Below are 144,179 nucleotides of genomic sequence, written 5' to 3' on the forward strand. Positions count from 1 at the left end.
TCAATCACTAAAGACCTGTTTACTTACTTCTGTATTCTGTGTCCTGTTATTCAGTATAACTGCAATTGAAACTACAGACTTAACAGCTTCCACATTTGGGTCACAGATGAGACTGCATTGATATTCGCCATTGCCTCCATCTATGCTGTTCTGGTGGTGCTCTTTACTGCAGGGTGTCTCTCTTCTGAAAATAGGACCAGCCTTCACTTTAGGACTAACTGCAGCAGATCTAATAGAGCACCTGTTGCTGAATGGAGCTGACAGCAACAGCCTGACACTATCATACTCACAAAATCATACCTATCAGCCAATGGCCCAAACTCCTCCATCACCCTATGCTGGAAAACAGAAAATGCTGGAATCACTCAGCAGGCCAGGCAGCATCCGTGGAGAGAGAAACAGGGTTAACGGGGGCGATTTTCCCATTGAAGGCGGGTTGGAGGCGGGTTTCGGTTTGGGTAGGTTCCAAACCCGCCTCCACTGTCAGGTGGGAAAAATTTGAGATTTTCCCCTAATTGGCCAGATAAGTTCAGACATGTGGGTTCCCCTAGGCCAATTAGTCTTTTGGGACTGAAACTCGCCTCTGCTGACGTCACTTATCCAACTTCATTTAAGGGCTGCTTGCTGCCTTGGCTCATTCCAATGGTGTTTGGTTGATTCTGCACCACATCCAAACTTTCATCACAGAGAAGAATGGCCAGCTCCAAGGCAAGGGCCTCCCCGAGGTTCTTGGATGAGGTGCTGGATATCCTGATTGAGAGGGCGAGAGCTAGCAGGGAGGTGCTCTTCCCCTCTTCTGGGAGGAGGAGGCCGCCCAAAGAAACCAAGGCTGTGTGGGTCCAGCTGGCAAAGGATATAACCTCCAGATCAGTGTGCAGCAGAACATGGCTGCAGTGCCGTAAAAGGTTCAATAACCTTGTAAGATCAGGCAAAGTGAGTATACCTTCAGCTTGACCCTCCTTCTGCTCCCCTTCTCCTCTCATCACCAGCACTCTGCATTGTCAACCTCCTCCTCCACATCCCACTTTATCCTTACAACCCTTGCACCCTTCACCATCCCTCTCACTCTATGAACCCAATCACTTCACTATTCGACTATGCTGCCCTCACACTCCCTTTCAATGTTGTGCAATGACAACAACTAACAACGCACAGGGAGGGCCCTTGGACATGGAACCTCACTCCATCTTTGTCTCCTCTAAGCATCTATGCTCTGGACTCTCTACACTCACTCCATCATTCTCACTCCACCTCCACTTGTCTCCCTCACTGCAGGAAAAGAGAGCCCACAATAGAAGGGAAAGAGCAAAGACAGGAGGAGGGCCACCTTCCATAGCCCTTCTCACCCAGGCTGAAGAGGCGGCCCTGGACATCGCCGGTGCAGAGGTGGAGGTGGAAGTGGGGGACGGACAGACGGGCAAGTGACAGAATAGTTTTGTGTCTCTCTAATTTACACTGCTTGAGTGACTGAAATGGCTGCTGGTGTACATTATTAGAATGCCACTTGAGCATCTGCACTATTGCATGTGCATGCCACACTTCCGTGAAATGTCTAACCCATGCCTTTACTCCCCCACAGGACCATCCACAGAGCCCCCCCCCCCCACCACTGTCGATGAGGAAGAGGCTGAGCAGCAAGACTCCTCAGGGGAACCTGCAACCTCTGAGGACGCAGCGTCTGCAGATGTAAGTGCACCCAGCACCAGCGCAGATACGCACACCTCAGTGGGACCTTCGGGACATAGAGTAGTGTTCTCACCGTGTGTATCACATCTCACAGGTGAGCATCAGCAGGTGGTGAAAACATGGACAGCAGTGGAGAGTCCTTGGCGGAGGTCGCAGGACTCTCCTAGCTCTGCTCCGCTGCATGTGGACCCTGTGCCTCTGGGTCCATCCTGAAGGAGAGCGGCACTGGAACTCCAGGAGCAGGTGCAGGAGTCTCTGCTAGGTTTTGTCTCCAGGGCCACTGCAAGTGAAGAGAGGATGGAGGAGTCCAACTCTAACATGAGCAGTGCCTTTGTGGAGGCAATGGCGCATCAACGCACCACCACGGAAAGGATGGCAACTTCCGTGGAAAGGATGGCTACCTCCATGGTAACGATGGCTACCTCTCTGGAAAGGGTGTCTACCTGTCTGGAAAGGGTGTCTACCTCTCTGGAAAGGGTGTCTACCTCTCTGGAAAGGGTGGCTATGGTAGAGGATAGGATGGCTACGGCCATGGAGGACCTAAGTCGCCAGAGTCTGGAAAACATGGTGAATGTTCAGAATAGACTGACATCTCTGGAGGAGCAATGGGCAGCTATTGAGCAGAGAAACCAGAGCTTCATGGAAGTCCTTCTGAGTAGGACTGCCAGTGCAGATATGGGTCCCCATGGCCCCTCTGATGTGCAGCAAGGTGCTCTCAAGCCACTTGCAAGCGCTGAGGTGGACCTGACTCATGAGAGGGAGGTTGGTGGCAGAGAACAAGGAAGTGGGGGCTCCTCTCCAAGCGCTCACACTTCCATGCCATTGTGTAGCGAGGCTGAGATCTTCGTGGATAGCACGTTTAACGAGGTGGTCACACCGCAGGTAAAGAGTGCACAGGCAGACAGGAAATGGGTGACCGCCAGGCAGAGTAAAAGAACTAGGAAGGTAGTGCAGGAGTTCCCTGGGTCCATCTCCCAGATTTTCCGTTTTGGATACTGCTGGGGGAGATGGTTTCTCAGGGGAATGCAGCAATAGCCAAATCCATGGCACTACGAGTGGCTCAGCTGCAAAGGAGGGGAAGAAAAAGAGTGGGAGAGCAATAGTGATAGGAGATTCTATCGTAAGGGGAACAGATAGACGTTTCTGTGGCCGCAGATGTGACTCCAGGATGGTATGTTGCCTCCCTGGTGCCAGGGTCAAGGATGTCACTGAGCAGCTGCAGAACATTCTAAAGGGGGAGGGTGAACAGCCAGAGGTCGTGGTCCATATCGGTACCAACGACATGGGTAGAAAGAGGGACGAGGTCCTGCAAGCAGAGTATAGGGAGCTAAGAAATAAATTAAAAAGCAGGTCCTCAAAGGTAGTAATCTCAGGATTACTCCCAGTGCCACGTGCTAGCAAGAGCAGAAATAGGAGAATAGACCAGATGAATGCGTGGCTGGAGAGATGGTGTAGGAGGGAAGGATTTAAATTCCTGAGGCATTGAGACTGATTCTGGGGAAGGTGGGACCTGTACAAGCTGGACGGGTTACACCTTGGCAGAAACGGGACCAACATCCTTGCAGGGGGGTTTGCTAGTGCTGTTGGGAAGGATTTAAACTAGTTTGTCAGGGGGCTGGGAGCCTAAGTGTGGACCCAGAACAGAGAGAAACAAAGCTGGAAGTGCAAGTTAGAAAAGTAGTCAACAAAACTAGTAGGGAGCAGAAACAAAAGCCAACAGTAAAGAGGGTCAAAGTGCAGAAAAATAATTAACAGGCAAAGTTGAAGGCACTTTATCTAAATGCACGTAGCATTCGCAACAAGGTGGATGAATTAATGGCACTAATCGAAGTAAATGGGTATGATGTAATCGCCATTACAGAGACATGGTTGCAGGGTAACCAAAGCTGGGAACTGAATGTTCCAGGGTACTCAACATTTAGGAAGGACAGACAAAAAGGAAAAGGAGGTGGCGTAGCACTGATAATAAGGGATGAGGTCGGTACGGTAGAGATAAAAGATCTTGGCTTGGCAGATTGTGATGTAGAACTGGAATCAGTTTGGGTGGAGCTAAGAAACAGCAAAGGGCGGAAAACATGGGTGGGAGTTGTGTATAGGCCACCAAACAGTAATGGTAATGTAGGGCACATTATCAATCAAGAGATTACAAATGCATGTAACAAGGGCAATACAGTAATCATGGGGGACTTTAATCTACATATTGACTGGGCAAATCAAATTACCACTAATGGTGTGGAGGACAAATTCTTGGAATGCATGCGAGATGGTTTCCTGGATCAGTATGTGAAGAAACCAACCAGGGATCAGGCTATTTTGGATCTGGTACTGTGTAATGAGAAAGGGCTAATCAATAATCTTCAGGTAAAGGGGCCTTTAGGAACAAGTGACCATAATATGATTGCATTTTACATTAAGTATAAGAGTGATGTAGTCCAATCTGAAACTAAGGTCTTCAATCTAAACAGAGGAAACTATAAGGGTATGAGGGACAAGTTGGCCATGGTAGATTGGGAGACTACACTAAAAGCTATGAAGGTGGACATACAATGGCTAACATTCAAGGAAATAATGCATAATTTGCAACAAACATATATTCCTCTAGGGCATAAAAACCCAAAAGGAAAAGTGATCCAACCATGGCTAACAAAAGAAATTAAAGCTAGTATTAAGTCAAAGGAGGAAGCTTATAACGTTGCCAGAAAAAGCAGGCAGCCTGAGGATTGGGATCTTTTTAGAAATCAGCAAAGGGGGACCAAGAAATTGATAAAGAAAGGGAAAATGGAATATGAGCACAAACTAGCGAAAAATATAAAAACGGATTGTAAAAGCTTCTATAGGTATGTGAAAAGGAAAAGACTGGCGAAGGTAAATGTAGGTCCTTTACAGTCAGAGACGGGAGACTTTATAATGGGGAATGAGAAAATGGCAGAGAAATTAAATAATTCTATCTTCACAGAGGAAGACACAAAAAACCTCCCAGACATACGAGAAAACCAAGCGTGTGACGAGAATGAAGAACTTAAAGAAATTATTATTAGTAAAAAAACAGTACTAGCTGTGATAAATTCATTAAGTGGAACAAGGACTCAAAGAGGCGATATCGTAGAATTAACACGAGTACTTTATTAACAACTGGGAAACACGTTTACAGACAGCCTGCATCAGCATCCTGGCATTCCACCTTGTGCTGACCTATACAGGAAGCAAAACCTATGACCTTAACAGGAAGCAAACCTCTGACCTTAGTAGCAGCATTGGCTACAGCACCACCTGGTGGATAACCTTAATTATAACATCCCAGATTACTATATCCCTCCTCCCTTAAGATTTCAGTATGAATTTCTTAACAAACAACCATTCCTGAGGGTCACATAAGGAGTCTCCATTCATCATGTTCCATACTTGACGAATCTAACAGTTCAGTATCAATCTCTCTGGTGGCTTGCGAGGCCTTTGTGAACGTCTAACAGTAAAGTCCCTGCTTGTTTGTGGTGAAGCCACCAGCTGCTCCTGAGCAGTGCTCAGAGTATCTGACTCTGCAACGATGGTTTCCTCTTGACGGATAGTTTCCTGTGGCATTATCTCTGTCCTGGTGGTGGCACCACAGATGCACTTGGATAACTGGGGGCAACCCTGTCTTTAGTCATTGCATCTGGAACCTTCATTTCAATTTCCCCTTGTCTGGGAAGTATCTGATCTACATGTCTGCGTACTACCCTACCATCTCCCAACATGACCTTGTATGATACTGGATCTGTCATTGAGTCTATGAAGCCAGGAATCCACTTTGGTCCATAACTGAAATTCCTGGTAAGGATCGCATCTCCTCCTCCAAAACTTCGGCTCTTTGTTCTTTTGTCATGGTTCTCTTTTTGTTTGTTTTGTCTGTTTTCCATTTTCCTTTTTAGGTCTGGGTGGACAAGGTCAAGAGTGGAGCGTAGTCTACGACCTAATAACATCTCAGCAGGAGAGAGTCCTGTGGTGGATTGAGGTGTTATTCTGTAGCTGAACAGAACCCGTGACACTTTGGCTGCTAAACTCCCTTCTGCACTTTTTTTCATCATCTCCTTAAATGTTTGTACGGCTCTCTCCGCAAGTCCATTCGAGGACGGATGATATGGAGCCGAGGTCACCTGCACTATGCCATTTTTTCTCAAGAACTCTTTTGTCTCTGTACTCACAAAACAAGTGCCGTTGTCACTCACCACGAACTCCGGTAGCCCTTGATTACTGAAGCTCCAATGCAGGCAGTCTATAGTAGTAGTGGCAGAAGCAGAATTTACGGGATAAACATCCATCCGTTTGGAATGTGCATCAATGATTATGAGGAACATCTTCCCCATGAATGGACCCGCATAATCTAAGTGCAATCTTCTCCATGGTTTATCCGGCCACTCCCAGGGGTGGAGAGGAGCTGCTGCTGGTGCCTTTCGGTGCTCCTGACAAGTGCTGCATGTCTTGACTAGATTTTCTATCTCCTCATCTAGCTTTGGCCACCACAAGTAACTCCTAGCCAAGGCTTTCATACGTGAGACCCCAGGGTGACACTGATGTAGTTGCTCTAGGATAGACTGTCGTGCTGGCCGTGGAATAATCACTCATGCTCCCCACAACACGCAACCATCCTGCACACTCAGCTCTGTTTTCCTGACACTGTAGGGTGTGAAGTCAGCCCCTTCCGAATGCTGTGGCCATCCCCTCACCACATATTCCCGAACTCTAGACAGTACTGGATCTTTACCTGTCCATGTCCTTACTTGCTCTGCAGTCACAAGTGCCATGTCAGTGTCCTCCAACATCAACACTCTGTCCTCTGGAGCTGCACGGATAGGTGTGCCTGGCAGTGGAAGATGGCTCAAGGCATGTGCGTTCCCATGGTACTTGCCCGCCTTATAGACGATGACATAATCATATGCCCTCAACGTCACTGCCCACCTCTGGATCCGGGGTGACACCATCTGTGGAACTGCTTTCATTTCATTGAAAAGAGAGAGAAGAGGTTTATGATCGGTGCATATGGTGAACTTTCTGCCATATATGTACTTGTGGAACCTCTGTAACCCAAACATTACTGCTAACCCCTCTTTGTCTAACTGGGAATAGTTTTTTTCTGCTGGTGTTAGAGTTCGGGACATAAACCCTATTGGTCTTTCAGTTCCATCTTCCATGCAGTGTGAAAGAACTGCCCCCACCCCATAAGGTGAAGTGTCACAAGAGAGAATGATGCCTTTCTCTGCATTGTAGTGAACCAGCACATCCGACGACAGCATCAGTTTCTTGGACTGTTCAAATGAAGCCCCCTGCTCCTCTCCCCACTGCCACTGTGTCTCCTTGTGCAGTAGTTTGTGAAGAGGTGCTAACACAGTTGACAAGTTTGGTAAAAACCTGTTATAATAGTTCAGCAGTCCCAGGTAAGCTTTTAACTCAGCCACATTTGTAGGAGCAGGGGCGTCCTGCAGTGCTTGTACCTTCTCCTTGAGTGGACGGAGCCCGGTGGCATCCACTCTGTGTCCAAGGAACACTGCCTCATTCCCCAGGAAAGTGCACTTACTCCTCTTGAGCCGGAACCCTGCCCTCTCCAATCTCTGTAGTACCTCTCTCAGAGTGCTCAGATGCTCCTGGTCGGTTCTTCCCGTCACTAGAATGTCATCCAGATAGATGGAAACATGTGGAATCCCTTGCAGTACACCTTCGATTGTCCTCTGGACGATAGCTGGTCTAGATGAGACACCAAACGGTAAGCGGTTATATGTAAACAAGCCCTTGTGTGTATTTATGGTGACATACTTCTTTGATTCGTCATCCAGTGTAATCTGCAAGTAGGCATGACTCATATCCAACTTTGTGAATTTCTTTCCTCCAGCCAGGCTTGCAAAGAGATCCTCTGTTTTAGGAATAGGATACTGCTCTAGTTTGGACACCCGATTGACTGTCAATTTATAGTCTCCACAGAGTCTTACCGAATTGTACGGTTTTAACACAGGTACTATGGGAGCTGCCCATTCCGAACATTTCACTGGCTCCAGTATGTTCTCTCTCAATAGACGGTCAAGCTCAGCCTCTACCTTTGGCTTCATGGCATAAGGCACAGGTCGTTGTTTAAAAAACCTTGGCGGTGCCTCCTTGTCTACATAAATCTTAGCTGGGGGGCCATTAAATGTGCCAAGTTCCTCCTTGAACGCACTCTCATGTTCACTCAACACTTCTTGCAAAGCCAACTGTTTGCCCGCATCTATTTGATGTACTGCTCCCCAGTCTAATTTAAGTTCTTTTATCCAGCCCCGACCTAACAGGTTTGGTCCGGTACGCAATACTATAACTACAGGTAGCTGTTCCACTGTGTCCCTGTGTTGCACAGTTACCTTAGCTGTACCTAATGTCGCTACTCATTCACCTGTATATGTTTTAAGATGCAGGGAGCAAGGCTTTAACTCTGGAACTTTTGCCTTGTTCATTATGGTCACGCCACACCCTGTATCCACTTCAAAGTTCACCTTAGAGTCATTTACTCTCAGTTGCAATGTGATAGGAGCCACTTTTGGAATGTTCTCTAACATGCTATACATTATGAACATGTCCTCTTCTTCCTCAGCTTCCCCGCTGATGTGGTGTGCTCCATGTTTTTTCACTTCTCTCCCTTGGTTTTGCTGTCCTCCTCCTTTTGGTTTGGATTCCTCCACAGGTGATTTTGCCCTGCAAGCTCGTTTTATGTGTCCTTGTTTCCCACACTTGTAGCACTTTTCCTCCAGAAACCGGCATTCACTCACCAGGTGATCGCCCTTGCACCTATAACATGCTGTCACATGCTCACGTTGTGGTTTCTGACGCATGTTCAACTTGTGCACAACAACCTGACCTGCAACTTGCGTAGCATTAGCCCTGTCTGAACCCTGTACTTCTTTTACATCTTGGTTCGCTGTCTCTATGGCTTGAGCAAGTTCCAATGCTTTTTCATAACTAAGCCCAGTCTCGGATAATAATCGACGCTGCATTCGGTCGTCCATAATTCCGCAAACTAGCCTATCTCGCAGCATTTCCTTCGGGTTGTTCCCATAATTGCAATCTTGTGCTAATTTACGCATCACCGCTACATAGTCCATTACACTCTCTTTCTCTTTCCTGTTCCTTGAATTAAACTTGAACCGCTGTACAATCTCACTAGGCTTAGGGTTGAAATGTTCTTTTAGCAAAGCCACTAATTCAACAAATGATTTGTCTCCAGTCTTTTCAGGCCTGAGCAGATTTTTCATCAAACTGTAGGTTTGGCTTCCCACTGAACTAAGCAGAATGGCTTTCCTTTTTCCGGCATCATTTATTTCACTTGCTTTGAAAAAATAACCCAACACTTCACAGTATTCTTCCCAGGTTTGTGCTTGAATATCAAAAGCGGAAACCGTTCCTACCGTGGCAGCCATGCTCTCTTCCAGCTTGTAGCTAACTTTAGCTCGTGATTTTGTTGTTTAAACATCCCGGCAGACTTTTCTTCTTTTTGCAGGTCCTTAAGTTGCCTCGTCGCCAAATGTGATAAATCCATTAAGTGGAACAAGGACTCAAAGAGGCGATATCATAGAATTAACATGAGTACTTTATTAACAACTGGGAAACACATTTACAGACAGCCTGCATCAGCATCCTGGCATTCCACCTTCTGCTGACCTATACAGGAAGCAAAACCTCTGACCTTAACAGGAAGCAAACCTCTGACCTTAGTAGCAGCATTGGCTACAGCACCACCTGGTGGATAACCTTAATCATAACATCCCAGATTAATATACTAGCAAAATTAATGGGACTAAACGTCGATAAATCCCAAGGACCGGATGACCTACATCCTAGGGTTTTGAAAGAGGTGGCCGTTAGAATAGTGGACGCATTGGTAGTCATCTTTCAAAATTCTATAGATTCTGGAACGGTTCCTGCAGATTGGAGGATAGCAAATGTAACCTTGCTATTTAAGAAAGGAGGGAGAGAGAAAACGGGGAACTACAGACCTGTTAGCCTCACATCAGTAGTTGGGAAAATGCTGGAATCTATTATAAAGAATGCAATAACTGGGCACTTAGAAACTAATAGTAAGATTGGGCAGAGTCAACATGGATTTATGAAAGGGAAATCCTGTTTGACAAACCTATTGGAGTTCTTTGAGGATGTAACTAGTGGAGTAGACAAAGGGGAACCGGTAGATGTGGTGTATCTGGATTTTCAGATGGTCTTCGATAAGGTCCCACACAATAGGTTGGTGAACAAAATTAGGGCACATGGAATTGGGGGTAATATATTAGCATGGATTGAGAATTGGTTAACAGACAGAAAACAAAGAGTAGGGATAAACGAGCCTTTTTCAGGATGGCAGGCTGTGACTAGTGGGGTACCACAAGGATTGGTGCTTGGGCCCCAGCTATTCACAATCTATATCAATGATTTGGATGAGGGGACTAAATGTAACATTTCCAAATTTGCTGATGACACAAAGCTAGGTGGCAGTGTCAGTTGCGAAGAGGATGTGAAGAGGCTTCAAGGGGATCTTGACAGGCTCAGTGAGTGGGCGAGAACATGGCAGATGGAATATCATGTGGATAAATGTGAAGTTATCCACTTTGGTAGAAAAAACAGAAAGGCAGAGTATTTCCTAAATGGTGAAAGATTGGGGAATGCAGATGCTCAAAGGGACCTGGGTGTCCTTGAAAGTGAATGTGCAGGTGCAGCAAGCCATTAGGAAGGCAAATGGTATGCTGGCCTTCATTACAAGAGGATTTGAGTACAGGAGTAAAGAAGTCTTACTCCAATTATATAGGGCCTTGGTGAGACCACACCTGGAGTACTGTGTACAATTTTGGTCTCCTTACCTAAGGAAGGATACATTTGCCATAGAGGGAGTGCAACGAAGGTTCACGAGATTGATTCCTGGGATGGTGGGACTGTCGTATGAGAAGAGATTGAGTAAACTAGGCCTGTATACTCTTGAATTCAGAAGAATGAGAGGGGATCTCATTGAAGCATATAAAATTATTACTGGGCTTGATAGGATGGATGCTGGGAGAATGTTTCCCTTAGTTGGTGAGTCTAGAACCAGGGGCCACAGCCTCAAGATAAAGGGTAGGCCATTCAGGACTGAGATGAGAAGAAATTTCTTCTCACAGAGGGTGGTGAATCTTTGGAATTCTCTGCCCCAAAGGGCTGTGGAGGCTCTGTCATTGGGTATATTCAAAACAGAAGTCGGTAGATTTCTGACTAATAAGGGCATCAAGGAATATGGCGATAGGGCAACTGAATGGAGTTGAGGCAGAAGATCAGCCATGATCTCATTGAATGGCAGAGCAGGCTCGAAGGGCTGAATGGCCTACTCCTGCTCTTATTACTTATGTTCTTATGTAGCCCTCGGTCAGAGCCCCACCAGAGTCCGCACTTAACTGAGATGGGCGTCTCAGCCCCTGTACTGCCGCAGGATGAGCAGACGATTGGCGAGCCCTCACAGGCTCAGAAACCCAGAGGACACCCGCCATAGGTGTCAAAGCAGGAGCAGCATGAAAGTGAGCAAGGGGCCTTCACTTCTGCTGAAGCCATGGAGGAGCACCAGGTAGGAGCCCGCGTAAGAGAAAAATAAAGCACAATTAGTCACAGGGGTAGGCACTTGGGTGATTGTTTCTGTTTATTGATGAAAAGCCATCCCTGTGTGAATGTATTAAAATGAGGTGATGGCAAACTGTTGGCGTGATGGCATCTGTTATTTCAGCATAGGCATCTCCACATTGCGGGCTCCGCGACACTTGCGTGGTCAGGTTGGTGATCAGAGTGAAAGGAGGCCAGAGAGTCATGTCCATTGACAATCAGATGTTAAGAAGGAGCCAAGCACATGTGCCACAATGGGCAACCAATGGAAATCTGGCCAGGATGAGTACATCCCTTGCCTGACGGGTAGCTTACCTGCTGCCGCTGCTGCTGGTTGATGTGCCACCGCTCGGTCCTCCTCCTCCTCCTCCTCCTCATCCTCATCTGAGGAGGCAATGTGCTCATCAGGAAGCTGCAAGCCATGATACAGTGCCATGTTGTGCAGTGCACAGAAGACCAATACCATTCTGGAGACCCTGGCTGCTGAATACTGTAGGGCGCCACCTGATCTGTCAAGGCATCGGAATCGCATCTTCAGCAAGCCAATGGTTTGTTCGATGATGGACCTGGTCGAAATGTGGCTGGCGTTGTAGTGCTCCTCAGCCTCGTTAGCTGGCCTCCTGATCGGTGTCATTAGCCACTTCTTCAGGGGGTAGCCCTTGTCACCAAGGAGACATCCGTTAAGTTGGTTTGGCAGATTGAAAAGTGGAGGAACACTAGAGTGCCGCAGGATGAACAAGTCATTGCAACTACCACAGCACTTGGTGCAAACATGCAAAATCTCCTTCTTATGGTTACACACCAGCTGTACATTGAGGGAGTGGAAGCCCTTGCGGTTGACAAAGATAGCTGGGTTGTGATGGGGTGCCCTAAGGGCCACCCTAAGGGCCACATGTGTGCAGTCTATGATGCCCTGCACCATTGACAAGCCTGCCATATTTGCAAAGCCAACCAAACGCGCGGTTACGCATCTTACCCTCCGCTCTCCTTTCAGCATTCCGTAGGGACTGCTCCCTCCGCAACACCCTAGTCCACACCCCTACCACCCCCAGCACCCCTTCCCCTTCACACGGCACCTTCCCGTGCAAGCGCAGAAGATACAACACATGCCCTTATACCTCCCCTCTTCCCACTGTCCAGGGCCCCAAACACCCCATCCAGGTGAAACAGCGATTTACTTGTACTTCTTGCAATTTAGTATACTGTATTCACTGCTCACGATGTGGTCTCCTCTACACTGGGGAGACCAAACGCAGATTGGGTGACCACTTTGTGGAACACCTCCGTTCAGTCCGTAAGGGGGACCCCGAGCTCCCGGTGGCCTGTCACTTTAATTCACCACTCCATTCCCACTCAGACCTCACCATCCTTGGCCTCTTGCATTGTGCCACAGAAGCTCAGTGTAAGCTCGAGGAACAGCACCTCATCTTTTGATTATGGTGTGGAGATGCCGGTGTTGGACTGGGATGGACAAATGTAAGAAGTCACACAACACAAGGTTATAGTCCAACAGTTTTATTTAAAATTACAAGCTTTCAGAGCGCTTCTCCTTCGTCAGGTGAAGTGGAGAGATGCATAAAGACACAGCTTATATAGTCAGAGAATAATGCCAGATGATTACAGGTAATCTTTCTAACTGCCATTTATCACATCATAAAGACTACATGATAACATCAACAAGTTCCATCCCACCATCAAACTCACCATGGACTGCTCAGAATCGGTTTCATTCTTGGACACACGAATCTCCATCAAAGACGGACACCTCAGCACTTCACTCTACCGCAAGCCCATGGACAACTTCAGGATGCTCCACTTCTCCAGCTTCCACCCTAACCATGTTAAAGAAGCCATCCCCTATGGACAAGCCCTGCGAATACACAGGATCTGCTCAGACGAGGAGGAACGCGATGGACACCTACAGACGCTGAAAGACGCCCTCGTAAGAACAGGATATGACGCTCGACTCGTCGATCGACAGTTCCGACGGGCCACAGCAAAAAATCGCATAGACCTCCTCAGAAGACAAACACGGGACACAACCAACAGAGTACCCTTCGTCGTCCAGTACTTCCCCAGAGCGGAGAAACTATGCCATGTTCTTCGCAGTCTTCAACATGTCATCGATGATGACGAACACCTCACTAAGGCCATCCCCACGCCTCCACTACTCGCCTTCAAACAGCCGCCTAACTTCAAACAGACCATCGTTCGCAGCAAATTACCCAGCTTTCAGGAGAACAGCGACCACGACACCACACAACCCTGCCACGGCAACCTCTGCAAGACATGCCAGATCATCAACACAGATACCATCATCACACGTGAGGACACCACCCACCAGGTACCTGGTACATACTCATGTGACTCGGCCAACGTTGTCTACCTCATACATTGCAGGAAAGGATGCCCCGGAGCATGGTACATCGGCGAGACCATGCAGACACTGCGACAATGGATGAACGGACACCGCGCAACAATCGCCAGGCAGGAGTGTTCCCTCCCAGTCGGGGAACACTTCAGCAGTCAAGGACATTCAGCCTCCGATCTTCGGGTAAGCATTCTCCAAGGCAGCCTTCGAGACACACGACAACGCAAAATCGTAGAGCAGAAATTGATAGCCAAGTTCCGCACTCATGAGGACGGCCTCAACCGGGATCTTGGGTCCATGTCACACTACATGTAACCCCACCTGACGTAGGGTCATCCAGACTCGAGTCGTCGTTGGCTGGTTCTCTCTACACAGATGCGGCCGGACCTGCTGTGATTTCCAGCAAAAAAAATGTTTTTTGTTTTTCATACAGACCCCAGCATCTGCAACATTTGACCCCTTGTGACCCCACCTCATTGTTCTTTGATGTAATGTTTTCCTGACTGACCTGTTTGGACACCATTCACACCTTTGATTGCTGTGATTATCTCTCTGCCGATGTGTGATAAATGGCAGTTAGAAAGATTACCTGTAATCATCTGGCATTATTCTCTGACTATATAAGCTATGTCATTATGCATCTCTCCACTTCACCTGACGAAGGAGCAGCGCTCCGAAAGCTTGTGATTTCAAATAAAACTGTTGGACTATAACCTGGTGTTGTGTGACATCTTACATTTGTCCACCCCAGTCCAACACCGGCATCTCCACACCATGGCTACTATCGACACCACAAACTGCCGGCTCAAAGTGGAGAGGATCTCCAAGAAGATTGCGCATATCGACACAGACATCAAGTTTCTACAGAGATGCAAGAAAGCAGACAAGATCCCGAAAGGACTACAGATCACGAACCCACTCAAGTCGACCTACAACACGGACTACGCTGAGAGACTCTGCCATTGTACCTCTCGCACACTCCTCAACCATCTCGTACACCAGCTCTACAGCAGACGCCGCAGCCTCGAAACCGAGATAGAGTCCATGTTCTCAGCCTATGCTCAGGACACAGCAGACCAGCTACGAGACACCGCCAAACAGACGAGGCAACGGAACTACACTGCCTACATGCACACCAAGAACAGGAAGCTTGAGAAACTTGGCATCACCACCAGCAGCAACCAAGCCTCCCCCGGTACCACGGTTGAAACCACAGGGAAGTCCATCGTCAACTTGTCCAACCACACCCTTCAACCAGATGAAATTGAAGTTCTCAGCCGAGGGCTCAATTTCTGCCCCACCACCAAAATGGACCCCATCGGTCGCGCAGCAGACACAGAGGAATTCATCAGGAGAATGAGGCTCCGGGAATTCTTCCACAAATCCCAAGATGTCAGCAGCGAACCCAATGAGACAACCAATGATCCGGAACAGCAGACAGGTGATGTGTCACTGTTGCGAAATGTGGGAGCTGGTGGACCCCATTGAGGCTCACGGTGATTACATTTGCGATAAGTGTTTGCTGCTAGAGGAACTCAAGCTCCATGTTAAAGAGCTTGAGACCGAGCTTCAGACATTGCGACACATCAGGGAGGGGGAGAAGTTCCTGGACTCTATGTTTCAGGAGGTGGTCACACCTATGATATTAATTACTGCAGATGTAGTCCGTGGTCAGAGACAGGACAGTGTGACTACGAGTGAGGAAGGTACAGGGATCTAGGATGTAGTGTTGAAGGAGCCGCAGCCCTTGCTCTTGTCAAGCAGGATTGAGGTTCTTACTCCCTGTGAGGGCAGGAGCGGGGACTGCAGGGAGGATGAGCAACCTGGCCATAGCACCATGGTGCAGGGGGCCATTCAAGTGGAGGGAGTAAAAAGAAATGTTGTAGTGGTAGGGGATAGTATCATTAGGGGGATAGATAGGGTTCTCTGCAGTCAAGAGCGGGAGTCCCGAAGGCTGTGTTGCCTGCATGGTGCCAAGGTTAAAGACATCTCTTCTGGGCTGGAAAGAAACTTGGAGTGGGAGGGGGAGGATCCAGTTGTCGTGGTCCATGTTGGTACAAACGACGTAGATAGGACAAGGAAGAAGGTTCTGTTAAAGGAGTATGAGCAGCTAGGGGTCAAATTAAAAAACAGAACCTCAAGGGTAATAATCTCTGGGTTATTACCTGAGCCACGAGCGAATTTGGCTAGGATAAATAAAATTAAAGAGTTAAATGCGTGGCTCAAAGACTGGTGTGGGAGAAATGGGTTTTGCTTCTTGGGACACTGGCACCAGTACTGGGACAGGAGGGAGCTGTTCCGTTGGGATGGACTCCACTTGGCCAGTGCTGGGACTAGAGTCCTGGCGAATCATATAACTAGGGCTGTAGAGAGGGCTTTAAACTAATTAGTGGGGGGGAGGTTTCTAGAGAGCAAATAACAGAAATGACAATGGAGAAGGTCATAGACTTAGGTAGCAGTGGGGAAATTAAAAAACAGAACGTGTCAGGAAGGGACAGAAGGTATGAAGTAAAAGGTAAAGTAGTAAAAGGGGAAAAAACAGGAACTAAGTGTCACAAAACATATTTGAATGTTCTTTATCTGAATACACGTAGCATTCGTAACAAAATGAATGAGTTAACGGCACAAATAACTACATATGGGTATGATCTTGTGGCCATTACAGAAACATGGCTGCAGGGTGACCATGACTGGGAATTAAACATACCAGGTTATTTAACAATCAGGAAGGACAGGCAGGAAGGGAGGGGAGGTGGGGTGGCTATGTTAATAAAGGAAGGAATCACTATAATACAGAGAAATGATATTGGGTCAAAGGAGCAGGATAGTGAAACAGTTTGGGTAGAGATAAGGAATAATAAGGGGAAAAAAACACTAGTGGGCGTAGTCTATAGGCCTCCGAACAGTTGCAACTCTGTTGGACGGAGTATTAATCAGGAAATAGTTGAGGCTTGTAATAAGGGAACAGCTATAATTATGGGGGATTTTAACTATCATATTAACTGGACAAATCAAACTGGGCAGAGCAGCCTTGAGGATGAGTTCATTGAGTGTATTAGGGATGGGTTTCTTGAGCAGTATGCAACTGAACTGACCAGGGGGCAAGCAACCTTAGATTTGGTCCTGTGAAATGAGACAGGATTAATTAAAAATGTCCTAGTAAAGGTTCCCCTTGGAATGAGTGACCATAACATGGTTGAATTCCATATTCAATTAGAGGGTGAGAAGGTTGGATCTCAAACAAACGTACTGAGCTTGAATAAAGGAGACTATGAAGGTATGAGAGCAGAATTGATTAGAGTGGACTGGGAAAATAGATTAAAGGGTAAGATGGTAAATGATCAGTGGTGTACATTTAAGGAGTTATTTTACAACTTCCAAAAAAATATATTCCACTGAGGAAAAAAGGGTGTAAAAGAAAAGATAGCCATCCGTGGCTAAGTAAAGTAATTAAGGATAGTATCCGACTAAAAACAAGGGCATATAAGGTAGCCAAATCTAGTGGGAGGATAGAAGATTGGGAAGTCTTTAAAAGACAGCAAAAAATAACTAAAAGATTGATTAAGAAAGGGAAGATAGATTATGAAAGTAAATTAGCAAAAAATATAAAAACGTATAGCAAAAGTTTCTATAGTTATATCAAAAGAAAAAGGGTGGCTAAAGTAAATGTTGGTCCCTTAGAGGATGAGACTGGGAAATTAATGGTGGGAAACATGGAGATGGCAATAACGCTGAACAAATATTTTGTATCAGTCTTTACGGTAGAGGACACTAAGAATATCCCAACACTGGACAAACAGGGGGCTCTAGGGGGAGAGGAGCTAAATACGATTAAAATCACTAAGGAAGTGGTACTTGGTAAAATAATGGGACTTAAGCCGGATAAATCCCCTGGACCTGATGGCTTACATCCTAGGGTCTTGAGGGAAGTGACGGTAGGGATTGTGGATGCATTGGAAATAATTTTCCAAAACTCCCTGGACTCAGCAAAGATCCCGGCAGATTGGAAAACTGCTAATGTAACACCCTTATTTAAAAAGGGTCGTAGGCAGAAGACTGGAAACTATAGACCTGTTAGCCTAACATCTGTGGTTGGTAAAATGTTAGAGTCCATTATTAAGGAGACAGTAACGGGACATTTGGATAAACATAATTTAATAGGACAAACTCAGCATGGTTTCATGAAGGGGAAGTCATGTTTGACAAATTTGCTTGAGTTCTTTGAGGAAGTAACATACAGGGTGGATAAAGGAGAACCAGTGGATGTAGTGTATTTAGACTTCCAAAAGACATTTGACAAGGTGCCACACAAAAGATTATTGCTCAAGATAAAAAATCACGGGATTGGGGGTAATATTCTGGCATGGGTGGAGGATTGGCTCTCTAACAGAAAGCAGAGAGTTGGGATAAATGGTTCATTCTCAGACTGGCAATCAGTAACTAGTGGTGTTCCGCAGGGGTCAGTGCTGGGTCCCCAACTCTTTACAATCTATATTAACGATTTGGAGGAGGGGACCGAGTGTAACATATCAAAGTTTGCAGATGATACAAAGATGGGAGGGAAAGTAGTGAGTGAGGAGGACATAAAAAACCTGCAAAGTGACATAGACAGGCCAATGGAATGTTGGCTTTCATTGCTAGGGGGATAGAATATAAAAATAGGGAGGTATTGCTTCAGTTGTACAAGGTATTGGTGGGACTGCACCTGGAATACTGCATACAGTTTTGGTGTCCATACTTAAGAAAAGACATACTTGCTCTTGAGTCAGTACAAAGAAGGTTCACTCGGTTAATCCCGGGGATGAGCGGATGGACATATGAGGAGAGGTTGAGTAGATTGGGACTCTACTCATTGGAGTTCAGAAGAATGAGAGGCGATGTTATTGAAACATATAAGATTGTGAAGGGGGTTGGATCAGGTGGATGCGGGGAGGATGTTCCCGATGATGGGTGAAACTAGAACTAGGGGGCATAGTCTTAGAATAAGGGGCTGCTCTTTCAAAACTGAGATGAGGAGGAACTACTTCACTCAGAGGGTGGTAGGTCCATGGAATATGCTGCCCCAAAAAGCTGTAGAAGCTACATCATTACATAAATTTAAAACAGAAATAGACAGTTTCCTAGAAGTAAAGGGAATAAAGGATTATGGGGAGTGGGCAGGAATTTGGACACGAGTCTAGGTTCGGATCGGTCATGGCCCTATGGGTAGCGGAGCGGGCCCAGGGGCCGTGTTGCCTGATCCTGCTCCTATTTCGTGTGTCTAATTCTGTTAGATTCAGGAGATGGTTCTGTGATAGTAGATTGGCGGTTAGGATCAGATCAGCCATGATCTTATTGAATGGCGGAGCAGGCTCGAGGGGCCGATTGGCCTACTCCTGCTCCTATTTCTTATGTTCTTAAGTAAGTGGGCAGAGATTTGGCAGATGGAATACAATACTGGAAAGTGTGAGGTTATGCACTTTGGCAGGAAAAATCATAGAGCAAGTTATTATCTTAATGGCAAGAAACTGGAAAGTACTGTAGTACAAAGGGATCTGGGGGTCCTGGTGCACGAAACTCAAAAAGTTAGTATGCAGGTGCAGCAAGTGATCAAGAAGGCCAATGGAATGTTGGCTTTTATTGCTAAGGAGATAGAATATAAAAACAGGGAGGTATTGCTGCAGTTATACAAGATATTGGTGAGACCGCACCTGGAATACTGCATACAGTTTTGGTGTCCATACTTAAGAAAAGACATACTTGCTCTCGAGTCAGTACAAAGAAGGTTCACTCGGTTAATCCCGGGGATGAGGGGGTGGTCATATGAGGAGAGGTTGAGTAGATTGGGACTCTACTCATTGGAGTTCAGAAGAATGAGAGGCGATCTTATTGAAACATATAAGATTGTGAAGGGGCTTGATCGGGTGGATGCAGTGAGGATGTTCCCAATGATGGGTGAAACTAGAACTAGGGGGGATAATCTTAAAATAAGGGGCTGCTCTTTCAAAACTGAGATGAGGAGAAACTTCTTCACTCAGAGGGTGGTAGGTTTGTGGAATTTGCTGCCCCAGAAAGCTGTGGAAGCTACATCATTAAATAAATTTATAACAGAAATAGATAGTTTCCTAAAAGTAAAGGGAATTAAGGGTTCGCCCGGATAGCCACCAGTTTCTCCACTCTCTTGTTAGTCAGCCTATTGCGCACCTTTGTATGCGTATTCCCAAAAAGTGACCAGTTTCGTTCAGAGGCCGCTGATGAAGGTGGGATTTGGAGTATCACCGATGCAATAGGTGACAGGGCCTCAGATGCACAAAGTCCCTTCCACCAGGTATGTGCACTGATATGCTTGCATGATTCCCATATCCCATCCCCATTCCAAAGACCTTGCTTGGTAGAGAACTTTGCCCACATCCAGATTGAGATGGTGTGAGAGGGTAGAAATCACACTGTAAGCGCTGTTGATCTGTTCTCCAGAAATTATTGGTCTCCCAATATGCTTTGGGTCCAGCATGTATGCTGCAGCATGAATCGACTTGACACAAAATACTTGACGCGTCTGTATGAATTGAACAATTGCCTTCTCCTCTGCTTTGAGCAGCAGGGATGTGGGTAGGGCAATGCTGATTTGTTCTTTTAAATCAGTAAAAAGCCTGAGAACATCTGACAAGACAGCGTCATCTCCTTCAATCTGAGCAATTGCAGATACTACTGGTGAGGGTAGTTTAAGGCTGCTAACCACTCTCTCCCAAAACACATCATCCAGCAGTATTTTCTTGATGGTGGTTTCCATATCCCCAGACTGGGATAGTGCCATTTCTTGCAGCGACTCCTTACCCTCCAGAAGGCTGTTGTACATTATGACAACACCACCCCATCTAGTGTTGTTGGGCAGCTTCAGTGTGGTGTTCTTGTTCTTTGTCATTTGCTTGGAGTTGTAGGTTGCTGCAACTACCTGTTTTCCCCTGACATACTTAACAACTTGCTTGGCTCTCTTGTACAGTGCTTCCATGGTTCTCAAACCCATGATGTCCTTGAGGAGCAGGTTATGCCCATGAGCTGCGTACCCAATAGACGTAATATGAGGGTAGGCCTCCTCCACTTGAGCCCAAGCAGCCTTCATATTCGCAGCATTGTCAGTAACTACTGCAAAGACCTTTTGTGATCCAAGATCATTGATGACTGCTTTCAGCTCATCAGCAATGTATGTGCCTGTGTGTCTGTTGTCCTTCGTGTCTGTGCTCTTGAAGAACACTGGGAGAGGAGTGGAGACGATGTAGTTTATGATGCCCTCCCCTCGTACATTTGACCACCCATCTGAGATAACTGCAACACAGTCTGCCATCGCTGTCGCTTCTTTGAGCTTTCCTTGGACTCTGTTATACTCAGCCTCCAGCAAATAAGTAGACAAAGCATGTCTGGTGGGAGGACAGTATGCAGGGCGAATAACATTGAAAAATCTCTTCCAGTACACATTGGCTGTGAGCATGAGGGGTGAGCCTGTTGCATATACAGCTCGAGCAAGGCACTCATCTGCATTCTTCTGGCTATGGTTATCCATTGTATCAAAGAACCTTCCAAGTGGGCCAGGAGTTGCTGATGATAAGGAGCCTGATGCTGAATGAGAACCATCATCTTCTTGAATGGAAGCAGAGGAAATCTGGGCTGACTGCTGTGAGCTTTGAGTGAAGTTGTTGCATTTGGATAAATGCTGCTGCATCTTTGTGGCATTCTTTACATATGGCTTTCTACAGTGTTTGCACATGTACACAGTCTTTCCATCTTTAATGCCTGGGGTAAAATGCTTCCACACATCCAACGGTAAACGTGGCATTGTTCTATGCAGAGAAATAAAGGGCATTCATCTCTGTGTCGAACTGCGGTCGATCAGCACGATTGCAACAGGGTGAGTACATTTTTGCTGATGCTCCATGTGATGGAAGCATGACCTGTACACGCACGACGCTACATCACCAATAATGTATTATTTTGTATATTTTAAATTGAAGGACAACAGAGTTCAACAAGTAACTGGTTTATTTGGAATAAAGTCTGATTTACTTACTGCATCATCACAACATCAGCAGAAAACAAAATGACTTCCCTCAGGACCCCTAACCTGGATCTTAAAAAAACTATAGCAGTCTTACAGATGCCTGCAGGCCAATCACAATTCGATATGCAAATATTACAAATAGAGGGAGCTAATCGCTCATCCACTCATCCAACCAATCAGGACACATTTGTTCACAGTCACACACAAAACTTGTAATTATTAAAACAAGCCAAGTAAGAAGATAAACATATATTGATAAAGAAATTCCTTAATAATTAAGATTCCATCTCTGTTAGTAATTTTAAGAGAGGACCTGTGGAAAAAAAAGAAAGAAATACAAAAAAAACAATATTATGCTAGCATATGCTTTTTTGGGCAAAATTCCCAAAATTCCCAAGCTAAACTTCCCGTGGAAAATTTCCGGAAATTTACCGGAAACTTTCCACCCCTTTGCAACCCTAGTTCTAATTCTGTGTTAGATTTCAGGAGATGGTTTTATTCCTGTTCCTGGCTGGGGTGGAGATCGCCTTTATAGAAGGTAAGTACTGTAGAAAATATAGGGACAGAGTGATCTCCTGGAAGAGTTTCGATCGCCTAGATGGATCGGAGAGGAATTTCCCAGATTTTTTCTCCCAAATTGGCCATTAGGTTTTTTAACTGGTTTTTCGCCTCTCCCGGGAGATCACATGGGTTCGGGTGGGATGGAGAGTGATAGAAGATCTGAGGTTAGGATCAGATCAACCATGATCTTATTGAATGGTGGAGCAGGCTCGAGGGGCCGATTGGCCTACTCCTGCTCCTATTTCTTATGTTCTTATGTAGAGGGATCCGCAGTGCAGCAACCGAAGAAGAAAGAGTCAAATTGGACCCCTCCGGACGGTCGCTGCCCTAAGCTTGACATGTATGCTCAAGCTGTCAGGAGATGCATCAACGCCAGATTCATCAGCCGCACTCACAAGACATTCCAGAATGTCACCCGAGCACAACGCAACGCCATCCACGCTCTCAAGACCAACCGCAACATCATCATCAAACCAGCAGACCATAAAGGAGGAGCCATCGTCATACAGAACAGAACGGACTATTGCAAAGAAGCATACCGACAACTGGACAACCAGGAACACTACAGATAGTTACCCGCAGATCCGACCAAAGCACACACCCGCCAACTCAACAGACTGATCAAGACCTTCAATCCAGACCTTCAAAGCATCCTACGCGCTCTCATCCCACGTACTCCCCGCGTGGGAGACTTCTACTGCCTCCCAAAGATACACAAAGCCAACACACCCGGACGTCCTATCGTATCAGGCAATGGAACCCTGTGTGAGAACCTCTCTGGATACGTCGAGGGCATCCTGAAATCCATCATACAGGGAACCCCAAGCTTCTGTCGCGGCACTACAGACTTCTTACAGAAACTCAGCAGGCATGGACCAGTTGAACCAGGAACACTCCTCGCCACGATGGATGTCTCGGCACTCTACACCAGTATCCCCCACGATGACGGCATCGCTGCGACAGCCTCAGTACTCAACACCAACAACAGCCAATCTCCAGACGCCATCCTACAACTCATCTGCTTCATCCTTGACCACAATGTCTTCACCTTCGACAACCAGTTCTTTACCCAAACGCACGGAACAGCCATGGGGACCAAATTCGCACCCCAATACGCCAACATCTTCATGCACAAGTTCGAGCAAGACTTCTTCATGGCACAGGACCTCCAACCAACGCTATACACCAGATACATCGATGACATTTTCTTCCTATGTACCCACGGCGAAGCATCACTGAAAAGACTACACGATAACATCAACAAGTTCCATCCCACCATCAAACTCACCATGGACTACTCCTCAGAATCGGTTTCATTCTTGGACACATGATTCGCCATCAAAGACGGACACCTCAGCACTTCACTCTACCGCAAGCCCACGGACAACCTCAGGATGCTCCACTTCTCCAGCTTCCACCCTAACCATGTTAAAGAAGCCATCCCCTATGGACAAGCCCTGCTCAGACGAGGAGGAACGCGATGGACACCTACAGACGCTGAAAGACGCCCTTGTAAGAACAGGATATGACGCTCGACTCATCGATCGACAGTTCCGACGGGCCACAGCAAAAAATCGTATTGACCTCCTCAGAATACAAACACGGGACACAACCAACAGAGTACCCTTCGTCGTCCAGTATTTCCCCGGAGCGGAGAAACTACGCCATGTTCTTCGCAGCCTTCAACATGTCATCGATGATGACGAACACCTCGCTAAGGCCATCCCCACGCCTCCACTACTTGCCTTCAAACAGCCGCCTAACTTCAAACAGACCATCGTTCGCAGCAAATTACCCAGCTTTCAGGAGAACAGCGACCACGACACCACACAACCCTGCCACGGCAACCTCTGCAAGACATGCCAGATCATCAACACAGATACCATCATCACACGTGAGGACACCACCCACCAGGTACATGGTACATACTCATGTGACTCGGCCAACGTTGTCTACCTCATACATTGCAGGAAAGGATGCCCCGGAGCATGGTACATCGGCGAGGCCATGCAGATACTGTGACAATGGATGAACGGACACCGCGCAACAATCGCCAGGCAGGAGTGTTCCCTCCCAGTCGGGGAACACTTCAGCAGTCAAGGACATTCAGCCTCCGATCTTCGGGTAAGCATTCTCCAAGGCGGCCTTCGAGACACACGACAACGCAAAATCGTAGAGCAGAAACTGATAGCCAAGTTCCGCACTCATGAGGACGGCCTCAACCGGGATCTTGGGTCCATGTCACACTACATGTAACCCCACCTGACGTAGGGTCATCCAGACTCGAGTCGTCGTTGGCTGGTTCTCTCTACACAGATGCGGCCGGACCTGCTGTGATTTCCAGCAAAAAAAATGTTTTTTGTTTTTCATACAGACCCCAGCATCTGCAACATTTGACCCCTTGTGACCCCACCTCATTGTTCTTTGATGTAATGTTTTCCTGACTGACCTGTTTGGACACCATTCACACCTTTGATTGCTGTGATTATCTCTCTGCCGATGTGTGATAAATGGCAGTTAGAAAGATTACCTGATTATCTGGCATTATTCTCTGTCTATATAAGCTGTGTCTTTATGCATCTCTCCACTTCACCTGACGAAGGAGCAGCGCTCCGAAAGCTTGTGATTTCAAATAAAACTGTTGGACTATAACCTGGTGTTGTGTGACTATCTTTTGATTAGGCAATCTACAGCCCTCTGGACTCAACATAGAGTTCAACAATTTCAGATCATAACCTCGGCCCCTATCATATATATATATTTTCTTCTTTTTTTTATCCACGCGTTTTGTTTGGCCCCTTTTTTTCTTCCCTCCCACATGGCAGCTGTCCTTCATTCTGCCAGCGCATTTCACACCTCATCTAGAGCCATCCTTTATTCCTTAACCTGTCCCATTACCACCTCCTCTTGCCTTGAATATTTCTTAATGTCTCTCAATGTCTCTTAATCTCTCCTGCTTTCTATCCTACCACTGACCTTCCCTTTTGTTCTTTCATCCCCTCCCCCTTTTCCCAGCCTCTAAACTTGCTTCCCATTTCCTGCTTTTTTCCAGTTCTGAAACGTTAACTCTGTTTCTCTCTCCACGGATGCTGCCTGGCTTGCTGAGTTTTTCCAATGTTTTCTGTTGTTAGCGCGGTTACACTTGCTTGATCCCTTGAGAACTGGATGTAATTGTGCGCCTTTGCGAGAAGGGCATCGGTAATCTGCGTGATGCAACTATGGCCGGCCGACTGGGAAATGCCACTGATGTCTGCTGATGATCCCTGGAAGGAGCCTGAGGCAAAAAAGTTGAGTGCAGTGGTGACTTTGACAGCCACTGGTAAGAGGTGTCCACCCGCTCCTCTGGGCTCCAGGTGTTGGTGCAGCAGTGTGCAGATGTCTCCGACAACCTCTCGCGAAACTCTCAGCCTCCTTTGGCACTGCTGCTCACTCATGTTGAGGTAGCTCATCCTCTGTCTGTAAACCCTGAGAGGGGGGTATCTCCTGCGGCGACGTGCTTCCATGCCTTCTGCCCTGTGCAGCATCAGGTGGGTGAGCAGGAGATTGGCGCTCCTGCTGCTGTTGATGCAGAGCTGCCTGGTTCTGCGGCTGCCGTGGCTGTTCCTCATCCGAATTTGAGGCCCATGATGAAAGGAAATAAATGGTTCCCATGCTGCTGGGAGATACCTCCGTTGGGGAAGCACTCAGTCCAAGCGGGGAGAGGGTTTTCCAAGGAGGCCCCACAGTTGAGAGATAGGTGCTGCAGCACCTCCGACTTCGGTAGGCCTGCTAAAAGTGCTGAAAGACCTGTGGAACAGAAGTTCTGCCACCTGCAACTGATCCCTGTTGTAAGCTCCGTTTTAATGGTGGAGCTGCAGCTGTGAGGAGGCCACCCACTTGTCAACTCGCCAGGATTAGCTAGTGTGGTTTAGGAGGGTTGTGCAACACGTGGAAAATGTGGTAAAATAACAAAGGCCTGTCCAAATAGGATTATAGAGACCCTTAACCATTATTTAAGGGTCTTAACTACCTCTCCCGATTGATGGAGGGGACCAAATTGCACCCATGAAACCCGCCACCGGCAAAATTGCGCGGAGGCGGGTTGGAGGCGGGTTCCGAACCCGCACTCACTTTTTGCGATTTTCCCAACTGTCCCTCCTCCAAACCCGCCTCGGGGCTGGGAAAATCGTGGCCAACGTTTCAGGTCTGTGACCCAATCATCAGAACTGGTAAAACTTGGAGATGTAACAGGTTTTAAGCAGGTGCAGAGGCAGGGAAAGGGGTGGGGGGAGGGGAGGAAGGAACTAAATGGACCGTCTATGCTAGGATTGAAGGCAGGAGAGATTAAATGTTGCAAATGGGGATGGCAGAATCAGCAACAGCTGCCACTTGAAAAAATTGGGGGGGTTATAGTCTGAAATTGTTGAACTCAATGTTGAGTCCAGAAGGCTGTAAAGTGCCTAATTGAAAGATGAGGTGCTGTTCGTTGAGCTTCATTGAAACAGTGTAAGAGAGGTCAGAATGGGAGTGAAGGGGAGAATTAAAGTGACAAGCGACCGGAAGCTCGGGGTCACCCTTACAGACTGAATGGAGGTGTTCCGCAAAGCGGTCACCCAATCTGCATTTGGTCTCCCCAATGTAGAGGAGACCGCATCATGAGCAGCGAATACAGTATACTAAATTGCAAGACCTCATCTCCTCTGGAGATCTTCCCTCCATGGCTGTCAACCTCATAGTCCCCAAACCCCGCACAGCCCGCTTCTACCTCCTTCCCAAGATCCACAAACAGGGCTGTCCTGGTAGACCCATCGTTTCAGCCTGTTCTTGCCCCACGGAACTTATCTCTTCCTATCTCAACTCTATTTTTTCTCCCCTTGTCCAGTCCCTTCCCACCTACATTCACAACTCTTCCAACGCCCAATGCCACTTTAACAGTTTCCAGTTTCCTGGCCCCAACCGCCTCCTTTTCACTATGGACGTCCAATCCCTCTACACCTCCATCCCCCACCAGGACGCCCTGAGGGCACTCTGCTTCTTCCTTGAACAGAGGCCCAACCAGTCCCCATCCACCACCACCCTCCTCCGTCTGGCTGAACTTGTTCTAACATTGAACAACTTCTCTTTTGACTCCACTCACTTCCTCCAAATTAAAGATGTTGCTATGGGAACCCACATGGGCCCTAGCTATGCCTGCTTTTTCGTGGGATATGTGGAGCATTCTTTGTTCCAGTCCTACTCAGGTCCCCTCCCTCACCTCTTTTTCCGGTACATTGATGACTGTATTGGTGCCGTTTCCTGCTCTCGCCCTGAAGTAGAAAATTTCATTCACTTTGCTTCCAATTTCCACCCTTCCCTCACCTTCACATGGTCCATCTTCGACTCTTCTCTTCCCTTCCTTGACTTCTCTGTCTCCATTTCTGGCGCTAGGCTATCGACAAACAAGCCCATTGACTCCCACAGCTACCTGGACTACACTTCCTCCCACCCTGCTTCCTGTAAGGACTCTATTCCATTCTCCCAGTTCCTCCATCTCCGCTGCATCTGTTCTGACGATGCCACCTTCCATAACAGTGCTTCCGATATGTCTTCCTTTTTCCTCAACCGTGGATTCCCCTCTACCATGGTTGGCATGGCCCTCAACCATGTCCATTCCATTTCCTGCACTTCTGCTGTCACCTCTTCTCCCTCCCAGAACCACGATAGGGTTCCCCTTGTCTTCACCTTTCGCCCCACCAGCCTCCACATTCAACGGATCATCCTCCACCATTTCCGCCACCTCCAATGTGATCTCACCACCAAACGTATCTTCCCCTCCCCTCCCCTTTCAGCATTCCAAAGGGACAGCTCCCTCTGCAACACCCTGGTCCACTCCTCAATCACCCCCAACAGCCCCTCCCCTCCCCACGGCACCTTCCCGTGCAAGCGCAGGAGATGCAAAACCTGCCCTTTCACCTCCTCCCTTCCCACTGTCCAGGGCCCCAAACATCCCATCCAGGTGAAACAGCGATTTACTTGTACTTCTTGCAATTTAGTATATTGTATTCGCTGCTCATGATGCGGTCTCCTCTACATTGGGGAGACCAAACACAGATTGGGTGACCGCTTTGCGGAACACCTCCGTTCAGTCCGTAAGGGTGACCCAGAGCTTCCGGTCACCTGTCACTTTAATTCTCTGCTCCACGCCCACTCTGACCTCTCTGTCCTCAGCCTCTTACACTGTTCCAATGAAGCTCAACGTAAGCTCGAGGAACAGCACCTCATCTTTCAATTAGGCACTTTACAGTCCTCTGGACTCAACATAGATTTCAACAATTTCAGACTATAAACCCCCTGACGTAATAAAACTCACTACGCACTTGGTTTGAGTATAAAGCAAGGCTTTAATCAACGTGTTTCAGAACATGGAGGTCTTATTGTACTTCATTAGTTCCTGTCTTACAAAATGTCGCTGGGCAAGCTGGGCCCACGCCCGAGTATTTATACTCCTTGGACGGCGCCACCAGCTGGCCGTCCAGCATTATTTCATGAGTAGTTTCTTATGATGATGAGATTTATAACATTCTTCCTGCCTAAAAGATTTGGGAGTCCGACAACTTCCTCTTAACAGATTAGGCGGACCACGAATAGCCGCAGTCTTTTAGATCTTTGTTTATGGCTAGAAGGCACGTCTCCCCGGACCGTGTCTTGGTCCCTGGGCTGGACATTGGGAAAGCAAAGGGAAAGCATGAATATTCGTCCACCATAGTAAGTAAGTAGGTGTTTCGTATTGAGGACGGCAATGGCCCTTTAAAGTCAATGCTGAGTTGCTGCATAGGCTGCATAGCGTGTATGAGCGAGCCATCCGATGGACGGAAGAATTGCGGTTTTAATTGCACACAAATTCTACAGGAGGAGCATGTTCTTTTCACATCTTCCATAGAAAATGGGAGATTTTTAGATCGCACAAAGTGCAACATACGGGTAACGCCAGGATGGCATAAGTCAGTATGAAGGTCCGCAAGAGTCGAAGTTGACATAGAAGAGCAGAATGCCCGCATGAGGGTACCCGGGGCCACATTCTCTTTGCCGGGTCGATAATGCATGGTCTATCCAAAGGCGGCCAATTCCATCCTCCAGAGTTGTATTTTGTTATTCTTGATCTTAGTGTGTTTCCGGTTATCCAGCATAAAGGCCACGGAGCGCTGATCGGTTATAAGTGTGAAATGGCGATGAGCGAGAAAATGACTCCATTTACGTACAGCTTTGATGATGGCCGTAGCCTCCTTCTCGACAGGAGGATAATGGAGCTTGCTACCCTGCAAAGTTCTGGACAGAAATGCAATGGGTCGACCACCTTGATTCAAGGTAGCAGAGATCGCCACATCCGATGCATCGCACTCGACCACGAAAAGAAGATTTTCATCAATGGAATGAAGTGTAGCTTTTTCCAGTTGTCGCTTGAGGAGGTTGAAAGCTGAAATAGCCGTTGCCTCCAATGGAAATGACTTTGCGTGAAGCAGGGGCCGGATCTTGTCGGAGAAGTGGGGTATCTATTTTGCATAATAGGCGAACATGCCGAGTGCCCGACGAAGAGAGCCGAGATTCGCAGGGGGAGGGAACTCCTGAAGCGGACGAAGTCACTCCGGATCCGATTTGATGATACTGTTGCCCACCCAGTAGCCAAGGATGTTGACTGATGGTGCTGATTTCACAGATTTGGACTCATTTAAGGTTAAGTTGTGATGACGGAGAACGTCAAAAAGTTTCTGGAGATTGGCATCATGTTCCTTCTGGTCATGACCAGCAATGGTGATATTATCCAGATATGGAAAAGTGTCCGTTAAGTTCTCCTGTTTGACTAGGCTATCCATTGCCCGTTGAAAGATGACCACCCCATTGGTGACCCCAAATGGAAAGCGACAAAACTGGTAAAGCCGACCATTGGCCTCAAAGGCCATATACTTTTTGTCAGAGTCCTTTAATGGTACTTGATGATATGTGCTCTTTAAAACAAAAGTTGAAAATACCTTGTAGTTGGCAAGGTTATTGACCATGTCATCGATGCGTGGTAGTGGGTAGGCATCCAGGTCGGTATACTGGTTAATAGTTTGCGAGTAATCAATGCAAAGATGTTTCTTGTGTTGCTTCAGAGGATTTTTAACAACGATGACTTGAGCCCGCCAGGAAGATGAACATGGCTCAATGATACCGTCAGCTAGAAGGCGAGAGATTTCTGCCTCGATAAAGGATCGATCATCTTGGCTGAAACGTCGTGATTTAGTGTCTATGGGCTTACATCGGGGGGAAAGGTTGGCAAACAAGGAGGGCTTGTCGAGCGAAGCCGCCAAAAGCGCACAAAATGGTACTTTGGAAATAGTAAGCTCTGGCTTTGAACCTCCAAACTCGAAAGTGAGTCTTTTGTGTTGTTTCTGGAAATCCTGTCCCAGGAGCACATCACTGCATAGGTTTTTGAGCATCCCGAGCTGGGTGGAGAAATAAATGCGGCCATTGAGAATAAGGTCGACAAGACAAAAGCCGGAAGAATTGGTGGTCAGTGTCATCAGAGCCATTGCAATTTCCCTGTCCGAGGGGTAAATACGCAGTTTTAACTTACGGACAGCCGCTCACTAATGAAGCTGTCAGAGCTGTATGAGTCGATTAGTGTGCTCAAAATGTGTCCATTTACCGAAACATTTGTGGCTGCATGGGACAGACTTTGGGGAAAAACAGCTGTGATGGGAGGAGGGGCAGTTTTACCCTTGACAGCTGTAACCTTAGTAGTGGTTCTTGGGGGAGGAACAGTTTTATAGATAGCAGCTGTAACCTTAGTAGTGGCTCTTGGGGGAGGAGCAGTTTTATAGATAGTAGCTGCAAAACTAACAGGAGCTCTCGACCGGTATACCTTAGAATAGTGGCCTTTCTTACTAACAGAGGCTCTTGACTGGCATACCTTAGAAAAGTGACCTTTCTTGCTGCAATGATTGCAGGTTGCGTTACGAGCAGGACAAAATTTCCTATAATGGAACGCACCTCCACAGAAGAAACACTTCCTTTCAGATTGCCAAGATACTGCTAGGGTGGGTTCGTCATCAGTGAAGGCTTCTAGGGTAGGGTTGTCATCTGCTAGGTTAGAGTCATCATCAGTGAGGGCTTCCGTCCAAGACCTATCGAAGGAGTCGTTAAAAGTGATAGCAGCAGCCCGTGCATGTGGTAAAAGATAGGTATCTGCATTCCTCTTTGCTAAGTCCAGGGAACACGCCTGGTCATAGGCAGCCTGTAACTTGAGGGTTTTATTCTCCAACAGACGCTGGTGTATGAAGGGAGATGTAATTCCATTAATAAAGGAATCGCGAATTAGCTCCTTCTGGTACTGCTCAGCTGTGACAGCTTTAAGGTTACAATCCTTGCTGAGCCTGCAAAGCTTTTGAAGGAATTTGTCAAGTGATTCCCTGGGTTGTTGTCGAGTTGTGGCCAATAGATGCCGAGCAAAAATTTTGTTTGGGGGTTTAACATATAGGTGCTGTAATATTAGGATAGCGGAGTCATAGTCTACACAGTCTTCGATATAGTCAAACACATGAGGAGATACATAATTGGCAAGTATCTCTAATTTATCAGGAACATTCTCACCACACACCCTGAGAAAGTTGCTGAAGGTACGGTACCAGTGTTTCCTTACCTTAGCAGTTGTAGGTGAATTTGGGTCCAGGTCAAGATGGGCGGGTCTGAGTAGTTTGTCCATGATGGATTGATTTCTACGCCGGAGTTCCCTTCTGCAGTTGAAGTCGTAGCTGTCTGTTCCCGAAATCGCTCAGAGTGTGGAGTCGATATCAAGTTGATTAAATTGACGTAATAAAACTCACTACGCACTTGGTTTGAGTATAAAGCAAGGCTTTAATCAACTTGTTTCAGAACATGGAGGTCTAGTTGTACTTCACTAGTTCCTGTCTTACAAAATGTCCCTGGGCAAGCTGGGCCCACGCCCGAGTATTTATACTCCTTGGACGGCGCCACCAGCTGGCCGTCCAGCATTATTTCATGAGTAGTTTCTTTATGATGATGAGATTTATAACACCCCCCATTTTTTCAGGCGGCAGCTGTTGCTGATTCTGCCATCCCCATTTGCAACATTTAATCTCTCCTGCCTTCAATCCTAGCACAGACTGTCCCTTTAGTGCCTTCCTCCCCTCCTCTCCACCTCCCCCCGCACCCCCCCCCCGCTTTCCCTGCCTCTGCACCTGCTTAAAACCTGTTACATCTCCAATTTTTACCAGTTCTGATGAAGGGTCACAGACCTGAAATGTTAACTCTGTTTCTCTCTCCATGGATGCTGCCTGGCCTGCTGAGTGTTTCCTCCATCACCCTCCCTGGATATGTCCTGTCCCACTGGCAGGTGTGGGCACAATGGTATACAGTCAAGTGGGAATAGCCCTGGGAGTCCTCAACATTGAGTCTGGGTCCCATGAAATCTCAGCTTCAGATCACACATTGGCAAGAAAACGTCCTGCTGTTTACCACCTACCGCCTCCCTCAGCTGATGAATCAGTATTCTTTGTTCAACATCACTTGAAGGAAGCACTGAGGGTAGCAAGGACTTAAGAAGTACTCTGGGCAGGGGACTTCAATGTCCATCACCAAGAGTGGCTCGGTAGTACCACTGACCGAGCTGGCCAAGTCCTGAAGGATACAACTGCTAGACTGGGCTTGTGGTGAGAGAACCAACACAAGGGATTAACCTACTTGACCTCATCCTCATCTATCTACCTGTCGCAGATGCAGCTGTCCATGATAGTATTGGTAGGAGTGACTACCGCACAGTCTTTGTGCAGACCAAGTCTGCGATTTCGCCAGCCGTGGCGAGTCCGGTGCAGCCAGTGTATGGAGCATGGCTGATCTTGTACCTCATCTCCACTTTCCTACACTATCCCCATATCCCTTGATTCCCTTAATATTCAAAAATCTATCGATCTCTGTCTTGAATATACTCAACAACTGAGCCTCCACAGCCCTCTGGAGTAGAGAATTCCAAAGATTCACCACCCTCTGAGTGAAGAAATTTCTCCTCATCTCAGTCCTAAATGGCCGACCCCTTATTCTGAGACTGCGACCCCTGGTTCTAGACTTCCCAGCCAGGGGAAACATCCTCCCTGCAACTACCCTGTCAAGCCCTGTAAGAATTTTGTATGTTTCAATGAGATTACCTCTCATTCTTCTAAACTCGAGAGAATATAGGCCGAGTCTACTCAATCTCTCCTCATAGGACAATTCCCCCATCCCAGGAACCAGTCTGGTGAACCTTCACTGCACTCCCTCTATGGCAAGTATATCCTTCCTTAGGTATGGAGACCAAAACTGTACAGAATATTTCGGGTGTGGTCTCACCAGGGCCCTATATAATTGCAGTAAGATGTCTTTACTCTTATACTCAAATCCTCTTGTAATAAAGGCCAACATACCATTTGCATTCCTAATTGCTTGCTGTAGCTGCATGTTAACATTCAGTGATTCGTGTACAAAGACACCCAGGTTCCTCTGAACACCAACAATTCCCAATCTCTTACCATTTAAACAATACTCTGCTTTTTTATTTTTCCTACTAAAGTGGATAACTTCGCATTTCTCCACATTATATTCCATTTGCCATGTTCTTGCCCATTCACTTAGCCTGTCTATATCCCCTTGAAGCCTCTTTGCACCTGCCTCACAACTTACATTCCCACCCAGTTTTGTATCATCAGCAAACTTGGATATATTACATTTGGTCCCCTCCTCCAAATCATTGATGTAGATTGTGAATAGCTGAGGCCCAAGCACTAATCCTTGCGGTATCCCACTAGTTACAGCCTGCCAACCCGAAAATGACCTGTTTATTACCTTGCACCTCCACCCATCCCTCTCTATCTATATTATCACTTCCCCATCTCACTAGCCACCCCTCACACTCACCCTCATCCTAGTCCAATCATACCAACTAACAACACATAAGGGTAGGCACGTGGGTGTTTTAGCCAATGTTCGTGTAAACTTTCTGTTAATGTGTTGGCAATCATTGAAATCCTTATTTTCACCACTTTGCCTTCTTGGACAGATTCGTGTGCACCTTTGAAAGTGCCTTAATGAGTTCCAGCGAATGGTGAGACATAATGTCCCCGCCCCCCATGGTGATGAGTGTGAAAGGAATTGCTTGGACATTGTAGGGATGCTTTATGGTGCTGATGTGGGGTGGTGCCAACCTGGCGCATCATGCGGCAGCCAGGGTGTACAGTGTTAAGTGAAGCAAATCTGGACATGGTGAGGCCATCGCTGGCGTCCCGGGCAGCAATGTGCACGGGTGATGATGCCCTGTGTCCAGTGCAGCATCAGTTGATTGCGGAGAAGGTTGGTGTTGTTGTTGGTGCTGCTGGTATGCCTGGCGATGCTGGTGTTGGGGCAGATCGTGTTGGGATTCTGAGGACCAAGGTGAGATTTTTTCAATGGCACCGCTGCTGATGGAATAGATGACAGGTGAGGTTGAGATGGCAGAAGCGATCTGTCAATGTTGAGATAGGTTGTTCCAAGGAGGTGACAGTGGATAGAGAGATTTCTCCAAACACTTCAAAAGTGCATAAAGCTTAGAAGTGGGATCCAAATCATTAATGCTCCAGCTTCTAAGATTGGGAATTGAACAGCTGTGAAATGGTAGCTTTTAGACCACTTTTGCAGGTGCAATCTATTCACAGCAATCCACAGTCTTTGAGAACATGACATACTTACCTGACATGATACCCGCTCTCCGGGAACCTCGTTGAAAATCTGGTAAAATGGTAAGTACATGGGAAAATGGTTCTTAACTACCTTTAAATAAGCTTTTAACTATCTAAATTGGCTGACAGACCCTGTAATGATCAGTAACATCTCATTCTAGAATGGTACACTAGGTGGAGCTGTATGTTTAGTAGGGGGCTACCCACAAGGCAGTAGTCAAGATGGATGCCTGTACACTAGTGCACATGGCTGAATAAATGACTAGCTCAAACTAGCTGTTCATAATGAAAACGTCTATTTATTTATGAACATAACATGGTACCAGGATTGGTAATATCTGCTGAATATTGTGAAACGCGACATGGAGAATTTGAAGCCACCGGAGGGTTTGAAACTCACGGGGAATGTCGACTGCAATTGGCGGACTTTCAAACAACAATTCGAACTCTACATTGCTGCCATCGGGTTCGGTACGAAGCCAGACGCAAGGAAAATAGCGTTGCTGCTCACGGTTGCAGGCCTGCAGGCAATAGAGGTATTTAATGTGTTTGTATTTGATCAAGAGGAGGACAGAGAAAAAATGGATGATGTGCTAAAGAAGTATGATACACATTGTTCTCCCAAAAAGAACGAGACCTATAAGAGGTACGTGTTCCGTTCACGGACACAGCAGCAAAATGAGACTTTTGATAGCTTTGTGACCGATCTGAAACTGAAAGCACAGACATGTAATTTCTCTGAACTGAAATCATCCATGATTCGTGACCAGATTGTGTTTGGTATTCATGATAAAAAGGTCAGGGAACGTTTGTTGAGAGAAACCGAACTAAATTTGGAAAATGCGGTGAAAATATGCCATGCCAGTGAGTTAGCTCATCAGCACGCAAAGACTTTCAGTGAAATTAATAATGATGTGACTGTAATGAGTGACTGTGCTGCTGTCGGTGCTGTGTCCTATGAGGGGAAGAAACATGGGCAGAACAGAAATGCAAAGCAAACGGAGGATGGAATTTTTAATTGTAAATGCTGTGGTTACCAGCACCAGTCAAGACAATGCCCAGCATTTGGAAAAATGTGCACAAAATGTAATGGAAAGAATCACTTTGCCAAACAATGCTTTTCAAAATTAAAAACAAAGAAAGGGCAACAAGTCAATGTGATTGAGGACACTGATTTAAGTGAGGCATTTTTTGTAGGAATGGTGTCATGTGACAATATCAAAAAGGATACAGAAAATGTGCAGCCCTCAGGAATGGACAATGCTGAACATAAAGTTAATGCAGTAAAAGAGGACAAATGGATGATGCCACTGCAGGTAAATGGAGCATTAGTTACATTGAAACTAGACACTGGGGCAAAAGCAAATTTAATCAGTATGAGTGACATTAAAAATATGAAAGAAAAGCCCAAAATACAGAAAAGTCAGTACTACTGAAGAAATATAATGGACAGAAAATAGATAGCTTAGGTGTAAGCACACTTAAAGTGACAGTCAAAGCCAAAGTGCATCATCTCATGTTTTCTGTTGTGGCTGAAGGACTTGATTCACTACTAGGTGACAAAGCTTGTGAGGACTTAGAACTGGTCAAGAGAGTCTACCATATAAACTGTGCCATAAGCAGACCAGATGACTCAGTGGATTCTGTAGTGAGTAATTTCCAGGATGTGTTCAAAGGATTTGGAGTTCTACCATTCACTTACAAGATCCAGCTAAAGGAGGATGCTCAGCCAGTGGTACATGCTCCACGGAGAGTTCCAGCACCCCTGTGTGACCGGCTCAAGAAAGAACTGGACAGAATGACCACACTAGGAGTCATCAGGAAAGTCGAAGAGCCAACAGACTGGGTTAACTCCATGGTATGTGTAAAGAAAAAGAACAATGATCTAAGAATATGCATGGATCCAAAGGACTTAAATGCAAACATAAAACGTGAACACTACCAGATTCCCAAGCGAGAAGAAATCACCAGTGAAATGTCAGGTGCCAGATACTTCACAAAGCTCGATGCCTCACAAGGATTTTGGCAACCAAAACTGGATGAAGAGAGCACCAAATACTGTAGCTTCAACACACCATTTGGCAGGTATTGTTTCCTCAGAATGCCTTTCGGGATAATATCTGCACCTGAAATCTTTCATAGAGCGATGGAACACATAATTGAAGGTCTGGAAGGAGTTCGGGTCTATGTTGATGACATCATCATCTGGGGCTCCACACTGAAAGAACACAATGAGAGACTGACTAAAGTGCTACAGAGCATACGCCGGAATGGGCTGAAGCTCAACAAAGCCAAGTGTCAGTTTGGCATCCAGGAAGTCACTTTCCTAGGAGATAATCTATCTAGTAAAGGAATAGAGCCAGATATGGAAAAAGTAAATGCCATACTCAACATGCCCTGACCCACTGACAAAAAAGGAGTGCTACGCATCATGGGGATGATAAACTTCATTGGAAAGTTCATTCCTAACATGTCAGCCAAGACAGCCTGTCTGCGAGACCTGCTACATAAAACAAATGAGTTCGCATGGACAGAAAGACACGAACAAGAGTGTATGAACCTCAAAACAGTGCTGACAACCACACCTGTACTCACCTTCTTTGACCCAACAAAGAGAATCAAAGTGTCAACGGATGCATCAAAAAATGGCCTAGGCGCGGTCTTGCTACAAGCAGAGGGTGAAGATTGGAAGCCTGTTGCCGATGCCTCCAGGTCTTTGACTGATTCTGAGTGTCGATACGCCCAGATTGAAAAGGAATGTCTAGGCTTGGTAGTTGGACTAGAAAAGTTCCATGGCTACATATATGGACTTCCCACCTTCACAGTTGAGACAGACCACTGCCCACTGGTTGCCATCATAAAAAAAAACCTGAATGAGATGTCTCCAAGGATTCAACGACTCATGATGAAGCTGCAAAGATATGACTTTGAACAGATCTACACACCAGGCAAACACATAGTGTTAGCAGATGCACTATCCCGAGCACCCACAATGAGTCATATGAGCTCTACTGAGGAAGACGTGGATGTTCATGTGAGTATGGTCACTGCTGCGCTGCCCGTGTCAGGCGCAAAATCAAAGCAAATAGCAGAAGAAACAGTAAAAGATACAGGCCTAGAAATTGAGTTTGCGCTGCGCCGGGGCTTAACGCCGGAAATTTAGCGCCGGTGCTAAGTCGCGCTGTGCGCGCCAAAAATTCAGTAGCGCCGCGCCCAAACGGCTGCCGGCGCTACTGAAGGCTGTTTGCGTCTGAAAACTGGTGCTACGCGCCGCATTGCGGAGCTATTCCGGCGCTGCGGCGCCCGATGTGGTGCGGCAGGCTCGGGAAGTGCAGGCCTCCTCCTTCAGTTAAGGAGGAGCTGCCTGCACCCGCCCGCTGGCCGGTAAAATCTTCACAAAAATGAGCCCGGCACCTCGGGGAAGTGCCGGGCTCGCAGCCGAGAAGCATCTGTTCCGCGGGGGGGGGGGTGGGGGAGTCCGGGAAGGGAGGTGCGGGCAGGCGGCCGGCGGGAAAGCGGCCGGCCGCCGCTCCACCTTTATGCGCCGGCGCAAAGTCGTGCAAGACTCTGTTGCCAGAGTCTTAGTTGCGGCTGCCACGGGCGAGGCGGCCGCAACTGAATTTCAGCGCTGGGGCCCGTCACCACGGCAACCGGGACGCTGCGCACACCGATGACGTCATCGGTGCTGGCGCAGCGCTACCGGTGTAACGCCGATGTTGGGCCCTAGTCAATTTCAAAACCGGCTGTAAGTCCAGCGCAATGCCCTCTAGCGCCGCAAAATGGGCGCTAAGCCCACTCAATTTCTAGGCCACAGTGTTACAAACAGTAATAGAGAACATTCATCATGGTTGGCCAAAAGGTTCCTGTCCAAAGTACTATCACATCAGGTCAGAGTTGAGTGTCGCAAGTGGACTATTACTAAAACAGAACAGAATAGTCATTCCACAGGCTCTACGTCGAGACATGCTCAAAAGGATTCATGAGGGACACCTCGGAATGGAAAAATGCAAAAAGAGAGCAAGAGACACTGTTTATTGGCCTGGCATAAGTAAGGACATTGAGAACATGATAGGCAAATGTGAGACATGTCAGAAACACCAAAACAAACAAGCAAAGGAACCAATGATAGTAGCTGACTTACCAACAGCACCATGGCAAAAAGTTGGTATGGACCTTTTTCATTTGAATGGTAAAGACTATCTATTAGTGATTGACTACTATTCTAAATATCCTGAGATGGCGCTGCTCTCAAGCACATCAGCAAGCAGTGTCATAATGCATATTAAATCCATCTTCGCCAGACATGGAATTCCCAGGATTGCCGTTAATGACAATGGTCTGTGCTTCAACTGTAAGGACTGGCAACAGTTTGCAGCACAGTATGACTTTCAGCACATCACATCCAGTCCTCTGTATGCTCAGTTGAATGGTAAGGCAGAGAAAGGTGTTCAAGTTCTCAAACAGCTACTGAAGAAAGCAACAGAAAGCAAGTCTGATCCTTATCTCGCCCTGCTGAGCTACCGAGCCGCCCCTTTAGACTGTGGTTCTTCACCTGCTGAACTCCTAATGGGTCGCAAGTTGCACACCACGCTACCCTGCTGTGCAAAAGAAAAGCAGAGTAAGGAACTGAGACAGAGACTTCAACTGTTAAAGCTGAAACAGAAATCACACTATGACAAGTCATCCAAAACTCTGAAACCATTGACAAGGGATGATGTTGTCAGGATTGAGGATCCAGATGTATGGAACAGGAAAGCTACAGTTCTTGAGGAAGTAGGACCAAGGTCATACACCGTTAGAACTGAGGAAGGACAGATTCTCAGGAGGAACCGCCGTTCCCTCCTGAAAACACAAGAAACTATCTAAGAGCAAATCGATGACAATGCCGCAACTGAATCTTGTCACTCACCACCAGAACAACCTAACACAAACACACATACAGGCTCTCATGAAAACACATCAGACTTACCTGTGCTGAGAAGATCCACACGTGAAGTAAAAAAGCCTGATAGACTTAATCTTTGAGTACAAAGAAAACTATAATAAAAGAATGAAAAGCTTAGAGTTCATAAAGTAAAGCTTTGAAAATGTGTTGACTGTTGTGAAGATGTTTATGTCGTTATGATTGATTGATATTGATTTTGTTTAACCTCTAAGGAAGGGGGATGTAATGATCAGTAACATGTCATTCTAGAATGGTACACTAGGTGGAGCTGTATGTTTAGTAGGGGGCTACCCACAAGGCAGTAGTCAAGATGAATGCCTGTACACTAGTCCACATGGCTGAATAAATGACTAGCTCAAGCTAGCTGTTCATAATGAAAACGTCTATTTATTTATGAACATAACAGACCCGACACTTGGGAAACTGACAAGGAGGCAGGTTTACAGCGGGATACTGACCTGCTGTCAATCTTTGTGATTTTGACAGCGGACCTGCCTCCAAACCCGCACTCTGAGCACCGGTAAAATTCCGGTCCATGTCCCATCTTCACACATGCATCAAGGACTGCTTTCTAGATCAGTACGTTTCTTGTCTAACAAAGAAGGGCTTTTTTTTTTAATTCTGGGAAATCAAAAGGGGCAAATAATTGATTGGGGAACAATTCAGATAAGTTAGCAAACAGGACAATGAATCAGTAGTGATGGATCTTCAAATATGAGTGTCAAATAGATATTTTTCCCTAAAGTGAAATGTAGGTACATCAAAAAATGGAGTTCCATGGATAAATAGAAAGATAAAAATTAATCTGATACCCAAAAGGAAGGCATACAATAGAGTTAGGGCTAACAATAGTGAAGAAAATTATGAGGAAGAAAAAGTATACTGAGGAGGTAGAAAGAGAGATTAGAAGGACTAAAAGGGAATATGAAAAAAGTTAGCAGGTAGTATAAAAGGAAATCTTAAGGCCTTTTATAAGTGTATTGAAAGTAAACAAATAATTAAAAAGGTAGGAATGTTCAGGGATAAAGGGTGGATTCTAGTTGTGAAGGATAAATGTACGAACATACAAACAATGACAGACAGGAAAAGACCCTCTGACCCATTCAGCCTGTCCCACACAACTGCAAGCATTGTGCATCACAATATATAGGCTCCGCACCCCACTCAAAAGCCATGTGATCTCCTGGGAGAGGTAAAAAAAAAATAGATAAAAAGAAAGGCCAATTTGGGGGGAAAAATTGAAAATTCCTCTCCAATCCCCTTAGTTGAGGAGATCACTCTGGCCCTGATTAATGTCATACCTTTTGTAAGAGGTGATCTCCACCCCAGCCAGAAACAGGTCCAGCTCTGGCTTAAAGGAATTCAGTGAATCGGCGTTCACTGCACGAGACGGCAGCCTGTTCCAGAGGTCCGCTATTCCCTGGGAAAAGAACCACCTCCTGACATCTAACCTAGATCTGGCCTATATAACTTGAAATTGTGATCCCTGGTACTCCCTAACCTATTTAATTGGAACAAACTGTCTACTCAAACACAATCTATTCCCTTCATCATCTTATAAACCTCGATCAAATCACCCCTAAGTCTACGCTTCTCTAAAGTGTAGAGTTCCTGCTCTTTGAGCCAGTCTTGAGAACTAAGATGCTTCAAAGTGGGAATTAATCTTGTGGCCCTCCTCTGCACCATTTCCAAAGCCTCAATATCAACCACCATGTGAGGAGACCAAAATTGGACACAGTATTCTAACAGAGGCCTATCCAAGGTCTTGTACATGAACAAAAGAGTGTGCATTGTCTTAGAGTCAATTGTCCTATAAATACACCCCAACACCCTATTCGCTGTAGCTCATTTCACAGCATTGCTCATGAACCTTTGGAGATTAATGCACTAGAAAGCCCAGATCTCTTTCTTTCTCTACCGACTTTAGTATTTTTCCCAGAAAGGTGTATGTATGTTGAGCATTTGCCTTGCCTACATGCGCAACACTGCACTTTCCGAAGTTAAACATCATTTTCCAGTCATGAGTCCAACCCCCCAACGCATCTAGATCCACCTGTAGCAGTCAAGCATCTTCTACGGTTCTGACATTTGCACAAATCTTACCATCACCTGCAAACTTGCAGATCGTTCCCCTAACACCTACTTCCAGACCATTAGTAAAGAGCAATGGTTCTAACACCTGTGGGATACCACTGGTCTCCAAGCAGATCCAAATTCATCTACAACTACTTTCTGCCTATGGCCTTCCAGCCAGTTCTCAATCCAGTTCAATATATGACCACTAATACCAGAGGCTTCGATCTTGTAGAGAAGTCTCTTATGCTGTGCCTTGTCAAAAACCTTTTTTTGGAAGTCTATGTAGATAATGTCTACTGGGTTTCCTTCATCCATCATCTTAGTGGCTTCTTCAAAAATACAATCAAATTTGTAAGACATGATTTTTTTGAAGCCATATTGGGTGTCCCTAAGATGTCTTTCTCTGTCTAAGAAGTCATATATTGCATCCTAATAATTCCCTCAAGCATTTTCCCTATTACTGATGTCAAACTAATGGACCTTTAGTTACCTGGATCCATCTTATTTATAATTCAAAAGAAAAATAGTAAACATTAGAAATGCATGGGGTAATCGAGGACAAGTTAGCACAATTTTCTTTTAAAGCAAATCGTGTTTTAAAAATGTAATAGTTTTTTAAAGAAATGCCTGATTAAAGAAAATGCAGTGGATGGGCATTTAGAATTTTGAACACCTCTATCAGACCTTCTTGTAACCTTCAATGTTCTAATTAAAACAGCCCTAGTTTTTCTAGTCTTTTCTCTTAACTAAAGCTTCTCATTCCATGTATCACAGTGATTTTTTTCTGCATCCTCTCCATGGCCTGCATCATGGGTGCCTAAATCTATACAAGTTATTTTAACTGTGGCTTAACCAATGATTTATTTAGGTTTAGCATTACATCCTCGCTTTGTACTTAATGACCCCAAATTTCCATGAGGCTGTCGATGATGGGGTGGATGTCTGGCAGTCCAAGCATGGCGAGGGCAGAAAATGAGCAGGATCCAGTGATGGCAGAGTGGTGGAAATGGAGTCCACAGGGGTATTAAAGGCTGGCACCAAGAATGGCAGGGGCAGAAAATGGGCCAGGGCCCGGTAATGCTGGAGGCAGCTGCATGGATAACCTCAATATGTGATGGAATGTATAGTTGGGCAGTGTGTCTGGGGGGAAGGAATCATCACCCACAAGACAAGTTTCTGTCAAACCCAGGGGGGCAACAGATGGAGGCAGCCTTATTTGCAAGGAAGCCATTATTCTGGAGGACAATACCATGAGGGCCAGTGGAAAAGGATAGAGGAATGAGGAATGAACTGGGAAGATTGTTGGTTAGGAGAAAGCTATGAAGCAGTTGAGGTTGCAATTGTGGAAGCATCAGCAACAGGAGGCATCAAAGTGGGCATGGCGGGGGATACCTATGAAAAATAAATCTGCAGTACAAAAGCTGGTACTGCAGCATACATTGAGGTCAGTATGGGAACGCCATTGTCTGAGGAACACTGCCCTTTAAAACCTTTATTTTTATGTATGCAAACAGCTTTATGTTTTTTTTCTCTGTCATATTGATAAAGTGTAAATTTACTGAAAGCGCAGTTACAAAGGGAGACTTTATAATACTCTGGCATCCACTCTCTTCTGATAACTCTCACTGCAGACCAGTCTAACTTGCTGAACGAATTCCCGCCTCCCTAAGGCAATGATTGGTCGCCGTGTTTTCCCTTCCGACTATCGCGAGCAGAGCTGCTGGCGCCAGTGGTCAGTTGAGCTGTCAATCAGGTCTCCTGCGGGGCAGGTTTGGTTGCGCTACCTCCAGTTCGCGGTAGGGACGTCGTGACGTGAAGTCCCCGAGTGTTTTGCGGTGCTGGAGCAACCATGGCACCCAGACCGTGACAGAGTGTCGGCCGATAGTCATCAGTCAGGCTCACCGTTACCTCGTTTTATTCCTGCAGAGAGGAGCTTCTCTCCTCTCAGTGTTGTTTTCTTTTTAAACTTTAAAACTTTGCACTTCCTTCCAGCGGATGTGGTGAGGTAGGTAATTAAATCCCGCCCGCTCCGAGTGAGGCTGAGGCCTGTCCGGCCAATTCCTGAGCGGCAATCTCGGGTGCACAGCGCACTTTCCTCCGCTGCAGTGGGGCCAGCTCACAAACCCCCGCGCTCTTGGTGCAATGGTGTCGCTGCGAGGTGCAGGAATTGCACGTTTCGCTGCGGAGTTATTTCAGTGCGGAACCCCTCCCCCCTCCCACTTGGTTGAAGTTAAAGGGGGTTCAGTTACAGCAGCCAGCCAGGCACCGGGTTATACCCCAGCTCTACAGGGTTAGCCCCAAGACTCGGTGCTTGAATATATTTTATTCTTTGCCTGTGATTTTGTTTTTCTCCCCAGTGCCGCTTCCTTGAGCAAGGTTTAAATTAGCAATTAAATTTATTTTGCGTGCTATAGTGCATCTTTCCAATATTACATTTTGGGTTATAATGGGTGGGGTGAGCACATTTATAGTGGCAGGTGAAATGATACCTGAAGTAATGCAACTAATATAAAATATATAATTTGGTTGTATTGCACTATCGCCATTAATTTTGACCTAGTAATTTTAAATGGAACACTGCTGCTATTATGATTATTGCATCCTTCAATCAAACAATTTATGGTTCCTTTTTCTATGTTTTTGTATATGCAGTAGACACTACTGTATTTATTTTCTGTAGTCTTTTATCAGGAGAAATTGTGTCTATTGACTTCCATTTTTGATTTGGTCTTTTGGAAATTTGCAAGGCCTTTGGGTTGCAGGCCCCTAAAACTGGCCTGATCTGAAGTAGTTACTCTACACAGCATAATTACAGTGCTGTTAATGAAGAAACTTACTGATGTGTTACAAGATCTCTGGGATTTGTTTTGTTTTTGGAGTGTTAAGAGGCCTTGGTGCATTCATTTGAGAAGTTAACACTGAAGCGGGGAATATTACACATTACCATTTCTATTCAAATTGTCATGTGTTGGTCGTATAGGGGGGAGGGACGAAGTGTTCAGTCCTGATGCTCTGGCCATTATAGTGTGGGGCAGGTTTGATGACCAGCTGGTCTTTTCCTGCCTGTCAATTTGTATGTTTGTAAAGTTAAGCATCTTCATTTAATAGCAGCATATACTGCCCTTAAAAAAAAAAAAAAAAAAAAAAAAATATATATATATATATATATTAAAACCATGGGAACGATGTAACATACATTCAGGAGGTTGATACCAGGGATGAAGAGGCATTTTGTGATGAGGAACAAAAATAAAAACCTATGGCTATATTCACTAGATCAGTGAAGGCTAACTAGTGATTGTGTTTGAAATTATGGTGTGATTATTTCCACTGGCTGGCAAATCAGTAACAAGGGTATAAACTCTTAAATTTGAAGAGGGAGGTTAGAAGGATTTTTTTCATGCCAAGTTATTAGGGTAAGGAATACATTGCCTCAAGTGACTATTGAAGTCAATTCAATTATGATATTTAATAAGAATTTAATAAACAATTGGAAAGATCTTAAAGGATGTGTGGGAAGAGCTGGGAAGTAGGATTAGCATGTATATCTCTAAAGAGTGGTCTAGGAATAGAACCGACATGGGCTGAATTGCTTCCTCTACTGGAATTTCTAACTGATGTTACATTCATTCAGCAAAATCACTTTGGTCAATTCACATGGTGCACAAGGGGGAGGTTTTTGCCCGTGAGTCTGTCCTAATAGCCCTGCTGGCAAAAAAAATGAAAATTGCTAAGAAATATATGATTAATAAGAATAATATAGTCTACACTGTATTACAAAGTAGTAACACATTTGGGGTTGGTATTGCATTAGAATGTCATCTTAGTACTGTGTAATTGCAGACAGATAAGTTCAAGATTGGGCACTGAAGGTTTTTCATGTAATGCTGGCTATCCCAGAATGTTGCACAGTGCAGTAATTTTTAATTTTTAATGGAAAGTTTTACTCTGAAATAGATGTTCTGCTTAGTCTATTGAAGCAGCAGAGGCAGCTCATAGCAGTACTTTTCATCCACTAGAAAGAGGCATGTAAAAGTCATCCTTCCTGAGGCAATTTATTGCCCTTCATCCACCAAGTGTTGTTCAATGAAAGTATTTGTGAGGATTTACATAAGATTTTACTGAAAATTGTTTGTCTGCTCTGGGCTTCATCTTCTGCCACTTTATTCTTTCAGTTAATCTAAACAAGATCTTCATCCATGAAGTGTATTTTCTGTCAATTTGTAATGCATTAGTCTACTACAGACTGTTGTGCTGTTCTTGATTTTGTTTTCTTGCTGGGCTTTATTCTAACTACTTTGCTATAATGTTTCCTGCTTTCACCATAACTATACCAAGAGGCATTTCCTTTTTAGAATTCGTGACTCATGATAATTGTTTCCGTGATTAGCATTTTCTCAATTGATGCCCAATTAGCCATTCAATTATTGTAATCTGTAATTATTATAGCCAATTGCATGCTGATGCTAATCTATTATACATTTCAGAAAGATTTATTATTTGTTTCATTAAATGTAAATTGTTTAAAAACAATAATTAGCAAATTAGTCAACCTTTTGAAGATGAAGGTATATCTAGTTTAGAATTTTTTTAAACACCCAATAGGGACAGGATTCTGAGTTTGGAGGTTGACATGCTGCAAGTTAAATCATTATAACATGATATAAACCAGTGTGAACTTTGCTTTCTTTTCCTCCATGTTGTCTGTTGATTTGAATTTTTTCAAAAGCAACCACTCTGGGGCAAGATTTTATTATTAATGTGCCACTACCCTGAAATGGTGTTGGTGCCATAATGTTTTGTGCCTTTTCCCTCTTGTTTTCTTTCATAATCACAGATAAAGAGTAGCATTTCTTCTACTCTGGAGAAGAGTATAGAAATGATGTGCCGATGACCCTAGCCCAACAGGTAGCCAAGAGCTTGGAAGGTTATTGGGGAAACATAAATGCAAGTTAATGTTGTAGGTCATTGTAATCTCCATGCTCTACTCTTAAAGTTTTACCATTTAGTTTGTTTTTCCTTTCCTTCCTCCAAAATGCATCACTTCTCCACACTCAATTTAATTTGAAGCCTATCTGACAAATGTACCAATCTGGCTTGTTTCTTCCTGAAATCACTTGCACGTCCCTTCACTGTTACCCATGTTCCAGATTGGCTACCCGAGGCCTATAAGGTTATACTTATGGCAAAGTTTGAAAGCTAATAATGAGCAAACTATAGCGATTTAGATAAACTTGCATTTTCAAAACTCAGTAAAGGACATGCAAACATGCCCTTATGCATACTCCTATAAGTCTAGTTATAACCCAGTGATGGCAGAGGTAGGAAGCAAGCTGAAGATTAATGGTTTTAAATAAAATCAGAATGCTAAGCAATAGGCTGTAGAAGTGAGTAACAGATTTGAGGAACTTGAATGGGACACAGGATGGAAAAAGAAGAATGTATTATTGAATATTGGAACAACTTCACAACATTTTAGTACAGCAGAGGAAGTCATAGGGGAAATGACAGGCGAAGAAACCATGAGTGACTCAAGAAATCTTCAATCTAATGAGTTTGAAAAGGAAATATAAAGGACAGGATTATTTTAAAATGAAGGCTAAGATGCAAAAGGAAGTGTTTGGAGGTACCGGAAATGTGGATGGAAGAAATAGAGCCAGACACTAGAGCAGAAAAATCAAAGATGTGAAGGAAGGAAATGCAATAGGTAGTTGCACAAGAATAAAGAACTATTTTATGTAATAAAGCTACACAAATAGAATATGTAGAAGAACTTTTAACTGACTCGGTGTGAAGAAAAATAAAGCATTACAAGTGAGGTAGAAAGAGTGAAGGTCACTGCATCAGAGGTTAAATATGCTATGCAGTATAAAGACTGGTAAGGCAGTTGGGGAAAAAAATGGTGCAGAATAAAGAGATTGGTTACAGAAATCATGAAACCTGAATTTAATGCACACCTCAGGAGTCATACCTGTGGATTTTGCCAGATCTATATTTGTGATGCTCACTAGGCTACAGAAGGCGAAGAACATAGGGCAACCAGTTTTAGGAAACACTGCTGAACAGGAAGCAAAAATATTTACCAGAATGAAGCAGGAAGGAACATGCGAAGGAATATTTGGGTTGAGAATTTGTGAAAAGATGATAAGTCTACCTGTTCTTCCTAGATTTGTGTTTGACAGAGTGAAGCACAAGATTAATAGATATCCTGCAAAGAGCTGGAATTGATGGGAAAGACATTAAATTTATTAGGAATTGCTCTCGGGAACAAGCAGCAGCAGCAAGAATTAACAAAATGGATTAAGATCACAAGACGAGGATGTTCACTTGGGATAGTTTAATAACTTTAAATAGCTGCAGCAATTAAGTTAAAATGGAGAAAGAGATTCTGTGCTGCTGTAAAATCAGGCTGATGAGTAGAATGCTAACAACACCAAATTGCATTGATATATTGCTTAAGTGTTTTGTGTGGTCAGTAGCATTTTATGGTTGTGAAAATTGGACCTTGAAGAAAGATGATGACTGGTTGTGTTATAGATGTATGTTAAAAAATGACTAACGCGTAAGTCCTTTAAAAGAAATTAGGCTGATTTTGACACTTTTTTGGGGGGGGGGGGAAACAACACACAGAATCATACAGCATAAAACTCCGCCCATTGTGCCTGTGCTGACTCTTTGAGAAAGCTATCCAATTAGTCCCACTCCCCTGCCCCTTCCCCATAGCCTGCCTTTTGTTTTTCATTTTCAAGTGTATATATCCAGTTCCCTTTTGAAAGTTACTATTGAAACTGCTTCCACTACCCTTTCAGGCAGTGCAATCATAACTCACTGTAAAATTATTGTAGTCATAAGGAAAGTTATTGGGTTGTTAATATGGAAATGTTCATGGCAATGTAAAAAGATGGGCAAATAGGAATGTGGAAAAATGATTTTTTTGAATGGCCTGGTGTAACATTGGGGGCTGGTGCAACTCCTCAGTGCAGGGGCTGAAAGAGTCCACAAGTTACCTGTCTCCATGTTGAAGACAGACAGAGATAATGATATAGACATGTTTGGGCACTATCTTCTGTTTTACATGCCCTATCTTGTTTCTCCTCTAGCAATACCCAGCATAGAATTTTACAGCACACGGAGGTCTTTTGGCCCATTGTAACTGCACTAGTCTGATTCACCTGGGCTTTTTCTATCTCATTATCTTGCTTTGTCAAATTGTCTATTTAAGTTCATCCAGTTAAGTTATTTGAACTCAATAAAAATTTCTTCCAGCTGATGGTATTAATTGCAATTTGAACCTACTAATTATAATTGTGCAAATTTCTTAGCATTGGAGAAGGTAAACCAAGCAAACCCAACTGATTACTCAAAACACTTACAGTATTTTTCTTCCAGCAGCATTTGACCTTCAACTTGGCAATTTTATAAAGTAGAATAAAAACAAAAGACATATTTCACAATAACGTGATTACCTGTAAATTTGTCTTTTGTCTGAGTAGCTTCACTTAATGGTTTTATATTTCTCAGCCTCTCTCTCAAAAGCCTGACCTGAAGTTGATATTTTTGACCCAGGGCTGTCACTGTTGGGTTCAGGGAGATGCTGCAATCTAAGGAGGTGCAGAATTTCCCATGTGTCAGTAGGATTCTGCCAGAGCAAGTGATGCACTATCTCTCAACTGCTGTAAAAGGGTTTAAGTTTTCACACACGATTGAAGCTACATTGAACGTATTAGGGGACATTTATTAATTTGCAGCTGACGTGCTTCACCTGAAGCTCGATTTGTACTTTTTCAGGGTACATTTATCAAATTCATCATCTCACTGCTGACCTTGTTGCCCTCTAAAGCTCAATTTAATATATTGAAGACTGATTTATGTAATTCTCAGCTGGATGCATTTATTTATTTGATTCTCAGTTGCTGTTCTTACCCCACCACCCGCTTCCCAAAAGACCACTGCAATAAATTGATGTATTAATTCAGTTTTCGCTCGAGCAGAGTTGCTGAACTATTTTTTTGCAGTCAATTAATGTTCCTCATTGAGAACCAAATGCAGACTTCTGCAGTACTGCAAAAGGTAGAGGTTTATAGCTTCAAATCTGGAGTGAGATTAGTAGCTTTCGGTGTTGTGCTTTGCATTTTTATGGGAGCTTCAATATATTTATTGCTGCTGTTCTTGGTCATGAAACATGTGTTTGGTGGACAGATAAAGGAACTCTTGGAATCTTAAAAAGCAATGACAGACATTGCGTGCAACAACCAGGGAGGCTTTGGAAACCCAGTAAGAGCCAACATTGCACAACTGCCAAACCATGAAACCGCCTCACTCAGCAACCCTTTTGTGGCACTGCCTGGAGTTTCCAGGCAGCATATCCCACACTGTCCCACTGATTTAGAGGAATACCCTCACTTAGAATTATTGGATTTTATGGCACAAATGAAAGGCCATCAGCACATCACACTTCTGCCAACTGTCTGAAAGAGCAATCCACTTCGTGCCCATTGTGTCCTTTCCCCATAGACTTTCACATTTTTCTTTAAATATTTATTCATTTTTAAAAGCTGTTATGGATTCTGCTGCTACCACTGTTTCGGAGAGAACATATAATGTCTTAACAAACCTCTGCACAAAATTCTCCCATCTTCTCCCTTTGTTCTTTTGGTGATATTAAATGTATGCCATCTATTTACTGACTGACCATTCAGTGGAAATAGTTATCCCCATTTAACTTCTTAAAACCCTTCTTGATATTCAACACTATCTGTTTTCCTGTTCACCTTTTAATATTCTAATGAAGACCGCCCTACTTTCTCTTGTCTTATAACTAAAACCTCTCATCCCTGGTATCATAGTGAATCTCTTCTGCATCCTCACCAAGGCCTTGACAGCCTTCCTAAAGTAGGGTCATCAAAACTGTATAATTCTAATTGCAGTCTAAACAATGATTTGTATAGGTTTAGCGTTACCACTTTCTGGTCCCTTATTTATAAAAACTTAGGATCCCGTATGATTTTTACAACTTTATCAACATGTCCTTTACTTTTAAACATTTGTGTATTTGAACCCATAGATTCTTTAAGAACTATCAGAGAGACTTTATCTTTTATTTCATGAGTAGGTTGTGTGGAAGAATATAGGATTCCATAAATGATCCAATCGTGGCAGCTATGCTGTCAAACAAGTTAAACAAATTATTGTTTAGAGAAATGATGGAATGAGTTGATCCTAAGAAGGAATGAGTAAGTTCTTTCTCCAGCTTGTTTGTGGAAAAACCTCGGAACTCTCAAATACTAGACTTCAGGGCAGACACTCTCAATTCACCCTTACAAGTGGAAAATCCACCTAGAATGGTTTGTTTGCCTCCATGGACAACCGCCATGTAATGAGTACTTGAGGTAGGGACATGGATGATGAGAATTCAGGTTTGCAACCGGGGCAAGTGAATATTTGGTAGGCAATAGGTCCCAGAGGAGTTGATATTTGGTGGGAAGGTTATGATCATGGGAGAATGGTGAGTAGTTGAGGTGAGTAAGCACTTTGAAGGGTTGGCATTTGGGAAGTTGAATAGGTAGGTACTATGCATTGGGGGGACCGTGAATGCTGAAAAGTGGGGAAAGCAGAACATTTTTGCTCATGCTGTACCTAGGTTTTTAGCTGTCATTACAGTGTTTACATTTTATCACTAGCAAAACAGAAGTGAATCGAAGCTTTTGTCTTTACCCGAAAAGCTTTAAAAATTCAATTCAGTTGCTTTTGGAAAAAGAGAGAACTTAAATTAGGCTCAACAAAGTTTCTTGTGCACTTTTTCTCCAAATAATTTGGAAAAACACACAAATCCTTTCACCTCATGCGATACTATGCCCTTCCAGTTGCTGAGTTAGTCTGCCACTTGCACTGACTGCGTTATACAGATGCATGATGGGATATTCTGCATATGCTCACTGCCATCTTCCTGAAGCTAACGTAGGGGTCAAAATATCAACTTCAAACCCGTACTTATGAGGGGTTGAAGCCTTCACATGAATATTAATGAAGCTACTGAAAAACTTATTAAATAGTTTAATGTTATTGTGAAATGTGCAATTTTTGATGTTTTTATTATGGAAGGAATTTTGGTTTTTAGCCCATAGTTTCAAGGCTGATGACAACAAAAATAGCAGATGGAAAACTTTTGGAAGTCTTTTGAACAATTTGGTTGGTTTTCCTTTTTGCAGGGCATTTTGTATGTTACCACATGTTGGGCAATTTGCTGCAAATCATTTGCATTGCATTGGAATGAATTTCCAAATCAGCTATTCAACTGCTAACAATTTATTAGTAAATAATTTGCATATGAGGTGTGACACAGGAAGTGAGATTTTTATAGGGGTGGATTTCCATTGGTGTTTATGGTGAGTTGAAGGACAGGCTGTTCTGCAACAAAGCTTCTATGGCATGCAATACACAATGTATTATCACTGATTTGTGGTGGAAAAATAAGTTAAATGCTGTTTTTGTTAAATACTGTTCTTTGCTTTTTATCTTTGGGTTGGGGTTGATTTCCACTGCTGTTATTTAAAGCCCAATGTACACCGGTTTTCCAAATTAGAGTTGGGTACCTGGGCTTTGGCAATGTTGGGTAGAGTTCCTGGGGTTTTGAGAGAACTGGGGTCAGGGTTCTGGAGTTTGGCATCCTGCAGTTTAATAGCATGCAAGGGGAGTACTGTGGCTTTGTAGCATGTAGCCAGTCATGTTGTCAATCAAGCATTAATTCAAACAAGAATAGGCCATTTTGCCCTGTGAGGGATGTGGCTTACAAACAGTAAGTCCCTGTTAATGGTCTGTCTTGCTACCAGTCATAAACATTTCTAAAGCTTCAGCAAATGTTGTTTAAATCAAAGACCCAAAATTCATCATTTATATTATTTCCTTACAATCCCACTGTCCAGTAACAGCAAGTTCCTGGAAATTAAATAAGTTGTGTCTTCCTTAAACACTGCAGCTGTATAAACAATTTTTTACTTGTTCTCGGGGTGTGAACAGTGCTGGCAAGACTGCATTTAATGCCCCTGCTGCACGTGTAGCGATTTGCTGGGCCACTTCAGTGTGGGACAGGGTGTAACGCAGACTTGAGTAGAGATGGAAGATTCCCTTCCCTAAAGGATACTAATGAACCAGTGGGTTTCTACGACAATCCAAAAGCTTTAATGTTCGTTTTTTTTTTGGTTTCAGCCCAAAAATGACCAGAAATTTTAATTTAAAACCTTAAACTCATTCTCTAGTTTGTATTCGTCATATTCAAAAACCACAAACTGAAATATTGTTACACACAAATATAATGGCCCTGAAATTGCAGTCTCTGCGCACTCTGAGTACACCGTCATAGTCCATTTGAAACTCCCTGCAACGTCCGGATTTCCGCATACGTGAAATCTGGAACTTGCGATCTGTCAAGGTACGCCTTGACAGATCATCCGAGCCACCTGAAAAATGAGTATTGCTGGCGCAGAGTTGGGCTAATTGCCCACGCAACTCTTACAGATGGTAAAAGCAGGCATATGGCCTGCTTGCATAAGGGTATACTGTATAAGGCTTCAATCAAACATTAAAAAATCCAAAATTAATGCATATACACTTTTTTTAAATGAGTTTATACAAATATTGGCCCGGATTAAGATGTTAAAAATTATTTATCAAAATTAAATTTTTATTGAGGTTGATGCGATGAAGGAACTTAAGAATAAATTTGCAGTACAGTACATTGTTTAATTTTTTAAATTCTGTACATTATGATTATTTGAGGATTCCATTGCATATCATTAGGGGATTCCCTTTGTAAATGATTGCAATGGAATCCTCCTTTGTCATTGGCGGACCGGGCCCACGTGATCCCGGGGACGTTTCCGAACCGCCTGCGTCCCTGGGATCCGTGGGCCGATACGTTGCTGTCCGCCTGGAGGCCTGAGACCGCAACTCTTCGCAGCCTGAGCGCCAGGAGATATTTTCAGAATTGTTTTGCGGGTCAGAGGCATGCTCCGGAGGTACGCCTCTGTCTGCAATTTCTAGGGCAATATTTCTTGTGTGGAAAAAGGATTGTTCTGGAATTCAGAGGTAAAAGCAGGTGTGCAGTTAGTACTGTCTGGCATGTTTTGAAGTTCTCTATTGTGTTGGTTTGTGTAAATGGTGTTTCTGCCACAGTTCTGGCAAAAGTAGTGGTGAAGCAAGAGCAGCTGCAAGGAAAGTCCCGGCCGGTAAAACATGACCTATATGCAGTAATATGGTTAACCTTGAGCATCAATTTGTCCAAGTACATTCGTGTTTTTTATTATGTTGTAGACTGTCTCATTTTAGAATTTCAGCCAATGCTTTCATGGGAGACCTTGGTATAATAATGTTAAAAATGCTACTATTGAGCAAAACATAGTTCTCGAGGGGATAACTTCACAGCAGATCTAACCCAGCATGATGCTGGTTTCAGACAGGGCATCTGCATCAGTGTGCCAGGGACAATGTACAGTAGTTTGACATTCTAGTAATCGTTCATACTGCTGCACCATTTCTATTTATTTGAACTCCGCAGAGATCATAGACAAGTTAGGCAGGTGGATTTCACTGGGTTGGGAGTGGAGGATGAGGTAGTCAGTTTTGGCAGACAGCATGAGAGAAAGGCTGGAGGTGCAAGAGGATGATGATGGTGGTTTTTTTATATACTGTCCAATGTGTGAAAGATCTGTAAGAGTCCCCTCAGAGTTTTACCTGCTCTTGTACAGGAAACTTTCTGATATCCGGCACTGACGGGACCGAGCTGGTGCCGTACCATCCAAACTGCCGTACAAACCAGCGCTAATGTTAAAACATACGGAGCTTTTGAGCTCCGTATGAATCAACAAACCCTGTTGCTTAGCAACAGCTTCAAAACAGTCGGCCGCAGCTTAAAAGCGTCTCTGTAGTTAAGCAACAGCTTCAGCTAGACCTTGCAGAGCCTGACTGGAAAAAAAAAAGCAACGAGAAGTAAAAAAACTTATAGGAAACGGCTCCTGAATTTTGCCGGTAGATAGAGCTTTCTGGACATTTAACCTCCGGTAAAACGAAAGTTTCCTGTACTTATTTTCAGAGATTAGAACCAGATCACTAACTGTCCTCTAAATGCAGGTGGATACTTGTTAAGTATTTTCCACTTAAAATGCTCAAAAATGGGGTTTAAAATGTAAAATAACTGGGACGTTACTGTTTGGGTGCAACCATTGTGCAACTGGTTATTGGGGGATACAGATGCAGCAGATCTCTTGATTTACAGCAGTGTTATTCAGAGTACTGTAACAGTTAATATTTTGCTCTCCAGGAAGGGAAGGAGGTGGGGAGGATGGGGAGCCATTAGCACATTTGCTTTTTAAAGTCGAGATTTTTCTGGCAAGGGCAAAATTGACACTGCATTTTCCACACCTGCTTTTCCAATGTTTTCTTTTATAAGTAAATGGTTAACTAAATTTAGAGATCAAGACCAGCAGACATTGAAACGGCTGGTAAAGAACAATGTCCAGGATGAATTACTACGTAGGGATTTCACCACACTTGCCATATTTAACTTGTCTAGCACATGCACACAAAGTTAAGACCAACCAAACGAAGCCTTCCGGCACAGTGGGCTTAGAGGGTGAGGAATAATTGGATCAGGGTGTGCAGATGTAATTCAACCCCATCTTAAAGCCATACATAGTTTTTAATTTTTATATAATACTTTGATTTTATACTTAATTATAGTTAAATAGACAAAGTTACAGCAGTTTTGAAGGCAGAGTTGGAGCATCGGAATTTCTCTGCAGTAAATGCTGAGGAGCTGCCAAATGCAAAACTGAGCGCCATCACTGGCAGGAAGGTACCCTGCTGTATGCCTCAGACATGGATCATGTACAGCAGGCACCTCAAAGCACTGGAGAGATACCACCAACGCTGCCTCCGCAGGATCCTGCAAATCCATTGGCAGGATAGGCGCACCAACGTCTGTGTTCTTGCTCAGGCCAACATCCCCAGCATTGAAGCTCTGACCACGCTCAATCAGCTCCGATGGACGGGTCACATTGTCCGCATGCCCGATACGAGACTCCCAAAACAAGCGCTCTACTCGGAGCTCCGGCATGTCAAGAGAGCCCCAGGTGGGCAGAGGAAACGCTTCAAGGACACCCTCAAAGCCTCCTTGAAAAAGTGTAACATCCCCACCGACACCTGGGAATCCCTGGCCCCAGACCGCACAAAGTGGAGGAGAAGCATCCAGGAAGGCGCCGAACACCGAGTCTCTTCGCCGGGAGCAAGCGCAAGGAGCGCACCCACCCACCCCTTCAACCACCGTCTGCCGCACCTGTGACAGGCTGTAGGTCCCCCATTGGACTCATCAGTCACCTGCGAACTCATTTTTAATGTGGAAGCAAGTCATCCTCGGTTCCGAGGGACTGCCGAAAAAGAGTAATTACACTTTAAGTTTATGTAGGCATTTTCGGTTCTAAATGTGGGAAAAGCTGACACAAAAGTATCACAAAACGTGGAAATAAAAAGCAAGCTTTTGTAGTCCAAATATAAGATTTTTTATTTATTATGGTTGAACGTGAGATGCCTTCAATATGGGGAGGCAAAACACCACCTCATTCCTTGTTCAGTCCAAGTGTGAAATTAGTCATTACTAACTTAACTGAATTCTATTAGCCACTCGCGAGGAAAAATAGAATTAGTATGTTTTCACTGCAAAATCTTTAAATGAAGTAAAAAAAAATTGTAATATTATAAAGGTCATGTTTTTTCAGTACAAATAGTTTGGTTAAAAGCAAAGGAACAAATCATAGTTGCTCTTTTTTTCTCTTTGTCTAGAACTTTTATTACTAAAGATTCTGTTACAGAAAACACTACAACATGAGTGAAATTAACAGTGAGACAGGATTCTACAGTGTACAAGTTGGTGATTCTACCTTCACGGTTCTTAAGCGTTACCAGTCATTGAAGCCCATAGGTTCAGGGGCTCAGGGAATTGTCTGGTAAGTAAAAGGACACCATCTGGATGGCACACTCCCTATAGGAAATGTAAATAGGGCTCAAAAAGTCTGAAGTACTTGCTTTATATCAATTGGATTTCCTTTTGGCTGACTGCGTGTGAGAGACACAGACTGGAGCGCTCCCTTGTCCCTCTTCTGTGTGCATTCTGTTCCCTTTGCCCCCCTCTTTTGTGTGCACGCTCTCTCCCCTTGCACGTATGTGCGCTCTTTCCCCTCCCCCCTCACTTTCTCGTAATGTGCTCTCGCTCCTTAGCTTGCCCACCTATTTCCCTTTCTTGTCATTACCCACTTATCTGTCGGCCTTGCTCCCCATTCACTCGCATCCCGATTTGTCTTCCTTGTGGATGATTTAGAAATTGGTTCATGTTCAACGAAGTGTCATCAAAGTGGAAATGCAATTGTCCATTTATAGTTAAGAACTGAGAACTTTTGTTCTACATTGCAATTTTGAATGTCTGAGTTTTCTCCTAGTAGTTGTTTGTAGCACTATGTGATAGTTGCCCTTCAAATGTGTGGGACAATTATCTATGTCTGGGCTTCCTTCCGTATCATTCTTGTACGTTGCCTTTCACCTAGATTTGCATCGGTTGACTCGCCCTTGAATTTTCTTCTCTTGCACTCTGCATCTCACCTAAACAGCCGTCTAAAATTATGGAGCTAAAGGAAATAATCTGCATCTTCTCTATCCTGTAGTGTGTTTTTCTGAACATGATGCTGAAATTTTAATTTAAAAGCTAATTTTCCTGTTTACGAAGTCCGTTGTATCAGCCACTCAGGAAAGATACAGGTCTTAAGTGGCTTTGCTTCCCAGCTTTTGCCCAGTATGTCGGAGAAAGTTTATTTAATTCTTTTTTTGACTTGCAGTGCTGCATATGATAGTGTACTTGATGGAAGTGTTGCTGTTAAGAAACTGAGCAGACCTTTCCAGAACCAAACTCATGCCAAGAGAGCTTACAGGGAACTTGTTCTTCTTAAGTGTGTAAATCATAAAAATGTAAGTCGAGCAACATTTTTTAATATTCCATTGTCTTGAGCAAATTGAAGATGTTGCGCACTTAAAGTACAATAATAGCAATATAGAAAAATGCTCGTCTTGCACCCACAGGTTTGAAATTTAGCACAATGAAATTGCATCATTAACTGTCTGGCTGGAGAGTCTAGAACTAGGGGGCATAGTCTCGGGATCAGAAGTTGGCCATTTAGGACTGAGATAAGAATTTTTTTTCACTCGGTTGTGAATCTTTGAAATTCTCTACCACAGTTGTTGAGTATATTCAAGGCTGGAGTCAATAGATTTTTGGACTAGAAGGGATTTGGGGATCGGGTTAGAAAGTGGAGTTGAGGTCGAAGATCAGCCATGTTCTTACTGAATGGCGGAGTAGACTCGAGGACCTGTATGGCCTACTCCTATTTCTTGTGTTCTTGTATCTAGTGTATATGGTTTGATTCCCACTGTGGTGGAAAGTTAAGCCAACTAAATGAAACAACATTGCTTGACAACTTCAGAGTAGAAACAATGCTCGGAGCCACATTGAAGCCTTCAGTTTGTCTGCACCCTGTTTCAGAAGTGAAAAAACAGAAAATGCTGGAAACACTCAGCAGGTCAGGCAGCATATGTGGAGAGAGAAACAGTTAACATTTCAGGTCGATGACCTTTCCAACCTGAAACGTTAACTCTGTTTCTCTCTCCACAGATGTTGTCTGACCTGCGTATTTCCAGCATTTTCTGTGTTTTTCAGATTTCCAGCGTTCGCAGTATTTTGCTTTTGTACTGTTGTGAATGATGGGCACTGCAATTTAGGGTTCAAAATTCAAGCATGTGTATTTCTTTTGAAATGTACTTGTTCTTTGTTTAGATTTCTGTAATTAATCCCATGATTTTCTTCAAAATGTTTAAGTTTAAATTTAATTGCAGGAATCCGTTCGTTTTTCTTAGTTTCCTAAATATAAACACGCAAAGATCATTGGGGTGGAGCAAAGATACATGCAGTTTAAAGAAAAGGGTTAAGTTAATTGTAGTGGAATGTATAGTTGTCCAATTCTATTTTTTTTTAAAGTACTATTTAAAGAGAAAGTCTTAAATTTTCATGCCAAATTTCCCTCGCCTTTCTACTGTTGAGTTTAAGACCGTGCGTACTCTATATAATAGCTTTTCTGTTATAATATATACAAATATTTTTAGCGTTCCCTTTGCTGTAAATAGTACTGTACATGTAATTCCTTCCCTTGTTTCCTAAATATGAACTGCATGCAGTTTTGCACAGCAGATGCTTAAGTATTTTGAGGGTTCACATTGAACAGCCAGGAACTGTTTGTTAATCCCTAGTTTATTGAAAAAATAAGGACTGTATAGGTAATACAGGTGTAACTGATAACTGTGCTACATAAAAAAAAAACGGATAACAAAAAAAATTTCTCCTTGCAGATTATTAGTTTGTTAAATGTATTTACACCGCAGAAGTCTTTAGAAGAATTCCAAGATGTGTAAGTATTTGAGCAAAATGTGACAAAAATAATAGATTCTGAATTTTCCTTGTGGAGGAATCTCGAAGTACATAAAGGTAGTAACATTAATTCTGTATTCCGTAGTTACTTGGTTATGGAGTTGATGGATGCCAATTTGTGCCAGGTTATCCATATGGAGCTAGACCATGAGAGAATGTCCTACCTTCTTTACCAGATGTTATGTGGTATTAAGCACCTTCATTCAGCTGGCATTATCCACAGAGTAGGTACTCGGGGTTTTAATTTATTCAATTTTTGAAGCATATAATGTATATGACAAAGCATGGAGTTGTGTTCTGTCAAAAGAGCTTGTATTTTTTATATATGGTAAATGCTTCATTTTCTTTGCTAAAGTGTTATGATTTTAGTGCATTTTTAATAAACAGATCATGAACATGTGAAACCACCTATTAATTCTCTCCAATACTACAGGAAAAGCCAGTTTGTAGTGTAATTCACAATTAGTCATATTGCTGTTTAAGAATTGAATTGGGGGGGTACTTAAGCTGGTGAATTCCTAGATATTATCTTTTTAAATGTTTCAGGTGTCTTTGTGTTTTGTTTACACAGGATTTGAAACCCAGCAACATAGTAGTAAAGTCAGACTGCACTCTGAAAATTCTAGATTTTGGACTGGCAAGGACCGCCTGTACTAATTTTATGATGACCCCATATGTAGTGACGCGATATTATAGAGCACCTGAAGTTATCCTAGGAATGGGATACAAGGAAAATGGTAAGCTAACCCATAAAACAAGCTACCTATTTGAAGACACAAATATGTAGTTTGTATGAATTCCTGAGTTCCTCTTTTACTAGTTTCTGTCCCCTCCTCTCCCCTCCTGAAGGTATTAATTCTTGTTGGATTATGGTTCTTGTGCCTATAGTGTTGCAGTACATTACCCAAGGTGTGTGTGTGCTATTTGACTATAGGCAGGCATTGCTGCTGATCCTGATCTGCTTAGTTGATATCCACACTTGCACTTTTCAGCAGGAGTGTTCAGGAACAAGAACCCTTTTAGTCGTTGCTCTCCCCAGCTTGGAACTGAGCCCACATGTAGCTTTTGCCCTAGTTGAGGTCATCTTACTCAGCACAGACCAGTAATTGAATTTTGAATTTTATGATCTCTATGGCTTAGTGGTGTAAATTGCAATTTTTAACCAATTTGTGACAGACAAGAAAGTTCTTGTAGCTGGGATAGTGGTTCAACATAAAAGGAAGACATGGGGATAAAATTGGCGTTGTGGAAATGAAAATCAGGCCTTTCCATAACGGGCGGACGATCCGCAGTTTTATGCCAAGGCAGAAATTGGAAAATCTATTCCATAGTCTCTATCTTGCACTGTCAGTTTGTTTTTTCTTCCTTGAATTTTCTCCATAGCTTCAAATTTGCATGAAGAGAAGTTTTAATCACCTAAAGAGAGAGTTCGCCCATCTTGGATGTTTCTAACATGCACAGTTGAAATTGCCCCATTGTTGAAAAACGCTACATTAATAATTCCAGTTCTGTTAATTTAGCTCTCGTGCACCATCTGGGTTTGCAAGCGCACCAAGTCAGTTAGGTCATCAGTACTTGTTGAGGTAAATATTAAAGAACTTATCAGGAGGAACATGTGTGTGGAAATAGTGGGAGAGATTTATACTAATTCCGCTGGTCAGGACTGGGGCAATAGTGCTCCAAAAATCATGGGGGAGAATTTACTGTATTGTTCCCGCTCCTAATCCAGCCTGTTTCAGGCCGGAGGCCTTTCTAATATGCAAATCGGGACCCAATGACATACATAAGACCCCGATTGACATTTTGGGAGATAGCTGGGCCGGAGTGGCAGTATAGCTGAAGAGGACCAAAAACAGTCAGTTTAAAATTCTTTCTGTAGGGCCAGGAGGCTACAAGATTTATGTGGGCTGCTGCTGCTGCTCCAGATCCCCCACCCCCATATCCCCTGACCTACCTTGCTTCCGGCCAGATCAGTCTTTGGGCTGCCTGATATTGCACAGGCCTGGACCTGGTGAGCTGCAGTGAGGCGCCCATTTGATGCCCACAACTTGACAGTTGCATGGTAATGAGGTCCAGCTCTCAAGGGACTGGGACGCCCGCCAGCACTATCGAGCGGCTGGCCACATGTTCCGCTAGAAGGCTTGCCCGATGGTGCAAATCCATCCCAGTAATTCTCCAAATATGGGGTACTGATAGTGAGCCTACACCTCTTTGTAACTGAGCAAGATACAGTTTGTAACATCCCTCCTTGAAGAAGCCCAGCAAGGCAGTTTCTTAATGATGGAATTGGAGAAAGGACAGGGAAATGGAATTAAAGTGGATAGCTCCAGTTGGAGGTCTCCTACTAGTAATGTTTGATTATTTGAAATACCTGTTTCAGTATTGAAATCGATGCTAATGTAACCGTATTTTCCAAAAAGTACCAGACTTCTTTTATAAAAAAAAAAAATGATCTTCAATTGAAAAGGCGCTGGATGATGGTTCATAATTATCAAAAATGGGCTGTGCACCCTTTGAACTTTTAAAACTAAAGTGACTTAACATGATGCAGTACTCTGATTCTTTTAATGTACTTGACCTAATTTAAAAATTACTTTCCTACATTATTTGGTTCTTTGCCATGTGATGTCAGAGCTAAATTTATTTTGAAAGATTCCAGCTGAATTTGAAGTACAACTTTTTATTTTCTTGGTATTTTCTTCAAAAAAATGTAATTTACTTGCAGAATAAACAGACATGCTGTAATGCAGGAGAAAACAAAATCAATTGGAATCTGATTGAAAATGTTTAATGTTAAAAGTAAGCAGCCCCGCAGAGTTGGGAAATTCTGATATAACAACAGAAAATGCTGGAAGCACTCAGCAGGTCAGGCAACATCCGTGGAGGGAGAAACTGAGTTAGCGTTTCAGGTCTGTTACCCTTCGTCAGGACTGGAAAAGGTTACAGATGCAACAGATTTTAAGCAAGTGCAGAGGCAGGGAAAGGCGGGAGGGGAGGAAAGAACAAAAGGAATAGTCTGCGATAGGGTGGACGGCAGGAGTGGTTAAATGTTGCAAATGGGGATGGCAGAATCGACAGATGCCGCCTGAAAAAATAGGGGCGGAAGTTATGGGTTGGAATTGTTAAACTTGATGTTGAGTTCAGAAGGCTGTAAAGTGCCTATTAGAAAAATGAGGTGCTGTTCCTCGAGCTTACGTTGAGCTTCATTACAGTGTAAGAGGCCGAGCTCGGAGTGGAGTAGAGAATTAAAGTGACAGGCGACTGGAAGCTCGGGGTCACTCTTATGGACTGAACTGAGGTGTTCCGCAAAGCTGTCATCCAATCTGCGTTTGGTCTCCCCAATGTAGAGGAGACCGCATAGTGAGCAGCGAATACAGTATACTGGGTTGCAAGAAGTACAAGTAAATTGCTGTTTCACCTGGAAGGAGATTGGGGCCCTGGACAGTGGGAACGGAGGAGGTGAAAGGGCAGGTGTTGCATCTCTTGTGCTTTCACGGGAAGGTACTGTAGGAGGGGAGGGGCTGTTGGGGGTGATTGAGGAGTGGGCCAGGGTGTTGCGGAGGGAGCAGTCCCTTCGGAATGCTGGGAGGGGTGGGGTCGATGTGTTTGGTGGTGGGATCACGCTGGAAGTGGCGGATGATGATCTGTTGAATGTGGAGGCTGGTGGGGTGATGGGTGAGGACTAGGGGAACCCTATCGTGGTTCTGTAAGGGAAGGGGTGAGAGCAGAAGTGTGGGAAATGGAATGGACACGATTGAGGGTTATGTCAACCACTGTAGAGGGAAATCCATGGAATTCTGATAACACTCTATCTTCCTTTTATTCTGAAATTAAAATTTAGAAAAATTTCAATGTAATTTGCTGTAAATTTTTGCTGTAAATTTCAACTAACAGCCATTTAAAAAAAAAAAGAAAAATCTTGATTTCTGGATATACTAAGACAGTTGTAAATGCATTAAGCTTAATTGTTCAACAAAATCAGATCACAAAACTTAAAACACACACACGAAATTCTCACATTTGATTCTTCAGAGGATTGACCGATTATGTTAAGTGCTGTTGCACTTTTGATTGCATTTTGTGCAGTTGTTTAGCGGCATGTTAAATAGCATTTTCTTTTTTCTGTTAACCTTACCCACGTAAACCATATAGTGGATTTATGGTCTGTTGGTTGCATTATGGCAGAAATGGTGCTCCACAAAATCCTGTTCCCTGGAAGGGACTGTATCCTTGCACATACAAAAAAAATACATGTTTGTTCATCCACATTAAGTGCTTTTTAAAAAAAAAAAAAATACATGAAATGAAAGTTTACTGGGCTTGCTGATGTGCATTTCCCAGACCCTACAATTTGTTACTGCTGGAATATATTCCTTCTCATTGTCACGTTATGTAAATTTCAGTACATATTTTTTCTTGTCGTTGGTTTTTATTTTCTGAGCAGCATGGTAATTATCCATCATTTCATTTTATTTTCAGTTGATATCTGGTCAGTGGGGTGCATCATGGGAGAAATGCTGAAAGGTTCTGTGCTATTCCAAGGCACTGATCGTATCCTTCCCCAGCCATTCTTGAATCCAAAGCCATATATGTTGAGGGCTAAAGATCATTACTTTCCCTCATTTTGAGGACCAAAAAGTTGATGTTTTTAAAGATGAAATACAAGGTTATTTTAGTTATTTTTCATTATTTTCCCAGCTTGCCATTCTTGAACTTTTTCTTCTTGTGAAGCTTTCTGTACATGTGTTTTGATTTTTACTTGTTCTTAAATCTGTTTACTTGCATTACATTAATACCCTTTCTAAGTACATTAATACTTTCCTCCTTCCACACATTGTGCAAAACACTTTTTTTCTGTTTCTTAAAACTATCTCTGTCCAACAAAAGAGAGCAAGCAGTAGCTTCTAAAGCTAATTGATGTCCACACAAAGGAGCACTTGAGTTATTCAAATGTAAGGTTGACTTAATTCACTGAAGAAATAATTATTTTCTAAGGATTGTATTTTGTAAGTATAAATTTCTGCACGCTATATTGTAGAAGTTTTGTTTAAATGCTAATAACTCTTGCTAGTTGAAGTGCTTAAACATTAACAATAAACATTTATTATCATAGTCTTTCATGCTAAGTTATTTTAGATTTGTGAAGGTGCAAATTATAAATTCCCTGTTTGGGTATACTTTTAATAAGATTACACTGCTGTCCCTTCAAAATGGCAAGTAAATGCAAAGGAGAAGCCATACTGTTGGGTTTCATCTGAAAACCTATATATTAAGAGCATCATTTTTTTTAAACTCTAATTTGCTCTACTTTTATTTGCTTAGCTTTACCCGCGTTGCCTACATTTTGTCTTTCATAGCAAATTTTCCACAATCATACTAACCGGATTGCTTGGATCTGTTTCCTTTTGAATGCTTCTAACATGCATGCAAGCCACTGATAGTATAGTGTATAGATATCAAATCTTTCATATCATTGTTTCTGTTAGTCAAATTTATCTTTAATCATGTTTCATATTGTTTGATGGTATCAGTCTGGTTGTAATTATATAATGCCGTGGCCAGTTTTCTGAAATGATTGGTTGCAAGAAATTATAAATCTTTGGGAATGCCAAGATAAAAGTACATACTATTAATAAATATAACTGGTTAGACAATGGCATTATATAGTGGCAGTAATAAACTCCAAGGTTTGTATTTTTGACGAGCAATGTATGCTTCTAATTAGATACATCAGCTAACGTTCAGCAGTACTTTGTGCACCACTATTGCAGACCTTTTTCTGGTCATCACTGAAATATTCTCATGGTTTAGTGATGAATATTATGATCTTCGTTCTAGTCCATGTATTGGCTGAGGTAAGCAATGCAAACAGGAAAATCAGAGTCTATCTCCATTGGCTTAAACCCATCTGATATTTATTGTTCTTTAGGTGCCATCTTTAGTTGTATTTTTTTCTATTTTCAAAACCATCAAATTTCTCCAGATGATCATCAGAGTATTGGTTAGGGGAAGATTCTCCTGGTCCAGCATATCTGGTGGCTTCAAATGTAATACATTGGTGGTTCTGTAACACCTTGGGGGCTTAAAAATGATTGTGTAATGCTGTAGTGTTGAACTTCTCCCAAGGGCAAGATAATCTGCTATTGAGAAAGCTTTTATGAAAAGATTTATTCCTACTACTGCTATTGAAGAAAGCAGAAGGGTCTAGCCCATCCTAGACCTCCAAAGATAACCTGTTTTTTCTTTAAAGAAAATTTACACCTGTTCTGTATTATAAAATGGGGAAAATAGTAGATTGCCTTCAGTGTGTTTTTCTTTGTGAAGATACAACCCACATCTAACTAACATCCAGCTCCTTTACAGATCAGGTTCTAGTTTCAGTGAATTTACACATGAAAGTTTAAGAAAAACTAGCTTGTATGGATAAGATTTTTGTATTTAGTGCTCTGAGTTTCTAAAGTTTACATGAAAGTTTAAAGTTTTATTAATCACTTTTCCTTTGTGGTCTTTGGCTGTCCCAACACACATTCTACAACAGTAAACACATCTATTATTTAAAAAATGTATATTGTCACCGTTTATTTTGTAGAGTATTTCATTATAGCGGGTGAGATGTTTTGCTATATACCACAAAGAAAATGGTCCTTACAGTCTCGTCAGCATACCTGCTGCTGAGATGCCTTCTCTGGTGAAAAGACCTGAAAATGACACTGAAGCCAGTTAAAAATCCTTTTTAAAGGGACAGATGCCACTCTGATTTTGAAAATAGTGGTTTTTAACTAATCATTATGGGCTAACAGTTTCTTTGTAACATCAAATGACAGCAAGAACTTTCTGGTGACATGTCTGGTCTGTGAAGCAGTGCAATGACTGTTTCATTAGACTGCTTTAACATGTTTGCAACCCCCATCTCCTCTGTCTCCTCCTCTTCTCTGCTTAAGATCCACTGCTGCTAATAGTAGTAGGTGCTTTTTGGCTCAATCTACAAGTTCAAGCTACAGGTTTAAAGTTACCTATATAGAACACGTTGCCCAATCCAATCCTGCTTGTTCGGTATATTTTCTTTGCTCTCCAACGGTGCTTTCTGGCCACCTGGAGTCCTCGACCATCAGAACTGCACTGATTTCATGGCATTTTTCAAAGAGTTCTCCAGTAATCAAGTTCTCCATGTCCTGGCCAACATTCATTCCTCAATCAACACCATTATAGGATCATAGAAGCATGCAGCACAGTAAGAAGCCATGCAGCACAGTAAGAAGCCATTCGAGCAAGAGGGTTCGAATACAAGAACAAGGATGTCTTGCTGCAGTTGTACAGGGCCTTGGTGAGACCACACCTTGAGTATTGTGTGCAGTTTTGGTCGCCTTACCTGAGGAAGGACGTTCTTGCCATGGAAGGAGTGCAGCGAAGATTCACCAGGCTGATACCTGGGATGGCAGGAATGACGTATGAGGAGAGATTGTGTCGATTGGGCTTATACTCACTGGAGTTTAGAAGATTGAGAGGGAATCTCATCGAAACCTATAAAATTCTGTCAGGCCTGGACAGACTAGATGCAGGAAGGTTGTTTCTGATGGCCGGGGAGTCCAGAACCAGGGGTCATATAAGGATAAGGGGTAAGCCATTTAGGACTGAAATGAGGAATTTCTTCACCCAGAGAGTGGTGAACCTGTGGAATTCTCTGCCACAGAGGGCAGTGGAGGCCAGTTCATTAAGTATATTCAAGAAAGAGTTGGATATATATCTTAAGGCTAAAGGGGTCAAGGGATATGGGGAGAAGGCAGGGACCGGGTACTGAATTTGGATGATCAGCCATGATCTCATTGAATGGCGGAGCAGGCTCGAAGGGCCGAATGGCCTACTCCTGCTCCTATCTTCTATGTATCTATTCATCCCATCATGCCTATGCTGACTCTTTGAAAGAGCTATCCAGTTAGTTTGTTTCCCCAGCAAATTTTTCCTTTTCAAGTAGAGCTCCAATTCCCTTTTGAAAGTTACTATTGAATCTGCTTCCACCACCCTTTTGGGCAGTGTATTCCAGATAATCATAACTCGTTGCATAAAAAAAATTCTTATCTCCCTCTGGTAGTTTTGCCAATTACCTTGAATCTGTGCCTGGCTACTGACCCTCCTGCCAGTGGTAACAGTTGCTCCTTATTTACTCTGTTCAAAAGGATGTTTTTAAACACCTCTGTTAAATCTCCCTTAACCTTTGCTGTAAGGAGAACAGTCCCAGTTTCTCTAGTCTCTCCACATAACTGAAGTCCCTCATCCCTGGTAGCATTCGAGTAAATTTCTGCGCCCTCCAAGGCCTTGACATCCTTCCTAAAAGTGTGGTGCCCAGAATTTTTTTTTTTTTAATTGGATATAATGCTCCAGCTGAGGATGAACCAGTGGAAAAAGGTTTAGCATAGCTTCCTTGGTTTTGTACTTTAGGCCTCTCTTTATAAATTATAGGATCCTGTATGCTTTTTAAAAATACTCTGTTTATGACCAGGGCATGTCTTTCCTCATTTCTGGCATGAGTGTAACCTAAATTCCCTCTGTGTCCATTCACATGCACATTTTGGCTGCTGCTCTGGACCCAAGCCCATTACTTCTGTTACCTTTCCCCCCCCCCCCCCCCCCCCCCCCTCTTGGCCCCTCTCAGGCTCTTCTCTCATGTCTCCTCCCCTTCCAGTTGTGCAACCTTTTATTGTTCCCCTCTCATGCTTTGCCTCACTGACCCCTATGCCAACCCATTACTTTCCTCTGCATTCCTACTGTACTGCCACTGAGCCATGCTTGAATCCTCCTTGGATAACCCCACGTCTGGCCTCTGCCTCTCTCGGCATTCTTCAAAGAACCCATTGAGGCACTCCGTGCAGCCTCCTTACAAGCAGCAACCCCAACTGCCCCATCCCTCTTGCCTCCTTTAAAATCCTCATTCTCTGCCCCAGTCTGACTTTTCAGTGCTGTCCACTCTCTTAACTGAGCAGCGACTCATCCTCGATTTCAATTTCATCTCTGCTCACCTTGCCCTTCACTCTCTGATTTCTCTGGCTTCCTGTCCTCCCTTAATCTCACTCCATATAAACTCTCCTACCCATATTCACGACCACCCCCTCGAACTCGCCGTCACACATGGCCTCTCTACTCCTATGGTCTTCAGAGAGTTGGTTATCATTGACCATTTTCTTGTGTCCCTCACCAACCACATAATCTACCCTCTTCCAACCTAAATTCCTTGTGTCCGCTCCTGGAAAAACTCTTCTCCAAGTCACGTACAATTGTACATTCAAGCTGCTAACTGTCTAGTCTTTAGCTCTCCATTCGCCACAATACTTCTGCAGCTGCCGACCTGCTCAACTACTCCTGGTTAATCGATGAAGCCCTTGCCTTCAATAAAACTTTTACTCTCTTCCATCCTAGTTGTTCCCCCATCTTTGCTCCAAGTCCAAGGGGTGCAGACTTGAGCATATCTGGCACAAAGTTGGTTTAGCCATCCATTGCTAGATCACATCAGGTGCTATTGGGCCTCCCTTTCCTCTGTCAAAATTGCTCACTACTCCAGTATAATCCTGTAGAGCAAAGATGACACTGGTTCTTTTTTACACTACCAATCTTCACCTTAAACCCGTCGGCTCTGCCCGTCTACTCTCCCCTCCAACAAGTGCGGGGAGCTCATGGATTCCTTCACTGATTGAGATGACCGTTGAGCTGCCTTTGCTATTTTCCCCCTGCCCTAGCCCTGGACCACATCTTGTAGTTTCTGTCCTATCTCCCCTCATGCCCCCTCCAAGCTCATTTTGTCCATGAGCGCCATGTCATGCTCCATTGACCTCATTCCCACTAACCTGTTGACCACCCAACTTTCCTTCCTATCCCATGCTAGCTGACATTGTAAATGATTCCGTATCCTCGGATACTGTCCACCTCCTTTCCAAAAATTACTGTTTTCACCCTCCTTATCTGTCCTTGCAAACTACTGCTCTGTCCTGAATCTATCATTCCTCTTGAGTCCATGAACCTGTTGCCTCCTAAATCCCTGCTCATCATTCCTGCAACTCCACATTTGAAGCTCTCTAATCAGATTTCTACCCCTGCCATTACTGAAATGTCCCTAATCAGTCAGAAATGACATTCACCGTGACTGGTGCAATATCTCTCTCCTCGACCTCTGCAGCTTTTGACACGGTCAACCACACCATCCTCTTCCAGTGCTCCTCTCCTGATGTTCAGACTGGTGGGACTGCCCTTGCTTGGTTCTGCTTTTATCTATCAAGTCATAAGAGTATTTCTAGCAATGGCTTCTATTCCTGCCACCCGCATCTCTTTTCCCCCCCCCTCCCACTGTTGCCTATTGAGTTCCCCAGGATCTATTCTTGTCTCCCTCCTTGTCTATATGTTGCACTTTGGCAACATCATCCACAGATGTGGGATCAGTTTCCAGATGTATACTGATGATGCCCAGCTCTACCTCTGACCCCTCCACTGCCTCTGTGCTGTCAGCTTTTCCAACATTCAGTCTTCAATGAGCTGTAATTTCCTCCAGTTAAACATTGGGAATACCAAAACCATTATCTTTGGTCCCTGTCACAAACTCCATACCGTTGCCACCAATTCTATTTTTCTTCCTGGCCACTGTCTCAGATTGAACTAGACTGTTCGCACTCTTAGTCCTATATGACCCCTAGCTAAGCTTCCAACCCGTATCCACTCATCGCCAAGACTGCCTTCTTCCAACTCCATAACATCGCCAATCTCCGCCACTTCTCTTGCCACATGTACTGCTGAAACCCTCATCTGTTTCTTTGTCACTTTCAGACTTGACTATTCCAGTGCTCTCCTGGCCAGCCTCCCATCCTCCATAAATTTTATGTCATTCAAAACTCTTGCCCTCAAAGCTTCCAATTTAAAATTTGTACACTCGTATTTAAATCCCTTCATGGCTTCACCCCTCCCTATCTCTCTAACCTCCTGCAGCCTTACAACCCTCCCAGAACTTTGTTCTTCTGACTATGGCCTCTTGTGCATCCATCGTCACCTTTTGGCAGGCATGCCTTCAGCCATCTTGCCCTTCGTGCTGGAATTCCTTCCCTAAATCTCCAACTCCATCTTTTCATGTTGAGACCCTCCGTAAAACCAACCTCTTTGACCAAGCTTTTGGACACCCTTCCTAATATCTCCTTTGGCTCGGCATCCATTTTTGTCTAATGCTGCTGTGAAGCACCTTGGAATATTTATCTGCATTAAAGGTGCTTTTAAAATGCAAATTGTTGTTTTAAAGGAAATGTTTGAGGCCATGAGAATATGATAGATGTTCCTATGATCCATGCTCCTCTGACCTTCTGTCCTAAACTGCAAAATAACATTTCCTCTTCAACACCCTCATTGCGTTGAAATCAAGACTAATTGCACAGACTCCAACTCTAAACACTTTCTTCCCTCAGTATGAACATCTGGGAATTTCTTAACTTCTCCCACTACTTCCATTACAATCTTCAGGCTCAAGCTTTACTTTAATCCTTGCTTCCTGATTGATCTTTCATGGTGTAGGTTTGTAATGTATTTGTGCTGGCAGATCGAGAACAAAACAGAGCTATAAGTGAAAGTGGTATTTTTATACAGTATTTCCAATTTATTAAGTAATCTAATTGATCTGGTATTAAAATTGACATCTTGATCATTTAGGTAGAGCTGAAGCCAAGCTCAATTCTTCATTACTTTATAGGTTTTTTTTTTGTCATTGTCTGAAAAGATTACACACTTATTTTCTCTGCTTCATTTCAATTTCATGTGATTTAAAAAAAAAAAAAAAATCCAAATATTTTGTTTTGTCCATGGACCCTCCATGTGGACTTGAGCGTTCTAGAGCTCTTTTGATGTAGAGTTGTTTGACAATCTTAAATGTTTTGCTAAAGGAAGTTTAACAATGCTTGTCTTTCCTTAAATAGTGTTTAATTTCACATATATGCAATTGGCTGAGAGATAGACATTAGATTTGTTGTTTCTGGTGAAATAATACAAACGAATGCCGGAAGCAATAAAGCATATTTACATTGGATACTGTAGAATGCTGCATTTGATTATGTGCATTATAGATAAATACTGGATTCAAAGTTTTAAGCCCAAAGCAAATGGTAGAGTAATGAAGTCTGTTTAAATTGGATTAATAAAACAGAATGGCACTACAAATAACTACATAAAAAAAAACTCAGTTGGAGTAATGAAATCTTTTTAACCAGTTTTCCTGAACCAGTTGACGCAGATATTGATCAGTGGAATAAAGTTATTGAACAGTTAGGAACGCCATCTGCAGAATTCATGAAGAAATTGCAACCGACTGTACGAAATTATGTAGAGAATAGGCCAAAGTATCCAGGGCTTGGCTTTGAAACATTATTTCCAGATTGGGTTTTTCCAGCAGATTCTGAACGTGACAAGTTAAAAGGTATGTTTCGCTTTTTGAAACTGAGTATTTAGATCAAGTTCAAATGTGTTGTGTATGTTTGTGTTTTAAGACTTTGTTCACAAAGAACAGCCTTAAAGCACAAACAAATCTTGTAAATCAATTGTTGAAAATACTGCATAACCATAGTATCAGCCTTTAGCATACCAGTAGCCAGAATCACAGAAACCCCACAGTGCAGATAGAGGCCAATTTGGCCCATCGAGCCTGCACCGACACATATCCCACCCGATCCCCGTAACCCCTACACCAACACATATCCCACCCTATCCCTGTAACCCCACGTATTTAATCCCCCTAACACTAAGGGTCAATTTATCATAGCCAATCAACCTAACCCGCACATCTTTGGACTGTGGGAGGAAACCGGAGCACCCGGAGAAAACCCACGCAAACACGGGGAGAATGTGCAAACTCCACACAGACAGTCGCCCGAGGCCGGATTCGAACCCGGGTCTCTGGAGCTGTGAGGCAACAGTGCTAACCACTATGCCACCGTGCTGCCCTTGATATGTTTTACTATAAAAATCTTAGATGTTTTAAGTTGGTGATACTATAGGATTTATGAGAATATTAAAGTAGTTCAAAATTAATTTGGTTATTTCCTAATCGCTAAGATTGTTCTGGCTTAAAACTTTCAAAGGAAGCAAGTATTATGTCAAATTATTGAGGGATGCTTTCCTCTGTGGTCTGTGTAGTGAAATCATATACTGTAGATTTATTAAAGAAATTGCTACAGCTGGTGCAAAAGAAAGCGTTTAATTGAAGTGTGCGTAATGATTTATAAAATGAGTAGATTATCGAAACTCCTCAGTCATTAAACTGTTATGTTGTGTATATTGTATTAAATTACAGTAAGTCAGGCCAGAGATCTTCTATCAAAAATGCTGGTAATCGATCCTGACAAGCGAATTTCTGTGGATGACGCCCTACAGCATCCATATATTGCCGTATGGTATGATCCTTCTGAAGTAGAAGCAGTAAGCAAACTACTTTTTGATCATAACATTTTGGCTATCTATTTTATACTAGTGTTTGATTTATGGCTCGCTTCGATACTTAAACTGCTGCTTTAATCTAGGTTGTACATTGAAATCTGAGTTTAAACAATGAGGTTTTCTATCTTTCCCTTTGTTGGAGGCACATACTGTTCCCCATCCAGCAGGACAGACTTTCTCCCAGAAGCAACAGGACTTTTTAGCATCCAATGCCAACTAACCTGAAACTAATGAGTTAGTTGTTCAGTGGGAGAGCCTGAGCTCTTGGTTTTATCAGATTATAGATGGCATCATTTCATTGTCAACTTTCAGAACTTGTTTTTAAAATGGAAAAGTTTGCCATATAATAAAAGTTGTATAGGGTGTGAAGGTAGGTGATCTTCCAGGCATAAGTAAAATTCCTGACAGTTTGGTAATGGGAAGTTTGCTAGATATGAGTTTAGTCAAATTTATTTTTTCCCAAATTACTAAATAAGCACAAAATTCAGAGATTGGTCAGCTTAGTTAATTATTGGGCAGTGGATCCAATCCAAGCTGAATTTCAACTGTCTATCATAATGCCATCTGTCATGTGGTTTTTAAATTTGCTATAAGTAAATTACACAAGTGTGGCTGAATAAGAAAAAATCTCCAATATGTTCAAGAATTGTACAATATTTTTTCATTACAAATGCCTGTAGTGGTAAATCATGATCCCAATGTACATTGCTAAATGTTAACATTTTTGACCTATGAATCTTGTCAATACTGTTCTTCCAATGAGATGATTCAAAGTACAGCAATGTTATCAAAAGGACTGACAAACTGAGGGCTACATAGGAAAGATTGTTCCAGAAACTCTGCAAAAGCCACATCTTGACCATGAAGCCTGGGACCAAGTCTGTATGACTGTTGATGGGGACCGTCTTGATGGAAGTGATGTGGCTATAGATTTGTTTGACCCTGCAGCTAAGATTAAAACAAAGATGCTAGCTCTAACCTTGTTACCGCAAAAGGAAGGTTTGCTGTTGCAAGAAAGCAGAGGGCTGTTACGGAGGTACTTGAAACTTCTTTAGTGCATTTCAGAGCTGCTACAAAGGTAGAGTATAATGTAGCATGTCATAAAAGTAAGAATTATTAGGCAGTTGAAGTGGAATCGGTGAGTTGCATTCATCTCCCAATTATACAAAACTGATCCTAAATCCTTTATTGCCTATAGTCTGTTAATTTTGGTAGAAAGAGTTCTCTTGGCTTGTGTTAGTGATTGGCCAGTCCAGTCCTTTTCAGCAAGCCAGTGAGGTCATTTTCAGGATCAGGAAAGAACATTATACTGAATTGGCGTAACACCAAACCGGCTGTAGCAGCAACCTATCTGCATACTGGATGGAAAGTTAGAAGGCCATAATGAATCAGTTCACTGATGAAACCAACTCCACACTGCATTTCTCCCTAAGTTGCCAGGTGTGGAAAGTATTCATGCCAGTTCCTAAAAGTTGCTCTGGGCATGGTGGAGAGCGGTCATATCATTTAGATATCCAAGCCAAAAATATCCTAGCACCTGTGCATGTGAGGCAGAGGAATAGAATTCTGTTTTGTGCAAGCACTTACTTGGTGTTCCAGAGACCAGTTGTGGTTTCTACCTAATAGAAAGGGAGATTGTAGTGAGATCAAAAACTGCTGAGGACTCTTGCTAATGTCAGTAGCTCTTAAATGCATCTTTCAATCATTGTGTCGCTTAGGCCTGTATGGTGTTCATGAAGTAAGAGGCTGGAGTTTGTTCTTGAAGAATGCATGGGGCACGTGATGGTGTTCTACAAGGTCATATTGTCAGGCTTGATTTCATATTCATGGATTTTCTTAACACTTTCAATCTGATGTCATGCTACCCTCTTGAAGAAACTGGGAGCTATAGGAGAGCACAGCCAACTCTTGGATGTTGTTCAGCTTCAAAATCTGTAGGTGTAGATGGGAGTATTGCTGACCCTGTCTTTCTCAAAACAGAAATTTTGAGGTTGTCCACTGTTAGCTGTCCTATTCAATGACCATCAATTATGGTATAAGGAGCTGTCTCGGTGTCTGTCGCAGACATTTTGAAAAATTGCACTGTTACTATTTGCTGTGACGTTCACAAACTTGACACTGGATATAATCTGCTCCACTTGCCATTGGGAACAGTGGGATAACTAGTAAAACAAAAAAAAATTGACTTGCATTTATAATAGTGCCTTTCACTAGCTCAGGACGTCGCAAAGAGCTTTACAACCTATGAACTACATTTAAAGCGGAGTAATGTAGAAAATGCAGCAGCCCATTTGTACTTGGCAAACTCCCACTAACAGCAATGGAACAAATGACCAGGTCATCTGTTTAAGATGTTGGTTGAGATGAATGTTGACCAGGTCACCCAGGAGAATTCCCCTGCTCTTCCAATAGTGCCATGGGATCTTTTCCATCTGAAACACAGCACTTGCTGCACTGGAGTGTCAGCCTAGATTATGAGCATCAGCCTAGATTATGTGCTCAAGTCTCTGGAGTGGTACTTTAACGCACAGCCTTCTGACTCTGAGGTGAGAGTGTTACCACAGAGCTACAGCTGACTGTGGTATAGAGGGGTTTTTCTCCCCCAAGTGCAGTAGTCTGGCTTTTTCTTTCTTGATTCTCTTCCAGTCCTGGAACTCCAAAGAGGAACTTGCATGTAGAAAGAATTTGCATTGATATTTGTGCCTTTCATGACCTCTGGAACTCCCAAAATGCTTTACTGCTAAAGTTGCTTTTTAACTGTAGTTCTTGCAAATGCAGCATCCAGTTTGCACACAGCAAGGTTTCACAAACAGGAATTACCATTTAAAATTTTTTTTGTGGTGTTGCTTGAAGGATGAATGTTGGCCAAGACACCGGAGAACTCCCTGCTCTCCTTTAGGAAAAAGTGCCACGCAAATTTCTTATGCCCATCGGAACAAGTAGACTGGTTCATGGTTTAATATTTCAGCCAAAAGAAAATACCTTTGCCAGTGTCGCGCTCTCAACAACAACAACAACTTGTATTTATATAGCACCTTTAACATAGTAAAATGTCAAGTCTAAGACGAAGAAATTTGACACTGAGCCACATGAGAAATTAGGGCAGGTGACCAAAAGCTTGGTTAAAGAGGTAGTCTTAAAGGAGGAAAGAGGTAGAGAGGCGGAGAGCTTTAGGCAGGGAATTCCAGAGCTTGGGCTCTAGGCAACAGAAGGCACGATTATCAGGGTTGCTCAGGAGGGCAGAATTAGAGGAGCACAGATATCTCAGGGTGGGGGGGGGGGTTGATTTGAAAACCAGGATAAGAATTGTGAAATCGAGGCGTTGATTAACTGGGAGCCAATGTAGGTCAGCGAGCAAAGGGGTGATGGGTGAACGGGATTTGGTGTGAGTTAGGACATGGGCAGCTGAGTTTTCGATGATCTCACGTTTTATGTAGGGTAGAATGTGGGAGACCAGCCAGGAGTGTGTTGAAATCGTCAAGTCTAGAGGTAACAGGCATGGTTGAGGGTTTCATCAGCAGATGAGCTGAGGCAGGAGCAGAGACGGGCGATGTTACGGAGGTGAAAATAGGCGGTCTTAGTTATGCTGCGGATATGTGGTTGGAAGCTCATTTCAAGGTCACCCTAGAGTCAACGGCACAGAAAGAGGCCATTCGGCCCATCGAGTCCGTGCCGGCTCTCTAGAGCGATCCAGTCAGTCCCATTCTCCCGCTCTATCCCCATAGCCCTGCAAATTTATTTCCCTCAAGTGCCTATTGTTAAATCCGTGCATCTTGATGTTGTGTGTCCTTCAATAATTTGACAAGAGACTGCAGGGAACAATCAACAGGTGTTTACTGGATGAGGGTTACTCTAAAACTAACAGTACAGATCCCTACTCAGGGTTATATACAGGTGTGGTCACTGCCGGTACTACAGTATACAGGAGCTGTAAAAAGTAGTTCTCCCCTTAAAGGTACATACACTACAATTCCTCCCCTTTTAGATTAACAGTACCATAACATTCATTTAACAATTAACACTTTTAACATGCAACATTAACTGAAAATAGTCTATTTATAAATTCAGTCTTTGGGGAGGCTTCCTGATCCTTTCTGGATAGCGCCTTTCCTGAGTGTCTTGCTCTTGGTGCGGAGGTGATTCTGGCCCCCTGTCGTCGGTTGGTTCATCAGCTTCCGATGCTACTGTTTCTGGGGTAGATGCTACCTGTATGTCGGGTTCATCACCAGGTATGCGAGACATGGGGTTGACTTGTTCCTGTGACTCTAGGATCTGGTCGACATGGCGTCTCTCAATGTTCTCCCCAACATCCACTGTGTACATTAGTGGCCCCTGCCGTGTGCATATCGTTCCTGGTTGCCATTTCTCTGTTCGGTAGTCGCGGGCCAAGACTGGTTGCCCTACATTGAAGCTCCTTGTCGGCTTCATTGATGTGCTGGAATTGCGTATTCTCAACATCTCTTCGTACATTTGGTCTGAGCAAATCCAGACAAGATCTCAACCTTCGGTTAAAGAACATCATGGCCGGGGTCTGGTTGGTGACTGCATGTGTCGCATTTCTGTAGGCTAACAGGAAATAGTCCACCTTATGCTGCAGTGGAATGTCGTCATCGCACATGGCCCTTACTGCTTTTTTAAAGGTTTGTACGAACCTCTCAGCCAAACCATTTGTGGCTGGATGATACGGGGCGGATGTGTAATGCCTTACCCCATTCCTTTTCATAAATCTTCGAAACTCTTCGGACACAAACTGTGGTCTGTTATCAGAGCAAATCTGCTCTGGCAAGCCGTTCCTGGCAAATATGGTCCGTAGGACTGCAGTAGTTTTCTCCGTGGTGGTGGAGGACATTTTGATCACCTCAGGCCATTTCGAGTGCGCATCCACGGCTATTAAAAACATTGGAGTCCATGAATGGACCAGCAAAATCAATATGCACCCGTTGCCATGGAGATTAGGGCCACTCCCATGGGTGTAGAGGGGCATGTGGTGGTGCATTTTGGACCTTCTGGCATCCTGAGCAGCTCTTTGTCAGGTCCTCGATTTGCTGATCGATCCCCGGCCACCACACAAGCCCTAGCAAGGCTTTTCATTTTCACCCCTCCCAGATGGCCTTTGTGAAGCTCCTTGAGCACTCTCCCTTAACTTGGGTGGAATTACCACTCAGGATCCACACATCAAGGTCCCCTGGCATACTGACAGCTGTTCTCTTCTGGATGAGAATGCTGGCAACAGTGAGTCGCCGTGTGTTGGCCGTCCCTTCACCGTCAAGTCATATACCCGAGACAGTGTCGGGTCATTTCGGGTCTCCTTCTCTATATCAGCGTTAGTTACTGGCAAGCGTTCAATTATAGTCGAATAAAATATTTTGACAGGATCCACTGCTGGTGCTTCCTCCGCAGTAGGCAGTGGCAGGCGTGATAGCCCACCAGCGTTTCCATGCTGTTTCGTGCCCTTATACTCGATTTCATATTGGTTCGCCCCTAGAAAAAGGGACCATCTTTGTAGCTGTTGTGCAGTCATCACCGGAACGCCCTTCGGATTAAAGATGGAGACCAGTGGTTGGTGGTCAGTCAGCAAGGTGAACTTCTGCCCGTGCAGATAGTGGTTGAACTTTTTCACTCCCCACACTAGGCTGAGGGCCTCCCTGTCAATCTGGGCGTAGTTACGCTCGGCTGAGGTTAGTGACCAAGACGCAAAGGCTTCTGGCCTCTCCGAGCCGTCCGGGAATTTGTGCGACAGCACCGCTCCAATGCCATAGGGTGATGCATCACACGCCAACCGAATTGGTAGTGCTGGGTTGAAATGAGCCAACACACCTCTTGATGTGATCAATGCTTTGCACTTCTGGAAAGCTCGTTTACATTTGTCATTCCACTTCCATGGTACCCCCGTTTGCAGTAGGGTATTCAGTGGGTGCAGTACTGTAGACAAATTCGGCAAGAACTTATGGTAGTAGTTCACCAGCCCGAGGAACGACCTCAGTTGTGACACATTTTCCAGTGCTGGAGCCTTGACTACCGCCTCAATCTTTTCAGGGGACTTATGTAACCCCTCTTTATCAATAACGTGGCCACAATACGAGATCTGCTTCTGGAAAAACTCGCATTTGTGGCGATTAGCTCGGTGCCCATATTCCTTCAATCTAGTGAGCACCTGCTCCAGGTTGGCGAGGTGATCACTGTCATTTTCGCCCTGACCAGGATGTTGTCCAAATAACACTGGGTCCCTGGAATCCCTTGCAGGACTTGATCCATTGCCCTTTGCCAAATAGCCGGAGCTGATGCTACCCCGAACACCAGCCGGTTGTATTGGTAGAGACCTTTGAGTGTTGATCGTGAGGTACTGTTTCGAGGCTTCTTCTACCGCCATTTGCAGGTACGCCTGGGCCAGATCAATCTTAGTGAAGCATTTCCCTCCAGATAGCGAGGCAAAAATATCTTCAATCCGCGGAAGCGGATATTGTACCGTGTGAAGGACTGGGTTCACTGTCACCTTAAAGTCCCCACAGATGCGAACCTTCTTTGGTTCCCCAGGCATATTACTCAACGACCTCTTCATTACAGGAACGATGGGTGTAGCCCACTCGCTCCAGTCCACTTTGGACAGTACTCCTGAACGTTCCAAACCTTCCAGCTCTGCTTCGACGGCTGGGCGGATCGCATAAGGTACCAGTCTGGCCTTAAAACAAAAAAAAACAACAACAAAAAACAACTTTGGCCTTGCATTTTCCTCTTTTGATCGTCGCTGTTATGCATTTTAGTGTTCCGAGTCCCTCCTGGAACACTTCTTGTGCGCCAGTTAGCATTTTTGACAGTCGTTCAGGTGTGACGTCGTCATCCTTTTTGGCATCTACAGTCGGTGCTTGTATGGAATGCCAATCTAGCTGTATCTTCCGGATCCATTCACGTCCTAGTAGTGGTGGTCCTCCATCTGGCAATACATATAGGTCCATTTTTGGTGTTTCCTTGCCGTTATATATAACGTTCACCCTTATATTTTTCCTTTGGGGTAGACTTTTTGCCCTGTGTACGTCTTCAAGACAATCTCTATCTCTCAAGGGTATATGTGAGAATAGCCGCTTGTAGTCCCTTCGGTTTATGACTGTTAGGGCTGATCCTGTGTCCAATTCCATTTTCACTTGGATTCTGGCTATCTTGAGCGTGACCCAGATAGTTTGGTGATCCTCCGTTTTGATCACATTATGTAGTTTCAGACAACCCAGCTCCTTGCTTCTGGAGTCTGTATCACTTTTCTGTTCGTCTGCACTACTCTCCGTCACCTTATGTACCTTTTTGTACTTCTCCTGTGGGAATTTCTTGCTGCTGGTTTTCTTTTCCGACCTGCAGACTCTTGCTGTGTGTCCTACTTTTCCACACTGTCTGCACACTTGGTCCTTGAACCAGCAATCCTTATGGTCGTGTGTTGTTCTGCTGCAGCGATAGCACTTCACTGTTCCGTATGACATTTCATTTGTGCCATATTCTTGCGGTCTCCGTTGTATCTCTGCCGCGCCCCGTGCTGCTGCTTCGTGTGATACTGCAATGCTGAAAGCCTTGTCCAGCGTAAGATCCTTTTCTGATAGAAGCTGTTTCTGGGTTCCTTCACTTTGAAGCCCACACACAAACTTGTCCCTTAAAGTATCTGCTAGTCCCGTTCCAAACTGGCAGTGTTTCGATAGCTTGCGCAGTTCCGTTAAAAACTCAGCATTACTTTCATCTTTATGCTGGTTCCTTTTGTGAAACTTAAATCTTTCTGCTATCAGCAGCGGTGTGGGGTCTAAGTGGTCCTGTAGGATTGACACTCTGTTTTCAAAATCCTTTTCCACTGGCTTTTCTGGGGTTACTAGGTTTCGTAGTAAGCCATACGTTTTTGCACCCATTGAATTCAACAATACCAGCGCTTTCCTGTCATCTGGCACTTCATTCGCCTTGCAGTACACTCTATGCGTTAGACATATGTCGTCCAGTCTTCGACTTCATTGTCGAACGCTGTGACACTGCCACTCTTCAGCATCCCTGGGTGTGGTTAGACTGGCTCAAAATGGCGTCTCCCACGCTCTCCTTCCCCTCTGCGGCTCAAAATGGCGTCTCCCGCACTTTCCTTTCTTCCCCGCTGACGCTGCTCGCCCCCTGAACACCGGCTGCGCTCTGTGCATTTTCCTGCGCGCCTCTCTCTCGTTGACGCCGCTCGGTCCTGAACAGCGGCTGCGCCCTGTGCGCTCTACCCTCTCTCTTTTCCCGTTGACGCTGCTCGGCCTTTTTCTGTGCCATCGGTCGGCTCTAGCCGCCGCTGTGCGGGAAGGGTCTGCGCCGTACCTGTTGCCAGCCCGTTTCGCTGGAGTCTCCGTTGGATGGTCGACACCCGTGCTTCTGGACTCTCTGAAGAAATAGCAGTATTTTCTTCACTACCTCCTTGTCAAAGAGCCGTTTACAACAGAATTCACAGCAATGATGGAATTTCCTTCTGCAGAGTTGCAGGTATGTTCGAATCCTCTCGTCGCCAATGTTAAATCCGTGTATCTTGATGATGTGTGTCCTTCAATAATTTGACAGGAGACTGCAGGGAACAATCAACAGGTGTTTACTGGATGAGGGTTACTCTGAAACTAACTGTACAGATCCCTACTCAGGGTTATATACAGGTGTGGTCACTGCCGGTACTACAGTATACAGGAGCTGTAAAAAGTAGTTCTCCCCTTAAAGGTACATACACTACACCAGTCTCCTTGAAAACATTGTGTGTCTGCTTTCACCACTTCCGTCAGCAGCGAATTCCAGGTCATCACCACTTGCTGTGTAAAGTTTTTCTTCACATCCCTGTGTTTCTTGCCCAAAACCTTAAATCTGTGACCCCTAGTCTTTGTACCATCAACTAGTGGGAACAGCCTTTCCCCGTCAATCCTATCTAAACCCGTCATAATCTTGTACACCTCTATCAAATCACCCCTCAGCCGCTTTTGCTCTAACAAAAAAAAATCCAGCTTCTCCAACCTGTCCTTGTAGCAAAGATACCCCATACCTGGAACCATTCTGGTAAATTTCCTCTGCACCCTCTCAAGTGCCTTCACATCCTTAAAGTGTGGTGACCAGAACTGGACGCAATACTCCAGTTGTGGCCTAACCAGGGTTTTATAAAGGTTCAGCATAACCGCTCTACTTTTGTACTCAATACCTCTATTTATGAAGCCCAAGATCCCATATGCTTTGTTAACTACTCTCTGAATATGTCCTGCCACCTCTGGGACCTATGCACATTAACTCCCAGGGCCCTCTGTCCCTGCACACTCTTTATAACTGTGCCATTAAGTGTATATTGCCTCTCCCTGTTCCTTCTGCCAAAATGCACCACCTCACACTTCTCTGTATTAAATTCCATCTGCCACTTGTCTGACCATTCTGCTAGCCTTTCTATGTCCTGTTGCTGTCGTTTGGTATCATCCTCACTGTTTGTTTGTGACACCAAGGTTGCGAACAGTGTGGTTCAGCCACAGACAAATGTTGGGGAGAGGGATGGTGTCAGTGGCGAGGGAACGGAGTTTGTGGCGGGGGCCGAAAACCATGGCTTCGGTCTTCCCAATATTTAATTGGAGAAAATTTCTGCTCATCCAGAACTGGATATCTGTCGAGCAGTCTTGACAATTTAGAGACTGTGGAGGGGTCGAAAGAAGTGGCACAGTAGAGCTGGGTGTCGTCAGCGTACATGGAAACTGGCGCTGTGTTTTCGCCAAGGGACAGCATGTAGATGATAAATAGGAGGGGGCCAAGGATAGATCCTTGGGGGACACCAGAGCTAACAATGCGGGAGCGGGGAGAGAAGCCAGTGCAGGTGATTCTCTGGCTATGATTTGATAGATAATGGAACCAGGCAAGTGCAGTCCCACCCAGCTGGGCAACGGTGGAGAGGCATTGGAGGAGGATGGAGTGGTCAACTGTCGAAGGCTGCAGACAAGTCAAGGAGGGATAGTTTACCTTTGTCGCAGTCACAAAGGATGTCCTTATGATTTCGAGAGCCGTTTCAGTACTGTGGCAGGGGCGAAAACCTGATTGGAGGGATTCAAACACACTAGTGTTAACCTAGATTATTTGCTTAATTCTTGGAGTGTCATTTAAACCCACAACTTTTAACTCGGTAGAGCGTGCTCCCATTAAGTCAAGCCTGACAATTGACGGCCTGGATTAAGCAATAGGTAACCAGCAAGCCTGGTATACAGCATTGGGCTTGGATGCCTAGAGCATCAAGATAGCTTGCATGTTGCAAGCTTTTCCTCCCTAGATCCTTCTACTAGACTGACAGCAGATGTTCATTATATATGTAACCCCTTCCTCGGTTCTCCAGATATGTGAGATGTGGTCTCTGTTGTAGACAGTATTCTATAGTCCAGTAAGGAGATCACTACTACAATGGCTTAATTCTAACTATCTTACTTTATAGTTTTAACGTCAGACAGTATAAGAAGATTACAGGTCAATGAACTAAATTAGACATTTGCATACATTAGAATGAATCTAGACATAATAAACATACATTCTCCATTTATATGGATTCAAAGGAGAATCTGTCCGTGTCCAAATTCGAGTGCACTCTTTCGTTGGCGCGCTTAAGTTGGAGCTCATGGTATGTATAATGTCTGCAAGACTTACGACTCCGAACCCCTTCGTTGAATTCTCTTCACGATCACTGAATCCCACTTTGAGTTCTGGATGCAGAGCTACTAATACGAAGGGCAGCGGCCGAGTTTGGAAGCCCGGGACGGGATGCGGCAGCCATTTGCCTCCTGAGCCCTCTCTTTCAGAGCTCCTGCCCTCTTTTCTTCCAGTCGCTTGCGTTTCCCGCTCGAAAAACCCGACTCCACCCCTTCCTCCTGGGGTTTCTGCCTGGAGACTGCGCAGCCTCACTGTCTGCAACAGTTGATACTGGTGCAGAATTATGGAAAGTCTGCTCTTAGTCACATTGTGTCCTTAAAAGTTCTTGCCGTACCTTCACATGGGCAACTTTAACCCAGGGATTTATAACAATAATAATAGTGTCTAAGTTAAAGATTGATAACCATACTTAGCGTACATAACATTTCCAGTGGGTATTACATATAGTTAATGAGGGAGCTCAAGCTCTGGACAATAACAGGTAGAAGCTGTTTACTTTGAAGTTGAACATGCAAGCACATGACCATATACCCATGGTTCTGTGGCTACTATGATTAGTTTGCAGAGAAGCAAGAAGTTGTTACTAAAGCCATGCATCCCCAACTGAAGGTATGAACCACAGTTCAGTAACCTGTTGTGTGCCCATGCTGTGGGCAGGAGGATGGTACAATGGGTGTGCTCCGTTTATAGTGATATGTGCTACTCACTTTACTATTCTGGGACAGTTCCTGGTATCTGCTACCCAATTTGTGAGGACTCAAACCCATGCATTACAGTTGTCTAATGGCCAGCTAGTAACTATCGCCCTTGGTGGGAAAATAGGTGGGTCCTCTTTGGGGTGACGCCTGATGAAGGTAACCTGCACAGTATCAGCCTGTTAAACTTCAACAGTAACCCAATGCACTTGCAGGCCTTTAATCATTGGCTTTTTCCAACCTGCACCTATGTTCTTTGGGCTTGGATAAGTGTTAAGTGTCCATGCTTAGTGTGTGCTGCATTATCAGGCAAACAAAAATTCCCACTTATGCAGATTTTGCAGTAGTTTTGTTTGGAGACTTAAGAATTGTGATGGTTTTCCATGTGTGCTAGACCTCCTGCTGATCAATATTTAAAAAGTCACACCTTTACCAAATTGGGCCTTGCGTGCATCTTTTGGATGGAGTGTAAAGGGAAAAACTACTATGATCAAGAACAACATAAGTGCCAAGATGTGATCAGTACAAAAGTTTTATGGTAAGTGAATTTTATTTTTAATTTTGAACTTCCTGAACATTAAATCAAGTTATATATGCTACATAACTTTTAACTGTAAAATAAAAACAAACCGAATGCCGCAAGGAATTCCTGAGTGCACTGGTGTTCTCTTTTAATGCTGAAGTATTACTGCATAAATCTATGTACCATGGCTGAAAACAAACTTTATTCATTATTATATTATAATAGAGATAAATTAAAAAGTGATGAATTTTAATACCATGTACTATTTTTGTATGTTTGCAGATTATCGATCAGTTTTGAGTGGCTTTGGAACAAATCTTCAATCAAGGTACCTCCACACTATAACCCTCAGTGGAGGCACATCAGCGACAGTGCTATTTGATGCCTCAGTGTCACCTTTAGCTGACTGGAAATTTGAATGTCAATATCCCAGCTTGGAAAGGAGCAAGACTGGTGGAACTTCCATTAGTATGCATCTTTCTGAGCAGGCATATTCTGCTGAGATTAAGATGGCTTGCTGTTCTAACTCCAAGGACCTAAAATGGAAGAATCATCTGGAGATATGAGCATAATATTTTTGCCTAGCTCACCTTGGACTATGCTTAAACAATTGAGGTATCGCTCTAAGACTGCAAATATTTTGAAAATGAGAAGGCTAGCTTTGTTAAAGTTATGCAAAAGCAACTGGTATTGGACCAAGAAAATGGTTGGGGGATAAATATTGCCCAGGACACCAGGGAGATCTCGCCTGCTCTTCTTCGAAATAGTGTCATGTGATATTTTATGTCTAGCTGAGAGGGAAGATGTTTAACATCTGCAAGACAGTGCAGCCCTGCCTCTACTGCATTGAAGTGTTGGCTTAGATATGTGCTCAAATCTCGAGTGGAGCTTGAACCCACAGCCTTCTGCCTTAGAGGAGAGAGTGCTACTGCTGAGCCATGGTTGATGCTAGGAATGCCTTAATAGCTGCAAGATCATGTCTAGATCCCACAACCTATCATGTGGGATAGGTCTTTGGAATATTTCTAAGTTTGGGAGAATTACTCACTATATATGGCGGCGGTTAATCTGTGAAATGTATGTGTTGCAAGCACTTTTACCTCACCATGCCTTTGCTGATTCAATAAAGGGTCTCAATATATTTTACCTTTATCCTGATTCTTTTGGGCCAATATTTTTCTGTAGTAGATCTCCTGTGGTGTTGCTCATGGTAAATTACTGAATTCATTGGTTTAGGAACAATGGGGCTTTATCAGGAAAATGTGATGAGAAGAGTGTTACTGGAAGTGTGTGTTGTATACAAGGCTTCACTATAAAAGGTGCGCCCATTGGTGCTTAACATCCTTCACTACATTAAAAAAAAACTTCATCAGACCAGTTGCAAGCAATGATGTCTTGTAATCTGTGAGCTCCCTCCTATACATTGGGATCGCTTCTATAATAGTTTGTAGTATTACAGGTCAAGTGGACACAGTTAAAACAGGAAAAACTTTGAACTATGATTAGAAGTAAGCACTTATGTAAGTATAAGGACTGTGATTTAGCATACAATGTAATTGTAGTGATTCTAATAAGAATTTTCTCTTGTGCAATAGCCCCCTCCACAGATCTATGATAAACAATTGGAGGAGAGAGAACACACTATAGAAGAATGGAAAGGTGAATGTTCATATACTGTACTTAAGATCAACTGAAATACAGATACTGTACTTAAGTTTTATTGTATTGCACTGAAATTTCATATTTCTTGTTTTATAAAAAAGGAAACACACAGTTCTCTAATTTGCATACATATTGGTCAAACATCAAACTGGTTCTGCATTAAGTTAAAACCCTGTTTAAAATCATTATCATGAAGAAAATTTTAAAGTATAAATCGCCATAAAAATTAGAGTAGATGATTTTCAAGGCAAGGGATGTGACCTAAAATTCTCCGCCAGTCTTGGACAAAAACATAATTTAATACACTGTCAACACTGAGCCATAACCCAACTTTAAAACTTAAAACTATTAAGATTTATCAAATCAATCAATACATTTCCAATGTTGTCACTAGGATTTAAATAAGGTCTAATAGGCATGAAAGAATTCTCCTCTTGTTTGCAGGGTGGTTCAACAGTGTGCAGTTAGATTCAAGAAAGATGTCTCCTGGCTGGCAGTTCCCTACAGCACTCCTCTCATTTCCAACTTTCCATGGTCATCCATTGCCAACTTCCCCCACCCACACAACAGTCTCCTCCGGTGCTTAAGATGTCCTGCTGCTAATAGTGGTTGCATTTTCACTCAATAAACAAGTTTAAGCTACAAGAGTAATGCCACCTATGCAGAATACAATGTCCATCCACTGACCCAGCTTGTTCTGTGCTTTCTGTGCTCCTCTTCATGCCTGGAACTCTGGTCATGTTTGATTTCTCAGATGCCTGGACTCCTGCCATGAAGACTATGCTACTATGCTGGATTATACTGTATACCTCGACTGCCATAACGCCACTCTGCCACTCGATTGCTTCAAGTTTAAGATAACCTGCTCCAGCCTACACTGCCCAACTGCCGTTATCTACTGAGCTTCCAGGACTGTACTTTCAGTGCACTGTTGACTTCTCTGTTGCCATATTGGGTCCTGGACAGAAATCCCCCTTTTCCTGGACCAAAGTCCATTTCTCCACTGCCTTCTGAACTTTACTATTGATTTTCACCTTCGTTGCTGATTTCTACTGAGACTGTAATCTCTACTGGGCTGCCTCTCTTCTAGTACCCCATCTGGTTCTGAGCTCAGTTTTCTGATCCTCTGCGAGGAAATTTTCACTCTATGCTTGGCTAGCTTTAATTTGTTCCTGCTAATTTCCATCCTGCTCTGCATTCTGCACCCTTGTTGCTGAGTGATCTTTGCTGCCTTCTGCTTGCTTCCTGTGACTGCTTACTCCACTCATTCTTCTGAACTTCTCCATCAGCCTTCATGACTGGGTTGACTGGCTCCTGACACTCCTACTGTTGCTCCTGATCTTGTGTGCTCTTCACCTCCCTGCAGCTGTTCCTCAGGTTAGTTTCCTCATCTGCACTGATCCTGTAGATTTATATTTCACCCTCCTCGCTCCTCTGTTGGTATACTGGATCTGCTGGTGTGCACTGCTAACACTTCAGGCTATTCTGTGCCTCCGCTGGGCCGACCTCTACTGGCTCACAATTGACTCTCCACTCCTTGGCACTCTGTTTCCACTGGACAACCTCCAGCAATGCATCCACTGATACTCTGACCCTGGAACAGCTCCTGGATTCACTTTCTCTCTCCACAACTGTCTGAGCCTGGACAATGGTTTGTTAATCTTAGGCAGGCTCTCGGAACCGAGGATGACTTGCTTCCACATTAAAAATGAGCTCGCAGGTGACTGATGTGTCCAATGTGGGGCCTACAGTCTCTGTCTCAGGTGGGGCAGATGGTGGTTGAAGGGGCGGGTGGGTGGGGTGCTTGGGTTGACGTGCGCTGCCTGCTCTTGGCTTCCGCTTGCTCCCGGCGAAGAGACTCGAGGTGTTCGGCACCTTCCCGGATGCTTCTCCTCCACTTCGTGCGGTCTTGGGCCAGGGATTCCCACGTGTCGGTGGGGATGCTCCACGTTTTCAAGGAGGCTTTGAGGGTGTCCTTGAAGCGTTTCCTCTGCCCACCTGGGGCCCCATGTTTGTTAATGCTCTTACGCTGACTCTATCCTGTCTGCAAGTCAACTTCAGCCTGCCCCTGGACTTCAGATTTTAAAATTATTTTCTCTCCTTGTTACCGCCTTGCCCTCTGTTTATAACCAGGACATGTCTTTACTAATCTTTGCCATGCCTATGTAACCTGACTTCCTTCTGTGTTTATTTGTGTGCACATTTTGACACTGGCTCTGGACCCAGGCCCATTACTTCTTTTTTTTCTCGACCACTTTTCAAGCCCTTGTCCCCTTTCTGTCAGCAAGTCATGTCATTTTTTAAATTTCTCTCCACTCTGTTAATTTACCCCCTCCCAATGCATCGCCACTCCTCTGCCTTATACTCTCCTGCTGCTGTGCCAGGCTTGAATTACCCTTGGATATGTTCACTGCTATCCTTTGTGCCATGGCATTCTCTGGAGAGACCATGGATGTCCCATCCTCCTCTCTTACTGACCCTCCTGCTCACCATACATGCTTACGAACCGCCTTCCTGTCCCACTCACCCACCCATCAGTGCCTCTTCGGTCTTTGGCAGCAAATTAACAAGCATGGCCCATTTCCCTCCAGAATGTCTGTTCACTCGCAAACAACACCCTTGCCAAGCATTGCTTTATTGTGGACAATTGCATTGACATCCTGGTTTTGATGGAAAATTGGCTTACCGGTAGTGACACCTTTGCCCCTTACTGGAGCCTCCTGCTTGGCTATACTTTCCACCACCTGCCCTGCCCAAACACCATGATGGTAGTGTGGGTCTTGCTACCAGTTCACACGTTCATTCACTCTACTCATCCAGAACCACCACCTCCTTCAAGCACCTTAGCTGCTTCCACCTCTCTCACCTATCCTTTAAAATGCTCATTCTCTACCACAGCCCCAAGCCCCATCCAAGTTTCTCTCTCCGATATCTCCACTCCTTTTCCTCCCTCTGCCTCTAGTGTGACTCCTCATCCTCAGTGATTTCAATCTCTATCTAAACTCATTTTCCTCTTATTTCACTGCCCTCCTGTCTTCCCTAACCTTTTCCTTTCATGTAAATGCTCCTACCTATATTCACAGCCACCCCACTGATCATGCCATCTCTTGTGGTCTTTCTACTTCCATAGTCTCAATCACAGACCAAGCCACATCTGACCACTTCCTTGTAGCCCTCGCCACTCACTTCCCCTTTCCAAACTTACTTCCTTTTATGTCCGCTGCTAAAAATAGCTCTACCTCAGGCCACTTACAACTGCACTTCCAAGCTCCTAACTGTCTAGCCTTTGACCTTGTATTTACAATACTTATGCAGCAAATACTCTGGTCAACCACTCCCTCAGCTCCACCTTTTGATACCCTTGTCCCCAGTAAAACCATTATTCTCTCCCATCCCAGTCATTCCCTCTGGTCTACCCCCATCTTGGCTACCTCAAGTCCAAGGGGCATAGACCTGAGTGTATCTGGTGAAAAACTGGTTTAGCCATCCATCACCAGATGTGACTGGATCACATCAGGCATTATTAGGCCTCACGTTCCTCTGTCAAAGCTACCAACTACACCAGGATCATCCTGGAGAACAAAAATAATGCTGCTTTTTTCCACCACCAACCATCTTCTTGAACCCTATCGCTTCTGCTCCCTCCGCCCTCGCCTTCAAGTGCAAGGAGCTCATGGATGACTTTGTCACGAAGGTTTGGCTACCTCTACTACTTCCCCTGCTGTAACCCAGATCCGGCATCCTTCTCTAGTATCTCTTCGAGCATATCTTGTCAATGAAACACACACCTGCTTCTGTAACCCCATTCCCATTAAACTGCTGACCACCCAACTTTCCTTCCTGGCTCCCATGCTAACTGACATTGTAAATGATTCCTCTCCTCATGTACTATCCCACTCACTTTCAAAATAGCTGGCATCAGCCCCCCCTCAAATCCATCTCCTGCTCCTCCTTTTAAGGCTCTGCATAAAACCCACTTCTTTGACCAAGTTTTTGGTAGTCCCTCTTTGGGTGGCATCCAATTTTGTCTGATTACGCTGGTTAAATTACTTGGGGCATTTTTCTTCATTAAAGTCGCTATATAAGTGCAACTTGTTGTTTCTAGATGTAGTCTTTCCAAGCTACTTTTCTGTCAGGAAAGCTATTTCAGCATTTTGAGCTGTAGTGAAAGAGGAGATAGTGGAGATACTGGATGGGATAAAAATTGATAGAGGAGGTACCAGAAAGGCTGGCTGTACTTAAAGTAGATAAGTCACCAGGACTAGATGGGATGCATCCTAGGATGCTGAGGGAAGGTGGAAATTGTGGAGGTACTGGCCATAATCTTCCAATCTTCCTTAGATACAGGGGTGGTGCCAGAGGACTGGAGAATTGCAAATGTTACACCCTTGTTCAAAAAAGGTGCAAGGGTAAACCCAGCAACTACAGGCCAGTCAGTTTCACCTTGGTAGTGGGGAAGCTTTTAGAAACCATAATCAGGGACAAAATTAACAGTCACTTGGACAAGTAGGGATTAATTGAGGAAAACCAGCACGGATTTGTTAAACAAATCGTGTTTAACTTAACTTGATCGGGTTTTTTGATGTGGTAACAGAGGGCGATTGTGGTTGATGTGGCGCACATGGACTTCCAAAAGGCGTTTGATAAAAGTGCCACATAATAGGCTTTCCAGCAAAGTTGAAGCCCCAGGAATAAAAGGGACAGTGGCTGCATGGATATGAAATTGGCTAAGTGACAGGAAACAGAGTAGTGGTGAACGGTTGTTTTTCAGACTGGAGGAAGGTACACAGTGTTATTCCCCAGGGGTCGGTACTAGGACCACTGCTTTTCTTGATTTTATATTAATAACTTGGGTGTACAGGGCACAATTTCAAAATTTGCAGATGAGGCAAAACTTAGAAGTATAGTGAACAGTGAGGAGGATAGTCATAGACTTCAAGAGGACATACAGGTTGGTGAAATGGGCAGACACGTGGCAGATGAAATTTAACGCAGAAAAATGCGAAGTGATACAATTTGGTAGGAAGAAGGAGAAGAGGCAATATAAACTAAAGGGTACAATTCTAAAGAGGGTGCTTGAACAGAGACTTGGGGGTATATGTGCACAATTGAAGGTGGCAGGGCAGGTTGAGAAAGCAGTTAAAAAAGCATACGGGATTCTGGGCTTCATAAATAGAGGCATAAAGTGCAAAAGCAATGAATCTTTATAAAACACTGGTTTGGCCTCAACTGGAGTATTGTCAGGTTTTGGGCACTGCACTTTAGGAAGGATGTGAAGGCCTTAGAGGATGTAGAAAAGATTTACAAGAATAGTTCCAGGGATGAGGGACTTCAGTTATGTGGATAGACTAGAGAAGCTGGGGTTATTCTCCTTGGAGCAGAGGAGATCTGATAGAGATGTTCAAAATCATGATGGGTCTAGACAGAGTAGATAGAGAAACTGTTCCCATTGACGGAAGAGTCGAGAACCAGAGGACACAGATTTAAGGTGATTGGCAAAAGAACCAAAGGTGACATGAGGAAAAACGTTTTTGCGCAGCGAGTGGCTAGGATCTGGAATGCACTGACTGAAAAGGTGGTGGAGGCAGACTGAATCATAGCTTTCAAAAAGAAATTGGGTAAGTACCTGGAAGGAGAAAAACTTGCAGGGCTACGGGAAAAGGGCAGGGGAGTGGGACTAACTAAAGTGCTCTTGCAGAGAACTGGCCGAATGGCTGCCTTCTGTGATGTAACCATTCTATGATTCCATAACACTTGAGTCAAGTATAAGTGACAATTTAGATGAAAAAATTAGTTCACAAGATTTGGCAGAGCATTGAAGTCTACATGTTCAGTGTGATGTTTTAACCCCTGGACATTGGAAATTATGAATTTCCTTGCTGTTTCCGGTGCGGTAACTACATTGAATCAATTTCCAAAAAGGAAACTCTGGTGGAAGTGATTTTGTTGATTGTGCACCTTTTTAAATCCCTCTTTCCCCCCCCCCCCCCCCCCCCCCCCAGTATCTCCAATCGCTTTGGCCCTTCCTGCGTACTGCTTGCCGAGTCCCTTTGGGGCTTATTTGTACACCAGCACTTGTCAGCCAGTGACACTACAGACTAAAATGTCCTGTTTTTTGTGCTCCTATTTCACTCTGGGTAGCTTGCACCCAGATGAGAGTTGCAGCAGCTCCCCCGTCACTTAATTCAGGCGGAAATGAGGAGCTTTGAAAAATGCCTAAACTTCGCCTACTGGTTACTGGCTTCTAAAAATGTGTTTTAGCTTTTTTTTCTCCTTTTTACGTACTTGCTGAGACCTGCACTTCATTTTGACTGAGTGCTACTGTCTCGCCCAAACAAAGATTGTTGGACCCCTGACCCCCAGTGAGATTGACTCGGGCAGGTATGGCTTTCCCCATGTTCGCTGTTGTTGTGGAGGAGTAGGAAAAGCAGCCTTATTTGGAAAGAATTGGGCAGCGGACTACTTTTCCACCACAGAATATATAGGCAGCACAGGGTAAATTTTACCTAATTTATACAGTTGATTAAAAGGAGAAAAAACAAACTAAAGATGAACATTGTTCCCTGCCAGTTCTTCTGCTTATATGTGCATGTTGGGTAAGTAGCTCCAGATGGGGCTGCCATTGTGATCCATGTGGATACAGATGCTCTGGAAATTAGCTCTCCTTGGAAATGACGTTCCTGTATCCATGCTCTACCTTCAAAGAGTACTCTGCTTGGTGGATAGATCTCATACCTCCTTTTAGCATCAGTTCTGAAGGTCCTCCTGAAGGGAAAGGACTGTTGGTGTTATGAGTGTGAATGATCTTTCTATATCTTCTGGATGAGCTTTTTATGATTCTGAGAGCCACCCCTGCCAGTTGGTTATACTTTGAGCATTTTTTCCCTATTTGGTTTAAGTTGATGTGACCAGTATATAGTTTATGTATTGGTATTTTTAAAATTTTGTGCTGCATTGCATGAGCTGATTTATGTTGGCCTTCCTTTTGAACCACCACTTAAATTTGTAGCATTTCATCAGAAACGTCTCTTGTACATTGCACCAAAGACTACTCCTGTAAGTTGTCCCTCACTCCCCAGAAATCAGTTTGTGATTTTATACACAATATCCAGCATTACTGAGGCATTGAACAAAAACCCTTGTAATTGTACTGGCTGACTGGAATTGACAGAAGCACTTGTGTTTACCTAGCCTTTGAAGAAGAATAAACACACTCGAACTGTCCAACCCTTCTCTTGGATACAAAAGTATCAATAGAATCATAGAATGGTTACAGCACAGAAGGAGGCCATTCGGCCCATCAAGCCCATGCCGACTCTCTGCAAGAGCACTTCAGCTAGTCCCACTCCCCCGCCCTTTCCCCTGCAATTTTTTTTCCTTCAGGTACTTATCCAATTCCCTTTTGAAAGCCGCGATTGAATCTGCCTCTACCACACTCTCAGGCAGTGAATTCCAGATCCTAACCACTCGTTGAGTAAAATTTTTTTCCCTCATGTCGCCTTTGGTTCTTCTGCCAATCACCTTAAATCTGTGTCCTCTGGTTCTCGACCCTTCCGCCAATGGGAACAGTTTCTCTCTATCTACTCTGTCTGGACTCCTAATGATTTTGAACACCTCTATCAAATCTCCTCTCGACCTTCTCTGCTCTAAGGAGAACAACCCTAGCTTATCTAGTCTATCCATGTAACTGAAGTCCCTCATCCCTGGAACCATTCTTGTAAATCTTTTCTGCACCCTCTGTAAGGCCTTCACATCCTTCCTAAAGTGCGGTGCCCCAAATTGGATACACTAGTTGAGGTCGAACCAGTGTTTTATAAAGATTCATCATAACTTCCTTGCTTTGGTACTCTCTGCCTCTATTCATGAAGCCCAGGATCCTGTATGCTTTTTAAGCACTTTCTCAACTTGCCCTGCCACCTACAATGATTTGTGCACAATACCACTAGGTCTCTCTGTTCAAGCACCCTCTTTAGAATTGTACCCTTTAGTTTATATTGCCTCTCCTCATTCTTCCTACCAAATTGTATCACTTTGCACTTTTCTGCATTAAATTTCATCTGCCATGTGTCCGCCCATTTCACCAGCCTATCTGTCTTCATGAAGTCTGACTATCCTCATCACTGTTCACTATACTTCCAAGTTTTGGCTCATCTGCAAATTTTGAAATTGTGCCCTGTACACCCAAGTCATTAATATATATCAAGAAAAGCAGTGGTCCTAGTACTGACCCCTGGGGAACACCACTGTAAACCGTCCTCCAGTCGAAAAAACAACCATTCACCACTACTCTGTTTCCTGTCACTTGGCCAGTTTCGTATCCATGCTGCCACTGTCCCTTTTATTCCATGGGCTTCAACTTTGCTGGCAAGCCTATTAAGTGGCACTTTATCAAACGTCTTTTGGAAGCCCATGTACACCACATCAACCGCATTGCACTCATCAACCCCCTCTGTTACCTCCGCAAAAAACTCAATCAAGTTAGCTAAACACGGTTTGCCTTTAACAAATCCGTGCTGGCTTTCCTTAATTAATCTGCGCATGTCCAAGTGACAATTTTGTCCTAGATTATCGTTTCTAAAAGTTTCCCCACTACCAAGGTTAAACTGACTGACCTGTAGATGCTGGATCTATCCAGAACACCCTCCAATTTTCATATAGATGAGTCCAACATTTTTGAATTGGAGAAAGCTATTTTCAGTTAATTTTATATATGTGCCAACTAATGTTTATGTTGGTACTCCAATTAGCATAATTAATGTATGATACTTTGTGTTGCAAAATGTCAGTAACTTTGCAATTTGAGGACATTATTAATCTTTATTGTTTCAGAACTGATCTATAAAGAAGTTGTGGACTGGGAGGAGAGGAATAAGAATGGTGTTATTAAGGAACATCCCTTACCCTCAGGTTGGTGGTTACTTTTGGTTTTTAATTCTAGTAAATTCTCATTTTATTTTATTTGGTTTCTGGTTATGGGCAAGACTATATCACCCCTTTCTAGTTGCCTTGAGAATTTATTTTTACAAGTTTCACTTCAAAGGGCATTAAGAATACATGGCCTTTAGCAAAGCCTTTGACAAGGTACCATACAGGAGATTATTAGGGAGATTAATGGGTATGGAACTAGGATAAATAGCAAATTGGATTAAAATTTGGTTAGAAGAGAGAATAGAGGAAAGGTTGAGGGCAGTTTTTCCACGTGGTTGGTAGTAGGTTGTGATGTCCTGCAGTGTTCATTTCTGGGGCCACTTCTGTTCACTTTGGATACCTATACTTTGGATATAGACCGAGAGGGAGTGGTGTCAGAAATTTGCAAATGATACCAAATTAAGAGGAATAGTTAATTCTTCAGAAGACCAAAGGAAGCTGCAGTGGGGTAATAAAATGGGGGAATAGGCTTTATAAAAAAAAAAGCAGATGGATTTCATTGTCAGTAAGTGTGAAGTGATGCATTTTGGTAAAAGAAATAACAGCAGTAATTCTAATCTGAACAGAAGTAGCTGTGGTGCTGTGGAAGAGCAGAGGGATTTGGGGGTACAGGTACAGAGCACATCAAAGGCAGCACCTCGGATTGGTGAGGCCGTTTTTTTATTTTTTAAAACCTAAAATTGCATTAACGTTTTATCACGAGATAATGGCCCTAAAATTGCAGTCGGCGGCATAGCTGACGAGTACGCCGCCGCCCTCCGAACGAAATCCGCACTTAACTGGTGCAAAGCCCCAAACGAAAACTTGCTTTGAAATGCTGCAGATTTGTGCGCAGCGTCGTGGCCCACAGATCCCATGGGCGGTGCTCCTTTCACTCACCAATCAGAAAACATAGAAAGCCCTGTTTGACTAAAATATGCTTCAAAGGAAGATACAGGTCAATTGGAATCCAGACTACAGCGGAGTTGAGCATAGCAACCTGACAGCCTCCCTATAAATACTGGCTGGCCTTCACTCTTAAATTTATTTTTCTTTCAACATATGTTTTCTGTTGTATCCGTGTGTTAATGGAGACACGGAATGCAGGAGTTGGTTTAACAGGTGTTTACTGAACAAAGTCTGGAGGTGAACTAAAAGATACAAGACACTATACAGGCTTATATAACCCGAGTGGACAGTACACAGGCTCTTAAAGGTACATACATTACAATTCCTCCCCTTTTAGATAATTAGTACATAACATTTTACGTAATCATTAATTAACATGTTTACAAGAACAATAATCTACACATTTGCTGCAGTTAATCAATTATAAGTCAGTCTCTCTGGAGGCTTCCTGACTCGGTCCGGATAACGCCTCGGTGGTGTAGTAGTTTTCGGTGGTGTAGTAGGTTCTTTTGGCAAGGTCGATTCGGCTTGAATGCCAGTGTCGGGTTCATCTGGTTCCAGTATCACCGGATCGGAGGTAGATACTATGGGTATCTCTGCTTCATCATTAGGCGTATAGAGTGGTGGTGTAGGTTGTCCCTTTTCAGATGACTCTATGATCTGGTCAGCATGGCACCTTATTATGCTTTCTCCAATGTCCACGGTATACATCAGCGGTCCTAGTCGTGTGCAAATAATTCCAGGCTGCCATTTCTCGGTACGGTAGTCCCGGGCCAAAACCTGTTGAGCTATCTGGAAGGTTCTAGTTGGCCTTTCATTCATGCCTTGAAATTGCCGGTTCTCTACATCCCTTCTGATGTTTGGCTTGATCAAATCCAGCCGGCATCTTAGTCTTCTATTGAAAAACATCATGGCGGGAGTTTGGTTTGTAACCACGTGTTGTATTCCTGTACGCAAACAAGAAGTTATCTACCTTCTGTTGTAGATTTATGTCTTCATTACCCATGGCCTTTATGGCCGCCTTGAAGGTCTGGACAAACCTTTCAGCTAATCCATTGGTGGCGGGATGGTATGGGGCGGACGTGTAGTGCTTAACCCCATTGTTTTTTAAGAACTTCCTGAATTCTTCGGACAAAAATTGCGGTCCATTATCAGAACAGATCTGTTCAGGCAGCCCATTCCTGGCAAATATGGTCCTTAATACTGTGATGGTTTTTTCCGTGGTGGTGGAGGACATCTTTATTACCTCCGGCCACTTGGGAGTGTGCATCAACCGCGATTAAGAACATTGAGTCCATAAATGGACCAGCAAAGTCGATGTGTACCCTTTGCCATGGAGATGAGGGCCACTCCCATGGATGTAGAGGGGCTTGTGGTGGGGCGTTTTGGACCTTCTGGCATCCTAGGCAGCTCTTGGTCATTTCTTCGATGTCTCCATCGATACCTGGCCACCATACAAACGCTCTGGCTAGGTTCTTCATTTTCACTCCACCCAGATGCCCCTCGTGAAGCTCCTTTAGCACTTTATCCTGGAGTTTTGGGTGGAATCACCACGCTGGATCCACACATCAAGGTTCCTCGGCACACTGACAGCTGTTCTCTTCTTTGCGAGAATGCTGGCAACAGTGGTTCGCCATGTGCTGGCCATCCCTTCACTGTTAAATCGTAGACTCGTGAAAGAGTCGGGTCATTTCTCGTTTCCTTTTCAATGGTAGAATTTGTTACTGGTAGACATTCCACTATGGTTGAGTGGAACGTCTCCACTGGGTCCACTGTAGGTGCCTCTTCTACCGTTGGCAACGGTAGGCGTGATAAACTGTCAGCATTCCCATGCTGTTTTGATCCTTTGTATTCTGTCATATTGGTGTGCCCCTAGGAAAAGGGACCACCTCTGTAGCCTTTGCGCTGTCATAATGGGAACGCCCTTTTTAGGGTTGAATATGGAGATGAGGGGTTGATGGTCAGTCAACAAGGTAAATTTTTGTCCGTGTAGGTAATGGTTGAATTTCTTCACTCCCCATACCAGGCTGAGTGCTTCCCTGTTGATCTGGGCATAGTTACGCTCAGCTGAGTTCAATGAGCGTGACGCAAAAGCTATCGGCCGCTCCGAGCCATCAGGGAATCTATGCGATAATACCGCTCCTACGCTGTAAGGGGATGCATCGCACGCCAGTCTGATTGGCAGTGATGGGTTGTAATGAGCCAACACTTCCTTGGACGTGATCAAGCCTTTGCATTTATGGAAGGCACTTTTACAGTCTTCGCTCCATTTCCAAATTACTCCTGTTTGTAGCAGTGCGTTAAGAGGGTGCAGAACAGTTGACAAGTTCGGTAAAAATTTATGATAGTAATTTATCAATCCCAGGAACGACCTTAATTGTGAGACATTTTCAGGTGCTGGGACTTTTATGACCGCTTCAATTTTTTCAGGTGACTTATGCAACCCTTCTTCGTTAATTATATGGCCACAATATGATATTTGTTTCTGGAAAAATTCGCACTTGGGGCGATTTGCTCATAGGCCCCGTTCTCTCAGCCTAGTGAGCACCTGCTCCAAATTGGTAAGGTGCTCGTTGTCGTTTTCTCCTGTTACAAGGATGTCGTCTAGGTAGCATTGAGTCCCCGGAATCCCTTGCAGGACTTGCTCCATAGCTCTTTGCCAGATAGCTGGAGCTGATGCTACTCCGAAAACCAGTCGATTGTACTGGTACAGGCCTTTGTGTGTGTTTATCGTGAGATACTTTTTAGAGGCCTCCTCAACCTCCATCTGTAGATATGCCTGTGCCAAGTCAATTTTGGTGAAACGTTTCCCTCCGGATAGTGAGGCAAAAATATCTTCTATCCTCGGAAGAGGATACTGGTACTGTGTGAAGGACCGGGTTTACAGTCACCTTGAAGTCCCCACAGATGCGAATTTTTCTCTGTTCTTCAGATTTATCATTATTCAACGTTTTCTTCATGACCGGGACGATGGGTGTTGCCCACTCGCTCCAATCTACCTTGAATAACACGCCTGCCTTTTCCAAATTCTCCAGCTCTGCCTCGACTGCTGGACGAATTGCGTATGGCACCGGCCTTACCTTAAAAAACTTGGGAATTGCCGCATCTTCCACTTTTATTGAGGCGGTGACGTCTTTCAAGGTTCCTAGTTCCTGTTGAAACACTTTGGCGTTGGCCAAGATGTCTTTTAATCGTTCAGGTATGACGTCATCATCATTTTTTTTCTTGCTGGTCACCGTCAGTGCCTGAATGGAGTGCCAGTCTAAACGTATCTTCCTGATCCATTCACGTCCCAACAGCGGTGGACCACCATCTTGCAGAACGTATAAATACAACTTCTGTATTTCCTTGCCGTTGTATACAACAGGCACCCTTATTTTCCCTCTGGGGTATACTTTCTGCCCCGTATATGTCTTCAAGATAATGGATGTGTCTTTCAAAGGTATATGCGGAAATAGCCGCTCGTAATCCCGTCGACTTATGACGGTCAGAGCTGATCCTGTATCTAGCTCCATTTTAACTGGGGACCCTGCTATCGTGAGGGTAACCCAAATGGTCTGGTAATCTTCTTTGGCAATTACATTATGTAATTTGAGACAGCTTAGTCTCTTGTTTCCGGAGTCGCTATCGCTCTTCTGGTCTTCGGAGCTACTGTCCGTCATCATTTGTACCTTTCTGTACTTTTCCTTATTGTTTTTTTTTCTGCCAGTGGATTTTTTGTTTCCAGATCGGCATACACGTGCAATGTGTCCCATCTTTCCGCATTGCCTGCATGCTTTGTCCTTGAACCAGCAGTCCCTCTGGTCATGGGTGGATCCGCCGCAGCGATAACATCTCTCGAAACCCCATGTCATTTCATGGGTGCCGAAGTCCTGTGGCTTTTGCTGTATCTCTGCAGCTCCTCTTGCTGCTGCTTCGTATGATACAGCCACACTGAAAGCCTTGTCCAGTGTCAAATCTTTCTGAGAAAGTAGCCTTTTCTGTGTTCCTTCACTTAGGAGACCGCAGACGAATTTGTCTCGTAGAGAATCTGCCAGTCCTGCCCCGAATTGGCAGTGCTTTGACAGCTTTCTTAATTCGGTGAGGCAATCAGCGTTATTTTCATTCTTGTGCTGATTCCTCCTGAAGAATTTGAGTCGTTCCGCTATCGGCAGCGGTGTTGGGTTTAAGTGCTCCTGTTGGGTATCAACAATCTCCTTAAAATTCTTGTCCATCGGTTTGGCTGGAGTGATCAAGTTTCGTAACAGCCCGTATGTCCTTGCGCCCATCAGATTGAGAAGTACCGATGCCTTTTTATCACCCGCTACTTCATTCGCCTTGCAATATACCTCCACTCTTTCCACATATGTGGTCCAATCCTCCATATCACTATCGAAAGCAGTAATATTGCCAGTCTTAGGCATCCTGAAAATCAAAAATGGCGCCTCCCGCGCTTTCCTTTCACTGCCGCTGCTGACAACGCTGTTCTCCGCGGTTTTTATTTACACAGATATTTTTAATAGTTGGAGACTTGTTCCCGCCGGACTCTCTGGGACTTTTCCCTCCCTCTGCTTGGTCCGACGCCGACCTGCTTTGCAGCACCGGCCGTCTCCCGAGTGCTCCACCCTCCGCCTCTGTTTGCCTCCGCCTTCCGACTCGCTGCAGAGCCACCCGATCGAGCCCCAGCCCGCCGCCCAGGAAGGATTAGTGCAGTACCTGCCACCAGCCCGGCTAGCTGGTGAAACCACAGTTCTTGTTTTTTTTTCTTTTTTTTTTGTTCGACCTTCGTCTGAGGAATCGATCTCCTTGAGGTGCTGCCGAATTGCAGGTAAGTCTGTTTCCAATTCGTCGCCATTGTTGTATCCGTGTGTTAATGGTGACACGGAATGCAGGAGTTGGTTTAACAGGTGTTTACTGAACAAAGTCTGGAGGTGAACTAAAAGATACAAGACACTATACAGGCTTATATAGCCCGAGTGGTCACTACTGGTATTACAGTACACAGGGGCTCTTAAAGGTACATACACTACATTTTCTTGCAAGCTTGCATCAATACATTTCCATACATCTGAAAATGACCTGACAAGTTGAAATCTGTTTTGACACCATAAACTTGATAACATTATTTAATTAATAATATATAATATATGTAACACACAAACTGTTATGCCCTGAAATTGTAATTTTCTCATCTCCTTCCTCTTTCTTCCCCCCCCCCACCTCCCCACCTCATCTTATGCTGTGCATAGTGGCAATGTCACTGGGCTAGTAATCCAGTGGCCTGGACTAATGATCCAGAGACGTGAGTTCAAATCCCACCACGGCAGCTGGGGAATATAAATTCAGTTAATTAAATAAATCTGGAATTTTTTTTTTTTTTTTTAAAGTTAGTATCAGTAATGGTGACCATGAAATTATCGGATTGTAGTAAAAACCCATCTGGTTCACTAATGTCTTTTTGGGGAAGGAAATCTGCTGCCCTTACCTGGTCTGGCCTATATGTGACTCGAGACCCACAGCAATGTGGTTGACTCTTTGCCCTCTGAAATGGCCTAGCAAGCCACTCAGTTGTAACAAACCACAACGAAAAACAGTAATAAGAATGAAACCGGACAGACCACCCGGCATCAACCTTGGCACCAGACACGGCAACGGCACACCCAGCCCAGTTGACCCTGCAAAGTCCTCCTTGCCAGCATCTGGGGACATGTGCCACAATTGGGAGAGCTGTCCCACAGACTAGTCAAGCAACAGCCTGACTGTCATATTATTTAATATTAATATATAATATAATCTATATATAGCACAAGTTTACTCGACTAATACCTGGAATGGGCGGGTTGTCTTATGAGGAAAGGTTGGACAGGCTAGGCTTGTATCCACTGGAGTTTAGAAGAGTGAGAGGTGACTTGATTGAAACATGCAAAATTCTGAGGGGTCTGGACAGGGTGGATGTGGAGAGGATGTTTCCTCTTGTGGGAGGAACTAGGGGGTCACTGTTTAAAAATAAAGGGTCGCCCATTTAAGACAGATGAGGAGAAATTTTTTCTCAGAGGGTCGTGAATCTTTGGAAAACTCTTCCTCAGAGGGCAGTGGAAGCAGTGTCTTTGAATATTTTTAAGGCAGAGGTAGATAGATTCTTGATAAGCAAGGGGGTGAAACATTATCAGGGGTAGGCGGGAATGTGGAGTAATCAGATCAGCCATGATCTTATTGAATGGCGGAGCAGGCTCGAGGGGTCGAGTGGCCTATCCTTGCTGCTAATTCGTATATTCATATGTACTCACAGAATCATACCTTTCAGCCAATGTCCCAGTGTCCTCCATCACCATCCCTCGGTATGTCCTGTCCCACCAGCAGGCCAGACCCACCAGGGGTAGCGACAGTGGTATACAGTTGGGAAGGAGTGGCCCTGGGAGTCCCCAACATTGACTTATGTGGATGGTCCAGTTAAGTTTCTGGTCAATGGTGACCCCCCCAGGATGTTGATGGGGGATTTGGCAATGGTAATGCTGTTGAATGTCAAGGGGCAGTGGTTAGACTTTCGCTTGTTGGAGATGTGCGGGTTAGGTTGATTTGGCTATGATAAAATTGACCCTTAGTGTTAGGGGATTAAATACGTGGGGTTACGGGGATAGGGTGAGATATGGTTCGATGGGCCGAAATGGCCTCTATCTGCACTGTGGGGATTCTGTGATAGTCATTGCCTGGCACTTGTGTGGCGCAAATATTACCTGCCACTTATCAGCCCAAGCCTGAACATCGTCCAGGTGTTGTTGCATGTGGGCATGGACTGCTTCATTATCTGAGGAGTTCTGAATGGCACTAAACACTGCAGTTATCAGCGAACATCCCCATTTCTGACCTTATGTTGGAGGGAAAGTTATTGACGAAGCAGCTGAAGGTGGTTAGGCCTAGGACACTGCCCTGAGGAACTCCTGCAGTGATTGACCTTCAACCACCACAACCATCTTCCTTTGTCCTAGGTATGACTCCAGCCAGTGGAGAGTTTTTCCCCCCGATTCATAGTCATAACAGCACAGGAGGCCATTCGGCCCATTGAGTTCTTGCCGGCTCTCTAAAGCAATCCAGTCAGTCCCATTCCCCAGCTCTATCCAAGTAGCCCTGCAACTTTATTTCCCTCAAGTGCCTATCCAGTCTCCCCTTGAAAACATTGAATGTCTCCGCTTCCACCACTTCTGTCGGCAGCGAGTTCCAGGCCCCCTCCACTCGCTGTGTAAAAGAGCTTTTCCTCACATCCCTCCCCCCCCCCAAATATCTCTTGCCCAAAACCTTAAATCTGTGTCCCCTAGTCCTTGTACCATCAACTAGTGGAAACAGCCTTTCCCTGTCTAGCCTATCCAAACCTGTCATAATCTTGTACACCTCTATCAAATCACCCCTCAACTCCTTTGCTCTAATGAAAACAAATCCAGCTTCCCCAACCTGTCCTTGTAGCTAAGATCCCCCATCCCCAGAACCATTCTGGTAAATCGCCTCTGCACCCTCAAGTGTCTTCACATCCTTCCTAAAGTGTGGTGACCAGAACTGGACGCAATACTCCAGTTGTGGCCTAACCAGCGCTTTATAAAAGTTCAGCATAACCCCTCTACTTTTGTACTCAGTACCTCTATTTATGAAACCCAAGATCCCATATGCTTTGCTAACCACTCTCAATATGTCCTGCCACCTTCAGGGACCTATGCACATCAACTCCCAGGTCCCTCTGTTCCTGCACACTCTCTTTAAAACTGTGCCATTAAGTGTATATTGCCTCTCCCTGTTCCTTCTGTTGAAATGCATCGCTTCACACTTCTCTGTATTAAATTCCATCTGCCCATTCTGCTAGCCTTTCTATGCCCTGTAGCAGTCGATTAGTATCATCCTCACTGCCACATCCCCAAGTTTGGGGTCATTGGCAAATTTAGAAATTCTACTCTTCCAATATCCAGGTCATATATCAAAAAAAAGCAGTGGCCCCAGCACTGACCCTTGGGGAACACCACTGTCTACCATCCTCCAGTCTGAAAAACAGCCATTTACCACAACTCGCTGTTTTCTGTCCTTAAGCCAATTCCTTATCCAAGCTGCCACTGACCCACCTATTCCATGAGCCTCAATTTTGTTAACCAGCCGTCTATGTGGTACTACGTCAAACGCCTTCCAAATATCCATGTAGACAACATCCATTGCATTCCCTTCATCAATCCTCCCTGTTAATTCATCAAAAAATTCAATTAGATTAGTCAAACACGATCTGCCTTTTACAAATGTGTGTTGGCTCTCTTTAATTAGCTTAAACCTCTCCACATGCCTGTTAATTTTTTTCCTTGATTATTGTTTCTAAAACCTTACCCACCACTGATGTTAAACTGACTGGCCTGTAGTTACTAGGATTGTCCTTGCACCCTTTCTTGAACAATGGTGTCACATTTGCCACTTTCCAATCCTCAGGCACCTTCTCTGCATCTAGGGAATATTGGAAAGTTATGGCAAGTTCTTCTGCTATCTCCTCCCCCAATTCCCTTAGCAACCTGGGATCAAAGCCATCTGGACCAGGCATTGAAGTCCCCCACCCAGAGTACATTCTGTGCCCTTGCTACTCTCGGTGCTTCTTCCAAGTGGTGTTCAACATGGAGGAGTACTGATTCATCAGCTGAGAAAGGGCCGTAGGTGGTAATCAGCAGGAGGTTTGCTTGACCTGAAGCCATGACCCCATGTTGTGGACTCCCAGGCCCATTCCTTCCCAACTGTATACCACTGTGCCACCACCCCTGGTGGGTCTGGCCTGCCGGTGGGACAGGACATACCCAGGGATGGTGATGGAGAAGTTCGGGACATTGGCTGAAAGGTATGATTCTGAGAGTATGACTAAGTCAGGCTGTTGCTTGACTGGTCTGTGGCACAGCTCTCCCAATTTTGGTAAAAGTCCCCAGATGTTGGTGAGGAGGACTTTGCCGGGTTCACTGGGCTGGGTGTGCCGTTGTCGTGTCCATAGCCGGTGCCGAGGTCGATGCCGGGTGGTCCGTCCGGTTTTGTTTTTGTAGTGTTTTTTTGCAACTGAGTGGCTTGCTGGGCCATTTCAGAGGGCAGTTGAGAGTTAACCACATTGCTGTGGGTCACATAGGCCAGACCAGGTAAGGACGGCAAATTTCCTTCCCTAAAGGACATTAGTGAACCAGATGGGTTTTTACGACAATCCAATAGTTTCATGGTCACCTTTTACTGATACTAGCTTTTTTTTATTCCAGATTTATTTAATTAACTGAATTTAATTACCCCCAGCTCAAATCCCACCAGCAATAACCGGTCATTCAAAATGCCCCCATATCGCCAGTAAACAAAGTAAGCCCACGTTTATGCGGGTTCACCAGCTTTATTTAAGCCACACGTTTTTTTAAAAAGTAAATAAAACAGTATGTTGTCATTTCATTATAAAACTCTTAATTGTTCTGCACTTTACAGTTTGCACCACAAGTCCTTGTCTCTGGTGCAGGACTCTTTTTTTTTTCTGGCAGTATGGACACCAAACTTTTCCTTGGTGTGTCCCACTCTGGTTTTATTATCAGGATGCTGCTCCATAGAGTGCCGTAATGTTAATATCGCAGCGCAATCATTGGCTGGCGTTAACATTATCTCTTTACTGTTTTCAGTGTGAACGGCTGAGTCTATCCAAAATAGCCAGAGTGTTTAATACGTAATAAGTGTCTTTGTCATAGATATTTTCCACACTCAAATTTCAAACATTAGTTGTCTGATATAAACGCCTGGCCACAATAACAGTGGGCAGTACAAGTGGTGGGGACAGTAGGAAACGGACTATTAGCTGAACATTTTATGCTGGAATGTTGCCATTAAATTGCATTGCTTCCAGCAGGGGGCAACAGATGACAGTCTGCTGTTGTCTTGTTCTGATAGTTCAGAAGGAATGTGTGTAAGTACATATAAAAAGACTTTTCTGAAGGGGTGGCTAAATTCCTGGGTATTTTACAGGAAGTGCTCAGGTTGGGGTGGGGGGGGAATCTAGAAAGAGCGTAACTGCAGATGCAAAGCATAACGGAAAGAAATCAGTCGGAGAAGAGGTGTGACCTTAAGATATGCGAATAGACTTAAAACCAAGGGCGAGTTCAAGATAGTAAACATTCTGAATAATTATTTCCTTAAAATAGTCACACGGGCAGATAGGAACCACATACCCTCCCTAAATTGTTAAGAGAATTGGTTAACGGACAGAAAACAGAGTAGGGATAAATGGGTCTTTTTCAGGCTGGCAGGCTGTGACTAGTGGGGTACCACAAGGATCGGTGCTAGGGCCCCAGCTATTCGCAATCTATATCAATGATTTGGATGAGGGGACTAAATGTAACATTTCCAAATTTGCTGCTGATACAAAATTAGGTGGCAGTGTCAGTTGCGAAGAGGATGTGAAGAGGCTTCAAGGGGACCTCGACAGGCTCAGTGAGTGGTCGAGAACATGGCAGATGGAATATAATGTGGATAAATGTGAAGTTATTCACTTTTTGGTTGAAAAAACAAAGGCAGAGTATTTCCTAAATGGTGAAAGATTGGGGAATGCAGATGCTCAAAGGGATCTGGGTGTCCTTGAAAGTGAATGTGCAGGTGCAGCAAGCCATTAGGAAGGCAAATGGTATGCTGGCCTTCATTACAAGAGGATTTGAGTACAGGAGTAAAGAAGTCTTGCTCCAATTATATAGGGCCTTGGTGAGACCACACCTGGAGTACTGTGTACAATTTTGGTCTCCTTACCTAAGGAAGGATAGGTATACTTGCCATAGAGGGAGTGCAACAAAGGTTCATGAGATTGATTCCTGGGATGGCAGGACTGTCGTATGAGAAAAGATTGAGTAAACTAGGCCTGTATTCTCTTGAATTCCGAAGAATGAGAGGGGATCTCATTGAAGCATACAAAATTATTACAGGGCTTGATGGGGTGGATGCTGGGAGAATGTTTCCCTTAGCTGGGGAGTCTAGAACCAGGGGCCACAGCCTCAAGATAAAGGGTAGGCCATTCAGGACTGAGATGAGAAGAAATTTCTTCAGAGGGTGGTGAATCTTTGGAATTCTCTACCCCAGAGGGCTGTGGAGGCTCTGTCATTGGGCATAGGCTTGGAATAAGGGGCTGTTCTTTCAAAACTGAGATGAGGGGGAACTACTTTACTCAGAGGGTGGTAGGTCCATGGAATATGCTGCCCCAAAAAGCTGTAGAAGCTACATCATTACATAAATTTAAAACCGAAATAGACAGTTTCCTAGAAGTAAAGGGAATTAAGGGTTACGGGGAGCGGGCAGGAATTTGGACATGAGTCTAGGTTCGGATCGGTCCTGGCCCTGTGGGTAGCGGAGCGGGCCCAGGGGCCGTGTAGCCTGATCCTGCTCCTATTTAGTGTGTCTAATTCTGTTAGATTCAGGAGATGGTTCTGTGATAGTCAATTGGCGGTTAGGATCAGATCAGCCATGATCTTATTGAATGGCGGAGCAGGCTCGAGGGGCCAATTGGCCTACTCCTCCTATTTCTTATGTTCTTATGGTATATTCAAAACAGAAGTCGATAGATTTCTGACTAGTAAGGGCATCAAGGGATATGGCGATCGGGCCGGTGAATGGAGTTGAGGCAGAAGATCAGCCATGATCTCATTAAATGGCGGAGCAGGCTCGAAGGGCCGCATGGCCTACTCCTGCTCTTATTTCTTATGTTCTAAACCGTGTCAGTAGTGGGTTAGTGCACTCCCCTCTGAGTGAGAAGGTTGTGGGTTCAAGTCCCACACTCGAGACTTGAGCACAAAGATCTAGGCTGACACTCCAGTGCAGTGCTGAGGGAGTGCTGCACTGTTGAGGTGCCGTCTTTTGGATGAGATGTTAAACCAAGGCCCCGCCTGCTCTCAGGTGGACTACTTCAAAGAAGAGCAGGGGTGTTATCCTCGGTGTCCTGGCCAATATTTATCCTTCAATTAATATAACATTAAAAAAAATGACCTGATCATTATCACATTGCTGTTTGTGGGAGCTTGCTGTGTGCAAATTGGCTGCCGCATTTCCTACATTACAACAGTGACTACACTTCAAAAGAACTTCATTGGCTGTAAAGCGCTTTGGTGTCCGGTGGTCGTGAAAGGTGTTTTATAAATGCAAGTCTTTCTAAACCGAGTTAATTTGGGCAAAATTAAACACCAATGTAAATCAGATCTTGTAAGTCTTGTGTAGGCTAAAGCAATAAGCAGTAAATACCCAGGGACAGACCGTATTTATTTTAGTGTTAAAGGAGACTAGAGAGGTGATTTGTCAAGCACTGACGATCGTTGAGGGTGTCACTGGACACTGGGGAGGAGCCAGTAGATTGGAAACTGGCTAATGTGGTGCTCATGTTCAAAAAGGGTGACAAAACAGGCACAGAAAACTACAGAATTATCGGTCTTATTTCATATGTAAAATAATGGAATTGAATATCGGGTGTAAACTTGAAGATTATCTGTACAATAACTTAGTAAACAGAAGTCATGGTGGATTCAGAAGGGGAAGATATTGCCTGACCGACCTCCTTGACTTCTTCAAGGAAATGACATTTCAAGAGGGCTGCAGTAAGACTTATGAAGTGGGCATTAGACAAAGTTCCACATAAAAGGCTATTGGCTAAGCTCAAAGCTGTGGGTATTCACGATATAATTTGGATATGGATAAGAAGGGGCCTGCAGGGTAGAAAACAATGGGTATATGTTCAAGGAGTACTGAATGTGGTGCTCCAGGGATCAGTGTTGGGATCACTATTTATAATTTATGTCAATAACTTGGATTCAGAAACCCAGTGTAAATTTGCAGATTATACTAAATGAACAGTAAGCGTGGAATCTGAGGTGAATCAGTGAGTTCAGAAAATACAGAATGAGCTGGACAGAATATATAAGTGGGCAGAATACTGGTAGATGAAATTTAATGCAGGCAAGTGTATAAAATACTGCAGAGAAAGGAAAAGTGGGCGAAATGCTTGCTTTGTGAATGATGCTGAAAAAGCTAGGGATGAAGTTTAACTCGACCCAGTAGTCTTAGTCGAGTTGACACCAAGCATGTTCAACCAATGCAGAGCAACAATCTGTGCAGTGCACTAGTCAGACTGCACCTTGAGTGCTGGAGGCAGTGCAGAGAAGAGCTACAAGTTCCTAGTGTTAAAGGTTTGAGTTATGAGGTGGGTCTGAAAATTGCATCAGACAGGCATTGGGCGTCAGTAGGGCAGTTGAGATGTATTACCCCCCCCCCCCCCCCCCCCCACCCAGTTAGACTTACAATTGTACATTTAGGTTTTAAAACTTTTTGCCCACAAAGCTGCTGGAAGTGTGAGCTGATAACATTGCAGTGAGGGCAACAGGGCATCTTGGAACTTGGTGAAGAATGGGACAAAGAGTGTATCTCCTTAACCAATGAGATTAAAGTGTTGAGAAATAAATAGAGGAAGGACTGAGAAGGAGGTAAATTACAGTGGGTGAATTCAGTGTCAAATCAGGTACAGAAAGAGAAATAGAGAGGGAAAGAAAGATTGGATAAAGAGAAAAGGAAAAGAGGAAAAGTAAGAAAAAAAAATTAAATTTACAATTTGACATTTTTAAAATCTCATGACTTCACAACCTGAAGGAATGAGATTCCACACTTAGTTGTTTACTTTCTGGGCAGGAGAGGTTGATTTTCAGTCATCAACAATTATCCTGTTCAAAGGGTATTTGTGCTGATAATTACTAGACTTCACTTTCTGTGGTGTGTTTAATGGGTATTTAATGTGCAAATGCTGCAACTTCATGAAAAGCGAGGTTAAACATGAGATGCTGTTTTCACAAAGCTAACGACTGAATGGTGCAAATAGGCCAGCAACTTGTGGCGACTTGCAATTGACTGGGTATCTCTTCCTTGCTGCAAGTTGCTGGCTGATTTACATGCATTGTTCAGGTACCGTTATTTTTTTTTTCAGCAAAATCTGGCCTGTTGCTTACAATTCTCCTTTGTGGGGTCCAGGTTGGTCCATGCATTGACGATAATTTCAAGTATGTGCTTATAAACCTCTGAACATTACAAAGGAGGAAAACACCTGTGATGTAGGATTGTGTCCTTGCTTGCATTTTCCTGCTTCACAGATCGTGTGCCTTTTTGAGTTTGTTTTTTGATCAATCATTTTGAATAGTAAGTGTGCTCTTTATATTACTTACACACTTTCATCACTCATGCATGTGTGCTCAATTTTCCTCATTCTCACATTCCTCTATTTGTCATTCATTTTCTGTTTATCAATGTTTGTTAATGTATCAGTTACACAGTACCAAACAAGCAGCATTCAGTACTTTTAAGAGCAGCATGAGCGGGAAGCCATATTAAATGGCGGAAGCCTAATTCTGTCCATGCAATTCAGCACCCATTTACAGATCACTGGCCTGGATGAAATGCTTAATCATTTATATCTATCATTATAAATTGAAATGCAGACATCAAGACTACAGTTTTAAAAAGCTGACTGCTTGATGTGTAATTATTCTACAGCTGATGCACAGTGGTATTGTGAGATCACGTCACATTCTTTTCTCTCTCCCTCTCCCAAATAAAACCGTTTTACTATCTCAAATTTGGGAGTGTTATCCTGCACATTTGGCATTGGTGCAAGGCAAAAGCTCATGTCCTAGGGACATGAGAACAGGAGTAGGCCATTTAGCCCCTCGAGTCTGTTCCATCATTCAGTGAGATCATGCTGATCTTTGACCTAACTCCATGTCAGTGATTACAAGCTTGCGCTATACTGAGGTATTTAGAATTTTTTGTCTTTTATAACTGTACTTCTCTCTGTTTGTTTATTTCTGTACACTTTATTTATCTTGGCTTTACCACTCATCTTCATTTCCCTTATTCCTTCATTCTATAGTTTCCCATTTTCTCATTCTTTTGTCATTTAATTTTATTCATCTCATTTTAATTTTGCTTTTATTTTATTTATTGCTTTCACTTTTTTCTTCTGTAGTTTGTTGGAAAAATCTATCTTTGCCTTCTTTCCTGCAGCCAAATATTTTATAATTTTATAAATTATATTATTTACCTCCATGTTTGCATCTGCTTGCTCCTGCCATGTCTTTGGCCTTTGCTCCCTCCCATACTCTTAGTTTGCATCCTCCAGCATTTAGAATCTTCAGTCTATGCTATCTTACTTCCTGTGTACCACCAGCCTCTGATTATTTCTTTTGCCTGATGTGAAGAAAAGTTTCACACTTGCTGAGTTTACCCTATTCCCTGGCATAACATTGTTAGTGTACTGCACTGGATGTAGGAACTTTTGTAATAGCCTTAGTGTTCCCTTTATGACATGTAGTATATTGGGGAATAAATTTGGAAGATGTATGTGACTGGTCAACAGTCTGCCATTTTCTCAGGTTTTATTACTTTTTTTGTTTACTTAGAACAGATGCAGCAGTGAATAGCAACAACAGCCCCTCTCAGTCGTCCTCCATCAATGACATTTCATCCATGTCAACAGAGCAGACCTTGGCCTCCGATACCGACAGCAGCCTGGATGCTTCAACAGGACCACTTGATGGTTGCAGGTGATCAGCCTCCTGACTCCAAACCATGAGCATTATCAGAAAGTAGCTACAGCTGCTATTCTGGGCCTGAGTTGCTTTTAAGTTAATGAAACCACGTAAAGAAGATATATCTATTGCATGTACTACAAACACAATGCCTGTGCTTTACTCGATTGTTTATGATTGCCTGGCTTACGTTACAAATAACAGCCTAGCAAAATTTGAAAAGGGAATTTATAATGGAATGTGTATTTGTGCAAACTGCTCCCAGCTCCAATTCAGGTGGGCAGAATGTGGAAAAATATAATGAAAACAATCAAACAAGCCAGTCTGAGCTCTAGAAAACAATGTGTGAGCAAAATATTTTATGAAAATACACTTAACAGTTTTATTTTTTTTTTCCTCACGGTCTCACTTTTTGTTAAAGATTCCTTAAGTACATTCCAAAAATCTGTAAGCGAGAAACAACTGACAGCACTTTTTAATTCTTAAAAATAATTTCTTGGCACATTCAGTATATTACTGTGAGATAAGGATGCAATATTGTGGATTTCAAATTGTATCTTAAATAGAGAATTTAGGTATTCATTGTTACCTTCTAAAAACTATTACGGTTTTCAATTCGTTCTAAAATAACAAAATAGCGAGCAGGATAAATGGTTTTTCTTTGTATGATGTTGGTCTGAGCTTTTGCGTGACTCTTTATGATCTGGAATAGCAGCATGATGGACTAAGACGAGACCTTCCTTTGCAAACGACTGATTTTCAGGATGATCAGTAGAATGATTTACCTGTACTTGTCATTCGAAATACATTGTTTTTCAGCTGACTAAGAAGCATAGAACACGTACTTCATACCTATCAGAAAAGGGAACAAAGAGAAAAGGATTTTTAAAGTTGCTTGGATTTGGGAGAGTGTATAGAATTAGAAGAATTATTTCAGTATCCTAGAGGGACAGTGGTATTGTCATTTTGGGACTGTTGTACTGTAAGGTTTTAAAGCAAGTTATTTGGGCCAGCTTTTTGACATTTTGCAAAACTGAGGTTCATCAGAAATAAGAAGCCCACATTGACTGTTTAATGTGCCTTGTAAAGGTTTGAATGCTTGCAGTATAAGCTAATGCTTGTCCCCAAAAACTTGATGTCCAGAATACCTTCACTGTGTATCCTCCTAGAAGAAACCAGCAACTGCTTAATCCAGAATAAAGTGCAGTTAAAATCCATTGGCTTAATCTTGCGTGACAATAATGGACCAGAATGCCTACTGAAAAACACACCAGGGTAGGAATTTCAAGGTGTTGGTCGAATCAGATTACAAGTCAAACTGATAAATTATAATTGCAATATGATATGAAACGCATGGGGAATATTTCCTTTGTGTGTGATATGTAGCAAAATCATAAACACATACTTGATAAATTCCATGTATGATTTCTCTATATATAGTGCATGGTAGAAATTTTCCATGACCATGTTGTTGGAATATAGATTTGCGCCTTTTTTTACAAGTGCATGTAGTGCTTACAGCATATGTTCAAGGTAAGGCCTACTTGTTTCAGTAAAATCATGATTCTTTTCCAGCTTATAACTGCAGCCTGTGGAAGGGTGAGATGAACAACTTTTTACTGAAGATTATATTGTTGGTCATAATGGCAGTTTTAGGGCTTTAACAATTCTTGTTATAAACTACATTTGCCAATTGGAAAACTAAAATTCAAAACTCTCTCGCCCTCAATTGTGGGAAAAGTCTGTACAAGGTTTTTTAAAAAACTTGCTTTAAATAGAATTCATTGTAATCAAAAGAATGACTGACCCTTTTGGGGGGAATAGTATTTAAATAATGCAATATACTATTTAAGCTGTATGCAATCAAAAGCCCATGACCCAGAAATTCCTGGCCAGACATTGGGGTGGGGGGGGAGCATCCGGAGTGGGATAGAACTTCCGCCTGCCCTGTAATGGTGTGCCTGACCCTGTTGAATATCCCTGGGGTCAGGCTATTTAGAATATTTTGGGCAGCAGATTGTGCCACTTCTGGGATGCCCACCTCATTGAAGGGGTAGGAATTTCAAGGTGCTGCAGCGTCAGCAGGCCTCTGGTGGCGGGGGGGGGGTCAAATTTTAAAAATCCCTGGTGCTGCCTTCTGTCAGTTTTGACATTGCAATCAATTGCGCTATAATCGAATGCACTCCACAAAGCAGCCTTTGAATGTAGAAATCTCCACACCCCCCCCCCCTCTCTTAGCCCTAGCATTGCTAGATGCCAGGGGCATGTAGGCAAACCTGGTGTTGCTACGGTCATAAATGAGGGAAATTAAGTGTTATGTATTTTCCTCGTGGACATTGGATTATAATAGAATATAATATGCCTGCCTAGTTGTGGGCAGGTGTATTATGAGCCCGCCCTCAAGTGTGCGGGAATTCCCAATGGGTCCAGAGGAACCCTGCCAGATCCAGGTTTCCCCTCCCACATGCATTATGCCACAAAACCACCCTCAGAATATGCCAGGCCCATGTGTTTAAAATTCAGTTGCTATATTTTGAAATAAAAGCAGACTCCTAAACAAAGTCTTGTATTGCTACATGCTTCATTTGACACCTCTTCCATGGACAGCTGTTACATTAACTATTAAACATAGAATTCATAACTGAGGTTAAAGAAGATTTATGGACTATAATTGCTGTTCTTTCAGTTTTTCCACATTTAATGTATTTTTGTCCTTTGTTCAGAAATTATAGTATAGAACTTATGAATTCAGATTTTAGTGTGTACACTGAAGGAAAAAAATTGTGTTTGAGAAACTGAAAAGCTGTTGAATGTGATGATTGAGGTTTTCAGTTTCAAAAGAGTGACTTAATATATAAGTGCAAGGGATTGTCTTCAGAGGTAATGAATTTAAGATCTAAATTAGCTGCAGTACTACCTTAAGCTCAATCCTCAATTTGTAAGTAATAAAAAATCCTTTGAGTTAAAGATAGAACAGTAGATTAATGTTCTCTAAATGTCAAACTATATTGGAGTTTTCATTATTGATGAGCTATTTCATATCCGTGCAAATTAATTTCAACATAGAATAGACTGGGAAGATTACAATCAGTATTTAAAAGCATTTTGCTTCATTGTAAAAGCAGAATTAACTTGAACTACAGTTTATAGAATGTTTAATTTACTGAAAACTATATAACTAATCTATTCCTGAAAAATACTGATGTTTCACACTGTTTCTGCAAACTTTATTTAATCTGTGCATTATGTGTAAGGGAAAAAGTAATTACCCATTGCAACAAAACCTTATCCAGAAATAATTGTTTTTTTAATAGGACTCAAAGCTCAGTTACCATTGTAATTTGGTTTATGCCTATCTTTGTAAATTTGCTGACAAAATTACACCTAGCTCATTTAGATTTCAGCCATAAAGAGAATGTTTATTTCCTTCTGTTCTTTCCCTAGGAAATAGTTTGTCATCACTTCCTGCGGTAAATTGCGCCTTTTGTGGAGAATCTAATTTTGTAATTATACATGAAGTAATATTTTTAAATCTAGTTTTAGTTCCAAACTAACACTGTTCCAAAACAAGAAAATGAAAACAAATTCTGGGTAAGGCCATACTGAAATAGAAAGAAGTAAACACTTCATTTATAGCGTGCCTTGTTATCAAAATGTTTTATTTACTTTTGGAGTAGTGACAGTTATGTAGACAAATAATGATTTTCGCCTTGTTTTAGGTGAGCTGCATATAACTTCTGTTACTAGCAGCTCTGCTCAGTTGGCTCGGTGATCTTGCAGTTGAAATTCAATTGGAATTAGGTGGAGTTGTCTTTTTAAGGTAACTGGAGTTTGTGTTTTGCCTCATCTAGCCTACTACAGGAAACTTTGTGCTATCCGGCACCGACGGGACCGAGCTGTTGCCGTCCCATCAAAACTGCCGGACAAACCAGCACTAATGTTGAAACATACGGAGATTTTGAGCTCTGTATCTGGCAACAAACCCTGTTGCTTAGCAACAGCTTCTAAACAGTCGGCCATACCTTGCAAGTGTCTCTGTAGCTTAGCAACAGCTTCAGCGAGACCTTGCAGAGCCTGACTGGGGGGAAAAAAAAGCAACGAAAAGAAAAAAAAACTAATGAAACGGCACCTGATTTTTGCCGGTGGCTCGAGCATTCCGGACAGTTAACCTCCGGATAAACCAAAGTTTCCTGTATAGTTTTTGTAGCAAATAATGCAAACCCAAACAACCTTATAACAAAAACAAAATGCTGGAAACACTTAGCAAATTAGACACTGCATCTGTGGAGAGAAGTGACAAATTAATATTTAATGTGAAGTGTTAACATCACTTCTCACCACAGATGCTGTTATGCCTGAAGTGTTAACTTGACACTTCTCTCCATAGAAGCTGTGTGTGTGTTGCTGAGTGTTTACGGCATTTTCTGTTTTAGTTTCAGATATTAATATGTAGCATTTTGTATTTAGTCCAAAAACCTTGCATCAAATGTGACCCCTTTTTTGCATTTGTATTATATCTGTAGAGTTTAGTAAACCTCAGCTGCTCACCTGGAAAGACTATGGGGCTTTACAGTCTGGCTTCTACTTTGCAACATTCACTTTAATTAGATCTTTGAAAAGCAGAGTGGCTCAGAGGCATTGCTGTAATATATTAGAATCGGTTGCATCTTTTAAGCACCATTGTGTAATATACAAGATATAATCATTGCGTGCCTAAACCTTACCCGAGATTGCACAAACTGCACACTAAGGTGGTTTGCACTGAAATTGTTTGATTAAAGGATCCTTCAATTGTTTGGGATGATTGTTTAAAAGGAGTGAAAAAACTAAGTGTAAAGCTTTTAAATGTTTGTAGCTACTTTAGGTGTATATGTATGTGTTTGGTCTCTGTGCATCAGGGCTCGACGCTAAACTAGAGCAGAATAACATCTGTATCAATGTCTTGTCAGTTTCGGGCCTAGTGCTACATAATATTACCATGTACCAAATTGTGTTGTGGATTCCATGGTACTGCTATAACTGTTCCATGTCACAGTTGTCAAATAACAGTAGCGTCAAGACCTGATATTTGTGAAGTCTTTTTCCGTTAATGCTCCAAATCATTTCCATTGAGTAAGCGTAATGTTGACCGAAAGGGCTGCTGTTTAAGTACTGGTATCCTGAAGCTGTTAATGTTACAAGTGCTTTTAGAGTTACTTGAAAACGTACTTGCAACCTAACCAGCGATGTTCCATCATCTGCCTGTTACACGGTGTTTGTGCAATAAGAGATCTTGTATATAAAGATTGTTGCCAATTGACATTCATGCTGGATTTTTATTTTGATTTCAAGTTTGACAATTAGATGGTGCTTTTTTGTACTGACAACAGTCCTGCTTTTTGTTTTTTTTAAACTGATTTTTATAGATTAATTTGTTTTTAAGGGAACTATTTTGATCAGCTAACGTCAACTGCTCCAGGATATAGAATGGATTAAGATAAATCTGAAGGTTTTCAAAATGCAATTTTATCTAAGAACCTCACTACAGAGGATACATATGTGAATGCAAATAAAGCTGTGGTCTTCAAAAACTTAGTCTGAATTTTGATTTTCTTCAATATTAAACTTTATCCACCAAATAGACTAATTACAAAGGTTAATAAGATGCATTTACATTTGCATCTCAATGTCATTGCTATATGTGTTCATTATTTACATGAAAGTGTCTTCCTTGCTAAGCATTTCTGTCCTACTTCAATATCAATCCACATTATTTCCGGATACTTTTAATGCAGGGTATGCAGTTTTCCTGTAAGATAGTGAAATAAAACCACTCCAGTTCAGCTCTTATGACCAGTATAATTTCAGATAAAATCACATGACTTTCAGTGGCAAAAGAAAATAACTCAACATTTCATTGATAGTAAGATTTTACAGCAGAGGAGACCAGTTGGCCATTGCACTCTGTTTATTAACAAAAAGAAAGAAGCTGTCTATTTAGTACCCAAGGCCATGGGATGCTATGGAAGGAAAGACAGGTTAAAAAGAAAACCAGCAAGTCTTTGCTGAATATAACCTGCAGGAGTGCCTGGGAGGTAGGGGAAAACAATGGCATATAGTCAGAAGATAAATACCAACCGGTCCTCCTGCCTTTCGCAATTTTACTCTTGATTATGTGTCATTTGGGGAGAAATAATGGCCTGGAATTTGCGGTCCGCGGCGAAACAACAGCAATTGCTGCTGACCTCTTAAAGAAAGATTCCCCACAAAGATCTTTCACTCTCTGGTGAAAACTTGAGCTTTCTCGGCCTTAATTTGATTGTGCGCTGTCAAAAGCATAAAGCAGTAGCGATGTCATCAAGCTGTCTAAGCAGCCAATCGCATTGAAGAATTCTCATGGCAAACCAGGAAGTAAAATGCACAGATTATTATTTACTTTTCATAAATTTTGGAGTGAAATAAAGATTGTGGCATACACCAGATTAAGGTAGAAGCTGAAATATAAACTTTAAAATAACAGTATTTCATTTTTTTAAGATCTAGTAATGTTATAATGGAGAAATTTGACATTCCACAAATATAAAATTAGTTTTTCTGGGCCAGAACAGTTGTTAAGCAGTCAATACGCAGTTAAAACCCCAATTAAGGATTTCTGCATTTAGCTGCACATGCACTAAATTCTGAAGTTAAGGGCAGCTTGAGGGGTAATGACCGTGAGCGTTCACTGTCATTATCACTGCAAAATCCTCGCCATAGTTTCTTTTAAAAAAAAACATTGACAGTCACATACATGTTATGGGAATTAATGGATATAAAATGGGTGTATTAATGAAAACTAATGTCCCCTGTTGCATGCTGATCAGAACACAAAAAAAGGCTTAAAAAGAAAGCAAAGGTGGGGGCAAAAAGCACCTCATTTCAGCCTTGACAATACACAATAACAGAGGGATAGAGGAATCTGTATAAAAAGCATCCTGCAGGAACAGCCACAAGAAAATTCCTGGCGCCTGCAATTATTGATTTCTGCAAATTCCAATGGAGAAACTCCTGTCTAACCAGCCTGTGACTGGTACACGGAAACTACCTTTTAAGTTCCACTCTTCACCCTGGCAAAGGGTCAGAGGAGGGCCATTAGGTTGATATTTAGTTTAAACACAAGATAGGAGCAGGGGTAGGCCATTTGGCCCCTCGTGCCTGTTCTGCCATTTAATGAGATAAGAACATAACATAAGAAATAGGAGCAGGAGTAGGCCAATCGGCCCCTCGAGCCTGCTCCACCATCCAATAAGATCATGGCTGATCTGATCCTAACCTCAAATCTTCTATCACTCTGCATCCACCCGAACCCATGTGATCTGCCGGGAGAGGCGAGAAACTGGATAAAGACCCAATGGCCAATTTGGGAGAAAAAAATCTGGGAAATTCCTCTCCGACCCATCTAGGCGATCGAAATTCTTCCAGGAGATCACTCTGTCCCTATATTTTCTACCGTACTTACCTTCAGTAAAGGCGATCTCCACCCCAGCCAGGAACAGGAATAAAACTATCTCCTGAAATCTAACACAGAATTAGAACACCGTAGGAGCAGAACCAGGCTCCATGGCCCCTGGGCCCACTCCACTACCCACAGGGCCATGACCATTCCGAACCTAGACTCATGTCCAATTTCCTGCCCGCTCCCCGTAACCCTTAATTCCCTTCTAGGAAACTATCTATTTCTGTTTTAAATTTATTTAATGATGTAGCTTCCACAGCCTTCTGGGGCAGCAAATTCCACAAACCTACCACCCTCTGAGTGAAGAAGTTTCTCCTCATCTCAGTTTTGAAAGAGCAGCCCCTTATTTTAAGATTATGCCCCCTAGTTCTAGTTTCACCCATCATTGGGAACATCCTCACCGCATCCACCCGATCAAGCCCCTTCACAATCTTTTGTTTCAATAAGATCGCCTCTCATTCTTCTGAACTCCAATGAGTAGAGTCCCAATCTACTCAACCTCTCCTCATATGACCACCCCCTCATTCCCGGGATTAACCGAGTGAACCTTCTTTGTACTGACTCGAGAGCAAGTATGTCTTTTCTTAAGTATGGACACCAAAACTGTATGCAGTATTCCAGGTGCGGTCTCACCAATACCTTGTACAACTGCAGCAATACCTCCCTGTTTTTATATTCCATCCCCCTAGCAATAAAAGCCAACATTCCATTGGCCTTCTTGATCACTTGCTGCACCTGCATACTAACTTTTTGAGTTTCGTGCACCAGGACCCCCAGATCCCTTTGTACTACAGTACTTTCCAGTTTCTTGCCATTAAGATAATAACTTGCTCCATGATTTTTCCTGCCAAAGTGCATAACCTCACACTTTCCAGTATTGTATTCCATCTGCCAAATCTCTGCCCACTTACTTAGCCTGTCTATGTCCCTTTGCAGGTTTTTAATGTCCTCCTCACTCACTACTTTCCGTCCCATCTTTGTATCATCTGCAAACTTTGATATGTTACACTCGGTCCCCTCCTCCAAATCGTTAATATAGATTGTAAAGAGTTGGGGACCCAGCACTGACCCCTGCGGAACACCACTAGTTACTAGTTGCCAATCTGAGAACGAACCATTTATCCCAACTCTCTGCTTTCTGTTAGAGAGCCAATCCTCCACCCACGCCAGAATATTACCCCCAATCCCGTGATTTTTTATCTTGAGCAATAATCTTTTGTGTGGCACCTTGTCAAATGCCTTTTGGAAGTCTAAATACACGACGTCCACTGGTTCCCCTTTATCCACCCTGTATGTTACTTCCTCAAAAAACTCCAGCAAATTTGTCAAACATGACTTCCCCTTCATGAAACCATGCTGAGTTTGTCCTATTAAATTATGTTTATCCAAATGTCCCGTTACTGTCTCCTTAATAATGGACTCTAACATTTTACCAACCACAGATGTTAGGCTAACAGGTCTATAGTTTCCAGCCTTCTGCCTACTACCCTTTTTAAATAAGGGTGTTACATTAGCAGTTTTCCAATCGGCCGGGACCTTTGCTGAGTCCAGTGAGTTTTGGAAAATTATTACCAATGCATCCACAATCCCTACCGCTACTTCCCTCAAGACCCTGGGATGCAAGCCATCAGGTCCAGGGGATTTATCCGCCTTGAGTCCCATTATTTTACCAAGTACCACTTCCTTAGTGATTTTAATCGTATTTAGTTCCTTCCCCCCCCCCCCCCCCCCAAGAGCCCCCTGTTTGTCCAGTGTTGGGATATTCCTAGTGTCCTCTACTGTAAAGACTGATACAAAATAATTGTTCAGTGTTTTTGCCATCTCCATGTTTCCCACCATTAATTTCCCGGTCTCATCCTCTAAGGGACCAACATTTGCTTTAGCCACCCTTTTTCTTTTTATATAACTATAGAAACTTTTACTGTCTGTTTTTATATTTTTTGCTAATTTACTTTCATAATCTATCTTCCCTTTCTTAATCAATCTTTTAGTTATTTTTTGCTGTCTTTTAAAGACTTCCCAATCTTCCATCCTCCCACTAGATTTGGCTACCTTATATGCCCTTGTTTTTCGTCGGATACTATCTTTAATTACTTTACTTAGCCACGGATGGCTATCTTTTCTTTTACACCCTTTTTTCCTCAGTGGAATATTTTTTTTTTGGAAGTTGTAAAATAACTCCTAAAATGTACACCACTGATCATGTACCGTCTTACCCTTTAATCTATTTTCCCAGTCCACTCTAATCAATTCCGCTCTCATACCTTCATAGTCTCCTTTATTCAAGCTCAGCACGCTTGTTTGAGATCCAACCTTCTCACCCTCTAATTGAATATGGAACTCAACCATGTTATGGTCACTCATTCCAATGGGATCCTTTACTTGGACATTTTTAATTAATCCTGTCTCATTACACAGGACCAAATCTAAGGTTGCTTGCCCCCTGGTCGGTTCAGTTACATACTGCTCAAGAAACCCATCCCTAATACACTCAATGAACTCATCCTCAAGGCTGCTCTGCCCAATTTGATTTGTCCAGTTAATATGATAATTAAAATCCCCCATAATTATAGCTGTTCCCTTATAACAAGCCTCAACTATTTCCTGATTAATACTCCATCCAACAGAGTTGCAACTGTTCGGAGGCCTATAGACTACACCCACTAGTGTTTTTTCCCCCTTATTATTCCTTATCTCCACCCAAGCTGTTTCACTATCCTGCTCCTTTGACCCAGTATCATTTCTCTATATTATAGTGATTCCTTCCTTTATTAACATAGCCACCCCACCTCCTCTCCCTTCCTGCCTATCCTTCCTGATTGTTAAATAACCTGGTATGTTTAATTCCCAGTCATGGTCACCCTGCAGCCATGTTTCTGTAATGGCCACAAGATCATACCCATATGTCGTTATTTGTGCTGTTAACTCATTCATTTTGTTACGAATGCTACGTGCATTCAGATAAAGAACTTTCAAATATGTTTTGTAACACTTAGTTCCTGTTTTTTCCCTTTTTAGTACTTTACTTTTTACTCTATACCTTCTGTCCCTTCCTGACACATTCTGTTTTTTTAATTCCCCCAATGCTACCTAAGTCTATGACCTTCTCTGTTGTCATTTCTATTATTTGCTCTCTAGAAACCTTCCCCCCCCCCCCACTAATTAGTTTAAAGCCCTCTCTACAGCCCTAGTTATATGATTCGCCAGGACTCTAGTCCCAGCACTGGCCAAGTGGAGTCCGTCCCAACGGAACCGCTCCCTCCTGTCCCAGTATTGGTGCCAGTGTCCCAAGAAACAAAACCCATTTCTCCCACGCCAGTCTTTGAGCCACGCATTTAACTCTTTAATTTTATTTATCCTAGCCATATTCGCTCGTGGCTCAGGTAATAACCCAGAGATTATTACCCTTGAGGTTCTGTTTTTTAATTTGACCCCTAGCTGCTCATACTCCTTTAACAGAACCGTCTTCCTTGTCTTATCTACATCGTTTGTACCAACATGGACCACGACAACTGGATCCTCCCACTCCAAGTTTCTTTCCAGCCCAGAAAAGATGTCCTTAACCCTCGCACCGGGCAGGCAACACAGTCTTCGGGACTCCTGCTCTTGACTGCAGAGAACCCTATCTATCCCCCTAATGATACTATCCCCTACCACTACAACATTTCTTTTTACTCCCTCCACTTGAATGGCCCCCTGTACCACGGTGCTGTACCTCCCTGCAGTCCCCGCTCCCGCCCTCACAGGGAGTAAGAACCTCGATCCTGCTGGACAAGAACAAGGGCTGTGTCTCCTTCAACACTACATCCTGGATCCCTGTACCTTCCTCACTCATAGTCACAGCATCCTGTCCCTGACCACGGACTACATCTGCAGTAATTAACTTCATAGGTGTGACCATCTCCTGAAACATAGAGTCCAGGAACTTCTCCCCCTCCCTGATGTGTCGCAGTGTCTGAAGCTCGGTCTCAAGCTCCATAACATGGAACTTGAGTTCCTCTAGCAGCAAACACTTGTCGCAGATGTAATCACCGTGAGCCTCAATGGGGACCACCGGCTCCCACATCTCGCAACAGTAACACATCACCTGCTCCATTCTATATAATTAATTAAATTTCTTATTATTAGTTATGAAGACCCTGCCCGGATATAGATGATAATGTCACACCACTATTCAAAGGACTTACCAACTTAAAGGCATAAAAGAGAAGGAAGAAAACCAACCAACCAGCTGATCACCAACCTCCTCCTTGAATACTGTCTGTGGGGCCTGTTTGGTTGACTTGTCTCACTGCTCCGCCTCTGCAGTGCTGTCTAAGCCTGGGCGTGGGGAACAAAACAGAGCAAAAAACATACCCTCACCTCCCACTTATCCGATTTCTCCCACTTAGCAAAACTCCAGCACCACTCAATGCGCAAAGCACTCTGTGCACTGCACTAGCCCCTCCCCTTTTATACCTGGATTCTACTTCCGGTTTAAACTGCCCAAGAGTTTAAAAAACCCTTAAAAAATTAAACTTACTTCAAATAATTGACTTCTTAACACACTAAAATTCACAAAATACACTTAAATGATTTTTCTCTCACTTAGCAAAACTCCAGCACCACTCAATGCACAAAGCTGATCATCCAAATTCAGTACCCTGTCCCTGCTTTGTCCCCATATCCCTTGATCCCTTTAGCCTTAAGAAATATATCTAACTCCTTCTTGAATATATTTAATGAATTGGCCACAACTGCCTTCTGTGGTAGAGAATTCCACAGGTTCACCACTCTCTGGGTGAAGAAATTCCTCCTCATCTCAGTCCTACATGGCTTACCCCTTATCCTTAGACTGTGACCCCTAGTTCTGGACTCCCCTGCCATCGGAAACATCCTGCATCTAGTCTGTCTAGTCCTGTTAGAATTTTATAGGTTTCAATGAGATCCCCTCTCATTCTTCTAAACTCTAGCGAATATAAGCCCAATCGACCCAATCTCTCTTCATACGTCATTCCTGCCATTCCAGGTATCGGTCTGGTGAGTCTTTGCTGCACTCCCTCCAGCGCAAGAACATCCTTCCTCAGATAAGGCAACCAAAACTGCACACAACATTCAAGGTATGGTCTCACCAAGGCCCTGATCAACTGCAGCCCTTAATTATCCCAAAAGGCTTGGAGAGCTGGGTATTTATGCTCCAAAAATGTGTAGACTGGGGAGAGTTAACTGATATTTAAAATCGTGACTGTGCCCCTGTGGATAAACTATTTGAATTAGATAGGTCGTGGAGAACCAGGGACATGCATACAAGACACGTAAGCACAGAATTAGGTTAAACGTCTGGAAACTTCTTTTCAAAACCTCTGGAACAAATTGCTAGCTTGTAGTGAGTGCTGATTCGCTGATAATATTCAAAAGGAAGCTGGATTCGTTTCTGGCTGAGGCTACTCTCGCAGCAAACAAGGTAGGTGGGATGTGCCTCATAGTCATTGTGGTCTCCTGGAACTTGTTTTGATTGCTGTTGGAGGTTGCAGAAAAAATTCCCAGAATTTTTCCTTGGATTGGTTTAGAGTTTTCTTTCCTGTTTTGTTTTCTTCTTTTCCTCTCCCAGGGGCTGTTGGTGAGTGGGAGCATTGGGAGTCATGATGCTTCCTTGCAATATGACATGGGGCAGGCTTGATGGAACAGTTGGTCTTTTCCTGTCTGTCATTTTCATATGTTGCCCTATATTATCTGACATTGTAAACTAATACATTGCAATGTGTGGTATATATAATTATGGGACAGGGTGGCCTGTTGTGCATCCCTGACTTCCTTTGCCCCACCGTTGGCTGTCATGCCTTCAGTTGTCTAGGCTCTAAGCTTTGGAATTCACTCCCTAAGCCTCTGTGCTTCTCCACTTCTCTTTTAAGATGCTCCTTAAAACCTGCCATTTTTACCAAGCTTTTGGTCACCTGTCCTAACCTCCTTCCTTGGTTTGGTGTCCCATCAACTCCAACTCCATCATTGTCTATGGCTCAAAAAGTCACAGTGGCCCTGAATTTTTATGCCTCAGTTCATTCCAGACTCTAGCTTGAGACATTGACTAATGTTGCTAATCAGCTGTGCATGACTGCGTCAAACAGGTGACTTCGCCAGAGCCAATGACTTCATTTTCCTTATGGAAGCTACGAAGCAGGAAGACTGGGTTTTGGGCTTTGCCAGAATTGCAGGCTTCCCTGACGTGCAGGACGCCATCAACTGCATACTGCTCCACCACAGACCCTTGAGTGTACGTCAGTAGGAATGGCTTCCACTCATGGAACGTGTAGCTGGTGTGTGACGACACACAGCACATGCAGGTCTGTACCAGGTATCTGTCATGATGCTTTCATACTGCACCAGTCCTCTATTTTCCCCCTCTCATGCAGAGCACATGGTCAGAGACTAGCTACTTTGAGGCAAGGGCTATTCCCTACAGACGTGGCTCATTGAACCTGAGCAGCGATAACATGTAATCAAAAGCATGCCTCCACCAGAGCCCTGGTAACACTTTAGCTGTCTGAATAGGTCTAGAGTTGTCCTGCAATACAGTTTCCGGAGAGTCTCCAGGATTGCCATTGACACAGAAAATAATGAAGAGCAAATCCTACCTTGCCAGCTGCAAGAGCTCTTCAACAACAACTACTCATCAAAAATGCATTGGCTAACTACTTTCTATTCCCGTTCAGCAGTCTCTTGGTAGTAAACCACTGCAGTCCATGTGATGAAGGTATTCCCAGTGTTATTAGGTAGGGACTTCCAGGATTTCGGACCAGCGACCATGACTGACTAGTGATATATGTCCAAGTCGGGATGGTGTGTGACTTGGCGGTGAACTTGGCGGTGATGGTGTTCCCATGCATCTGCTGCCCTTGTCCTAGCTAGTGGAGATCACGGGTCTGGGAAGTGCTGTCAAAGAAGCCTTGGTGAGTTGTTGCAGTGCATCCTGTGGATTGTACACATACGGAGTGGATGTTTAAGGTGGTGCATGGTCCGGTTGAGTTTTTTGTCAATGGCGACGCCCAGGATGATGTTGGTGGTGGATGTCAAGGGGAGGTGGTTAGACTCTTGTTGGAAATGGCCATTGCCTGGCACTTGTGTGGAACGAATGAAACTTGCCACTTATCAGCCCAAGGATGGATGTTCTCCAGGTCTTGCTGCATGGACTACTTCATTATCTGAGGAATTGCAAATGGAGCTCAACACTGCCATCATTAGCAAACAGCTCCACTTCTGACTTTATGATGGAGGGAAAGTCATTGATGAAGCAGCTGAAGATAGTTAGGCCTAGGATGCTGCCTTGAGGAACTCCTGCAGCGATGTCATGGGGCTGAGCATTCCCACTTCTATCAGTATGTGCAGGGTTTAAACCCTGCTCCAGACCGGCCTGGTGAGTGGAGACCCAGAGCTCCGTCTCTGTGTTGATGTCTAGCAGGATACTTGTGTCCGGTGGGTGTTGGTGGTTCCCCCTCATTCTATGGGTTGTGGGAGCTCATAAACCCCGCCTACCATATAGAATGAACCAACCTATCGGCTGGTATATGATGGTTATGGCCAAGGAAGGACCGTTCACGTCACGGCCTGTCTGACTTAATCAGCCTGTGAATCTTTCCACTACTTTATACTGATCTCCAAGGGAAGAACGTGAAGATACTAAAACAACAGACTATTCCAGTGCTGCTGTGAGGTGCGACCCTGGTGGTTATAGTATAAGAGGAGGAAGACCACTGCAGCACCTGTGAGCGTGCTTCAGATGGTCGTGGTCAGCGATCTTGAGAAGCTTGAAGCCAAGAGGGCCCAGCTGCAGATTGTAACATCTTTGCTACTGCCGGTAAGTCTGGCCAAGCTGGCTTTTTGGCATCTGGACAGGCATTAGTTGATGGGTGAGTGGGTGAGAGCACAGCAAGAACCTCTCCATGGTGCCATTGCTCCTCACATGGGGCGGCACCTCTGCACTTGCACTGATCTGCCAGAGAGCAGATTACAGGAGTGATTTCAGATAACCTGGAAGCTTGTAGCGAGAAGGTGGAGCTCTGAGCCTGAGTGGCAGCACTCTGAGCTTCCATTGAAACTGTCTCAGCTGTCACCAGTGGCTCCAGTACTGAGGCCCCCATTGTAGCATTCATAGAACTGATCACACACTTCATGGTTGACTGCATAGCCTCAATGCCATGCACTATGAACCCGCACAAGTTGGAAGTGGACTCCTCCACCCTGTCCGACATGGTGCGGGAACTCCTTGGCAGACAGTCCAATGCACCGAACAATTTCTGGTAAACATCTATCAGTCTTTTTAAAGGCTGGCTTCTTTTAAAGATGGTAGCCCTCCTCCAGATCTGGAGAACTGCCATTTGTGTGCCAGCTTGTCCTACAAGATGAATGTGTTCATGTGTGGCCTGTTGAAGGGATTTGAAGATGTCTGAGGCAGCTTCGCTTAGTTAGTAATGTGAGAGAAAGAAGCAGCAGGTGTGAGGAAGAGGGCCCAGCAATTGCGAGGGCAGGAGCAGGAGCAGGTGTAGAGTGAAAGTGGAAGCAGATGTGTGTTGCTGTAATTGGAGGAGAGAGATGGAAAGCGGGTGTGGGAAGACTTGTTCATGTTGGGTCTATAATAGAGTGCTGCAGGGCTGAACAGCTTGTAAGAAAGCAGTGGATGGGAGTCTTACTGTAGTAGCTCTGGTCAGGTCTTGCCAGGTTTATCTGCCAGGCTACTCTGCCCATCTGTGGGAAGCAACACCTCCTGGTCACCACCTACTCCACCAAGACCTCCAAGGCACTGTCTGAGAAACGGGACTCTGGCAGCAGCCATTTTGCTTGCAGCAACAGCTGTGGCATTCACCACTGATGAAGGGCGTTTCATTATTATGAGGTGCAGGTTGTCTTTAAATCACAGGAGCCCTACCGGATACATATTTTTCTTGCATTCTGATGTTAGTTGCATAGGTATTAGCAAACTTAGAAATCCATACAAATATTTTTACTTTACCCAAAGGTACTGTTTGTTGTTTTGAATATTGTAAACACAGTAGTGAGGAACATAAAATGTGGATCTCAAAGATCAGTCTGGAAGTAAAATGACTTTTTTTGATCAACTGGTGTCATATGCCAGTATTTTGTAATTGTTACTGTCAGTCCAACTTTGTGCAGAGTATATAGACAGACTTTTAAATGTACTGGTTACCACGAGAGAATTCTGCACAACTATTTTAAATAGACAATTCAGCTCCTAATTTTTCTGAACATTTTAATGATTTATCAAATTATTATTGCAGGTTACAATCTCTGTGCATATATTTGAATCCAACAATTGGGGAGGGGGAGAAATGTGTTCATTCCAGAGGCTTGAGCACAAAAATCTAGGCTGACACTCCAGTGCAATGCTGAGGGAGTGCTGCACTGTCGGGGGTGTAGAAGTGCATCAGCATAGATATATATATCCACACATATTAGTATAAAATAAGCACACATACTCTGTTATATTAAAATGGAGTCTGGAACGTTCAGCAGGCCAAAATGGCTTCACACAGTACAAAATAAGGGGAAACAGGCAGGCCCATATTAGGAAGCGGTTTAAGGAAGAGGATGTGACTCCTTTGTAGCTTGCAGGCTAGACAGTTCCATAAACAAGATAAGCTTAGCAGAACAAATTAATGATAACCGAAGGACATGTACTGTAAACATTCGTATGAATGTCCAGAACCAAAGTGAGAGACAAACCGTCTCCATTGTATAAAATTAATTAACTTTATCTAAAGGTATTCCTGCATCATGACTTTTGATTATCTATTGGCTAACCTTATCTTAAGACACCGAGGCTCTGCTGACCCTTTAGTCATCTTCTTGTTGACCTTAAACATTCCTTACTCATCTCTTTCTTAATGTTATTAATTGTGTCTCAATACCATACCATGTGATAAAAGGTTTTGATCTTTGTGTATAAAAAGAGGTGTTTTTGTCCATGTATTCGGAGAAGTCACGATAGCCTTTGCCTACGTGAAGCTCCCCTTGCTAGCAAGTAATTAAATAAAGTCTGCCTTTGACGATCACTTTGTTTCACAGAGTCTTATTGAACAGTCGAAACTTCGACAGTTTCTTGGAGGTTCCACCGAGATCGCTTGCTGCCTTTCGGTAAGTCACGGACAAGGACACCATACTTTGCTAACGACAAATCCTGAATGGCCATAAGTGAGGTTTTCTCACAGAAAAGGATTTCTCTTTAGATACATAGTTGGTGTAGTCTGTTACTTCCGACGGGAGCACTGCGATCTGTTAAGACTCATGTGTGTTTGGAACTTGAGTTAACTTGTGTAACCTTTTGCTTCTTTTATCTTGACATTAAAAGGAAGAGGATACTGCCGGTTCAGGTTTCAAAACTGTCGGACAAAGGGAGACAGCAGAAAGGTCGCGACCAGGTTGAGTTCCGGAATATATGTGAGTGTACTGTGAAGGGATTAGCCTGAAGGATAGACACAGAAAGAAAGAAATAAGGGTACCAGAGGGCCTGTGAAGAGACTAGCTCGAAGGATAGGCAGAGAGTGCACAGTGACGTAAATCTGTGAAGGGACTACCTAGTAATCCCGAAGGATAGATTGGTAGTTAGAATAAGGATAAGCATAGCATAAGGATTCAGGAATAGAACACAACTGTTTTGTAAGATAATGCTTATATGTTATATGCATATGTAAAATTGTAAAGATTAAAAAAAAACTGTTAGTGACTGAGTTGATCGACTAGGACAAGGAAGTGCCTGCCTCAAACGCGCAGCCTTAGACCGGTTGTTAAGAGGGGAAATCCCCCACGCGAAGGTCAGGACCCTGAAGTGGGCGGAGAGGCATAAAGGCACTTAGGATCGTGATACTCAGTCATTAGTTGTCAAAAGCTTGTAAAATAAGGCCTCGATCTGTAGAGCGTACCACGCAGATCGAGAAAACTGTCGGATTGTAATTTAGCTTTTGTAGAAAGCCTGCATAACTGTACCTACGTTATTTCATGTCTGAGTTCTTTTGTGTATCTGTTTGGACCTTCAAGTTATTCCTTAGTATTTTTCTTGATTGTTATTATTGTATGTTATTGTTCATCGCTCTCAGCACTTTGGTCATCCTGTAGGGATCGTAAGAGGGTTGAGGGTAAAACTTGCGACCCAGAACAAGTGCAGCTAGTGGAAATTGAGAACTAACTAGGATGGGAGCTGCACAAAGCAAGGTCCCCGAAAGGGGAACCCCAGCTTTCCATATTTTTCAAAATTGTGGCCGATCATCCACAAATGATTTACCTAAATGGTCTAATTGGATCAAGAATGACAAATACCCATTCCCTATAGACGGAACCTTTAATTTAGACAGAATAACATGTCTAGAGAATTGCCTCGTAACTAGAGACCCGCAGAGAAAAGGAAAAAAAAAAGGAAGTAAATTGGTCAGCCTTCTCAGATTGGAAAAAGGAAGCAGAGAGGCGACGCGAACGAAGTATAGAAGTTAGTAAACATAATAAAAAGAGGGATGAGATTAATCAGGAACAGAATAAACAACAAAAAGTTAAACAAATCAGGGTTGGCAGGGTCCACAAAATTTATCCGGAAACAGAAATACCCAAGCCCAGGGTTACACTCGTCCACAGACTAATTGGACAACTAGCAATCCCTGGGGAAATCAAAGTGGCCCAAACGAAGAGTTTGGACAAAATCCAAATTGTTCAGCATGACGTTACTTAGAGCCCACCCCAGACATTGCCCAGGAACAACAGGCTGTGGTACAATTGCCTGCAGTATCATTAAATTCTAAAGAAGAGCCATTTATAAATTTAAATATGAATGGAACACAAGTTCCATTTTTTGGTAGACACTGGAGCAACTAATTCGGTCTTGACTAAACAATATGCAGTAGGAGCACCTTGTATCAATCAGAGTGTCAAGTGTGTAGGACTTTCAGGAACAACCCAGACTATGGTATGGCCCACTCCATTGGATGTACAGATGAAAGACTTTCATGAACAGCATGCATTCTTATTATCTGAAGACGTTCCTATCAACTTATTAGGAAGAGATTTGTTGTGTAAAATGAAAGCAGTGATATCATGTATGGAAAAAGGACTGAAGGTATATGTTCCAACTGACAGATGTGGGATGTACCCATTGCAGGTCCACAATTCTCCTATTTTGTATTGTTGAACTAATCATGATGACAACCTCAGTAAACAATTACTGATGGCTGTGGGAGCATTGCAGTATGCCACAAGATCAGTATCAGAATACCAGAAGCAGTTTAATTTGGGACATTGGCATGATAAATTGCATTGTATAGCCTATTATGACAAAACGGGAGAAGATCTAGAAGTGGCAATTAATTACAAGCCCTTTCTGCATCAGAAATATTCACTTAAAATCCGAAGAATTTTAATTGGGCAAGAAGGAATAGCGTCACCAATCTTGTTGACCCAAACAGCATGGGAATTATTCAGGGTAAAAGACTCTAAGCCACACTGTACACTAGCAGTGGCGCATGAATTCAAACCTTCTGATCTAGGACAGATGGTCCTACGCCTATCAAAAGCTGCAGTTCAACAGGAGTGGAGAATAAGTCAGGGTTGGTTCAAGACCTAAGAGCAGTTAACAAGTCTGTTCTCCCTGCCTATCCAGTGGTCCCAAACCCAGCCACCATCCTGACCAGTATACCTCCTAATTCAAGGTATTATATGGTCATTGATCTCTGCTCAGCCTTCTTCAGCATTCCTATTCACCAAGATTCCCAGTTCCTGTTTGCCTTCACGTTCAAAGGAACCCAATACACATGGACCAGGCTGCCACAAGGCTATACAGAAAGCTCAACTCTCTTTTCGCAGTGCCTCAAACATGATTTACAGAACATTGTCTTAACCGATGGGTTAACCCTCATACAGTAAGTAGACGACCTGCTAATTGCATCACCTACCCAAGAGGCATTGTGAATCAGTGACTCAGCTTATCACTAAGCCTCGTATAGACATTGTAGAAACTCCTCTGGACAATAGCGATTTTATATTTTATGTGGATGGATCAGCCCTCAGAGACGAAAAGGGCTCGCCAAAAAGTGCATATGCCATTTCCGATGATCATTCAATTATCCAAGTATGCTGACTACCATCTTTCTTTTCAGCACAACAAGCAGAACTGTTTGCCGTTACAAGAGCATGTATTTTAGCTACAGGAAAATCAGTGAATATTTATATTGACTCTCGGTATGCATTTGGAGTCACTCATAATTATGGTCAAATTTGAAAACTTAGAGGATTCCTGACTTCATCAGGATCCACAGTTAAAAATGCTGAACAAATTGATAACCTTTTAAAGGCTCTCCAGTGTCCTACAAAAATTGCTGTTATTAAATGCAAAGCATATACAGGCAATCAAGACCAGGCTTCTTTGGGCAATGATAGGGCGGATCGAGCAGCTAAGGCTGCTGCTCTTTCTGATACAGGGTCACAAGTGTCTGCATATGTTCTTAGAAATAAAGATCCAGACAATCCCCCACCCACAATTGATGACGTTTTGGCCTATCAATTACAGGCCAGTCCGGACAAAGTGTTAGCTTGGGTGAATGATTCTTGTTTTAAAACACCTGAAGGAGTATGGGTCTACCATGACGGCCGCATGGTGGCTTCCAAGTCAATACTCCCATGGATTGCCTGATGTGTCCACATGTTCACATGCAGGCAAAGGGGGGATGGCAGACTATATCACACAAACTTGGTATTCACCAGGCAGTGACAATTACAAAACAAATTAGTGAACAATGCATTACCTGCCAAACAGTGAACCCAGGTAAAACGGAAAAGATACAGGCTGCCTCCCACCCAAATCCAACAGGACCCTTTGTACATTTACAGATGGATTTTATTGAATTACCGGTATGTTTAGGATTTAAGTATGTATTAGTTATTGTAGATGTGTTTTCACGATGGATTGAAGCCTTTCCATGTAAAAAAAAAAATGATGCAGTTACTGTTGCAAAATGTTTGTTAAAAGAAATTGTACCACGATTTGGTATACCTGCACAACTTTCAAGTGACAATGGACTTCTACTGCAGCTATCATCCACAGTCAGCGGGACTGGTAGAAAAATATAATGGTATGCTGAAGAATAAACTTTCTAAACTTTGCAATGAAACTGGACTTAAATGGGTCGAACTATTACCCATAGCATTGATGATAATGCGAGCAGCAACTAACAGGACAACCAGACTATCGCCACAAGAGATTGTTATGGGACGACCCCTAAGACTGCCATTTTCAGCGTCACTTACGGTTAAGCAAATGGACATCCATAAAATGGATGAGAACATGTTAAACTATTGTATTGCATTAACTAGATGTATTTCCAGCTTTCACCAGCAGGTAAAAGAGGCGCAAACGGAACCAGCGGAAGGAAGGTGCCATAACTTGGAACCAGGAGATAACGTATACGTAAAGGTCTTCAAAAGAAAGAACGGACTACAGCCACGCTTTGAAGGGCCATACCAAGTACTCCTGACAACAAACACAGCTGTTAAAATCAAGGAAAGACCAACCTGGATACACGCATCCCATTGCAAGAAGGCACCAGACGGGGACATTTTTTAAAAAAAAGGGACTTGAAACGATGAAATTATTGTTTACGCTGTATGTAATCATCGAGATGGTATGCGTAAGCTGTCAGAGAGATAACGAAGAACCCCGAAAGAAACGAGGACCGACAAAAGGGACTGAAAGAATTAATGTGGGCTATATTGTCCTAGGAAGGACAAAATGGGGGCATGTAGAAGTGCATCAGCATAGATATATATATCCACACATATTAGTATAAAATAAGCACACATACTCTGTTATATTAAAATGGAGTCTGGAACGTTCAGCAGGCCAAAATGGCTTCACACAGTACAAAATAAGGGGAAACAGGCAGGCCCATATTAGGAAGCGGTTTAAGGAAGAGGATGTGACTCCTTTGTAGCTTGCAGGCTAGACAGTTCCATAAACAAGATAAGCTTAGCAGAACAAATTAATGATAACCGAAGGACATGTACTGTAAACATTCGTATGAATGTCCAGAACCAAAGTGAGAGACAAACCGTCTCCATTGTATAAAATTAATTAACTTTATCTAAAGGTATTCCTGCATCATGACTTTTGATTATCTATTGGCTAACCTTATCTTAAGACACCGAGGCTCTGCTGACCCTTTAGTCATCTTCTTGTTGACCTTAAACATTCCTTACTCATCTCTTTCTTAATGTTATTAATTGTGTCTCAATACCATACCATGTGATAAAAGGTTTTGATCTTTGTGTATAAAAAGAGGTGTTTTTGTCCATGTATTCGGAGAAGTCACGATAGCCTTTGCCTACGTGAAGCTCCCCTTGCTAGCAAGTAATTAAATAAAGTCTGCCTTTGACGATCACTTTGTTTCACAGAGTCTTATTGAACAGTCGAAACTTCGACAGGGGTGCCGTCTTTCGGATGAGATGTTCAACCGAGGCCCCGTCTGCTCTCTCAGGTGGACGTAAAAGATCCCATGGCACTTTTTTGAAGTAGAGCAGGGTAGTTATCCCTGCTGTCCTGGCCAATATTTATCCCTCAATCAACATAACAAAAACAGATTGTCTGGTCATTATCACATTGCTGTTTGTGGAAGCTTCCTGTGCGCAAATTGGCTGATGCATTTCCAACAACAGTGACTGCACTTCAAAAGTACTTCATTAGCTGTAAAGTTCTTTGGGACGTCCAGTGGTCGTGAAATGCGCTATATAAATGCAAGTCATCTTTTAACATATAAGAAATCCAAAATTTCAAGTATCTAGTGCTCAAACAATTTATTGATCTTGATGTCTCATCAGTTCACCAAAATTACGAAAAAAACTGTTCCATTTCCTTTTGTAATACTTCATTTCTTTTCTCCGTATCATCTCTTGCTCGTTCAGTATTTCGAAACTTGATCTCTGCTATCTTGTAGCATTTTCTTTGCTGATCCAAGTTTGATTGCAATTTCTGAACCTCTGATTCCAACTCCTGATGTCTCTGCTCCAAACTGTAGAAGTTGTTCAGAATAAAAATATGCTGAATTATAGAACCAGGTGATCTATTTACATTCAGTTTATATTGTACATCAAGATTATGATATTGAGAGGATGTTTCCACTGTGGTTGGTGAATCAGTAACAAGGGGACAGAGATTTAGGTTTATCACAAGAAGAATGAAGGGGGAAGTTGGAAGAAATATTTTTGTAATTAGAACATGGAATACTTCACCGCAAGTACTATCAAGGCAGACTTTAACATGATTTAAAAGGGATGCGTTTTTGAAAAGAGAATAAAAACAGATCCCAGGAAAGGGCATAAAATGGGATTAAAGTAGATAGTTCCATCAGAAGAGCTAGTATTGGCACCGCCAAAGGCGTGATGGACTCCATGGCCACCTCCTGAGCTGCCATTTTTATGGTTCTGCATCTTGATGAGGATAAATAGATAATTTCAATATGAAACTGCACACTAAATCAATCTGATTTAAAATAAGACATTGGGAAATTATTATAATTAAAGGTGTTCATGTATTATTCACCTAAGATCAGAACAGTTATGCTACTAGAATCCTTTGGGAGTGCCAAAATCAAACCTTGGTGATCCTAGCTGGATGCAGGGCTCTGTTCCCCACAATATTATCATTGAAATGGTAAATGTTCCAGGTATCAATGGATCTTCTCAAAAGGTATAAGGAAAATAATGCGAGAGAGAAAGCCATGAAAAAAAACAGATTTACAAAAACTCTGTCTCCTTTTCAATCTTAAAATATTATGATATTGATGTGAGTTGTGACATCAAAAGAGGAGCTGGTGCTTTTCATTTAAAGATTGACAAATGTACGGGTACATGGCAATAAAAGGATCCACTGTTCATAAAAATGAATAAATTGATTCATTTTGAAACTGCTTTTCTATTTGGTGCTAACCAAAATATGGATAATTTGGCCAAAAGTTTAAGAAAGTGAATTATAACCATTCTCCAGGAGGAAAAAATATCTTATTTAAACAATAATAGATACAGGCAGCTTGACAGTTGGGTGTGTGTTTTTTTCAATCAAATTATTGATTGCAGCTTAGTTAGCCCATCATGTCTGCCAATTCTTCTATGTTTCTTTTAAACAAATCTAATTTTTTTTTTCAGTGGTTTGCAGTGACTTCTAAAGCAGGTCAACTTGCTTGGAGGGTGCATGAGTAAAGTAATTTTAGTATTGCCAGTAACTCTACTGTTAACTTATTAATGATACTAAGTTATTTTTATTGCTGCCTCAGCCATTGTTCTATGTAACCTAGAGTTAAGTGCTTGTAAAAGTTGTCAGATCATTGTGTGTCCCTCAGTCGAAAATCAACAAACTCAGACATGCGCTACCATGAGAGGTATCATCAGATTACAATCAAATTTCTGTTAACATATTAATTATTTTTGAAAGCTTTCCTCAAGACAAGCTAGGAATAGGAGGATAGAACAGATGAATGCGTGGCTGGAGAGATGGTGCAGGATTGAGGGCTTTAGATTCCTGAGGCAATGGGACCGTTTCTGGGGAAGGTGGGACCTGTACAAGCCGGACGGGTTACACCTCAACGGAGCTGGGACCAATATTCTCGCAGGGAGGTTTGCTAGTGCTGTTGGGGAGGGTTTAAACTAGCTTTGCAGGGGGATGGGCACCAGCATATAGGAGTAGAAAAGAGGAATAAGGTGCATAAAAGAGTGAGGGCTAGATTTTCAGTATAGGCAGTTTTGAGGCGCTAACCTTAGCGCCCGCCCGAAGTTAGCGCCCGCCCCAAAGTAGCGCCCCGTTGCCGGGAATTCAGTGGCTTCGCCCTAAGAGGTTGGTGGAGCGCTAAAAGAGGCGTTCCACTACTCTCTTTAGGCGCTAAGCCGGCGGTCCAGAGGGATAGCGCCCAGGCGGGGCGCAGCACGGGTGCGGTCATTTTTGCACTGACAGCAGACCCCGTGGTGCCGACCAGCTCTTAAAGGGGGAAGGGACGAATTGGTCTGCTGCCACGCCCTGCACACTGCAGCCTTGCAAAGAGGCCTCAACACTACTGCTCAGCCCCAGGGAGTCATGGCAACGCCAGAGAAGGCCCGTCAGCGTGCCCTGCGCTTCTCAGAGGGTGATCTGGACATAATGGTCACAGCTCTGGAGGTGAGGCGCAAGATCTTGTTTCCAGAGAGTGGGAGGAATCCAACCCACCACGACTACACCAAAGCCTGGAAGCAGATCGCCCAGAGGGTGACGTTCACCGGCGAGGCCCCCAGGACCCACACACAATGCCGTAAGAAATACAACGATCTGACCAGGATTGTGAGGGTGAGTAGCCTTTCCAGTCTCCTCCTCATTCTTGCATGTACACCTGACATGATGGGCAAAGGCACCTGAAAGTCCTTTTGGCCAGCCCTCAGCCAGCAGCATTGGGACAGTCATGAGCATCAAATGGCCATTCGGCACTCTACACTTTGGCCAAGCTATTCCACCATGGGAGGCAGTGGACAGTACATCAGGGCTTCACTCTGTCCAAGCTATTCCACCATGGGAGGCAGTGCACACTACATCAGGGCTTCACTGCGCACTTACAGCCCGTCCTTTCTCTTGCAGGCTAAAGTAGCGTTTAATCGCCAGGCCCGTGCCAGGGGTGGCCGCGCCAAGCTGCAGAAGCTCACTCGGCTGGAGGAGCGCGTGTGTGTGCTCATGGGAGCCCGTGTGATTGTCCCCACAGCGTGCGGTGTATCCGACCCTCCACTGCCCGGCAATGGTAAGGACCTCGCCTTTTGGCCCTCTCGCGTCGCACTGGCCCATCCGAGCTACCTCCTTTGCCACTGTCCCACCAATGCGCTGAATCCCACCAGTCCTAACTCCCTCGCTGACGCCGTCTCCTCACTCTGAAGCTACTCTTGTGCATTCCTGCTTTCAGCTGGTGACGACCAGGACCCTGAGGCTGCCAGTGACAGCACCTCCAACCAGGAGGAGGAGGAGGAGCAAGCCGGACCTTCGGGGGAACAGTCACGTCCCGCAGGAGAGGAGGAAATGCTCGACACCTCCTCACTGGACGAGTGCCTGGAGGAACTGTCGCAGGGCAATGCAGCTTCTGGGACCAGTGGCGTCCAGCCACCCAGGAGCCGTGCGCGTGGCCCGCGGCCTTCCCCCCAAAGGGGGGAAGGATCAGAGGGGAGTGCTGCTGCTCGGCACACTCGCCGTCACCAACGCGGCAAGGGTCCCCTAGTTCGGCCCCCTCCTCCCCAGCGGGAGAGTCGCGACTCCAGTCCGGACACCTTCACTTCGGAGGAGGTGCGGAAGCTCGATCAGATGGCCGACGACTCGGACCGGCGCCACACGGAGCTCATGAGCGTGGTGGGGCGCATGCCTGAGGCCATCGAGTCGCTGGCGACCAGTGTGCGCGAGTTCGGGGCAGCAACTGCCGCGACTGGCCGCATGCTAACTGATGCCGTCAAGACCCTGGCGGATGTGATGCGCGCGCACACCAGGACCACAGGGCCACTCACTGCTGCCACACGCGCTGTCTCAGGCAGGCATCGCCAGGGCAGGCGCCGCGCTGGACCATCCCAGCAAGCCGGCCGTCGGCTGATTGCTGCGGATCCTGCAGTGCGGGCCCGGCCGAGTGCCACCGCGCCACAGCACCAGCCAGCGCATCCCAGACGCCAGCTGGCCCACATTGCGCCATCCGTCGCCGCCATTCCCCCTCTGGGGCGTCAAGGGCAAGCGGCTGCAGCTGATGGTGGCCAGGCTCAGGTGCGCCACTCAGGAGACGGCCCCTCGAGGCCCAAACGCCGTGTAGGCCGCCCCCCAGCGGCATCTGGCGGAAGGGCATCTGAGCCTCAGGCGCCTTCCCCCAGCCTCGCAGCAGCCACTGGGCAGAGCTTGCGAAGGAGCAGCAGGCAGGGCAGGGGAGGCAAAATGCTGGCCAAGGTCTCGCCCTCGCGGGCCACTCAGTAGAGGGTGTGGCCAGCTTTCCTTTAATATGGCGGTGGCCATCTTTATTTTGCCCATGGTTGTGCTTTTGGAGGGCTTTTTTTTTGCGTTAGGCCGACGTTGAGGCCCGGTTTCAATAAAGGTGGAGTGGCTCCTCCCCAGTTTGTGGGAGTGAGTCGTTTGTTGGGCTTTTTGTGGGGCCCGTTTATTGTTTTTGGGGATTCATGTGGGAAGGGCTTTTCATTTTTGTTTAATAAAAAATTATCTTTATTCATGCAGTCTCCATGGTTGTTCTTCTTAGTGTTTGTTGGCTTCGCCGGCTGAGGGCTTGCGGAGCGGCTGCATTCATCTTCCCTCATGGCCCCTGGCCATTCCCTGACAGGGGGCTTAGAAGTACCGTGTAATAAGGTGGCGTCGTGCGGCCCTTGGCCCTGGTCGCTCCCTCCTGGGAACGTACTCCTGCTCCTCCTCCTCCTCCTCCTCCTCCTCCTCATGCTCCTCCTGCTCCTCCTCCTGAGGTGCTGGTCCAACGTCAGGTGGCAGTGCCTGAGTCCTGCGGATAGCCAGGTTGTGTAGCATGCAGCAAACCACCACAAATTGGGAGACCCGGTCCGGCGAATACTGGAGAGCTCCTCCGGAGCGATCAAGGCAGCGGAACCGCTGCTTGAGGACCCCAATAGTTAGCTCGATGATGTTGCGGGTGGTTTGATGGCTCTCGTTGTAGGCCTCTTCAGCAGCGGTCCTGGGCGCGCGGAGCGGGGTCATGAGCCAGGTGCACAAAGGATAGCCTTTGTCCCCGAGTAGCCATCCTCTTGGGGGAGGCTGTGCCTGGAACATGTCATGCACAGTACTCTGCCGCAGGATAAAGGCATCGTGGCTGCTGCCTGGGAAGCTGGCATTGACTGCCATGATGCGCTGCTTGTGGTCACAGACCAGCTGCACATTCAGAGAATGGTAGCCCTTCCTGTTGCGATACTGCTCGCCATGCTCCAGAGGGGCCCGCAAAGCCACATGCGTACAGTCAATGGCGCCCTGCACCAAGGGGAATTCCCCGAGTCTGGAAAATCCCAATGCGCGCTGATGCTGGCTCTCCAGGGCCATGGGGAAGGAGATGAATTGGCTTCTCCTTCTGAACAGTGCTTCGGTCACCTGGCGGATGCAGCGATGCGCGCCGTACTGGGAGATGTTTGCTATGTCCCCAGCAGCGTATTGGAAGGAGCCGGTGGCATAGAAGTTCAATGCCACCGTCACCTTCACTTCCACCGACAGAGACGTCCTGCACCTGAGCTTTGGCCGCAGATCTCGGCGAAGCAGGTGGCAGATCTCTGCAATCACCCCCTTTCGGAATCGGAGCCTTTTAACACATCGCGCGGTACTCATGTTTAGGTAGGAGCGCTGCTGGCGGTATAGCCTGACTGGGTAAGGCCTACGTGGCCGACGCCTGTAGCCCCCTCTGCCTCTAGCCAGGGCTGCCCCTCTCACAATGCGTCTGCGAGCCCTACGGACATGGAGCTGCAGCTCCGCGTTGGCACCCCATGCAACCCCCATCAAATCCTGGCAAACACTCTAATTTCCAAATGGCCACTTGCAGCGCTGTTGCCTGAGTCCAAAAATACCTGCCTCTTGCTGCTTGAAACCAGTTAGCTATCCTCCTTGTTGTGTCTCCAGAAATGCGTTGCACAAGACTGTTTTCTGAAAAAAGGATGGCCTTTATACTGGAGAGGACGTTCCCTTTAATTAGCGCCCCCCGGGGCCCGCGCTGGTTGTGTTGCGTTCCTTTTTCCAAACGCTCCGGCCGCCCGCCGCACAATGGGGCGGTCCGACTGAAGTTTGCAATCGGGGCGGCCAAAGGGCGTTGCACGAGGATGTGACGTCATTTTCTGCGCGCGCATCCGGGCGGGCGCTAAACTTTGCGCCGGCGCTAACGGGCAACTTAATTTGGGGCGGGGCGCAAACTGCGCTGCGCCCGGGCGCTACACGCATAGCGCCCGGAAATCACTTCTCTTAAGGCGCTAACTGCTGGCGCAAGCAACTGAAAATCTAGCCCTGAGTGTGTTGGATAGTACTAGAGGTGGTAGTAGTACCATATTAGATAGGAGCAGACTAAGAAAGACTACGAAAAATTCAAAAATGGGTTTAGAATGCATGTACGTAAATGCACAAAGTGTGGTGAATAAGGTTGGTGAGCTGCAAGTACAATTAGCCGTGTGGCAATATGATGTGGTAACAACGGAAACGTGTCTTAAAAATGGTGAGGACTGGGCACTTAATATTCAAGGTGTTCAGAAAAGACGGGGAGGTAAAAAGGGAGGTGGGGTGACGGTGCTGATTAAGGAAGACATTGTAGTGTTGGAAAGGGAGGATGTTCTTGAGGGGACAAGGACAGAATCCATTTGGTTAGAGTTGAGGAGCAAAAAGGGTATGATCACACTATTGGGGGTATTCTATAGGCCTCCAAATATGAGGGGGATGTAGAGGAGCAAATCTGCAGGGAAATCACAGAGATATGCAAGAGCTATAGAGTGGTGATATTGGGGGACATTAATTACCCAGATATCGATTGGAATAATGCTAGGGTAAAGGGAAAGGAGGGGGAGGAATTTCTGAAATGTGTTCAGGAGAATTTCCTTGACCAATATGTTCTTGGCCCAACTAGGAAGGAGGCATTGCTGGATCAAGTGCTGGGGAAATGAGGTGGGCCAAGTGTCTGTGGGAGAACACTTGGGTACAAGTGATTATCGTATCATAAGATTTAGATTAGCAATGGAGAGGAGCAAGGAACAATCTAGAGTGGAACTTCTAAACTGGAATAGGGCTAACTTCAATGGGATGCGAAATCTAAAATCTATCCAGGGTAAAATGGAACCAAGGACTGACAGGAAAAACTGTACTGGAACAATGGGTGATCTTTGAAGAGATGTTCCAAGTACAGGCTAGGTACATTCCAACAAGAGGGAAGGGTAAGGGAACCAAAGCAAGGGCTCCTTGGATGACGAGGGAGATAGAGAAGATGATGAAACAAAAAAAAGAGGGTGTATGATGCATGTCAGGTTAATTCTTCAAGGGAGAACCAGACCAAATACAATAAGTTGAGGGGGGATGTGAAGATGAAAATAAGATTGGCAGAGAGAGAATGAGAGTAGAATGGCGGTTAACATAAAAGGAAACCCAAAAATCTTCTACCGGTACGTAAACAGCAAGTGGGTAGTAAGAGGCAGGGTGGGGCTTATTAGAGACAAAGAAGGTGATATATGCGTAGAGACGCAGGGCAAGGCTAGAATACTCAGTACTTTGTATCGGAGTTTATTAAGGAGGTGGATGCTGACAAAATATCGGTAGAAGTGGAAAGGGGAGAAGCAATGGAAGGGGTGAAAATTGATAGACAGGATGTACTAGAAAGGCTGGGTATGCTTAGAGTGGATAAGTTGCCTGGTCTAGATGTCTTGCATCCCAAGTTGCTAAGGGAATTGGGGGAGGAGATAGCGGAAGGGCTTGCCATAATTTTAAAATCTTCCTTAGATGTGGAGGAGGTGCCTGAGGATTGGAAAGTGGCAAATGTTGTAGTGTATGTACCTTTAAGGGGAGAACTACTTTTTACAGCTCCTGTATACTGTAGTACCGGCAGTGACCACACCTGTATATAACCCTGAGTAGGGATCTGTACTGTTAGTTATAGAGTAACACTCATCCAGTAAACACCTGTTGATTGTTCCTCTGCAGTCCCTGTCTATTTATTGAAGGACACCATACATCAAGATTCACGGGTTTAACATTGGCGACGAGTCGATTCGAACCTACCTGCAACTCTGCAGAAGAAGACCGATTCCAGGGGCACGGGCGTCGACCATCCGGCGGAGACTCCAGCGAGACATGCTGGCAGCAGGTACGGCGCAGACCCTTCCCGGACGGCGGCGGCTGGAGCTGATCGACGGCACGGGAAGGCCGAGCAGCGTCGACGGGGTAAGAGAGAGGGTAAAGCGCACAGGGCGCAGCCGGGGTTCAACACCGAGTGGCGTCGACGGAAAAAAAGAGAGAGGGTAGAGCGCACGGGGCGCAGCCGGGGTTCAGGACCGAGCGGCGTCAATGAGAGAGGCGTGCAGGAAAACGCACAGAGCGCGGCCGGTGTTCAAGGGCTGAGCAGTGTCCGCGGGGGAAGAAAGGAAAGCGCGGGAGACGCCATTTGAGCCGCAGCGGAGAAGAAGGGAGAGTGCGGGAGATGCCATTTTGAGCCAGTCTAACCACACCCAGGGATGCCGAAGAGTGGCAGTGTCACAGCGTTTGACAATGAAGTCGAAGATTGGGCGACATATGTAGAACGCATAGAAGTGTACTGCAAGGCGAATGAAGTGCCAGATGCCAGGAAAGCACTGGTATTGTTGAATTCCATGGGTGCAAAAACGTATGGCTTACTGCAAAACCTAGTAACCCCAGAGAAGCCAGTGGAAAAGGATTTTGAAAGCATAGTGGCAATCCTACAGGACCACTTAAACCCCACACCGCTGCTGATAGCAGAAAGATTTAAGTTTCACAAAAGGAACCAGCATAAAGACGAAAGTAATGCTGAGTATTTAACGGAACTGCGCAACCTATCGAAACACTGCCAGTTTGGAACGGGACTAGCAGATACTTTAAGGGACAAGTTTGTGTGTGGGCTTCAAAGTGAAGGAACCCAGAAACGGCTTCTATCAGAAAAGGATCTTACGCTGGACAAGGCTTTCAGCATGGCAGTATCACACGAAGCAGCCGCACGGGGCGCTGCAGAGATACAACGGAGACTGCAAGAATATAGCACAAATGAAATGTCATATGGAGCAATGAAGTGTTATCGCTGCGGCAGAACAACACACGACCATAAGGATTGTTGGTTCAAGGACCAAGTGTGCAGACAGTGTGGAAAAGTAGGACACATAGCAAGAGTCTG

At 44.0% G+C, this 144,179-nt stretch overlaps 1 protein-coding gene and 1 long non-coding RNA gene across 11 annotated transcripts; both read left to right on the forward strand.

The window, feature by feature from the left end:
* Window positions 1–43,736: 43,736 nt before the first annotated feature.
* Window positions 43,737–117,406, forward strand: LOC147114018 (mitogen-activated protein kinase 9). 10 transcript variants are annotated; one of them, XR_015079334.1, is made up of 14 exons: window positions 43,739–43,986; window positions 56,814–56,977; window positions 57,860–57,989; window positions 59,421–59,479; window positions 59,585–59,723; window positions 60,071–60,236; window positions 63,979–64,050; window positions 71,750–71,932; window positions 72,806–72,930; window positions 86,406–86,469; window positions 95,302–95,379; window positions 111,713–111,851; window positions 113,412–115,427; window positions 115,556–117,406. XR_015079334.1 is itself a non-coding variant. In XM_085995534.1 (13 exons), exons 2-13 carry the CDS (start codon window positions 56,856–56,858, stop codon window positions 113,416–113,418), a joined length of 1,284 nt encoding a protein of 427 aa, XP_085851660.1. In that variant the 5' UTR covers window positions 43,737–43,986; window positions 56,814–56,855; the 3' UTR covers window positions 113,419–117,406. The 10 variants fall into 10 exon arrangements, 9 of the variants coding, with proteins under 9 accessions (XP_085851660.1, XP_085851663.1, XP_085851659.1 ...); XM_085995534.1 differs by lacking the exon at window positions 63,979–64,050 and adding an exon at window positions 63,652–63,723 and having other exon boundaries at window positions 43,737–43,986; window positions 113,412–117,406; XM_085995533.1 differs by having other exon boundaries at window positions 113,412–117,406.
* An 11,234-nt stretch (window positions 117,407–128,640) lies between these two features.
* LOC147114019 (uncharacterized) lies at window positions 128,641–134,714 on the forward strand. Its single transcript, XR_015079335.1, has 2 exons — window positions 128,641–129,738; window positions 133,663–134,714. It is a non-coding gene; the product is annotated as an uncharacterized LOC147114019 (long non-coding RNA).
* The last annotated feature ends 9,465 nt before the right edge of the window (window positions 134,715–144,179 follow it).

Source organism: Somniosus microcephalus, chromosome 8 (genome assembly GCF_052327205.1).
Source record: "Somniosus microcephalus isolate GS21.2 chromosome 8, FLI_Smic_1.0, whole genome shotgun sequence".
Lineage (NCBI taxonomy): Eukaryota > Metazoa > Chordata > Chondrichthyes > Squaliformes > Somniosidae > Somniosus > Somniosus microcephalus.

What these genes read in the sequence shown, in the direction of transcription:
- LOC147114018 (XM_085995534.1), top strand. Translation starts at nt 56,856, where the DNA reads ATGAGTGAAATTAACAGTGAGACAGGATTCTACAGTGTACAAGTTGGT. An exon ending in AGTGTGTAAATCATAAAAAT is followed by an intron (nt 57,990 to 59,420) that starts GTAAGTCGAGCA and finishes TTCTCCTTGCAG; the next exon opens with ATTATTAGTTTGTTAAATGT. An exon ending in GGAACATCCCTTACCCTCAG is followed by an intron (nt 95,380 to 111,712) that starts GTTGGTGGTTAC and finishes TACTTAGAACAG; the next exon opens with ATGCAGCAGTGAATAGCAAC.